The sequence below is a fragment of the Rattus rattus genome, chromosome 6 (genome assembly GCF_011064425.1).
Source record: "Rattus rattus isolate New Zealand chromosome 6, Rrattus_CSIRO_v1, whole genome shotgun sequence".
In the NCBI taxonomy this organism is placed as follows: Eukaryota; Metazoa; Chordata; class Mammalia; order Rodentia; family Muridae; genus Rattus; species Rattus rattus.
Window position 1 is genome coordinate 103,059,254 of NC_046159.1, and position 144,179 is coordinate 103,203,432.

The 144,179-nt window shown below is 39.6% G+C and overlaps 1 protein-coding gene across 1 annotated transcript; it reads left to right on the forward strand.

Annotated features, from left to right (window-relative positions):
- Positions 1 to 4,203: 4,203 nt before the first annotated feature.
- On the forward strand, positions 4,204 to 86,925 carry Ptn (pleiotrophin). The gene is made up of 5 exons (XM_032906756.1): positions 4,204 to 4,544; positions 65,435 to 65,551; positions 66,556 to 66,729; positions 69,739 to 69,900; positions 86,139 to 86,925. The coding sequence occupies exons 2-5, from the start codon at positions 65,437 to 65,439 to the stop codon at positions 86,192 to 86,194; spliced, it is 507 nt and encodes a 168-aa protein (XP_032762647.1). The 5' UTR covers positions 4,204 to 4,544; positions 65,435 to 65,436; the 3' UTR covers positions 86,195 to 86,925.
- The last annotated feature ends 57,254 nt before the right edge of the window (positions 86,926 to 144,179 follow it).

The following is a 144,179-nucleotide window of genomic DNA, read 5'->3' on the forward strand; positions in this document are numbered from 1 at the left end:
CCTGTAACCCCAGCTGGGCGTGAGCAAAGAAAGATGGATCTGTGAAACTCATTGGCCAGAGGGCCTAGGGAGGTTGATAAGCTTCAGGTTTGTTGAGAGACATTGTTTCTAAAACTAAAGGTGGAGTGTGGTCAAGAATAAACCCCCAACAGTGACCTTGGACCTTCACAGGAAAGCACTTCTGCCCATGCACATGTTAATATATCCACACTGACAAGAACATGTAGCACACACAATGAGAAGGACAATGTGCATATGCATGTGCACACACACACACACACAGACACATACAGACAGACAGGCACACACACACACACACAGACACACACAGACAGACACACACACAGACACACACACACACACACACACACACACACACACACACACACACACACACACACACAGACACACACACAGAGACACACACACACACACACACACACACACACACACACACACACACGTGCACACAGGTGCATTCTGGGTATTTTGGGCCTGATGTTTTCTGTTAGTCTGTGTGTTGTCCCTGATGACACTTGCACTTCTGTGTGACTTTGACAATCTGGAACCTGTTGCCCACAGTTTTTAGTCAAGAAGGGCCGATTCATCAGCAACTGACTGGTATGGTTTTAGTATGTGAAACATATAGACTAAATTTTTCTTAAGTAGTTAATCCCAGATATTTTTCATAGGGTGAAAGTCTGAGGAATATAGTCTGCTTACCTGGTCATGTTACCACGTAGACAAAGCCAGCAAAGAGAAGAGGCAGGATTCAGTAGGCAACCAACCATACATGCTAAAATACATTTCTGTAGATGTGTTCCTGGGATTGTCTTTGAGCTGTGGTAACTTGACGAATTTCCTTTGCATTCTAGGGAGATGGGATAACTGGAGAGCTGAAACCGAGAATCCAAACCCCACACCAAGCAGAATGTCCAGGAGATCTGCGGCCTCTGATTTCTGTCACTAAGGACAGTGGCCTTGTTTTCCAAACAACTGTAAACCATGACGGTTTCCCTGGTTTCAAATCACCTTCCATTAATTACATGTTAGCCTGGTAATGCACATGCCTGGGGTCATTAATTTCACCTGCAGAGGCTGAGCAGCGCAGAGAAGCCAGTGCTGACAGGAGCTTTGAAGAGTGAAAACTTTTGGAGTTAGTTTCTCCCAGCAGCAGAGGGCAGGAGGAGGCATTTAATCATGGAAGAATTGCAGAACCTCCTACTGGGGACCCTGGGTATATTCTTGCTCTCCTGTCCTGTGTCTGTACCCCAGCTAAGGGGACTCTATGAAACCAGTCAGGTTTGTCATTATTAGCGGCACCCGAGCCATTTGGTGTAAGCTTCAGTTGCTCGAGTGGACACAGGCTCCCGTGAGCTGAGCCTTTACTGTTTGTTCTGCTAGCTCTGCAGCCAGGCCAGTTGGCGCCCTTTTGGCTTGGAGGCTCTTCTTGGTTGTTTACACGGCTATTTTCTTCAACAAGAATTTTAGGCTACCACTCAAATTTTAATCTCTGAAGTTTACTTCCCACATCAGCATATGTTTTCATGTCACTAAATCATATCATTTCCCCCTGATTTTAATTTGTTTAAACTGAGAACAAACATAAGTTTTCTGCACACCAGTATTTTAACATTTTTCTTCAGGGCTCTATCCAGTCAAATACTTAAATGCTCACCAATGTTAGTCAACTGAGAGAAATGAATAGAAATCTGGAATCAATATTCTCATGACATGTGGGCTTGAGGTCAGGCATCTCAGGATGCATTAATAGTGTTTTATTTAAGCCTTAGTGAAAATATTGAGTTGAATTAGATTGCAACTAGATTGCAACGTATTGCCTTGTTATAGATTTCTACTTATGAAAGGAAATACTCTTTTTGTATTTAACATTTTCAAAATACCATGGAAAAGAATGTCATCAGTGCTTCTCAACCTTGACACTATTTATATTTTGGGACAAGTAATCTGTGTGTGAGTGAGTTTTGGTCGTATGTTAAGGCAGGCTCACATGTGCCTACACCCACACACATACATGTGTGCACGTACATGTGTGCATGAGGCTAGAAAATGATATCATGTGTCTCCCCTGATCCATCTCCCTGCTTTCTTTGCTGAACCTGGAGCTTACTGATTTGGTTAATGTAACTAATTAATGTCTTCCAAGAAGTCACTATTTCTGCTTCCCAAATGCTGGGTGGGATTACAGGGTTGCAAGTTGACCACTAAGCCTGTCTGACTGTTTTGGTGGGCCCTGGGGATTCAAACTCCAGTCCTATAATGCTTGCATTGAAAACTCTGTATTCACTAGGCCATAGAGAGGTGCCTGTAGGATGTTTTAGTGGCATTCTTTTTTTCTTTTTCGTTTTATATTTATTTTTATTTATTATATATAAGTACACACTACAAAAGGGCATCGGATCTCATTACAGATGGTTGTGAGCCACCATGTGGTTGCTGGGATTTGAACTCAGGACCTCTGGAAGAGCAGTCAATGCTCTTAACCGCTGAGCCACCTCTTCAGCCCTAAGTGGCATTCTTTACCTCTATTCATCAGAGGACTGATGGAATATGTCCTAGCTTCCCTCAAATGGTGATAACTGAAAATGTCTCCAGACATTGCCAACTGTCTCCTAGAGGATAAATTGCTCCCATTTGAGAACCACTGCTGTAATTAATTTTTACACATACCTTTTTAGTTAAAATGTTACATGTTGACATGGCAAGTGAGATAGAGTTGACATCACGAGACGCTCATGCTTGCTTTACCAACACCATAATCAAGCACCATAATGAATCCAGCACGGTTCACGGAACTGGCAGTAGCAAATGTTAAAGACAAAGATAAAATTAAGGGGCAAAGAGGAAAAGGACAGCCTTTCTATCGTGTTCTTAGAATTCCATCCTTGTGGAACTGTAGGAATGTTGAACCTCTCTTACAGTAAGGGGGCTGGCCAAAGAAAGCTTGTGAGTAATTCATCATGTGCACAGGTGAAACTGGATGCACGCACATGCACTGCTTCATGGCACAGGTGAACTTCAAACAGGGACGTGCATAGTCTGGGAATTGGTCTTGAGGAAGGTATGAGTGAAGAGGATAGTCTGTAAGGAAGACAGATCAGGTGTGCAAATGAATTTCTGCCAATTCTTTCCTTGGGGGCCATGGGGAGGTGGAACAAACCAAGACTGATGGACTAAAAGCTCTACTCCTGCAGGGACACCTTTGTCCGGAGATGACTCTTGTGCACTGGCACAGGTATCAGTCAATAGAAGACCCGCAGTCCTTAAAACTGCTTGCCATAGACTAATGGTTCTAGTTTTAGGAAAGGAGTGGTCTTGAGACCTGAGGACTTAAAGCACCTATAGAATCCATAGGATCTACCAGTTGAGTTGACGAGATGTATCTTTGGGACGGTGAGAAAATTGGAGCCAGTTTTATAATTTGGACCTGTTTGGGTAAATTGGAGTTTTATGCCATCTTTTCCGTCAGTTTCTATGTGACACTCAATACTGGCCTGTCACTTTATGCTCTCCTTGGTTAAAGGAGAGGCAGATCTCAGAACGGCAGGAGTGTCCACCCTCTGAGTCTTAGAAAGCCCAGAGCTTGAGCCGCACTGATTATAACCCTGCGTTCTTTGCCAAGAGCATGTCAGTGTCACAAAATATGTGACCCCGGAGGCACCGAAGAAGCCAGGAATGGAAAAATCCCCTAAAGGAAAGTGACATTTAATTGGGAATGTTCAGAGATCTGTCACTCCTTGTGACAACCCAGAAAAAGTGCTTTGGGGCTTTGTGACTGTAGGTGAGCTGCAAGTAGCAACTGAAGTTATCAGGGACTCCCGGCAGGGAGGCCTTTAGGGGTGGAGAGCAAGGGACAGCTGCCTTTACACATCGCTCCCTCAAACCTGAATATCATGTTGTTGTTGTTGTTTTCTTTTTAAGCGCTTGACTGTAGTTTAAAATGCAATCAATTTTCCGATTAAGAAATTAAGATATCCAGATCGATAAGTCGAGGTGTGGACCCATGAGAGGGGGAAAAAAACAGTGCTTGGGAGTTTGTACAAGAAATACCGTGCTGGGTGGATGCTAAGAACAAATGGTCTTATATCCCATGGTCTTTCTACGCAAATCCGTTTGGGGAAAGACTGCCCCCAGAGTAGCCTGCTTTTCATAAGCTTCCCAATCAGATTTCGGGGGCAAAGCACTCCCCCCTCCCTCGCACAGCCTGCTTCTTCTCTCTGCCCGCTCTCTTCCCTCCCATTCTCTATTTCCCTCCCCGGCAGGGTGTAATTGAGTGAAGGCAGGATCAGGTTCCCCGCCTTCCCGTCCAAAAATCCCGCCAAGGAAGCCCCAGAGCACAAGAAAATCCAAAGTGGAGAGAGGGGAAGAAAGAAAGCACTGAGTCATCCATCCAGAAGGGGGGAGAGCGCAGCCGCCCAGGCAGGAGCAGCAGCCAGCGATACCTGGAGTCCGCTGCAGAAACCTCGCCCTGCACTTTGCAACAAAGGCAGCCTGCTAGTCAGCGAGGACCTCTGCAAGCCAAAGTAAGTGCAAGGCACCCTGTGGATTTCCCCCAAAGGGTCTCTGGTGGAGTGTGCCTACCCCAAAGCCACTTTTCCTGGCAGCCTGCAGTACGTGGGGGTTGGAACTGGAGAGAAGCTGCCTGGAGTCCGCTAAATAGGACTGCTTTTAAGAAACGGACTTGCTCCAGAAGGCAAACCAGTCGAACGGAAATTTGGGGGGGACGAGTTCAGTAACCTAGCGTGTGCTTGGATGGGAAGAAGGAAAACAGCTTTTGTGCTGAGGAGGGAGAGTGCATGGGGATGGCATTCCTGCTACCTGCTGGAGCATGCAAAGCGCGGGAGAGGGCACATTTGTGCTCTTTGTAAAGCCTGGAGCTTTCGGTGGGTGTGTCTGGCCCAGTCGGCGCGAGAGAAGGGTGTTCCAGCAGGCAGGTCTCATTTTCCTGCCTCCACTTCTCAGGTTGCCCTAGAGCTTGCCAACTGCCAACTGCTGCCCGCTCTAGGTGTGGTACATGCCTGGCAGCCTGCCCCTCCTGTGTCTGCTGATGGAGAAGCATCTCTCCAGAACAGCCTGCACTCCCTAGCTTGCCCGCCGGCCCAGGAATGCTTCTAGAAACAGTTCAGTCCAAAGTTTCAAAGACATGCCTTGGATTCTACCTTTGCTTGGTTGGGGTACTAACTGGCACATGAGCACTTACATTTTCAGTTTTCGCCAAATAAACCAGGGATGTGGTAAAGACTAGTTTGGCAGACACACAGAATTTCTGAGGTGATATTCCAGTTGTTACCATAATGTATTTTGAGAACGTAGTCACTTTTTTTTTTTTTTTTTGCGAATAAAACATAACCTTTCCTCTGTTCTAAAATGTGTGTGTGCACGCGCACGCACACACACACACACACACACATTTCTACAGAATATGATGTGGCACATAAATACAAGAGCACACGTGTAATTCGCACACGGATTGCTAACTAGTTCTTGTCTCCCTAGTAATAAGGACTTTGGAGCTGTAGGGGCAGAGTGAGACGGTGGAAGTAGAGTGGGTGCCTCAAGGAAGGAAGGAATGCTCACCTCAGGGGAGAGCAAAGTAAGAGCATTCTAATGGATCGACATCTTTCCTCTTGAAACTACCAGGCGTAGTTTAAGAAAGTGTGTGTGTGTGTGTGTGTGTGTGTGTGTGTGTGTGTGTGTTGGAGGGAAGCGCCTGGGAGGCACTTCAGGAACTACCAAAGAAAAGCTTTTGAACTAACAACATAATGGAGCAATTTCACGATCCCAGGCAAATGTGGAGCTGATGAAACGGTACAGCCCATTTTGGCCCTTTGATCATCTGGGAATGAATTGTTTTGTGAGAATATTAAAAGGTAATGAGAACGAAACAAAAGAGAAGTCGGCCAACACAGACTAGAAGGCTGGTCTTTTCCAGATTCATTATGTCCTTTAAAAGTAAATGATGTGCCTTCAAGGCCAAGCCATTAGAAACACTTACAGTCCAGTTCAATTCAAGGGAAACTAGGGTATCCTCCCACTCCTCTTTGGGACTGTGTTATTTCAGACCACCAATAATGGTTGTTTCTTATCAAAATGAAGTCACTTTATTTTAAAACCCCAATACCATGCTTTTGAACTATAAGAAACTTTTTAAAATTCTCTCATCAGAGTTAAAGTCTTTAGACGAAGGCAATCTTTCTCCTGCTGGTCGCAGACCCAGGTCTTTCTCACCTAGCAGACTGCCTTTATTTGCAATGCCTTCTCCAGGCCCCACCCAGCTAGCTATAAACCCTAGCCCCTCTTTGGATCAAAGTGTTTCTTTGTGGCTCAAACACTTTATATTCTCAGTGGTAGAGCTGTGAGAGAAACAGACCTACTGTTAACACGAAGTTTCGTCATCTGATTCCTAAATAGTATCCCATGGGGAATGAGAATAGAATATTCTACATATTGTATTGTGTGTATTATATAATATTTAATTGTAATCCAGAACCCGAACTTACCTTTTTAGTAAAAGTTTTATGTTTCTTTTTTCTTCATTTGTTTCTTTATTGTTTTCTTTGTTTCTTTTTTATTTTATTATTATTGTTCAAGATAGAGTTTCTCTATGTAGCCTTGGCTGTCCTGGAACTCACAATGTAGACCAGGTTGGTCCCAGACTCACAGAGATTTGCCTGCCTCTGCTTCTTCTGTTCCGGGATTAAAGGTACGCACCACCACCTTCAGATGATTTCCATGTTTCTTATTTGGTCGTTACAAACAGCAGTCTGAAGCAAGATCTGAATTTTCTCTTTTGTAACCGGGTAATTGTTTCCTCGCGATTCAACGACATGGTTTGCAATTTCACAGAAACCTGGACAGTGAAAATAACACAAGATCCCCAAATAGTTCGTTTCTCTCAACAAGGTTAATCTTAGAAATCAAATATTTTAGGTTTTTAAGTTTTTATTTTCTCTTGCAGATATTTCTGATTTCTCATTTTAGTAGCAATCCCACTTGGCATCCCTCCGTGTGTTCCCTGGAACACTCTAAATTTGCCCGAGCTGTTTGAACTGCTGAGATGCTAACAATAGGCTGTAGTCAGAAGTAAGGTTATAAGTGGCAGCTCCCCAAACACTTGTGCTCTTAACATGGCAACGTGGTAACAAGGGTCTTATCCTTGGCTCTTGTACTGATGATAAGGCCCAATTGAGACTACTCAGGGCAGTGGGGCAGCAAGGGTGCTCCACACCAAGGAGTTCCCCTGACTTCCTTTGAAGTGTGCTTTATACTGGCTCATCCAACAGAGCAGAGCTCTGTACGGCTTGTGACCCATGCTTTGTGGGGAAAGCTGGGCTGGGTGAGGAAAGCTTGCTCTCCTGGACACCAGTCTCATGAGCAAACGGAAGAAGCACTTTTGTATCCTGTGGCACAGGCCGTGCTTTCTCCCTGGGAGTGAGGGTGAAGGAACATGTGGTTATGGGCTGCTTCTTTGGGAGCTGGGTCTGTTTTTTCCATCCTGGGTCAATTGGCTTGAGGACAATTAGGGAAGTCTTTCAATTCTTGGTGATTAAGACTTGTCCAAGATACCATTTTGTTGAGCTATTTTTCTAGGCACTATAAGCTAGACTTGTAGATAGCAGTTTGCATGTTGCTATTACAATCTTTCTGGATCAGTAACTACAACAGGTCTTTCATGACTATGTGAGGTATTTATGTTTAAAAGGGTAGCTATGAACAAACACCATTGAGGGCTTATACCTATGGCAACACTTGAAAATTTGATGATGCAGCTCACCTTTACTGTAATTCCTCATGGATTAGGGATAGGCAGGGATGGGCTGGAGAGATGGCTCAGCCATTTAAAGACTAGGCTGACAACCAAAAATATAAGCCTAGGCAGGGATAACGTAAACAATAGTTCATGCCTGAGACATTTTGAACAATAACATTTAATCTTGAGCAATAAAGTTTAATTTTTCCTAGTGATGTTTGTGTTTAGAGTCATTTTATAATACCGAGTTTAAATACAGTCCCACCTCAAATAGAAAAAGAAAATACAGATTTTCTAAGAGTAGAATTCTTAGACTCTTAAACTTCACAAATATAATAATAACAACAAAAAGTGGCTACTTGGTATTAATCTTGAACAATGTGAGTCCTGGCAACAGACTCTGGCTTTTGAGAAGTTCTCTTAATAAATACCCAATCACAAACATACATGCCTCTACCCCTTTGCTCACATACTTGTTTGGAAAGCTATGTTAACTTGTGGGATTCCTTACTAGAAATTCATCTAAGACGAATTCTAGGAAACCACAGCTCAGTGGACTCCCACCTGTGTCTGGGGAAAATAATCCTTTAAAAGCTGTAGGGGACTCCGTCTGGCAGCCATTTCCCCCTTTTCCTTTGCCAACCATACAACAGTATTTCCTGCTAACCCTGCCTTGTCTTGATCATCATCTCTTGTGATCCCCATGATGCATCGGTCTGACCTTTCCCCCAAACCTCTGTGCACACTCACCTTCTCACCTATTTGTTCATTTCTCCCCAAAGCTTCCAAATATGGGCGTTTGCTTTAAACTTTCCTCTCCCTTCATCCCAACTTCTAAGTGTCCCAGTGCTGCCACAGCCCTTTCTGATTCCACAGGAAAAGGCAACAGTCTCTCTTTTTCTCTAAACGGAGTTCTAGATTGCCATTTTTGTGGTTGTGGTTTTGATTTTGTCTTTTTCTAAGACAAGGGCTCACTGTGTAGCCAAGGCTGGTCCAACACTCATGAAATCTTCTTATCTTCCCTTTGTTCTGGGATTATAAGTATATACAGATTTAGATTCCCTTTTAAACTCTCCCTCCATCTCTTTTTCCCTCCCTTCCTTCCTCCTTTCCTCCATACATTCCTTCTTTCCTTTCTTCCTTCCTTCCATCCACGACTAAAAACTGAAGGGAATCATTGTGGCCCAATTCTATTTTGAAGAAAAACTTGATATAGAATTGAGTGTAGTTTTATTTCTAACAGACTTGTACAGCTTCTAAGTACCCCCATTGTCGTCATATAATATGTTGTGTTTACAAAGACAAATGAATGCAGCTTCATGAAGTTTATTATCTGTTTGATATGTACATAAGGCAGTTAGCCGCAGCAGGCAATATAGCAGTTATGACTTTTATCCTAAGTGGTTCCAGTGAGAAATAAAAAACAGAGCCCATGGTGAGCTTTATCACATTAGGCACATATTTCAAAAGCATCTGTGATTTAGGATGGAGGATAAATTAAACTCTCAATGCCTTCATGTTTTCATTTCATATTTGCTACATACTGGGCCAGGAATACAAATGGATCTGATAGCTTAAGAATCCAGTCTGAGTTTATTTAGAATAAATATAATTTTAAAATATGATGCCTCACATTGGGTGTCCTCATAAAGATTTATTCAGAAACAACATGATTGTACTCTAATGAAATGCATAGGTGGAGGAAAAGAAAGCAATACGACCCCAGTTGTCACAAGTTAAAGCCACAAAAACTGGTCCAAGTCCAAATCCCCTCTATTTGATGCTTGATTCTTCTTCCCTTTCTTTCTGTGTCTCCATCACCCTTGTCAGAGAATAGCTCCTTTCCCATCAGAGTAGCCACTGGATTCAGCTGATTCCCAATCAGTAGTAGCTCCACTCAGCCATACCCTAGACCCCTTAAAGGAAAGGCCAATCTTTCTTAACTTGAGAACCTTACAGTAGCAAAAGCCCATCAGGGGTGCTTCACAGAAGGCTGAGAAGTGAATAAAAGATAGAAAACCCTGAAGACTAGCCATTTTCTTTGTTAATCATGATCCAATCCCACAATGTCCTTTCCTGATTCCTCTTTCCTCCCGACAAACATCATGCATTATTACTGATCTCCTCAGGCTTCTAGGGGAAATGTCTCCAAGTATCACTTTCCTGCTTTCATTTTGGGGATCCAGTTGACCTGTAGGGTCTAGTCTTCTACACCCCCACCTACCTTTATCCTTTACTTTGCCATGGTTTCTGACTCTTGATTGCTTTGAGAGTAAAGAGAGATTTCTTGCCCTTGTTTAACCAACTCAACGTATTATTTTCTTTACAACGCTGGCTATGAGGCTTTGACTCTCGAAATTTCAAAAAATTAATTCCCCACTTTATATCTGTAACAATATATTCTTGTATGCTGAACAGGGAATGCTTAGAGGAAGCAATGTGGTGCCTTTCAAGAATGCATATGCAACAGAACAAATCTTTAACTCCCTAGTTTGAATGTTTTTTTTTCCCTGTATCAAATATAACCATCTCTCTTTTGGGTCAATTAATTGAATGTTTCTCCCATTAGGCTCTCAAATCAAACCAAAAATCCAAAATATGAATAATGAGAAGTCAAAAAACCTAAAACAGCCTACACTTCAGTGTTCATTGGATTAACTCAATGTGTGAGTATCCAGAAGTCTGTCTGGTGCATATCTTCAGAGTTCCTGTCTTAATAAGAGGACTCAGAAGACCAGAGTGTCTGATGAGAAGTCTAGAAATGGACAGCATGAGATGCAGGTGTCTCCTTCTACTGAGTTTTTCCATCTTCTCATTGTTTGTGTTCTGCCCTCCAACACTCCCTACATGATACCTCCTGCCTTTTTCAAGAATGCTCCCTTTTATTTTCCTAGACCATTCTGCCTTTCATCAATAAATACAGTTTAAAATTGAGTATGCTCAAGGCCTGGGATATTTAGCAGATGAGATCTCCAAAGATCTTGACTTTTCCCATCAAGTTTTAGAGACCATTTTTCATAGAGGGAACTCCCAATCACAAGTAGAGCGGCCAATGGCTGGCATTAGCCATATGCATAACGAGTCCAAGTTCTTTCTGGGGACCTGCTGATGGAGGCTGCAGTGCAAATGAGAGACTAGAGGTGTAAAGTCAGAGACCAGCAGGTCAGGATGTTATAATGAGTGTGTTATTGGGGTTGTTTGAAAATTGGAAATTTGTTTTTTAAGTTCAGGTTTGGGAATGCTGATGACACTCCATTTTCTCTGTGGGTGTAATACTTACAGACTGTAAGCCATCCTGCTCAACATAGGCTCATATTATTAAATCCCACGTAAGTAGATTCTGTTTTTCTCATTTCCCATGACTGCTGCTGTCTTCGTCACTGTCACAGAATACCTAGAGATTGCTAAAGATGCTGGGAGGTATGTTTGACCTAGTGAAGTGAGGAGGAGGAGGAAGGATGTGTGACAGAAAATAAGAAAAGGAAATCTGAATCACAGCTTAAAAAAAGTGAGAAGACAATCCTAAAAAAGGCTAAACTGAAACTGGCATGACTTCTTTTATTAAATACCAGTGTTCTAGTTAAGCCTTTAAAAGTCTTAATGGACTTTTATGCACTGCATTTTTTAATTGGCTATTATTGCCACATTTAGGTCTTTAGAGTTCTTGGCACCATACATGTACCACTGTGACTTTAGACAAGTTGTCCAGGAATTTCTCCCAAATAAAGGTTCAGATCTCCTAGTTCTCCCTGTGGACTGCATATACATGTCCGAAGATTACTGGGTGATGACAGTGTTTAAGGCTGGGGAACTCACTTTGAGTAACAAGACACCTAGGTTTGTGTGATAAGCCCTTCTTTTGTCATAACTTTCTACACATGACAATAGCTTAATAAAAATCATGAGGCTCCTTGGTGGAAACCTTCTTGCTACATGCAAAATGTATTCACACCTCTCTTTTCAGCATTTGATTGCTTCTCAAAAACTGTTATATATCAACTATTGACTTGGCTTCTATAGTCCAAGTGACTTGGTCCCATGCACAGAGGTTCACTTGAGGAAGAAAAGGATTCCAAGTGTTGTCTCCTAAATTTTCCTTTAAAAATTACTAGACATGTTTGGTAGACTTTACTCTTAGTATTGAAGGTATATATAATAACAGATTTTCTTAGTGTTATTTGTGTCAGTATTATGAAATCTACCATGCCTCCTGTTCTCTTCTGTGTCATAATAAAAACAGGGCAGAGATCCTCTTTCTGTGTGGTGCCCTAAGAGACTTTAGACAGCCCAGATTTAAACCAATAGTGAATATAACTTGGTAATAATCCCAGGAAACAGAGAAAATCTTTTAGTATAAAACAAAAATTATGCAAACATTTAGAACAAAGATTTTAAAATAGCCTGCCTCATATGCTGAGAATTTGGACTTTGCTGTATTCTCATCATAGGATTTTGCTTTGGTTGCAAGAACATTCTTGGGGTTTGACATATAGTGTCTGTAGATGTGAGCATAGTGAACAGCTGACCAGATGTGTCCTATAAGCCATGATTAGAATCTTTGGCTTAAAAATAAAAAACACCATAAAGCTCTGGAAAATCTGATTTAAATATTAATGTTCTTTAAACAGAAAGGAAGGAAGGAAGGAAAGAGGGAAGGAAGGAAGGAAGGAAGGGAGAAACCTACCATAAAAACACAACACAAACTTATTTTCTATGGGCATCCTATTTCTTTAGAAGTACTGCAATACGGAAGCCTTATGTTTTTCACAGGAAACAGGGTAAGTAATTCATTAATTTTAACCCAAAATGCATGTTTAAATCTTGGAAGGATACCACAGTCTTCCTTCCCATCCTCTTTATTTACCTTAAATATTTAATTGTTGAACACTGCCTGAGAATACGTGAATAGCACATAGAGCTCAGTGTAGATCAGACTTGTAAGTTGATTAACTTAAATCATCTGAAATATTTTTTCACTATATTTCTTATCAGGAAAACAGATATACTTGAAAAATATGTTTTTCGTGTTCTAGAAAAACACGTTGATGGTACAGTTTAATCAACTTTTATGAGAAAAACTTATATTCTTTGAATATACATTGTGTATTAGCACTCATAAACTTTTACAGATTTTCTGGTACAACTTAACATTGGTTATGTGCATAATTGTGTTATATGCATAATTGTGTGACCTTCATTTCTATCAACACTATAATTGATTCACGCAATATTTTAATAGATATACACACATTAACATGTACATTCATTTTCACCAAATGAGCTAATGAAGATGGAAATTCAATTTATTTAGCTTGATACGGGTAATTTGGAATCACAAAAATGCTTAGTAAGTTATGGATTCTTGATGGAAATAGGAAAATGCAAAGCCAACATCCATTGCAATAAACAAGAAGAGTCTCTGTATCAGCAAAGAATAACGTCTTTAGATGGGAACAAGTTATCTTGAAGAATTAGTACATACCAGTTCAAGGACAAGCTGCACAAACAATGTGTTCCATTTTTACCCGAAGGACCCTTTCCATGGAGTCAAGAGAGAAAGTCTTCCCAGGGAAGACACAGCTGTGTGGTCCCTCCCAAGACCCATCTAATTCCTCCACCGGTCCCTGGGGCCTGGGAAACTTCTGAGCTGTTCCAGGGTTCCAGGGTGGGTCTAGCTCACTGCAGGTGGGTAAGCTCCAAGGCCAGCAAACCTCTTTGATGCCTGTCGCTCCAGGGCTTGGCAGCCTTCAGGGGAGTTATTTATTTGCTCTGTTATTATTTGGAGTGACTAATGTCCAATTGGCTCTAGTTGAAAGTGACTTGGATCAAATTGGGGTTTGACAACCACATTGTTGATCGCAGAGGAGGGGAGAAAGTCAAATGCCTTTCTTGTCTATGCCAGTATTAGGATTCCCACCAACTTTAGCCCCAAGTATTTTTCACTCTTTTTAAGTAGACTGTTGTTCTGATGGTGAGAAGACTTCTGATATGTGATATCTGGGGATTTGGAAATGTACTTCAAGGCTGTTATGAATGAATTTGGTTTGGAAATGTGGATCAAAAACAGTTGAGCAGAATAAATGGATAGATGTGGATTTTTACTGATTTCTTTTGAAACAGACATTTCCCAAGAGCGAGTTGGCTCTGTGGGCTTCTAATGATTCATCCAGTGAGTTCTCTCGCAAGAGGTTAAACAGGAGCCATTGACTTCAGAGGCTGCACAAAAGAAGGGACAAAAAGAATGAAAGAAAAGTGAATTTGAGCAGAGGTCTTAAAGGAGCATACAAAAATGGGAGAGAGCCCAGCTTTATGCCTGTAGAGAGGAACTTTAGACCTCAGAAAAATTCTGTTTAAACAGTGTTGAAGATTTTTCCTCCTCAGACAAATGATCTAGAGCATGCTGCTATGTCCTTTTGGTGGCTTTTGTTGGGAAATTTTTCTGGAAATTTCACTTTTTCAATCCCAGGCCTCTAGATACCTCTTGCCATCACAATTCCATGAAGCCAGACTCACACTTGGGAGCTACCCTGTCCCTTCCTTAATCTTCCCAGAGGGAGTCTTTGAAGACAGAGTTGTGTCAGCTGCACTTCTAAAGTTTTGTGTCTCAACCAGGACATCCTGGGTGTAGGACCCAGAGCTGAAGATTCATGGTCCGTGAAGCTGCTCCTCCTTGCATCCTTTTTATCCATCTATGTATTCCAGCCCTCAATAAAAAAATAATTAATTGAGAAAAGCATAGGGGTCTCCTTCCTGCGAAGGGGACACAGCAGGGCCCTCTTCAGCTCAGTGCTCAGCTGTACATGGATCTATCATCTTCTGACTTTGTTTTATGCCTTGACTTGTATGTACCAAGTGTAGTACACAATGCTAAACAGCTTCTTTTCACTGGGAACTTTATGCTTGGACAGTTTTGTCAAAAATTCACATATAATTATGAAAATCAAGCATGGCTCTCTTACTTTCTCATCTAAACTGCCTCCTTCCTCATTTGATATTCAAACTTATGCCAAGGTGTGACCATTTTCATGATTACCATCCAGTGGACATTGAGTTGCACCAAGCAACTCAAGAGAGGTCCACGAGAGAAGGTGGGAGTTTTTTGGTTTGTTTGTTTGTTTTGTTTTTCTTTTTTTGTTTTTGTTTTTTAACTCAATGAGTGTCAGCCTAAGAATTAGAGGTAGTTCTTCTCAAACAGGAATGGATTTTTGGTCTTGAAACTTGACATGGGATGGCTTATCTTGCCACTTGGTAGTATTTAAACAACATCACACTTTGCTGAGAATATTAGAATATTCTTACCTAGTCTGCATCATATTATAGCAGTTGTATTGAGGAATCTCTTAGATCTGAAAAAAAGCCCAAAATCTTTGGTGCTGGACACTTAGAGCAGTACGCATATCTTAGGAAGGTTGTAAAGACCACTAGTAAAGTTTTCTCAGGGTGTAAATGGAGAAAGGATGAGACTGATTTATCAGGTATACCTGAGATTTATTGAAATGAGGAAAACCCAAAAAAAGAGGGTCACATATAACTGAGAGTCATTCAAATTACACAGTATGAAAACTGAGCATAAAAGTGTGAGTTAGTGTTTGATAAAATAAATCCCCTGATCTTGAAATATATCCCACAACATAATATCTAACTGGAATAATCTCCTCTTGGAGGTTTTTCTATATGAAGCAGCTTCAATCATTAGGTCACTTCAGATACTGAGTATTTGTATTTACTGAGCACCAGTCGCATTAGCTGTGGATTTTAAGGCTACACTTCTTTATGTCCACCACATGATTAGCAACGTGTGTGGACCACTCTCAGTCTACTCCTGACTGAAGTAGAATGAAGTTGATGCTCAGTCCAAGCTTGTTATTGGACGGAATACGGTTAACCTTTTCTGTAGCTTCTGTCTCTCTCATTCACTCCTCTCTAGGTCTCTATACATCCTAACAAGTCAGAATATTAACTGGATGCTAAGCTGAAGACTGTGACAAGCATACTCCTTTCCTTTTTGTGTCTGCAAAGTTTCTTTCCTGCTCTTAAGGGACAGTTCTAGTATCTATGCCATACTCAGTCAGAGTGAAACTTCTTGCTACTGAATAAAGAAACGTTTTGTATCTGGCCTCCTCTCTGGCCATTGTCTCTCTGCTTTCCTTGTTCTGCTCAGAGACCAGTGGTAGAAAGTAAACATGTAAGGTCTACCACTACCTTTGAGGCATTGCTCCTTAGCACTGCTAGGGCAGGAGTGGACTTTGTCCCTTACCATTAGATAATTCTCCTTTTTATTACTCTCTTTCTTTCTTTCTGTCATCTATCTATCATCTATCTATCTATCTATCTATCTATCTATCTATCTATCTATCTATCTATCTATTATGGAATCCTATTTAGCACCAGTGACAACAGGTAGTATTTACTGAGTGCTTTCTCTACAGTGGCTGGTATGTTATTAGATCTTTGCTTTAAGGTCTCCAGTGTTGCAGTTAAATTCTTCCAATAACTCTGTGGGATAAAGACCATTCCCTTCCAAATAAAGGAACTGAATCTCAGGTTGGTCACAGGTCAGGTGGTAGGATGTGGCATTGACATTTTAGTCTAAGTTCATCTAAAACAAAGACATTCAATAACCCAGTCTTCTATTTCCGTCTCTCATTCAATGACAAATGTTTGAAGTATTTTGGTTCAACATTCCCTTCTTCTGCATAGCCAGATCCAGTAGCAGATTCTCACATTGTTAATCTATTTCTAACTCATCGATATTTGCAGAATAAAGGGCTGGGTAATGAATGTTGCTGTCAGCTGAGACACCACCCACCCAGTTGCATATTACCACATACTGATTCATTTCTAGTTGTTTTTTACCTGGCCTGGTAGTTTCAACATGATTGTGCTAAACAGAGGGCTCTTCTGGGACTGAAGGCAAGAGCATGTTTAAGAGCTACTGTCTGATCCTCTGGCCTGCCATCACCTGACTCAATTGTTGGACTGCTGTATTCCAGGCCTGGGGGAGGCCACAATACTGTGTTTGTTTGTGTATGAGAGTCCCTGGCTTTGATTAGCAGCAAGCTACAGTGCAGCTGAACACACAATAGGGACCAAAGGATAGGGACAAAAAAAAAAATCCTGCTACAGTTTCTCATTGGAAAGCATTCACTGTCGAGCTTGGACATCCAACAGTGGGGCACAGAGGAACAGAGGCTGGGAAAGGTTAGGTGATGGATTCTCCACGCCCTACAGCCTGTTCTGTGCAACAAGGTCACTCTGTTACAGGAAGCATTGAGCCTCTGTGCCTCATAATGTCTTTTATGGTTTGGCTTAGAGACTATTATTAATGAGCTTTGAAGAGGGGCAAAGCGTGCAGGGCTGGCAACTGTGAGGAAACCCCAGGATGACAGGAAAGAGGGCAAAGGCATTGAAAATGATATACCAGCCACAAAGGGCAGGTCTGTGCAGTTAATGGTATCATTAGTCTGACTGCATGGAAGAGCTGAAAATAGCCAGAGCCTTAGCTCAATCAATAGAACAAGGAAATAGGAAGTATCTGTAGATTAAAATTTACTTTTTGACCGAAATATAATACATAAAATTGTACACATACATGTATGTATGTATGCATATATATATATATATTGCTCTGTGTGATATTTTGGTTTATGGGTGCATTATGTAATGTTGAAATCAGGTTAAACATACATAGCTTTTCAAATACCCTTTCTTTACAGTGGAAACACTCATGTTCCTTTATCCTCAGTTTTTGAAATATATAGCATATTGTTGTACTAGATCCTCACACAATTGAGCAGGAGCACATCAGAATGGAAAGTAAAAATGTTTGCTTCACACCATAGACAAAGTCAGTGGTTTCTAGTTCCAAATAACAATTGTATTTCCTTCTTCTGCATGGAATTAAATCTTAAATCTACCATAAGCACCCCTTTCTTTCAGAAGGTATATAACCAATATCTGCTTGAAGGACAGAACTCTAGTTATTCTGAGAGGAACCCTATAGTAGATAGGATTTTCAACATATAGACTATTTGCCCAAGATATTGTCTTTGTTACAGCAAGACTTCACCTGTTATTATGGGCTGTGGATTCCTAGTGGAGACCTCCTAAGAGAAAAAGAATATTTGTGGCTAAAAAATAAAATCAGATAGCCATTCAGTTAAGGTTTTCAGAGGAGGAAGACCTACTTTCTTTGAGAGAAAAGAAAGCCAGGTCAGGGTTAAGCTTTAAAACAAAACCAGAGTTGGGTTGCCTACAATAGAAAGACAGGGAGAGAAGATGGAAATAACACCAAGTGTTAAGATTTGGTGTGAAATGTCCCTCACACTTGTGTGTTTGAACACTTGATCCTCAGCTGCTTGTACTGTTTTGAGGTTTGTGGAACCTTTGGGCTTAGGGTATCTCTGGTGGGCATAGGCCATTAGAGGTGGGCTTTTGGGACTTATAATATTGTTCCATCTCTAGTCTAGCCCTGTCCTCCCTGATCTGGAGTGGAGTGGGCCCCAGGTGAGCTCCATCATATCTTCTCATTATGGTGAGCTAAAACCATGAGCCAAACCAAACATCCTCTTCTTTACGTTGCTTCTGTCAGGCATTTTGTCACAGCAGTGAGGACAGTAAGTAACAGACCAAAGCACCAGGGGTTGTGGGTGAGGAGGAACGTGCCTGGTTTGGATAGGATAGCCAGGAATGGACACTAGAGTTGGGGAAAATGTTTAAAATAATAGTATGGCTTTTTAAGGTGCCTTGATTAGAGAGCAGGGAATCACTGAATATCCTTTAAAAGGGAGAAGAATCTTGGTCAAGTATAAGTAGGAAAGATTATTCCTGAAGTTACAACTAAGGTAGAGAAGGTAAGTTGGGTTATGAAGGGGAATATTTTGTGGACCATCCCCCCTCCAAATCTTTGATCTTTGCAAGTTTATAAATATTGTTATACTTTAATCACTTGTCTAATTGCTATCTTTTCCATGAAAACTGTCTTTACTGCCCTGTATTTCTTAATTTTTTCTAAAAGTTTGTTTGTTTTCAGGTTGTCTATTGAATGAATATATATATATGTATATATGTATATACATATATATAATATATATAAATCATCAAAATAGATCAAAGGAGGCTTCCAGAAGAGAGAGTCTTTTGATTTGTGATTGAAGAATATCGAGAGGAACATATTGTAAAGTGATGATGTGAATGCTTAATTCATTCTTGTCTGGAAATAATTACATTAATCGATCCTCCCTACTTAGCTTGTCTTTTAAGGTTAATGTCTTTCATGATCAAAATTGAATGAATAAGTTAATGGATAATGGAGCGAATTTCCAAGGTCTGGGTCTAAGTGGGAAGTTAGTAAGGATCCTTTCCCCAGGTACTTTTAAAACATAAAGAAAAAAAAATCTGGGATGTAAGTACCCTGATGGAATATAGGGAATTGAAGACGAGTAGAAGATGAGATGCTGAAAACAACCACTTGGGAGTTCTAGTGCTGTCATTAGAAAGGGGGTACATGTAGGGAGAGCTTATTTGGAGAAGTGAGTGTTCCTGGTCTAAAGGAATTACAAAAGGCAGGATTATCACTGGAACTGAGTGGGAGCTGGGCACCAGTCTTCCACATGTTTCTGAGTTTCACTGCATCCTTGATGCCTGGGAGTTATGAGAGGTACCAGCCTTAGACTTGCAATCTCTGGTTGGTGGTAATTGGCTGCCACCTAGACTCTAATTTCCCAGGGTCACGGCTACATATTCTGTAGGAGCTTTTAAAATAGTCTCTCTGAAATGTGATAAGACCATACTAATGATTTTACTTTCTGGAAGATATGTTGTGTGACGTTGCTCCTTATCTAAGGGTTCCTTGGATTCATGAACTTTTAGGAAAACCCTAAAGTCAGGTCAAGATATTTCAGATAAGTATGGAATCTTCCAAAAGAGGCCAGTTGACACAGGAGAGTCAAGTTTTATTCCAGAGTCCACACTTCTTAAGCTCACTGAGTCAGTCATAGAGATGCCCGTGTTGTTCATTTTCCTGTGTCAGAGGAATGTTCTTCTGGTCATGTCAAGAATCATTACTTGTGCAACTAGTGGGAGAGATAGATCCAGTCATAAAATTCAGCCCAGGAATAGCGGTGAAAGCCAGACGATAGGACTCAGTACACACTGACTACAATCCTCAGGATAGAGCCAGTTTAGGGTTGTAGTAAAAGGCAGATGCAGCCCCATTGCTCTTGCCTGAAGGGCTTCTGCCCTGGGAGAACCTCCAGCAACACAGTTGGAGTTTTATGGTAGACTTTTGCCCTTCCATGTGCCCTGCAGGGAGCCTAAGATGTTCCCTTCCTTTCTCCCACTTTCTTCATCCCATTCCAGGTTCTTCCCTCTCACTGAGAGCAGGAAGATGAGGACACAGATCAATTTTATTTTTTCTTCCTTAAAATTTATTTGTCCAGCTTGGTTAAATGGAAAGAAAGCCCAGGAAGTAAAAGTTGTCTGGGTTCCAAGCCTCAATTTAATCATGATTCAGGAGGGGCAGGAAGTGTCCTGGGGGACCAGATTAGAAAAGACATTTTTAAAAAGAAAGCCACTTACTTGCAATCTGTTATATTTAGTGTGATTACAGATGAAAGCCTTTAGTTCACAATTTCTGGTCCAGGGCGGTCAAATAATAGATTTCATTGAAGGTTTGTCTCCTTGGTTTCTTTGAATAAGGTAGGGTGTGTCCACTGTAGTGACCCATTTGATATGCTGAAAAGAATCTTACATTTTATTTAGACTTTTTAAAAATGATATCCATAACTAATAATAGTACACCATGTTTCTATCGAAAAAAATCATTTTTCTCCATTTATCTCATTATCACTCTTAAAAGATTCTATAAAACCAGTTGGATTATGATCCTCTTTTCTACACATTAGAATAGTGAAGTTCTGGGAGTAGACGTCTACATAGAGTTCCTATAAAAAGGAAGAGTGGAAGTTACCTCACTTGCCTTATAGGCTCTTCTGGAGACATTATTTATGGTCCATAGAGAATATATGGCTCAAAACAGAGTATCTGGCTGACACAGTTCATTGTCTTTTTTTTTTTTTTTTTTCTTTTTTTTTCGGAGCTGGGGACTGACAGGGCCTTGTTTGCTAGGTAAGCGCTCTACCACTGAGCTAAATCCCCAACCCCGTCTTTTTGTTTTTTAAATTTATTATTTGTTTGTATATATGTGCATGTGTAAGTCTCAGACAACTTTGCCGAGTTACTTTTTTCTGTCTACCCTTATTTGGGTTCCAGGGACCGACCTTAGGTTAGGTTTCCATTACCTGGTAGCAAATACCTTCACCCACAGAGACATCTTCTGGTCCAAAGCACTGTTTTTAAAAGAGCAGTTCAGCTGGGAACGGTGGTGTACACCTTTAATCCCAGCACTCGGGAGACAGAGACAAAGGTGGGCAGATTTCTGTGAGCTGTAGTCCAGTCTGGCCTACATAGTAAGTCCCAGAACAGCCAGGGATATGTAGAGAGACCTTGTATCAAGACCACAAACAAAAACAGCAATAACAAAGCAAACAAACAATATAAAACCCTAGATAGATAGATAGATAGATAGGTAGATAGATAGATAGGTAGATAGATAGATAGATAGATAGATAGATTGATTGGTAGCAGTTTGCCCACACTAAGGCTTCCTGAGATATATTATTATGAAATCAAATTTTCTACAGGTGAGGGCTTAAGAATATTCATTTAAAATCATTCATCTTATTTTTGAGATATCAGTATAATTTTATCATTTCTCTCTTCCCTTTCCTCCCTCCAAACCTCATATACCTCTTTCTGCTCTCTTTCAAATCCATCGCCTGTTTTTTTCATTAATTATTGTTACATGCAAATATTTGTTTTTAGTGCTAAAAGGTGATCTATTAATAGTAAGGTTTGAGAGCGTCTTGTGTATTAAAAATAGGGATTGTGACAATATGAACATTGTTCCAGATTAACTTGAAGTTGGTCTTCATGTCTAGATTAGAGTTTAGCAGGTACTAACTTGGAATTAAACTGCTTGAAGTTTTCAAACCTCTCTGTCTTCTTTCGTGAACTTCAGGTGAAAACACCCCGAGGTCACTTGGAGCTTTGATTCCCAGCTCCAGCTTTTGCTTTAGGCAGGCACTCTGTTTCTCCCTTCTTTCTCCTTGGAATTGCTTTCTGCCTGTGTCTAAAACGGAGGGTCTCAAATATGGTCCCTGGTTTGATGTTAGGTCACCTAGGAACTCATTAGAAAGTCACACTCTAAGATACCATCCAAATCTCTGAAGGTAGGGTCAGAAAACTATGCTTTGATAGTAATGGTGGCTTTAATTTGTGAGAAAGTTAGAGAACTAACGATCTGAACACTTGATCCTGCCTAGCCAATGTCAGGGTATTATCCACAACTGCCCCGTTTGTCTTCCTAAATCTGTGAGTGAAGTTTTATTGCTGTTTATCTTACAGAAGGGCACTAAGAAAGTTTATCTTTCTTTCCTAAAAGTCACTTCCAATTCTAAGAACTGAGTTTCCTTGTTTCTAAAATAACTTGTTCCACATATACAAAGTACAGAGGTCACTTGGAAATTCTGACAGAGAAGCGACATTTTTAGTTACTGGCAATTTTCCCTTTTATTGGATCCATTTCACAGCTGAAGTAATTGACATTAGGTGTCCAATAACATAAACCACACGTTAGTGTCTGAACCAAAAAGTAACATGGACAATCTTCCTAAGACAAATATACTTTACAGTTACTGGCCAGTCACATCCTTTCATTATTCATTCATAGTGGATCACTGCAGATCATTTATTCAATTAGGCACAGAACCCGAAGGATGTGGTATGCATGACTCCTTATCTCCCAGGAGTAAACTCATAGTCCAGTGAGTTTTCAGAAATGGACAATCCAAAGAAATTGGCTAACAGAAAAAGAAGTGAAGACAAGAAAGAAGGGATTTAATGGGAGAGGAAACTCAAATCAAATGTAAATGGCATGAGACAAGTGTGAGAAACACTGACACTGTGTCTGTCTGAGAGATACTCTGTGTGCAGCAAACACTCTCCGTCAAGACAGGAGGCAAACTAATCCATGTAAATGGGAGCACAGGCCTGACAAAAGAGAAGAGACTGTTCCCAACGGAATTGAAGCTTGCAACAGAATCACTTTAATGGGATTTTAAGGATCTGTTTTGCAGTAGTGAATGAGTGAAGAGTAGAATGTTGGAAGCTAGTTCAAACCTAGAATGGTGTCTGACATTTTCCGAGGAAGGAAAAGACAACTGTTACATGTTATACTTTTTCTACAAGGCTGGGAGAATGAGCTGTTCAGGTCAATTCTGTTAAGTTTCCCCCAAATCTTCAAATCTCACTGTCTTTGTTTTATGACAGCATAGTAAATAAATATTGTATATATCTTAGGTTTTTTTTTTACCCATTTACAAACAGTAGTAAGGGGACCTTAGTGATTGCATGCAATTTTTAATAGGTAATTTTCCCAATTCATTGTTAGAGTTGCTTTCCAGGATTTCTGGCTGAATGATCATTTCTTCTGTCCTATAGAACCATGCAAATTTATAGCTTCTTAGAGTCATCCTGTCACATGTCACTCCTGAAGAGTAAAGAATTGAGTTAGGTTTTATAGATTTAAACTAGAGTTCAGAGGTCGAAGTAAAACATGTCCATCCATTTATCTATCCATAAACTATGGGATGCCCTTCCGTGTTTACAGAACACACAGGTAGAGAAATGGAAGGTACCTGCTTTCATTCTTTGTAGATTAAAGGCAAGCCACACAATCAGTCATTAGAAAGAACTGTGGAGAGAATGAAAGAGAACACAGAGATAGGGGACCAGGGCACATGAGGGAAGGAGGTGGTGAGAAGAGAGTGTGGAGAGGGTTCTGAGGCCCAGTCCAGTGTGTTTTCATTCCTGGGCTGAAGTAAAAGAAAATAAAACAAAATAAAACAAACAAACAAACAAACAAACAAACAAACTACAAGTGTTAATCTCATATAACTTCAACACTGCAGCCCAAACTTCTTATTTTGAATTTTTATTAATAGATCTTTATAACAAATGAAAATCTATTAATATTCAACATATCATTTGATATTCAACATATCATTTCTTACTCTCCTATGGCTTATTTTGAGTAAAGCTTCAAGAAAACAATCAATTTACAAATGGAACCTTAAGACTATGATGTCTTTTTCATAACTTAAGCATGAGACAATGTTTTATTTTGCTGTTTTCATATATTTAAATCTGGATCCCTGTGTTCTTTAACAAATGCCATGTTTGTAGTTCCACTAAGATGTGAATATTAAATACAACTGGGATGGGAAGAGAACTACGCTTTGATGTTGATAAAATAGAGGAAGGTCAAATAGACAAAGGTCAAATAGACAAGGTCACTCATACAATAGTCAATGTGCAAGGACGCAGCATTGGTACAGATAAATTATGAATTTGTATAGTGCAGGCCATCTTTTAGCCTCATCTATCTGAGAAGCTGGCGTCCATACTGAACACTAGCTATGTCAGCAGAAATTTCAGCACCACTAATTCATTTTATGGTTAGTAGCTGGATGCCAGGGAAGATGATGGGCTAACATTTCAGGCTATCATATATGTAATAGGACCTCCAAGGAAGTAAAACACATGCATTTTGCTGAAAAAGAAAAACAATAACAGCAACAGCAAAACCAATTTTAAAGCCACAGAGGAATCCAATCCACATTTGATTACAAAGACATTATTCTAATAAAATAAACATCTCTTTGACTTTTAGCCAAGCTGTGAGCAGGTCAAGGGGCCGGCCTTAAGAGACCTTGATAAATGGTATTAACCTCCAAGTTTGGAGCTGAAGGCAGGAGGTGACCTCGAAGCTTCTTTGCTTGTTTAGCTGTGCTTAGCTGTGCATGGGTTATATAATTCACTACCACCGGGAGCAGGAGAGCGTAGCTGACAATAAAGCAAGTAAGTCCTACCAGCTGTCGAGTCACCGTCTTAACTGTCCATTAGCCCGGGTACTCTGAATGGGACACCAGTGGGCACAGAAAGTCCTGTGAGAATACTCATTAGAGCCTGAGCACATGCAGTCCACCTCAAAGTGAGCTTTGAGGCTGTGAAAGACAGGCAGAGCTCGTAACATGCAGAGTTCCCTGAGCCCAGCTTGCTCTGTAAGAATGACCATATCAGGGTGTGTGGGAAGGATAACAAGGTACCCTGTGGGCTGGCTCCACAGTGAGCTGCAGGATCATATAAAGCAGAGTGCTTGTTTGTGAATGGCCACTGCTGTTAGGATTGCAATTCAACCGACAGGCGAACGACAGAAAACCAATCGAAAGTTTCTAATGTGAAATTGAAAATAAAAGAAAGCCTACAGAGGAGTTTGCTATTTATCTCTACACAGTGTCCAGAGTTTTGTCTCTCCATGCTAGTACTCTTTTTCTATCTAAACACCTTTGAAGATGCTTCCTACCTTTTAGAACGCCTCTTAGCCATTTATTTACACTTGATTCAGGCCACGTGTTTCTAATCTCTGTCATTCAGAACACACTATGTAACGGTTGTATAAAGGGCAGGTGTGAATCTATAGGAGAAACCTGCAGTGCTCGATCCTCTAGGAGTGTGAAAAGGTACAGTGCAGCTGTAATATGGCCGATTGGGTAGTCAGAGCACACACTGCCCATTCAGCAGGTGACACTGAAATGTGATGTTTCATTTTACAATGTCACAGCCATGCTCCTTCTCCCTGGGCCTTTTACTGTTTCTCTTTTCTTTTTTTCTTCTTTGCTTTTATTTTCTTTTGCCTCTTACTGTTTCTAAATGACACGTGAGAAGCATGTTTTTTAGGGGAAGGAGTTCATGGGAGTGATTGGGCGAATTTCAGTGAACGATGGGGAGAAACAGAAAAGGTAAGATTGTTTTATCCCCTTATGGTATAAATCCAGGTGGTAAAATTGAAGCTACTGAGTGTTTGTTTAACTATGAATGCATCACACCATGTTTTCTAAAGTAGCAGGAACATCATAAGCATATGAAGAATGTGGAAAGGGATTGTATAGCTAATAAAGGTGAGGCCATTGGTTTTTTTTTTTTTCCCTTTGTTTTGTTTTATTTTGGTTTGGTTTGGTTCGGTTTGGTTTGATTTGGTTTGGTTTTTTAAAAAGTCACTGGACACAGACATGAAGTCTCTGTGGTAATGGAATGTGTTTAGATTGGGTAGACCAGAGAGGTCAGTAGTTCTGAAAGTAGACTGAACAGCGCCTAAACCACTCAGCTTTGTATGTGACTCTTGGATGTCACACGGCCAGCTGTTTAAATGCTGCTGTGAATGTTGGCAGAACAGGTGCCTGCACACTGGGGAGCAGGCCACACACCTGGCTTATTTCAGCAACTGGGTTCAGGTTTTCTCTGTGGTATTCCCCTCCCCTCAGCCACATTCATCAGCTCTGAGGAACGTGTTCTTATTCTTGTCTGTACAGGTGTCAGTGCTCTTTGTAGACACCGAGAGACAGTCTGAGAATCAATTGGATTCTAATAAAATAAAAAACAAAACAAAACAAACAAAAAGCAAAACACCCAAGACCCTATGGGGAAAAATCCTGGATTTTTTTTTAAATACAGTTGTTATATATCCAGAAGGCAAAACTCTCTCTCTCTCTCCCTCTCTCTCTCTCTCTCTCTCTCTCTCTCTCTCTCTCTCTCTCTCTCTCTCTCTCTCTGAACAGAAAGAGGAGAGCACAAGCCCAGAGACCTTGGGAAAATGACAGAAATGTTTGCTTCTAGCTTTTCAAAACACCTTGATTTAAAGTCAAGTTTTAAGTGCTGCCCCCACAGATCTAAGTAATGCTGTCTTTGGAGTCTTAAGATTCTTAACAACCAATGGAAGGGAGTCAAGGCCAACTTTTTGTAACATTGAACATCTGGATCAGAAACTCTGATCAATGTTTCACGTATCTTGTGAGTATATATTCATATATTAACTGATTCAGTTAATCCTTACAGGAACTCAGAAAGGCGTGAAGATTACTGGGCAGCATGTCAGAGATGAGGACATTAACACATAAGGGCATTAAGAAAACTGTAGGTCTTAAAAATACACAACCTACAGCTAGAGAGGAAATATTTATGTTGCTCCAGAACTCAAGTAGTTGTCTGTGGTATCAAGTCAGAAGAAAGGGAGAGCTTAGCCATTATTGGGTTAAACTGGTGAGTGAAAAAATAGTGGTTAGGGCCGAAAGAGCAAGTACATAGGAACATCAAAAGGATGACGCAGGGCATCAAAACCCAGAGAGCAAACAAGGAAATGTGGGTGCCGTGGGGGCGGACTTAACTCTCTTTATTACCATATTAACTGTTCTTATGCACTTTATCTTACTCAGAACCTAACTGTTCTGTTTTACAAGGACTGCAAGGGGGATTGTTGCTGTTGTTGTTGTTGTTGTTGTTGTTGTTTGCTCCATGCTTTTGTAAGTTAGACTCATTTCTCAAAATCTTCAGCCAGTGGTTAGCAAAGACTAGAGTTGAATTCAATTGTCTGTCTCTGAACTCCATGCTACTAACATCATCTTACCAAATGAAAGTCAACAGCTCTGGGGAGGGGCACGTTCCCACCACCCAGAAAAGCCTGTGACCATTCGTCCTTGCTCACTCACTATATATGATTTACATCTGAACAGCCAAGGGATTCAGTTTGTTGACCTAAAACTATATGCGATGATGAGCTCAATGGATTCCCAAATGTCAGCATCTAGAGACACAGAGGTAACTACTACACGGAAGACAGTGGAGTATTCTATGTGACTTTCCTATTTTGGGAACTTTCTGGAATTGCTGCCTTACCATGGGGAGTAAAGGAAGGGTGGGTTGCTTAACCACAGAGTCATCTTCTTACACCGCAGCCATGTGCCTTCTGCCACCACAGGCTTTCTGCCCAATCTCTTCAGGGATATCTTTACATGCTCCTTCCCCTGTAACATCTGAGTTTCCAGGACACCGACTGTTTCTTAACAGCCTTTGTGCGCATGTCCTATGGTAACCAGGGTCAAACTACATTTATTTTCTTCCTTCAAAGGTTGTAATTTATTTAATGCAAAGATTTTATTTCTTAAAAGTTATTTTGAAAACTTTACTTTAAAACCTTTGCAAATAAAATAACACCACACACAAATTAATCAGATGCAAAGTCTATATACGTCTCAGTGGCCTTCCGTACCTTCTGAGACTGTAGAGCTTCACAGCGGATTTTACCCTTTCAGAATGTTATTTCCTTCACATCATAGTGCCCTTTGAGATTGCTTTGTTGATGTATTGAATGCTCTATATGTAATTATCTTTACTATATCTAATTAATATTTTGTTTCAAGAAGGCTCCGTGAAATCCACAAAGAGAAAAAACAAAAGAGCTGTCTACCTGTTAATGCCTGTGTTGATGTGGGACTGGGATATTTTGTGGTTTCTAAGATGAAAAGCAAGCAAGTAAAGTTTTTAGGTCTCCAGGATTTCCCCAATAGGTGCTCTTAGGTATGTGGGCAGATGATCTGGTATCTGGGGATTACCGTACTACCCACATACTCATACCCACTGCTCAGCTAAGACACTTTTAAAGAAGAGGTTTGGAATTAAAAGTACCTGAACATTTAAGAAGTCTTGTTGTTCAGCTTTAAGTCAGGGAGCACATAGGGAAAAAAAAAATCCAAAAACCTCAACCAACTGTATTTTGATTCCTTCACTGGGTAAAGCAAAAGACAAAGACAGAATGACAAATGGCTGGAGGCTAGGAGAGGGGGGAAGCAGAGCCGGAGTTGAACACCTAGCTACTGCTTTCTCTCCTGCTTCCCCAGGTCCGTTCATCCTGCCTCTCAGCCCCAGAGTATTCATCTGTGCCCTTAGAGCAGCTATCGGTGATGAACGTGCTTCCAATTAAGACTGTTGTACATGTGTGGAAATGGGGGTGGAGGGAAAATGAGAGAGACCAACCCTCAACCTGAGAGCAGCCCCACTTCCAACAGAGAGGCTTGGCTTGGGGACAGACAAAGCAGCTAATTGTGAGCAGTTCCACTAAAGAGCCTGGGAAACTCAAGCACAGAGGGGTGGCTGTGACCCATTTGGCACTAGCAGGGCTGGCCTTGCATATTTCAGCACCCTGGATGGTCAAACACCTGGAGTTTCTCATGAGTGCAGCCCTGTTCTTGGAGATTTATGACATTGACCAGATCTGGCAGCTGGCTAATCTGCAGGAAAGGTAATTCTTTAAGGGGCCCAGTCTGTAAGGCAGGGCTCCCCAGGAGGGCTCTGGTTCCCTTCTTAGTTCCATTCAAAGCTTGGGCAGTTTGGCTGCAGTGAAAATGCTGTCTGAAGCTGGAGGTTTGGGCTGTGTGGGTTAAGTGTCCGCTCTGCAAGCATGGGGACCTGAGTTTGAAAGACCAGCTCCTAAGTGTAAAAGCCATTGCTATGATCCCAGCAGTATAATGTGGAGACTGGAGGGTCCCTGAAACTTGCTGGCCTGCCAAGGCAGTCCAGCTGAAATGACAAAGCTCCAGACAGGGTCTCAAAAATAATCAGGTGGAAGAAGATATCTGACACTGGCCTCTACCCATATATTTATGCACACAACACACAGGTATAACACAAAGGCTCGTGTGCCTCTAGATATGAGAAAGACCACACAGTACTTGTCCTTCTGAGCAACACACACACACACACACACACACACACACACACACACACACACACACACACACTCACGCACACACACACACCCCTAAGCATTGCATTTAAATGTCCATATTCTTAGCCTGAAGTTACAAAATGGTGGAGAGTCCTCTATGGTGAGTCTCTTGCTTTTCTTCTGTGGCTTGAGAGGAATTAGCTTGGGCTTATCACTCTTGCCTCTAAGGGTTCCATTGATCTAATAACCATCATTGCCCCATAACGGCTAAGGACACCTGCTATCAAGACATGCTCTTCCTTAGGCTGGGAACCACAGATACCCACAGGTGTGCATCAGTTTGATGGTGATGTCATCTCCTTGCATAATTGTTGGCATTCTCTTTTCTACTGGCAAATGGTCCTTCTCTCTGTTTTCAAGTCAAAAGAACAGCAGAACCTTTCACTAACTCCCCTCTCTGGGGGTCTAACTCCCAATCCGTTGCTAGCAACTTTTCGATTAGTACCAGCCAAGAAATAAATCTTATCATTCTAGCAGAGGATGAGCATACATTATAAAAAGCAATGTGCAAAGTTTTCAGCAGTATACACAATAAACATCGCCACTGCTACCACTGAGAAATTGCAAAGTAGCATCATATATAGGATGGATTTGGACTTGAGATAATAACTTTCAAATAGGAAATAGATACACTATACCCTACAGGTATTTTGCTTCGGGTTTTAAGCCTATTCAATATCCCAAGACAGATGGAATTCTTACAGCTCTTTTTACTTGACCATGTGTACCTTGAATTGTGGTATGAATATTTTATTCATGTATACACTCTATTGAATGTATACATGGCACTGGAGGCTCTTGTTCACCTCTGCCCGCTGCCCCAAGGCCTATGAAAAAGAACCATAATACACGCAGAAAGCAGTAATGAGCCATGCTATTGCCAAATCTGCCTTAGTTACCAGAATACTTAATGCACAGCCTGCTCCAGGAGAGCTGGTCTTGGGCTTGTGTCATTTAGGGTATTATGTGGCCTCCTAAACATTTTGGTTATGATTCGTGGCTTAAAGCTGAGCTTCGTAGATATTTCATTTCTTCCTTTCTAATGAGATTCCTCCATCTTGCTCATCACCCAGCAGCTCGACAATAGACTGGAATAACACGACGCCAGACAAAAATAACGTAACAGCTAAAATAAGCGATAATTTCTCTCCTGCTACCCAAACATGTTTCTTAGGCTTCTGCTCACAATCCAGACACCAACTGAAAGAGGCTGAGTACAAAGAGGGACTCAGGCACAGCCCAAGGTGACCACACCGAGGACAGGTTATATCTCAGGAGAGTGTAGGTTCCCCTTGGGTCCCAGGGAGACTAAACAAAGCTTTTGCCCCAACAAACACTCCATCTGTAGCAATCAGATCTTACAACTTTGTTGGAGATGGAGAAAACCTTGTCGTAGCAATGATCAACATTTTTAACGTGGATAAGAACTGATGTTTATTTCACCCTTGGCAATGAGGAGAAATTTGGTTGATAGCAGAGTTTTATAAGGGAAAATGTGAGAACAGACCAACTTTTAAAAGCTGCATACAGAAAAGTCCCCGATAGATAGTGTATCCTTGAGTGATAGAGTAGGGGGATGGAATAGTCCCTAGAATCATTGGTAGAGCTGAAGAAATGTATTCTAGCCTGGATATCTGGGGAAACTCAAAGAGAATGCAATGAAGAGCTGGGCCGTACAGGAAGAACTACATGTACCACAGGCAGAAAGCCTCCCTTCAGGAAGATACACACGCAGCTGCTGGCTTCAGTAGATTGGCATTTTGTCAGGCCCCGGAAGGAAGGTTTCTCAGAGTGAGTGACAAGGCAGGGACAGAACTGCTACCTACAGACCAGTTGGGTGTGCCTCAGCTCCTGTCAACTGCCTTTGTCCCCTCAGTACTGGGTTCTCCAAGTCTTACAAGGACAACTGACTGGAGCTTGTCCCCATGATCACCTTCCAGATAGTCTGGGAAATACAGTCATTGCAATTTGTTTTTTGTTGTTTTCTTTTCCTACCTCTTTTTACATCTGCTTCTGCCTGGAAGAGAGTTGGAATGGCTGAGTGGCCACTGCCAGGCTCTGTTGGAGCACCCCCCCCCCAAAGGGACTGTAGCTCACAGTTCCAGGGTACAGTCTGCCATGATGGGCCAGTCTGTCATGGCTGCCGGAGCTTGAGATGCCTGGTCACAGTCTGCTTAGCTCGCTTTTTCCTTTTTATGGAATTTTGTGGCCACATTTATTCTGGGTCTCTACAGTTCAGTGGACTAGATAATTTATCAAAGGCATGTCCAGCAACTTGATTTTTGGGGTAATTTTTTAGACAACATATTGGCAGTCAATAGTAACCATTGCACCCGGGTTGGCTTAGCCAAGTGGAAGCCCAAGAGTTTTTTGGAGACAGGTTGGGATTGATAGTTGCCAAGATGGCCTGGTATCTACAAAATGGGTGAGGTAGTGGGAGTCAAATGGAGTTTAAAAAGTGGTTCTTATGGGCTGGGATTTAGCTCAGTGGTAGAGCGCTTACCTAGGAAGCAAGGCCCTGGGTTCGGGTCCCCAGCTCAAAAAAAAAAAAAAAAAAAAAAAAAAATTATAAAAAAAAAAAAAAAAGTGGTTCTTTCCCCAAGTACAGCAGTGAAGCATCTCAAAGTATTTCTATGGTACACAGCATATTAAGTACCACTGCAAAATTATTTTCTACAGCAATCTCATGTAAGAGGTTAAAAGGTAAAAAGCTTTAGTTTTAAAGGCTAATTCTTTCTCTATCCAATCCATGTATTTTATACATCTGTCTTACATAAGTTTTTATAAACTAGAAAATAACTATTGTAAAAATCAAGATTTATCTTTTTCTTTATTAAATGAAAGTAGAAGTTTCTAGCCTTCTGCTTGACTTTTTTTTTTTTTTTTGGTCTTCACTTAGACTGGATGTTAAAAATGAATCCAATGATTCATAGCTTCTATTTTTTATTAACTATGTGGGTGGGAGTGGTGGGAGAAATGATAAAAAATAAACAGTAACAAAGTTCCAAAAGGTTGGTATTTAAACTGTATTTGAGATAAGGAAGCTTGACTCAGCAACTTAATCCAGCATCAGGCAAAGGAGGCAGAGGGATGCCTAAGCCACCTGGAAAGAACGTGGACACAGTCAGAATCCTTTGAGCCTCTCCCACTCTGCGTGGTGGTTGTAAGCTTCCCATTTGCTTACCCTTATCTTTAAGCCTTGCTCATTGTCCTAGAAAGAAAAGCCAGTGAGGAACCTTCAAACAAAACTCCAAGCCACATGTGCTATAGAGACTCCCAGAACACAGGGGCACAGAGTTACTTGGCTACACACTGTAATTTACATCTATTTTCATTGGGGAATGATTCAAACTGTTGACCACCAAAGAGACAATACCTGAGTTCTAAAGTTAGTATTTCCCATATTGGTTACCTGGAAGGGTTTGTAGATCCCCTAGCCCTTCCTCTTACTGCCTGTTATCTTATCAGAAAACAGTTGTTTACCTGCATAACCACTGTACTGCTATTCCTCCAGTGGACATACCTTGCTGGTCTTGCCTGACAGGTCCATTCTGTAGCGTGTGGGATCTTGCACTGAATAAGACCATTGAAGCTTTTCTCCCTCGGCAGCAGTGCTATTTTAAAACAAGATTCCCCTTTCTGTGATAATGACATAAAGCAGTATCCCCGGGCATTCCAGACCTCTAGGATGTGAGAAACTGTAGAACATCTTCATTTTGTTCCCTGCTCCTGGCTCCATTTCAGTGTCTATTTTTGACTCCATTCTTCTTTCGTCCTGTCCCAGTCAGTCCCAGCTTTGTGTGGCTTTTTAATGGACATGGTAAGGGAGCTTTCTAGCCTAACAGTGTTAACATGCTCCTCATCTGAGCCAGTCATGTGTCAAAATATCGATGTCAGGATGAGACAGTACATTTAGAGCCGTGAATGGATTAAGTCTTCTTGGGTTTTCCATCCTATGGTCTTTAGGACATTGTTTATGTATCAGGACACTTACTGAGAGTCATTGTGCTGACTCTCACAGATGAGAAATGAACCTGAGTCATCATCCCATGCTTGGTTACCACGGGCTTGCCACAGAAGGCCTCATATTTACCTTTCCTTAGTGTGATAGACGTTAATTCTGACCAGCTCAACCCAATCATGCTCTGCCTATAATTTCTTTTGTTTTTCCCTTTTCTTTTTAACTTTTGTCTTACCAATCTTCAAATCGCAGCTCCTGGCAGCAGCCTGGCCCAAGCCATCATGAAAAAGAGATGAAGCAGTCGATCAGTCCTTCATGATGTTTCGGTGGGTCTAGGTCAGGTGATTTGAGAAAGTTCTCACTACCAGTAGGATGCATACATGATACATACGTGTTTTGGTTTGCACATTCGGTGATTCTATGACACATTAATGTGAAATAGCAAGGTTGGGTCTGTGCAGAGTTTTCTTCTTTCTATTTGTCAGCAGTTTCTCTTACTTTTCTTGAGCAGCTAGGGGAAAAGATAATATAACCTTGAGGAGAGAGTGGTTATTGCCAAATGAGAATGAAATTCATGACTTTTAAATAGTAATAAATTTTGGATCTTCCAAAGTTATGAGGACTCGGGGCATAAAATCCATGACAATAAACAATGAACTGGCTCAGTGAGAGCTCGCTCTTCCTCCCAGTGGACGAGATAAAATTTTTATAGGCTGTAGGAAAAGCAGGTCAGAGGGAGAAAAATTACAAAGGCATGGTTGGGTCCCAAAGTAAGGACCCTGCGACCCTCCTTGGGATATACCCTGGGACCCTCCTTGGGATATAAGGGGAAAGACTGTATAATCCTAGGGACTTTATATTCCACAGTTAGGTGAAGTTGCTTCCCCATCAAGCAAACAGCAACAACCTTCCATTCTAATTCACAGTAATCTGCATAGACTAGCCGGGTTAAATGCATAGGACTGGGGAGAGAAGCTCATGAACGTGTTCCATCCCTGGCTCCACTGTTCCACAGTGGCTTTGGCCTCTTTTTATTGGGCAATGTTGCTGTGTGGCATATATCCATGTGTACCATGAAGAGTATCTGAAGAGTGACAAGCCATGTTACACACAGAACACACCACACTGGGCCACCTACGTCAAGTGTACTTAATGTGGGTTCTAAATCAGGTGGTAATGAATTTTATTTTGTTGCTTCTAGTCAGAAATGTGAGGGAGAGGAAGAAAACTTGATAAAAATGTATTATCAGGGTAATTAAGTCAACTTTCCATAGAGGCTTTCTCAGAAAGGTTTTCTCTGTTTGTTTTGTTATTTATGTGAACACAAAAGTGCTCAGTGAGCCAGGCACCTAGCTTGAGAATCTAGCTAATGATGTATTTACTGCTGCATTATGAATAAAGGCCTTTCCAGTTCCCCAAAGAAATTTAAATTTGAGGAATTAAATGGCTCAGAAGCTCTACCCCGAAGCATTCAGTATGAGGCATGCCAAGGGGAAGGGATAAGATCAGGAATGAACCTGCACAGGGACTGAGACTCCCCACAAGGAAGGTATTTAAAACAGGAAACTCTATCAAAGTTCACATTGAAGTCTGACAGTCAAAACTGCTGACGTATGTGCCATTGATTCTTAGACTGAATTTCAGGTTGTCATCTGTGGGCTGACTGCTCGTGGCATGTATGGGAAAACTAGAATCAGTTATTACAGGATTTCATTACTAGCGTTTGTCAAACCTATGTTTTCATGTGAGGAATTTAAGGTTCCAGAAAGCAAGATCCCCATCGAAGACATCATACCCGAGACTGGCCAAACTGAGAAGTGCATCTTCTCACTTCTCAATTTTGTGACTTTCCCCCATCATGTCCAGCCCTGGCTACAAAAATAACTGCTTACTGTTGGGACATTCCATCCAGTAATACGGTTTCTGAAACCATAAGCTATTTCCTTTTGAGAATGTATTAAGATGTCCGAACAATCTAGGAGTCGTGGGGCAAGGAATGCCTAGGCGGACACTAAGGAGGAGGTAAATAAATGGTGTATGCATTTCCAAAGCCCCTGAAAGACAAAAGGTCAGCTACTTCTGTTATCCTTGGTGCAGATTTTCCTGCTTATATTAAAAAATAAAGAAGAGAAGCTAAGCTGTCTTGACTTTGGCATTGTTTTCAAAGGGGCTCTTTCATTTCCTAGAAGACCTCATTTATTCCTAGCTCTCGTTGCTCCCAGAGGACTGGAAACTCAGCCAGGGCATCTGATTTATGTAATTAGCCTTTCCTGAGTACGGATGGCCTCTAACTCCCACATAAAGTGAGGTGAATTTGAGGAAAAACACTCTGCCTTTATTTTGCATCCTACCCTCCCTCCCAACCCCAGCTCTCATTCTTAGGCAGTCTTAGCATGGGGAGTGATGATTCTGAAATCCAGCACAATCTCACCCTGTCAGAGCTTTCAGGGAAGAAGACTTAGAGCCCATCAATTTCATAATAATGAGCACTGAGGGTGCCTCTGGTAGTGCTCTCACCCAAATCCCCATTTAAAGGCTGCAAGGGAAGGACAAAGCCTAGTGTTTCAGGAAGGGCAGATTTAGGCTAGATCAGCTATGGAAATCAGCACTGACTCACACGTCCAGGACCTAATGAGAATCTGGCGGAGGCCCAAAAGGAATTGAGTCTTCTTGGCTGTGCATTTGAGTCCCCATTTTGATGTTTTTCATGGGAATCTGTAGAACAGAAGGAAAGAGCAGAGGAAGCAGGGCAGGCCGTGAGTAATCACAAGTCTTGGCTATATGTTCATCTCAGTTTCCTGAGTGGGAGACAATGGACAGAGCCTCTGATGGTTTCTTCTATCATGGGTTCTCCTACACACATGGCCCTGTTCCATTTTGTAATGTTTTGTGTGTTCAATTTCCCTGGCCTTGACGGAGGTAAGTATATGTGTCCCCGGGAATTCAGGTCTCTACTGGAGTCCAGCTTTTGTGAATTCGCAAAGTTGACTGTCAGCCTCTTTATTTTTCTTTTCCTCCAATCACAACCCATCGCCTCCTTCATGTATATTCTTAGGCTTGGAATCTGACAGTTCTAGAAAATGTAGTCAGAAAAGTGTCAAGAGAGATGAAGGGGGAGAGGGAAGTGCAAACAGACAGTTAGGACCACTGCCAAATTTCCTGTGAAATAATTTTAGAATTCTATTTGAATGTGGCTGGAATACGTCAGTGAGGAGGCAGGAGGACATGTCTTTTGCAGACATAGTCCCTCTCCACCCATCATGATGTAAGTGATGTCTTTTTGGTGTAAGCGAAATAGACTGAAAAGTGGTAAAAATACCTTCTTGCTGCAGCATATTTTATCTGAAGCCTGTGATGGTTACACTGACTCTCACAGAAGAAAAATTCCTTAGAGTATTTAAGACTTGAGAGCTGGCAGTCATATGCTAAACAAGACAAACAGTCAAAACCCAGGCTTTTAGATGCATAATGAATACATTAGGGAATATTTATATCACGTGGTGGAAGAACTATAGCCATAAGTGTATAATTATTGGACTTACCTAAATTTGAGTTTGAGCTGATGTCATGCTGGAGTCTTTACCCCATATAGATACTCTTAAACTGAAATGACATGCTTTGTGTATTTGTGAGTTCCTGTGCACAGCCGGTCATCTATCTGGACAGCCAGATTCAGGTGACTTTTGTCCAATCATTGTTTGGTTCAAGGCATACTGAAATGTCCAGCCATGCTGGGTGGCAGTCAGATTGCTCGTGCTACCGTAACTTGCTTTTGGATGTGTAGACGTCTAATATTGGACTTTCTTAGGTTTGTGCCCTGACTCTCTGTTACTTCCACCAGTATCTGCCAGTTCCCTGGCTTTACCTTCATAGTGTTTCTGAAATGTATTGCCTTTTCCCCCCTTGCTCTTGTAAAAGGAAGAGTGGGCCAAGTCACACGCCTTCCTGTTTGAAACTGCCTTCTCCTTACAGAGACATGGCTCGGGAGTTTTCACTTTTGAGAATTTGCAACGTTCGCTGCTCACTAACCTCCTTACTCCTCTGACTCTCTTTCCCTGACTTCTCTTTTCGCCCTCCCTGAGCTTGCTTTTCAGCCAATAGACCATTCTTCTTCATCTCCTGCTTATTGATGAATGAGATTCATTCATCTTTCTCTCTCTCTTTGGGGGGTGGGGTGAGGTGGTCTGTGAATAGCTATAGACTCTGCCTGCTCCCATTTTTCCACTTTCCTATTCACTTCCATGGAAACAGAACTGTGGGGTGGGAGGCACCAGGGTCAAAGGTCAAGAGTGATCACCTTTTGAATTCAAGGCTCTGATTTCCACTAAGGATAACATATTGTAACCCAAAGAAACTGGGCAAATACTTGTCCCTCCGAAAGCAAAATACAAAGGAAGGGAGGGGAAAAAGAGAAAAAGATCAGAGAGAAGGGGAGGAACGCAAACGCCGGGGTCAGGTCCCAGTCTCTGTAGTGGTTTTCAGATGGTCCATGGTGACTTTATATGGGAGGTATTGTGCTTGAAACACTACAGATCTTCTCAAGGGCCGGATTTGGCATATTTTGTTCATCCCATATACACAAGTAAAGCTTTCCCATTTTAGAGACAACTTTATTTAAAGCATCACACATGAACAACTATTGTTCAGTCTTAAAGCTGTCTTGTGAGTTTATGCTGTGTGAGATTCTTCGTCACTGTCACTTGTTAGTAATTATGTAAGACTCAGTGGCGCTTGTCCCCAGGGTATAATATATTTGCATTTAAGCCTCCTGGTTTTGTGTCTCCTGGTTAAAATGCAAGAACTTTTATCAAAATAGCCAGAAAATGAAACATTCTTGCTTTTGACTTGTGTGTGTGTGTGTGTGTGTGTGTGTGTGTGTGTGTGTGTGTGCGCTGTCTTAATATAATTTTGGCAAGAAATGAATTAGTAGTAAGATCAAAATACAGTTTTTCAACACAGACCATTGTGTTGTCCATGTAGAAAGGTTCAATAATGAGCAGAATACATTTAAAATCCTTTTCTAGGCATCTTGATACTTTGTCTAATGTAGGGAACTATTTGGTTCCTTAAACATATTCCCACTACAAATTGTTACTCAAGTAACAGTTAAGGGTAAACCCAAGTAGTTGCTTATGCAGCCCAGAATGATACTGCAAGGCATTTTCATGGGACTTCCTACTGTTTGGAGAAAGATTTTTCATATTAACAATAAATTCCCAATCTAATTCCTTCCTGAATACTCAATGACCCACCTGAGTCTAGGATGAAATAGAAGGATGATACGCCAACAGCTGTTTTAAAGTCAAGTAGCTCATTAGAATTACCCGGGAAACAGAATTCTCCCTTCATGGACCCCCACACTAGCTAACCAGAATATGAGTTATTTAAAAACAAACACCTGTGATCACAGAACAGAGAAATCCTAATCAAAGAGGGAATAGATCTTGCAAATCAATTCTCCAAGTCCAAAGCATTTAGGGGAATCATAGCCACAACAACAAAATTCCACTGTAGTAGAACAATCACTTACAGCGTGGGCATTATGAAACAATAGCCATTTCCATGCCCCGTGCAGCTGGCCTGGAGAAACACTGCCTTATTGACATCATTACAATAAACACAATGCAGTGAATAGGCACGGCCATCAAGCATTTTCTCACTGACGCCATACAGGCAATGGTTATTGTGTTGTGAAGGATCTAAACTGCAGAGTCTATTTGAAGAATTGGGAAAGCAGAACAGAGTGGATTCACTTCTGAGCTATTCTGGGTATTTTCTAAATGTGTAGGCCACCATTGAATAACAACTTATTTATTCTAAACTCCACCAAACAGTACGGTGAGATCATTATAGTGGGAGGCTCTTACAATTATAAAGGTACCAGCTAAGTACAAACTGAAGAACAGTATCAGATTCTACTTAACCAAGAGTCCTCATAGTAGCAGCAACAACATTGTTGGACGCTCCCTTTAAGAAGTGTTAACCCAGGCTGGGCAGGATGGTGCTGCTGGCCCAGGCAAGCCTCAGCAGGTGTAGGTTAGTAGCAAGTTCAGTTGTCTGCCTCTACTTCTGACTGACTTATTCCCTCCCTCTGCTCCATCTTTCTGTATTTTTCTCCAACTGAATTACACCTGACTGTTAAACCTGTTCATTTTGACTTGAAAAGCAACAGATGTTTCCTTCCTTTTAGCAGTTAAATACCGTGTTTCTACATAGGCAACATTCAAGCCACCTGGTAATTAAGAATTGGAGGACATGGATCCTCATTATCCGTGTCTGCTTCATGATGGCATTCAGGGTCTTTGAGGATGAGAGTTTACCTCTCAAGAACGGGAATAATAAAAATCAGTCTGTTTGTGTCACAGAATCGTTGGGGTCAAATATGAAAGCATGCACAATTTATGGCTACCTATGTGAACCACAAAGTATAACCTCTAATACTTATATATAAACTCTTTTGTGTCCATGAGGTTTTTACTTTACAAGCAACATAACTGGTTTTTTAAGCTAGGTGTAATGGTACATACAGGTGATCTCAGCACAAAAGGATCAACGGTTTTTGGCCAGACTTGGATATGTTGTGAATGGGAGGCCATTTTGGTTTATGTGAGACACTGTCTCAAAAACCAAAACAGACGAAAACATTAGAATTCATTTTTTTCAATGAATGGTTTAAATATTAAAAATGCAATCCATAACACAACAAACTACTAGAACACACACACACACACACACACACACGCACATAAACACACACCACACCACACACACCACACACATACACACACGTAGAAACTTTATAATTATTTTCCTGAATTACCTCTAATATGTTCATCTAGGAGTAAGGAGGTTTGAGGTTATCTCCACATTGCTAGATCAGATACCAACATGTGTCTGTTAATTATGGCATGAAGTGTAAATCAAAGCCAAGCAAAGCATATCTCTGTTGAGTTTAAAGGACCAGAAATCTCTTAGCATCCTTCCTGTTCCTCTGAATTGAACCTCTAGAGTCCAGCTCACTCTGAACAGGACCACACTGGTACTTCTTGTGGACATCCAACATCAATGTTTTCATTACGCATGGCGTTTGACATCACACAGGCTGTCTGTATGTTCTGTTGTCTTTACACATACAATTCTCAGCCTGCCTTGACATCCTTGAGGGAAATATGATCCTTTCCTCCCTAGGGGTAGTCATGGAAACCAGGAGTCAGAGCAGATCCTCCACTGAAGATAAAAGTTGCAGATGTGGTGAGGTTATGTCTATACACAGGGCATAGCTGTGGTCACACTGACAAATATCAGTTTCCAGATTGCTTGTTATGTTTGGTGATCTCTTCAGTAATAGTGTGTGTGTGTGTGTGTGTGTGTGTGTGTGTGTGTGTGTGTGTGTGTACCTGTGCATGTATGCACCTATACATGTGTGCACTTGTATATGCACCTGGAGAACACAAATGACTGACATCCTTTGTTGTGCTCCACTTTCATTTTTAACAGAGCCTCTCACTTCACCTGGAGATCATTAGCCTGACTTGGCCAGAAAGCTCCAGGGATCAGTTTGCCTCTACTCCCTCCTATCCCCACTACCCATGTGACTCGTCTTCAGACTACCACAGCATACATGTTATTGTGCATCTCTCCAGTTCAGGAATGCTCCCCTTTGCCCAGCACACTGCCTGTCAGCACCTTATGTGTGATGGAGCACAGCGTAACTTATGTGGTCAATTCTGGTGCTGTTTCTGACAGTCCTTCCACAAGAACACGATCTCTTAAACACTTAGCTCCACTGTTTGTGAGTGAGCTTTAGCATTCACCTCTTAATGGGCTTCTAATAAAGATTAGGTAAAGTACAGGCATGCAAACAAAACACTTAGCATTGACTGCACCCAAGAGAAAAAGAAAACAAAGAAAATCACAGCAGAAATTCAGTGACTGGCAGCTAATAGTAAGAGTGCAGTTAGAGGGTTTGTTAAAGTTTAAAGGCATGTAGAGTGAGCATTGACTGCCACACAGAATGGTCCTAAAGAATGGAGGCTGTGCATACAGCTGCTGAACAGTGCCCTGGCCGAGAGCCCTCACAGGGAGGCGACAGAGCCCCATTGGAAACGTGCAGGAAAGCTCTCAAGAACTTTTCATTAACCTCAGGGCCAGGGAGTCCCCTTCTTGTTCTCAGAATTTAATGAGACACCGTTTAGACATCCCTAATTTCTTCTAAGGTGTCTGAAGCATAAACCTTTCCTAGAACTTGAACCTAGGAGGCTGTGTGCAGAAGAGATAGGGCTGCTCTACTGCCTCAGCTTGGGTGCTCCTAGCTAGGCGTGGAGCCATGCATGTCATTTCCCAAAATCCTTGGATACATTACTGATCCTGCCTTCTTTCTTTGCTCACAAGCTGAGTTCCAGATAACAAACACAACCAAAGGTTGTTTTGTTTTGTCCTTTTGCAAATTTCTGCAAGGAAACTCAAGTCCCTGCAGGGAGATGTTGGAAAAAGCAGTGCAAGTGGAAGGATTTGGAAGGAGGGAAGAAGTTGGGAGCTTTCTGCTAAGCCAGGCAGGAAGGTCAAGAATAGTTTTCCTTTACAGCTGTGGGCCACAGGGCCAGCAAAGAGATAGGATCATTGTGCAACAATCTGTGCTCAACATGGTGTACTGAGCCGCCCAGAGGCTTGTTCCTAATTCCATCTAGGGGCTCTGTGCATCTCAAGGTCCAGCTGTGGATTTTGAAACTTAAATTATAGTACAAAGTGTATTATTGTTTAATTACTAATGTTTTCTTATTTAACCCTCTGGGAGCATCAGAAAATGTGGGCAAACATCTCACACTTAAGAAACTTTAACAGAAGGGGCTCAGATATATTCTTAGCGGGTAATCAGACTCAGTAAGCTTTTGAACAATTCAGTTAGTAGATGGCTAAGGCAGAAAAAGAAACTCTGAACCCTATTTTGCCCAGATAACAAATATAGAGTTGAGGATCAGTTCAATCAAAATTTAAAGATTGGATTAGCCCAAATTGCAGGATTTTGGAAATTCAAATTTATAGACAGTGGCAATTTCCTCCCCCCCCCTGTGTGTCTTTCTCATTCTCTCTCTCTGTCTTTCTCTGTCTCTCTCTGTCTCTCTCTGTCTCTCTCTCTCTCTCTCCTCTTTTGGGGTTTTGTTTGTTTGTTTTGTTGAGGCATTGTTTCTCTGTGTAGTCCTGCCTGTCCTGAACTCACTGTGTAGACCGGGCTGGCCTTGTAGAGATCTACCTGTCTCTGCGGGGATTAAAGGTGTGTGCCTCCAGCACCTGGCTCTGTTGAGGAATTTTTATGTACTCAAAGCTGCTTGTGGGCTTTTGTCTTCATTATCTCTGTCTCTACAGTGTGAGCTTTCCATACTGAGGCATTGAGAGGTGGTCAAGTTTACCACCCTTGACCCTTCTAGTCCATAGACCACCTGTTGATACAGCTTAGTTCTGCTCAGTGTATTCTGATGTATGCTAAGCTCTGTACTTCTCTGCTCTGAGAGTCAGGGGGTTGTAACATACAGAAAAACGAGAACAGGTTCCTTTGCCATCTGACTTCTGGTTAGCTTTGGGCAGTGGAGGCACTGGCAGGAGATAAAGGAGGTTGGAAATAGGTGATTCTGAGCCCTACTTGCTTCCCTCAACATTAATAACTTTCGAAGGTTCTTCCAGAGGCTGCTTTTTCCTTATGTTTCCTCTGTCTGGCATCTAACAATGTACGAACTTGCTTTCCACCTTAGACTTAAAGGCCACCAGACCTTTAGCTGTTGCTCAGCTCAGTCACTCACACATCTCTTCCCAGGGGTGCTTCACTCTCGTCACCCAATTGTGGACAACACACCAGCCAAAAGCTAGTCAATGAATCCACTGGAATTCACCATCCACTCTCTGCCATGACCTTTCGCCCTAAGCTACCATTATCCAGGAAACTTGCAGCCAATTCAGACCAGTGGTTTATTCACAACTCTTAAAATATCTTGTGCTCTGGTTACCTTCACCTGTGCAATTCATGACTTTGTGTCCCAGTATGCCATATTAAAGCCGGGCCTGACCATGATAATTGAAGAATATGATGCTGGATTCTTGGGGAGTGGGGACTCTGGAACTGCACTGTCTTATAACTTATTTCATTTAAAGAATTATTTTTCCTTTTTGACATTTTTTTTAATATGGCTGTAACTTCTTTTACTTATTGGATATTTTTTACTTACATTTCAAATGTTATCTTCTCTCCTAGTTTCCCCCTCTAGAAAGCCCCTATGTAATCCCCTCTGCCTCTTCTTCTATGAGGGTGTTCCTCCACCCAACGACTCACCCCTTTCTGCCTCCCTGCCCTGACATTCCCCTACACTGAAGAGGGGGGAGTCAAGCCTTAGCAGGACCAAGGGTTTCTCCTCCCACTGGTGCTCAACAAGGCCATCCTCTGCTACATATCTAGCTGGAGCCATGGGTCTGTCCATGTGTAGTCTTTAGGTAGTGGTTTGGTCCCTGGGAGCACTGGTTGGTTGGTATTGTTGTTCTTAGGGGGTTGCAAGTCCCTTCAGCTCCTTCAATTCTTTCTAACTCCTCCAATGAAGTTCAATGGTTGGCTGCTAGCATTCACCTCTGTATTTGTCATGTTCTGGAAGAGCATCTCAGGATATTCTGTTTCTTTGGTGCATTTTAGACAGCAAAGAAACTGCTCAGCTTTCTACACTATAGCAAATGTCTTAGAGGATGACTAGCAGAACCAAAGTAGGACATTGAAGGGACTCTGATCTGCCTTGATTTCCAGTGTTTGATGGAGGCCAGGAATGTTGGGTTCAGCTCAGATGCTCAGGAGAATAATTGTATCTTTATGTCTCCATGGAGTGTCATTATGGGCTAAATGGTGTGGTGCCTGGTATTGCTCAGCCAGAGGCTGTACAGAAACCCTCTGTTCAAAATCTCCAACATCCCTCCCACCCTCTGCCATCACAGAAACACTGAAACAATCGGCTATGGCACAAGCATGGTGGGACTTTAATTTATCAGTAGTGCTTTAATGACTCTTATAACAGATTGTTTCATTGGACAAGCAGGTGGTATCAAAATAATGCCCAGGATCACTACAACTGAGATAGATGTAAAGGGCCGAGTCAAATTCCTCACTCCTTTTAAAAATATTTATTTATTTATTTTATGTATATCTATACACTGTAGCTGTCTTCAGACACACCAGAAAAGGTCATCAGATCTCATTACAGATGGTTGCGAGCCACCATGTGGTTGGTGGGAATTGAACTTAGGACCTCTGGGAGAACAGTCAGTGCTCTTAACCACTGAGCCATCTCTCCAGCCCCAGCTTTCACTCTTTTTTACATGTCTACTACATGTCAAACTATCTAGAACTTACTTAACTCCTTTCTTTGCCAGCCTTACAGTCATTTTTATTAATATTCAATTTCTTCTTGAGCTATTGTTGGGTTTGAAATTTCTCCAGAATTATGGAATTTTGGTAACGTTCACCATGTTTTGATTGCTGTTGTGATGGTTATTATAAATGGTAATGGCAACAAGGTTCACAGGAGGTCATGGCTGCACATATTGACCTAGAAGCTACAGTACTCGCTGAAGCAGAGGGCATAGACTCTTTTTACATTTACATCTAAGGAGTTAGTAATTCTGCAGAGGTTTGGTTTTTGTTTTCTGTTGTTTTACTTTGTTTCTCTTCATGCACAGTAAGGGAGAACTCTGTGAGCAAAGGGATCTGCTCACAGATCCTTTCCATTTAACCTCAGCCACCTTTCCATAGCATGATGCTACCTATCCTTGTAGCTCAAATACAACTGGCTTCTCTAGATCAGAAAAGAGGAGGGATGAGACAGGCTGGGTAGCTTAGAATTCCTAGGTCCTTTCATTCATTTGCTTTATAGTTGTGTGTGTGTGTGTGTGTGTGTGTGTGTGTGTGTGTGTGTGTGTGTGCAACCTCCCTCACCAGTATGGGTAAAATACCAGTTGAATAGGAAAAAATTTACACATTCAATATAATTCCCATATATAACCTTGTTTTTTCTATAATCATACCCACACCATCCCCAAACAGGCAAAGTAACTTTGGTAACAGGTTGTAATATTTCACCATGGATTCAATATAAAAATAAAATATTTAAAATATCACTTTAGAGTTAATAATTATTGCAGAAAACACAAATACTCATAATCTAGTGATGCCATGTAACTGTTTCTTCTTTGATTTGATTTCAGGCATTCAAAATTGTGCTGATGGGCTCAATTCATGATCTTTTCCAAGTTTAAACTTCTTAAACTCAAAAGAATACAACTGAATACAATTGCAATTGTGTGTGTGTGTGTGTGTGTGTGTGTGTGTGTGTGTGTATTCATAGTACTCATGTGAAAGGTCAAGTTTTATACAGGAAGAAAATTTGCATATTATCTCTTTGTTTTGAAGGAAAAACTGAATGCACTCAACTCTTCACCACAGCTGACCCTTGAATAGATGAGTTTGTTTATTGAATAAGTAACTGAATTTGAAGTATTTTCTACAGTCTCCTTTGCTGTCATGGTCTTTACATTTAGTTTTATCTTGGTTACAGTTTTTACTACTCATTTTTGCGCACTAAATAGCTACAAGAGGCCAGTGACTACTGTGTGAGACAAGGCTAGCACAAAAATCAACATAAACCAACAGGTGGATATCCCAGGGAGATTTCTTTTTCATTCCCTGCCAAATCCTTGACAAGATGTTGGAAATGTGTATTTTTATTTGCCACATATGCAAATGGACATTCCTATCCCTAGAAGCACTGAGAAGAATAAGTCAAGACACGATCAATAATGGACTTTTCAGCAATGTCAAGTTGGCTAGCTCTTTGATGTCTCAGGTAGGTGACAGGGAAACTCGAAAATAGGCCAAACTGTCTTGGTGGAACACGAGATGTCCCAGTGGGAAAGAAGCTATCCTTAGTTGGCATTTGATGAAATACTTGACTGCCAAGTGAAGGAGCCAGCTATTGACTTTACAAAGGAAAGTTATTCTCAGGAACCCTAGTGGACACTGTGATTCAAAGGCACTCTACCCAAGCCAAGGGAGAGGGCAAAGAACTTTACAGCCAGTGCACCTGGAAGGAAGCTTGGCTTTCCCCAGGGAGCGCTTCTCAAAGTTCTTGACGTTGCTACCCTTTAATACAGGTCCTCATGTTTGACCCTCAACCACAAAGTCATTTTCATTGCTACTTCATTACTATAATTTGAGGCTATTATGAATCATAATATGAATATTTGTTTTATGGTGTTAGGAGATCTTTTTGAAAGGGTCATTTGACTCCAAATGGGGAGAACCACTAGCTTGGAGGACAAGATACCACCTTAGATTCTGTACAGGTCATCTTCATGGGACTCAACAGTTCTCCTTAGAACCTAAGTAGATTGAGCTCAACTCCTCAGCTGAAAGGGAAAAGGAACTCCCTTCCCTGAGCTATGGATCCAAAGCAACAACAATGTAAAGACAAATGTGCAACTAATCCAAGAAGCCTTCATGCACCTCCATTAAATGCTTGCCTGAGTTTGGCTTCTTTCTAGGAAGTGAAAGTGAACAAGCAAGAAAAAATAATAAATATAGGATAGATAAATAAATAAATAAATAAATAAATAAATAAATACAGGAACAGGATTCTGACATATGTGCAAGTTGCTCAACATACATGATATGCCAAAACTTTTCCCTTAGTATCTTAGAGCAAATTTTCAGCATTTTATTATTTCCCTGTCAATGCTGAAAGCTTTTGAACAATTATAGCATAAGTGCCATTTTTAGAATTAATTAAAAAGATTCAGTGTTTTGCTTGTCCTAACCATCATCTCATATCTATAACAAATTGTTCCACTAAAAACTCAGATCAGACAGAGCATAAAGATCTTCAGGGTGGTGAAACCATGCCATGGGACAATATAATGGTGGATACACGCTACCATGAGTTTATCCAGATGGTTATATGGCACAACACTACGTGAATCCCAACAGAAACTGTAGGCTCTGGGTGATAATGGTGTGTGGATGTAGGCTCACTGATTGCAAGAAATGAACCTCTCTCGTGGAGGATGCAGGTATGCTATGGGTAGCGGGAAGGGATATAAGTGGGATTCCTGTACTTTCTCTTCTGTTTTACTGTAAGCCTGAACTTGTCCTAAAGAAATCATAAAAGAATAACCAAGGGCAGGCTGTCACTCCACCATATGCCTCACTTGGGTTTGGGAGAATCATCCGAAACTTTACCACCCAGTAGGCATGTGTCTTTTTCAACACCTCTCCACAACCATTTCAACCCCCAAATACTAGCATCTTAAATTTTCTGGTTGGGAAACTTTGGTAGTTGCATGCGTATAAAACTACTTAGGAATGCTTACTCTCTGACCCCTCTTTAGGAGTTCCACTGGTGGTGAGGGGAAGATGCTCACAGAAGCACAAATTCATACAAGTTCTCTGTTTCTGCTCCATCAATTCTAGGTACTTTCCTTTCTCTCTTATCCGTCATTTCTACTCCTTTGTTGGGTCCATCACAATGCCTACATTGTATTTTTACTATTTCCAAGCCTAGGCATAGCTGTCATAAAAGAAGGCAGCCTTATACAAAGTAGAAAGAGCTCTGGACATACTGGTAGAGACAATAGCCTGCAGATAATGGCGTTGCCTCTGACAACCTGACTTAACCACGAGGCTAGAACATTCGTTTTCAGAAAGTTGGTGCAATAAGGAGACAAAACTGACCTATCTAAATGGGATGTATTGCCAGAGTACTGCTTCTACCAGGGGTCTGCAGTGCCCTTTAGTGAGGTCATTATTACACCGAGACACTGAGGGGATACTTTACTTATCTTCAGGTCCCTGTTTGAGTGCCAACATGTCAAGCTCAAGCTCCGAGTAGGGGCCACTGCCTGAGGCAGGTGGATGTAAGAGCTCCCTTCCATACTAGCTCTGTGTTTCTAAGGCTGGACATACATAGAAAACGTGATATGAAGACATAATAATTCAGTTATAGTCTGTCAGCTTCTGGAATTTTCTAAAATCTTTCCTCTTTAAACGTTTCAATGTCAAATCTTCTGTCTCATGCTTATCAATACTACTTAAGTGATAGGTCTATAGAAGATTCAATTTCTTGCATAGCCTATTCTACCGGGGAACTGCCATTAGTTTTATTCTTATTAACATCAGCTTTGCTAAAGAGTTGTTACATTATCTAAGCCCCAGCCTTCAGTGAGGGACTCTTAACAGCAAGGAATTCAAATATTAAGCATCTCAGAAACACAAGCAAAAATTGTGTAGCAAATTTCCACCAAGGGCAGTGAGGGATCAGTCCAGGTCATCTGAGCTCTAGAACTTTGTCAAACAGGATGCTTGGTGTTGCCAATGTATCTGCTTGGTAGGGGTGTTCTAGAATATTAGCCTGCTGGTTGAGCCCAAGCAGTACCATACTTCATAATGTGCCTGTAATTTACTCTTTGCTATTCCACCTAGTTGTGAATATTATCCTGGAGTATTTTATGTGAATTTCTTCCTTGTTTCTCCTTTTTCTTTTTCAAGTCTATTTCCATATGTATTTTTGCGTATTTATTTTCTGTCTTGAGGATTTTGCAGGCATTTTGTTGTTGAATGCTGTTATCAACTCACTGCAATTGCTCTTGCTTCAGCTTCCTAGCTTTCTTTTGCTTTCTGAAATTCCATGCACATGCTAGAATCACCTTGTGCTATTTCAATAAATAAACACACAAATCAGCTAACTACAGATGACATAGAATTACTAAATAGTTTGGAGAGAACTGTCATTCACAATATTGAACATGTTAACCTATGGATATGAGGAGAGGTAGAGATAGCATTTGTATGTTCATGTTTTTTCAATAATGTTCCTTATATTTCTTTACAGGATGTTTGAATAATGTTCATTAGCCTCATTCCAAAGTATTGAAGTTGGTGACGAATGGTTTAGGTGTTAATTTCATTTTAACTATTCATTAATGGAATATTAAACTACTTTTTTTTAAGTTGCAATTTTTTATTTTTAAATATCTTATGTTTATCAAGTATTAAACTACTTTTAAACCTTATATGTTTATATCTTATTCAGCATACTTCAGAAGCTAAGTTATAATTTCTAACAGGACTTTGACAAGACTTTGATATTTTTACTTAGAATAGCATAGGTCTTCAAAAACTGCTACTTTATTTATAATTTTATTCTTGGTCATCATTTTAAATATTACTGAATTTAGTGTAAACTAGTGTTTTAAATTAAGTCTATAGAACTGAACATTCATCTTTTCCTTCCTAACATTTGGAATAAAGTGGTTTTATTCTATAGATACCTCAGATAATTAAAATTCCAAAACACCTCAGGATTTCCTAATTCATATATACATACACCTTCTCCCATGCATCTTATCAGACACAAACCCTGTTTAAAGCTCAGTATCCCAAGAGATGCTTGCCATTAAGGCCTATTAACATTTTCCTATGAGTTTTATCTCCCCCTTTTCTATCAATGTAATAAAATAAATGTGCTTTTTAAATCTTTGCACTATTGAAATAAACTTCACTTGACTATAAAAACACAAATTAAGACACAAAAAAAGAAGTGTGGGAAGATATTTCATGGCTTGTTACATTTTGAGAAGAGGAATGGAAGGTAGAATTATTGTTGACAGTTTTGTCAAAGCGCATAAGTGTGCATGTAAATTAAATACTGAAGTAACTGAATCATTTTGACAGGGATAGACCAAAGGACTACTTTCTTAATTGTTCAAACTTTAAGATTGTTTTATTTCACATCTGGATGATCATTTTTTTGTTGTTGTTTTGGAAGATGATTACACTGTATCAAAATTACCCACCCACAGGCTCTAAATAGAACAGTTTTTAATCCATGACAACAGATAGCAGTAATAACATTCAGGTTTACTGTAACTGTTTAGGGCAGACTAAGGTTTTTCAGGCTTGTTGGGAATCCTAGTTTGGGACTTGAGACCAGAAGGATTGTAGAGAGTAAATGTCATAGAGGTAGGTGCTTAAGCACATGGTCCTAGTAAGGTGGGCAACTTTGTAATTATGTCAAAGGAATCAGAAGCATTTTTACCTCATTGCCGTTGGCTAGAAATGTAAAGGTGCCAGTGACTGACTGGACACTCTAGCAGCTTTATAGCCCTCAAGAGAAAATGGTGGGCAATTGGCCTTAGCTTTTTTCAGGAAGAGTTTGGGGGAAGATGGCATCTACACTTAACGTAGAGAAGGCAAGGGTTTCCTTGGTCTTCAGTCACAGCATCCCTGATTAAGTCTGGGATGGCTGTTAGGTACACTAATTAACGCTTGCTACTGAAGGCAAAGCAGGTGGTCAGGAACACTGAGAGAGCTGGAGCTTTGCTGAGGAACTGAGGGTGCTGAGCATAAAATACCCAGGTTCCCGGCTGTGCTACTGAGAACACAGAGAGATTCTTATCGATAATAAGATGCTTACAGCGAATCTCATCTCCACCATCACAGAGACTCTTAGATATTTAATAGTAGCCCTTTTGTCTTTTGTCTGATACAGGACCTCGGGACAGTTTCAGCCCTGCCATTCTACAAAATAGAACCAAGTTCGGTGTCATTTACTTGACAATCCACGTTTTATAATAATGAAGAGTATAATTTGGGTTGGGGAGATTGATTAAATGTACATGCAGCTCTTCCAAGTCACCTGGGTTCGATTCTCAGCACCCACATGGCAGCTCACAACTGTTTCTGAGAGATCCTATACCCTTTTTAGGTCTCTGTAGACACCGGACACAGAACACAGACAAAAAACATCCATACGCATTAATTTAAAAATTATTGTAAAATAATAAAATATTATAAGTATTCATTAAAATGCAGAAAGTTTGTAAAAGTATTCAAAAGAAAATAAAATGCCCCACATTCTGTGGATGACTCTACATACATGTGTGTGAATGTGTGTACAAGTGTACAACATTCTAAGATGTATTGTTCTGCACTCATGGAATTCAAACATTACCATCTTAATAAACGTGAATTGTAAATATAATGTGGACAGCTATAGATTGCATTTTAATAGCTCTGTGCAATTCCATTTCGAAGATGTTTTAACCTATTCCTTATTGGCAGTAGGAAGTTCTCCATGATATACCTTCAATTATTGTTGGAAACTTTAATAACATCAGTTTAAAAAGTTCTACATCAGTAAACAATGTCTAATTGATGGGTTAAAAGCTTAAGGATCAATTTAAGACTACTTCTCTTTCTATACTCTTTGGGGAAAAGCCATATACAGTCTGCTTGTTCTTAGATTAATTCTCAAGTGACCCTAAAGAAGAAAAAGGGTTTTCTCTATGTTATCTAGAAACTCATTGGTAAGGTTTATATTAGTAATTAACTTGGGCTATGGGCTATATTGACTACGGCCTATGTCTAATCACTTTAAAAAGTCCTCTGGGAAGAGTCAGTTCAAAGAAGTGTGGTAAGTAGAGGAATTCTGAATGTGGAATTCCAAGAGGGTAGGTAGAAAAATTTTATGAGCAAAGCGACAAATTTTGCCCACCATTCAGGAGCCAAAATTAACTTATTCAATATATTACTTTGTGAATACATCTCCAGATTAGGATCATAATATATAAAGTGAGATAGCTGATATTTTCTTATCATGAAGCATGAGTATCAATACATCATAAATAACAATTATTAATTAGAACCCTAGTACATTAACTCCCCATCTTCACTATTAGGTGTATGGTTGAGTTTTTTCAATTTATGACATCTTCAATTTTATAGTTAGTTGACTAACTATTAGTAGTGCCTGCCATGTTTATCTCAGTGTTTAGAACTGAGCATGGTGAAATAAGACCATTTAATAAATAGACATAGCTATTGATCATTTGTTTCTGTGAAAATCAATTTTAAAAAGAAACAAAATCATATCTATGGAGTTTAAAATATATCAGTTCTTTCAATTTTTAAAACATTAACAGACTATTCCTTCAAATACTTGTGTGTCTATTTTCTCAAGAGAGTCACAACAAATCTATATATTCATTACCCAGTGCACTAATTTAGTAAATATTTATACTAGGGATTTGCTGATTATAAATGGCTTTGTGGGAAAAAAGACTTTTACTTTTGAATGTTAGAAGGCTCCTTTTTGATTCCTCTGTGGGAATTTCATTTATTTACTTACAAATTGAGCATGATTTCATGTTACCACTCTAAGTTGTTGTGATCGCTGACATGAGACTATGAATCTCTCCTAAAGATCTCCATGTAGGCTGCTGTCAAATACCACAGGCCTACAGGAGCTGAGGCTTCAGCAACCATAGATGTTGGGGTTAGTGTAGCAAGCAGAGGGTTTTGTCTTTGAGTACTAAGGTTTTCAACAAGTTTATCATAGGTTTGGTTTTTTATAAATGTAGAGCGTGTATTCTTTCTTGTCCTGCCAGTTATACAATGGCTAATTGTATCTCTTGAGGATGTTAGCTGACATAAGGGCTGCTGGTACTGTGAGGGTTGTAAACGCTGCCTTCAGGACAACTGGGTTATGAGGAGTTATGTGTCTATCACTTTCAAGAATAATTTCCCTTTAATTTTATGTGGATACCAACATCCTTGGATATAACATCTATTTTTCTTTGAATGTACTGCACTAGCTGTATTTAAATGTATTGAAAACTGTATAGCCAAACTACAGAGTTTACACATGTAGTTCAAGAGATAACGAGGAAGAGCCCTAGGGCCTCAGCAATGTGCTGCTGTTGCACTGGGTTTGGCTAGTCAGTCTTTCAAATGTCAGTGTCCCCAGTGATTGTCAGCTGATTAGGTGCTTTCCTGGCAATAAGAGTAGAAAGATTGTACGGTTGCTTCTTACCTACATGCAGTCGCAAGGCTTATTGGCTACTATTTAAAACAGCATTTCATGGTCATAAGAAGATGCTAAGATCCAGGTTGGCAACTGTTACAGTTTAGAGCTGAGTTGGAATTAGTCCCTGCCTGCAGGGTGATCATCTCTCATCATCTCTCATCCATTAGCAGGTGCTTCCCTGCTCTCCTAGACACAGCAGACACATTATAATCAGAGTTAATTCTCTATCTGTCTTTCTATGACTTGCCAAGAAGTCAGCATTATTCCCTTATGAAAAACAGTAAATGAAAAGCTTAGATTTCACTTTGACATAAAGAACTTCCTGCACCTCAGTAATGTCAGGGGCTGAATTGTCAGTCTGTTTTTGTTTTCCATTCATGTTTCCATTTGCATACATTAAGTGTGGTCTCAAAAAACCCATCCCCGATCCTTATGAGTCGCTATAAATAAGTTGGTTGCAGGATTTCGTAGTTATCTTGTTAGCTTCTGATTGATTTATTTCAGGTCAATTGTAATACAGTTACAATGAATTGTCAATACAATTCAGAATATTTTTATTCTTGAATCTGTTGCCAATGTGATTTCAGATTTATTCCAGTTTCAGTTACCTGTACATTGAACCAGAATTCTTTTAATGTTGTCATTCCCATTATTAATAGCATTTTATAAGACAGATTAATCTCTATTAATCTTGTCAAATTTAAGGTTTTCTAGAATGTAGTCATCTATGCTCAATTGTTTTATATTATAATTATAAAATAAAGAATTAACTGTCACCCTCAGGTGTATATGTTAAGAACACTGATCAAGTAATTTCTTCAAACCAAAGTACTCAGAAGTAATGATGTCATTGTTATTTCGAAGTTTTCTCACAAACTAAGCTTCATTTGGTTTGAATGAACCCTTTGATCTCCTTGTTATTCTTCACTAATTTACAATGGTCATTTTAGACCTAAGCCTGATTATTTCTAAGGGGGAAGGGAGGTCAGTGAATGGGAACATTTGATGTTCCCAAAGTAAGAAGGCTAAAGACTTAACCCCTTTCTTTAATGTGGAAACTGCCCATCTTCAGTTTCAGAGACAGAACCAAGAAGCAGCTGACTCTCCCATACCACGTGAGGTCGGACGTTAATGCTCACTTTGGTTTACCAGCTCTGCACACAGAAGATTCTTTGGTGAAAGGAGACTGAGTATAGCTACGCATGGGAGAGAGGAGGATGGTAGAAATGAGGACCGTGTGACCATGTACTCAGAAAGCAACAATTGGGTTTCTAAAGAATAGTGTGAGTAATTAGACTCACCATCCTTTAATTGTCCTGTCTCTGGTTTATAATGAGTCTCATTTCTATTCAGCATACCTTCTTTTAGGGGCTACTTTTCTCTGCCATCACTGAAAGGGTGAAGGAATGCAGGGAATGTGGTAGCGATGATGGGTGGGGATCCATCACCCCTACCTAACTACTGAGACGACCCATTTTTAAACTGACCCATTGTACTCTCTGACTACAGATGTCAGTAGGTCCCTAATGAAGTAAGTTTGCCAGGTTTCTAACAAGATTTTCCTCTTTCCCAAAGCAACACTGCATAATCAATGAAGCCTTTCCTTGAATCCTGTTCTTCTTCTCCTAGTTCTTTATTTTTGTAGTCAATGAGCTCAGCCTTAAATGAAAGCTAGAGTTGTATGAACTGAATCAACTGGAAACAGTCACTGAAAGGCGTGCAAATCAAGAATGGCAAGGTCCAGCTCTTCCGTTCCTGAAGCGGAGGCTAGTTTCGGTCCAAATGGCTCCCTGGGCAACTGTTCATTTATTCTAAGGTTTTGTTCCTGGTATGGAAGCAGGCATTCATAAGCCCGTATTTGCCAGCTGAACCAAGGAAGTACACATCTTATCCTTACCTTGTGGTGCCTCAGTACCCATCTGGAACCTTCTTAGTACTGTGGGGCCTCACTAGGAAGGGGTTTATAGCAATTTATAGTGACATAGAAGTGATTTAAGGTGGTCTTGACAGGAAGCATCTACTTTGGTACCAATGCTAGAGTGTTCACAGATGTACCAATATAAATTCAACTCTCTCTCTCTCTGTCACATCTTTGTGTACACAAACACATACTTGGGCCTATAAAATTAATTGTAATTTTTAATACCTCATTGGTCTTATGTATGAAAATTTAGTTAAGATATACAGTTTGAAGAGCAAATATCGGTTTAACGAACCACTATTATTTTAACATCCGTTCAGACAGGTGCTTCTTGGCTGCTGAGTGCAGTTCTTGACACAGCAGGGTTTTGGTAGTAGTGGAACCTAAAGCATAATCAATGTGACATCAAGGAGGTCTTTGAGAACTGAAGCGATATAAGAGTCAAGAGGACCAAGTGTCAACTAAGGGAGCTCATGTTATTAAAACTAAAAGAAAACTTCAAGCCAGTCTTCTAGGAAGCACTAAAGAAAAGCATAAGACTTTTATCACAAACGAATGAGATGAGACTGTCTCACTCTTTCTTCCAATGATTCAAAGAGGTCTAGGCATTAGATATATGTGTCTATAAAGAGATTTTAAGAATGCTTGTAGGTCCATCAAGGTTGTTCAGTGGGTAGAAATGCTTGCATGCAAACCCTGAAACTTCAGTTCAGTTCCTGGATCTCATAAAATGGCAGGAGAGAACCCTTTTTTTCAGAGGACCTCTACATACTTATCTTGATACTCACGTGCATGCAGACACACATAAATAAATATTTAAAGGAAGTTTTGCTCAAAGCTTTTGGTCAAATGAAACAAATTATGAGGAACATTTCTGTCCAAGTCTTAGTGTGACCTCTTTGTGTTTTTAATAGGGAAATACAATGTTATTAGAGGACATGGTTTACTGTTTATCTTGTAGATGTTTGTACATTCTAAGGAAAATTTTCTTTGCTAGCTCAGATAATGACTATGCATCAAGCTTATCACACATCTATCTACATTCTAGAAGACTAAACACATCACCTAGATACTACAGTATCAACCAGCCTGCTCCAGATCAAACATCTATATGCATTATAAAACATAACTATCTTACTCATACATGGGCACCGAAGGATAGCAGAAACTTAGAATGGCAAGCCAGTACCACAAAACTTGTGACACTTAGCCTTGTCTATGTGCATTTCATACTCTACTGCATCTGGGAGCCCCCTAGAGGCCACTCTATCTTCGGTCTCAGACAACTGAACTGCCAAGGCTAATGTACTGCAGGGCCTTCTGTTCTAGGAAGGATGGGATCAGAGCTTGCCTCTTCTTGGTCAGTTCTTCCTTGTATCAAATGTTGTATTCCCAGCTCATTTTACAGCTATCCTAGAACTATGAATGAGAAAGAATAAGTAAAGCCACCCAGGGTCTTGAGGTCATACTTATTTACCTTTCTAAATTAATTGAATACTTTGTATCAGCCAACCAACACATTTAAGCTCCTTTGTAAAATTCTTCCCACATTGATCATTTTTAGTGGTTATTGATCTTGCAGCAGTTGCATGGGAGCTTTCCCTGTGTGTTGGAGCTTGCTGCTTCCCTGAGAACTCCCTACCTCACACACATCACTGAGATAAGATCCACAATATGTATCCTTAATCTTTCCCCCAAAGCAAGATAGTGTGTAGTGCTATTCCTTTGCTTAGCAGCATGCCAGTGAACTTGAAAATCTGCATGCTGTTTTGTTAATTATGTTTTTAATTGAGTCACTTCGCCCGAATGAGCAAAGTCACCAGCAATTAGAAATGTCGTCTGAACACAGTAGTTTGTAAAGCTGCAGTGAAATGTTTTTAGAATAACATGAAAGCATGGTAGCACTCCTAGCAGTAATCTTTTCCATTTGTAGTTGAGGTTACATAATTTGGGAGATGCTCTCTTACTCAGTTGGGCTACATGAATACAAAGTCAAGTTTTCCATCAATCTAGAGAACATATTCAGGACTTGTTAATAAAAGCGGTTCTTGTGCCCAGATAATGATTCAGCTTGTCAATATTTTCCTTTGCTTTCAGTGCCCCAAATTAATAAAGGTCATGCAAATTTCCTACAAGGAGACATTGCCAAGAACATTAAACTATATTTTTTAAAATCATTGGCACATGATTTTAAAAAGCACATTGATATCTCACCAACTGTATCAGTTTAGTCACTGTCAGTCTCCCTAAGGTAGTTTAATCTCTATTGTGTGCTGCTATCTACTAGACATGGTAACCATATTTCATGGGTGAATATTTTGCAAATGCTGTACTGACATATTGCTTATGTGGTGCTTCTGCCTCAGGTTCCCTTCATGTCCTTTCTTCTTCACGTAGAAAGTTGCAACTTTTATCTTTTTTTAAATTAATGTGTAAGCATGTAAATTGATAAGTAAAACATGTTCCAACTCTCTACCACCTTTCTTCCTATGGAGAAACATGACTACTTGAGCCTATGTACTCACAGAGAACTGTTCATTCATTTACCACAAGGGAACATCAGAATCACCCATTTCTCTTTTCTCCACACCTTGCAGGACTATTTTGGAGGAATCTCTTTCAAATCAGCTGTTCATATTCTTTTTTTTTTTCCAGAGCTGGGGACTGAACCCAGGGCCTTGTGCTTGCTAGGCAAGCGCCCTACCACTGAGCTAAATCCCCAACCCCAGCTGTTCATATTCTTATGTAGCACACACCTATTTCATGTAGAGGCTATAAAAACTGGTGGACTAATGAAAGTGTCATAAAATATCACACTCTCCGGCAGGTGCATCTCTGGCATTGAAATAGTTTGGTCTGAGAGCTTTGTGTTTTTAGGATATGGGTCTGATCAAATTAAATTACTGTGTCATTTTAACAGTCCAATCAATATGCACATAGTTACAGGGGGGGATTTGCTGCTAAACTCATCTCTATGCTGTGTGTTCTATACCCATCCTTAGGACACTTCCTTGCAAGACTTAGTTTTAAATAAGTGAGTTTAAGAAGGCTGGAGTAAGTGATGACTTAGCAATATCATAAGCCAATTTATAAGACAGTACCACTCCAGGGAAATGGTTTGATCTTTTTACAATAGACCAGTGTGAAGTTAATAAAAAAATATTAGAAAAGTAACCAAAGAATAAGGAAAACTACAGTCAAAACAATAAAAATCTCCTTTAGGAACAAATTCTCAATTGTAATATAGGAAGCAACAGAATGACCGTTCAGTAAATTTGTAAAGCATAAAGATAAAAGAAGGGTATTATATTTGTCTAACAGACCTTTGACTTAGAATAAACCAGTCTTAACAACGTCTATACTTCCCAAGAACTATGGGGGAAATAGATTTCATAGACTTTACAATGAAATAAGATATATTTTTAGCTCCTCTTGCAGAAAAATGCTGTGCTTTGCACACCCCCCTGGGATGTGTTCTTGTGAGTCTGCATCCTACTTCCAGACTTCAGTGTGACTTCAATGTGTCATGATTCTACAAAGTGTTCCCTCTGGGCATAGATTTATAATTAGCAAACAAGAACAAAGCTTTAACAAGTTCATTTCTGTACTACAGAAAAACAAACCCAGGTGAGCAAACAGGTGTGTGTGTGTGTGTGTGCGCGCGCGCACGCGCGCTTTAGATGCACAACTAGTTGCCACAGTAGCTAGCAGGCTCGTTTTTCACCTTTTACTTTGCCTATAAGCTGTATTCTGTTTGTCTAAATGTATTTCTTCCTAGATTGAACAGTCATGGGACCTCATGCCTGTTCTGCCTGTTTCGTTTCACAGAATTTGTCACATGTGACTATGGCATTCAGGGGTTGTATGTGATCAGAGTATCTAGACTGGGCATTGACCAGTGTGTTCCAAAGCAAAAGAACATAAGATAACTTAGGTAGAGGCTTCAGAGAGGATAAAATTGTTGGACTCAACCATGCTAGTTGATCAATTCCTCAGATTTGGGGAAGAATTTATTACACGGAATAGCACAAACAGACATAGGTAGATTAAAATATTGTAGAGTTAAAGAAGTACAATACTTCTTTCTGGATAAAGATACGTTGATGGTAAGAGGAGAGATGATCATATGGCAGGGACACTCATGCAAGCTTTTGATTAGGTCTGGGAAGCTTGGTTTCAGAGGAGTACATTGTAAAAGGAAACCAGAGAGGGAAGATGGTGGATCAGGAGACAGGGTAACATTCACTGGTCATTATAGGAGCAGACCACTGGCAACATTGGTTAAAGACAAACTGATGAGAGGGATGCAGTGTAACACAGAAGAATATAGAGAAGAAAGATACAATGGATATGTTGTGCTACATGTTGTGTGACTTTGTCTTTAGGGAGACGTGAGCAAATGTCTACTTAACCCCAGATAGAGAACCAACAACAAATCAAGAAAACAAGAAAAACTCAATTTGGTGAACCAATGAGTCTGACTAGGGTTACTCACAAGAATATCGAGGCGCCATCACCGTTAGGAACAAAAAACATACTCAAAGATATCTGTATAACTGAAAAGTTCTCTATGAAAACTGGATTGCACTGTACATCTTCTACATAGCTTAATGGGCTTAAGAGGGTCCTTTCTAGGTATTTAGGTTGATCTGTGCTTCTTCTAAGAAGCTTTGGCTGATTTACCTTGTCTTCTGGACAGCTTTGCTGGTCTCTGTCTTTTTCAAGTGGCTTGGACGCTCTCAGAGTATGTCTCAGAAGTCCTTACTGCTTATAGTGACTTGGTGAGGGTGGAGCCTAGTGTGTTTGCTAGGTTTCAGGGACTTCCTGAAACTTTTGAATTGTTTACTGTCTGAGCTAAAGAATGTTCTCTGCAGAATGAACTGTTTTATCTTCCTTTAGAACAGTGGTACTCAATCCTTAGGTTGTGACCCTTTTGGGAAATCATAGATCAGCTATCCTATATATTAGATATTTACATTATGATTAATAACAGTAACAAAATTATAATTTATGAAGTAGCAATGGAATAACTTTATGGTTGGTGGGTTTCTACAACATGAGGAACTGTATTAAAGGATCATAGCATTAAGGAAGTTGAGAACATTGCTCTAAATTCTTAAGGATTCCTTTACCCAGTCAGAGTAGATAGACATTAAAATGCTCATGAAGAAATTAGAAGATTCTAAAAACTTAAAACTAAATCTTTACTTTGGGGATCACCTAATAAAGGGTAAAAGTAATAAAGGAGTAGCACAAACAATTCAAGCTATTTAACTCATTTGATCCACCAGATAATTAACAAACATACCTAGTTATCAGTCATATTATAAAATAAATATCAAATATTATTTATCAAATGTACTCCTTTATTTTCAGTTATTGTTAGAGTTGACTTATTTTCCCTCCTTATTTTTGCATGCTTCTATGTACTTAGAACTAAGTTTGACAGACAGCAATTTTCAAGAAATGTACATACTTTGTAAAGACTAATAAAAGCCAGAGCTGAAAGGCTATATGGTTTTAGTCTAAATGAAGTTCTCAGTATATTACCAAATCAGAACACATGACAGAAATTTCTCTGGTATTTTATCTAAATAAGTACATGGATGCCCTAATTTTTCTTCTTTAGAAATGTAAACATTTAAATCTACAATATGTTTGGTTTGTTTTAATTTTGAACTGCTAATTTTTTTTTTATGTTTGACTAGTTAACTGCTAGTGAACTAATTAGTGGATATTAAACTTAGGGAAATTGAGTGATTCAGAGATTTAATTAGCGCCAGGAGAACAAAGTCATAAAGGAGGCATGGGTTAGGATTAGGGTTATCATTAGCGAGGATTGTTGAATCCTAGAATTCATTCTAGGAAGGTTTCTATTTCAAGTTTTTAATTTTCACCTGGATGGAAAAATATTGAATTGGACCTAAATCTATAATTACTAAAATTCAGAATCTAGGATATATTGACTAGATGGTTTGTATTTTCTAAGAATGTAAGAAGCAAGGACCAGAAGTCAATGGCTGGCAGTCATATATGTTAAAAACAACTCAAAAGGCATTCAGATATTTTAAATTAGGTAAGTTTAAAATACATTTAAATAAGCTCTCAAACAACAAATGGAAAGAATTTCTCTGTTAGTTACTTCCTGAAAGAAGAGCTGTATTTAGGACAAAGAACATGCAAAGTAATTGATGTTCTGGGAAAAGTGTTCTATTTTTATAAAGATTCATTCAAATACTCTGTGGTTTTGCATGATTTTCAATGTCTTATATTTTATTTTATAATTTATAAGATTTTCTATTTCTTAGAGGTTAAGCTAAATAAACCCACAAAGTATCTATTATAATCTATGGCATGAATGGATACAGATGCATTTTTACCTATTTGATGGTCACTTTTCCTTACAAGTCTGGAGAGACAAGTGATTGTTTCTAGCACAGTGTCAATGTCTAAGATATTACTTTTAGTGTAAAAATTCACTCCTCTGTTTTAAGCTATATTTCTGTGACTTTTTTCAAGATCAAAGTTTTAGGAACAACTTCTAAGCACTGGGGGCTCCTTCTGTCTTAGATGCTTCAAATAAAAAGATGGAAGGGGAATACTTTTCCATGTAGAAAGGCATGGGGTATAATTGTAAACGGGCATTCTCCTCACTTCATGTAAATTCAACTGCATTGACACAGTTGCTAATTTCCAACACTGGGCTCTGAACTCAAAGGATACACTGCGAGTTAAGTTCCCTGAATTTTATTATGCTTCCAAAAAGTAAAGCAGGATGAATTAGGGTCCCCTGAATGCTGAAGGAGCTACTAGCTGATTTTAATTAAATTATTTCTGTCTTGTGATATTTTGTTTGGTTTCGCCTTAATATAATATCAAAAACACCAAGTTCGATGCTTATAATATTTTTTTTCAATTAAAAAGAGCCTTTTGTGTTAAACTTTTCAACACTGTGAAAGACAGTTTAAATAGTTTAAAGAAAGAAGTATTTGTATTGGCTCGCAGTTTCAGATGTTTTAATCTATGTTGGGTGCTGCATTGTTTGGGGACCAAGGTAATACAGAAGCACGTTTGTTCATCTCCTAGAGGTGGGCAAACAGAGAGAAGTTGTACAAAGGGACTGGGTAAGATATGCCCTTCAAAGACCTGTTGACCTGCTGCCTCAACAGGGCTCCACCTTCTACAGCTCTACTGTCTCTTAATACTCTATTCAATCTTTTAATTTATCCATGGATTAAATTACTGATAAAGGCAGAATTATTCTAAAGGTCCACTCACTTCCTCAGTGCCCTACTTGCTAGAGTTGGGGACCAAGTATCTAATTCATAAAGAACACTTCACATGCAAACCACAGAGCTGTAGAGGTAAGCTATGTTGGTAACGTGCTTCCTAATAATCTGGATTATCTCTGTCTGTCCTGTGGATTTTATGGGAAGTGCCTCTCGCAGTTGTTTTATTAGCAGTCCTACCACTTACTCTCAATATTTTGATATCAAAACCAGTTCAATTGGTTGTGATATTCTGATTTGTTCAAAAACAATCTGAAAAAAAATACTGGTGAAATTAAATTTTGAATAAAGAGTTCTGCCTCCAGATGCTATGCTGCCTTTTATAAACAATTCACCAGGGACAGTATTTGGCATCCTCGTCTATATTTACATCAGATATTGCCGTCCTCAAAATCCTATATTACACTATCATGCTTTAGTACAGAGGATCTCCTACACATTCTAATCAGCCTTGCTTCAGAATAAGAGGTAAAAACGAATGCTTTTCTTCAATTAGTTCCTTTATTTGTCATTGAGTTTCAGGCTTCACTGAGATAACTCAACAGTCGATTACTGTGTCCCAGCATCCATTTACGGTATCCTTCAATTTGTTAACCACAGTGAATTATGTTCGTCAGGTCAAATATAATAAAGATAGCAGAAGGTGGTAAGAAAGAAAGAAATTTCTCAAAAGAACTTGGCCAATTTAGTAAGTTTTATTCTTTCATTGTTTCTTTTTCTCAGTGTGAAAAGTAATTACCCACTTCCCTAATTGCTTTGTGTGTCTGAGGGGGACTTGTTTTTCCTTCTGCAGTCATCTGGCACCCAGCATGTTGGAGAACAAGCAGAGTTAAGCTCTGTGCAGGGAAAGCTTTTGGTTTTATTTGATGTGGATGATAAATAGTCAGCTCTGCATATACCACATGCAAGCTGCTATCTGCATAATTACTCACATATCTATGGACCAGGAAGGTGCCAAAAGTTAATTGAGTATTGTTTGGAGCACTCAAATGGTATTACCATTAAGTACTGTTGGGTGGACTTGGGTAATTTTAATCATTTCATTTCTTTTACTCTTTTTTTTAAGCCTTTACTCTTTTAACACTCCCATAAAAGCTTAGGTAGTAAGATATTGACTTAGTCAGAATGACTTCTGACTTCTTCACTGGCTACACTTATTAAGACTAAGGAAGATCATCACCCATTGCTTGTCAGAAAGTTTTCTCCAGAGTTGTGCTTTCTCAGTGGGAATTTTCAGATTCTCATAATAATCTACATCATAACCTTATATTTAAGGTAGTTTTTATCACAAAAGTGAAATCTAATTTGAAATAAAGTTGAAAAGCCATAAATGACACAGTTAATTTGCCTTTTAAGAATTCTCAGAAGTTTCACTGCAGTGGTTAGGCACTAAAAGGTGCTTTTGGGGAAAACATAGTTTCTGGTTGGTGTTACACCTAATCATGTTAATGGTTTTTGAATATCATAGGAAAAAGTGCATCATAAAGAGCACAGAGGACTCATTTCTGAGCACTCTGACACGCTTGCAAATCAGTGAGTCCAGGCTGGCTTCTTATGTCTAGTCATGAGGTGAGGACTTAGTTCAGATTTGCTAGGAGCACTTCAGTGAGACTGTCGTAAGAGTCCAGCATTAGGAAGAGCAAAACTGGCTATACCAGATGGTCAATGGAGATAGAAATGGTGCTGAGTAACTAAGCAGGGTTCCTGTTAGTTAATTTTAGTTTCAGGTGAAATATGCTTACTCATACTATTGAATCCAGTCATTCATAGCAAAAGAGTATGATTCTATAAGTGATAATTCTAACACCATGGAAATGAATATGAACTTAGCAACCATGATCACACACATACACACACACACACACACACACACACACACACACACAGTGTCTTATTGTTCACTAAAGAGATTACAAAATAAAATTAATCTATTGCTAGTCTTGGAAAAATATGTCACATATTAACAATAACCAAAGATCATTTCTGCACTTTCATGTGACCTATAAAATACCATTAACACAGCAGATGGAGGTAAATGACTATCAAGCAAGTTTCTACAGTCAACTGTTTCCTTGGGGATGTTTAGGCAAGGAGATCATCTTGACAGAGGGTTAAGTTTTTAAGTTTAACAGAGATCTCCCTAGTGTTGCCTAGGGATTTTGACTTATGTGAGATGAGAAGTATTTCATATATTGAGCAAGTGTAATCACTGTTCCCTAGATTTGAGGATTTAATAGGTCTTGAATAAGGTCAGTTTATAAATTGATAGTATCATATCATGCCAGCTCTATTTCTGTGTTTCACTTTAATGAATAATGGGATGGTGGTACTATGTTAGATGTGATCATGGAGAGATATGGATCAGAGATACTACTCATTGCCAAAGGTACTTAAAGATTAAAAAGAAAAGCCAGTCAGCCCATGCTAACATAGGCCATCATTTGCCATGGCCATTCTGACAAACCCCCCAGCTGTACTGCCATAAATGTTTCTAGGAACTGCCAGACCACCTGAAAATGGTTGTATCTGTTATTACCAAGTGATGCAAGCAGCAAGATTGATTGGAGGACTCTGCTCAAGATTATGCCTCAAAATTCTCTTGCTTTGATAATTCCGTTGTCATAGCTAACAAATATCTGTGGCGTCTGATATGAAGACCGCTTCGATATTGTGAGAGACTACGTGAATTATTGCCATTAGCAGCCGGTAGCAAGCAATAGCAAAATTATGCTTGCACTGATTGATACGTCTTTTTTTTTTTTTTTAAAGCTAGTGTTCCAGAAGGTTCACACAGAGTGCTTCATCAAGGAGTGGGACCTTCATCCTGACTTAAGTAGAAATCACCTTTTTCTCTTTCTCTTCACCCCCAGAAATGTCGTCCCAGCAATACCAGCAGCAACGTCGAAAATTTGCAGCTGCCTTCCTGGCCTTGATTTTCATCCTGGCAGCTGTGGACACTGCTGAGGCCGGGAAGAAAGAGAAACCAGGTAAGCGGTGGATTCAGAGAGAGATGCTTCACTGGGTGGTACCCATGCAGCCCTGACTAGATGGTACCTATGCAGACCAGCTCCCTGCCTCCTCCCTCCCACCATTTCTAACTTCCCTTTAATTATTTAGAGAAATGCTAAGCAAGGCTAGTCTTACTTTATCCTGTTATGCTGATGAGTGACTACGCTGGCTGCAGCATGCTCATGAGTTGGCTGTGCAGCTTGGGACCTGTCTTAGTCTGTGACCTAGACCACATTTCTATTATGTCCTTTTACCTGCCACACAAAACCAGACCATCTGTTTGCGACGAAACTGCTAGTCTGACAACTATTACTTATAATAGATGCTTGCTCCTCTTTTTCGTAAACTACTTAGAACCTTTTTATTTTTACAGGAATATTTGTTTTTATAATATTTCACACTCTCAAAGTTTCCATCGGAGTCACACAAGTCTTCAGATTCCATCTGCTACAAGGGTGTTACTCAGCTGTTTGTTTCTGCATTCAAACACCTGAGGCGTGAACTTAAGAGGAAGAAGGCTTTCTTTCCCTCAGGGTTTCAGAGATGTCAGTCCATCACAGCTGTGGTAGCATGAACAGAGCAGCTCATGTCATGGTGTCCAGAAAGAGGTGAAGAGAGAGAGAGAGAGAGAGAGAGAGAGAGAGAGAGAGAGAGAGAGAGAGAGAGAATGCCTTCTTCACTCAGAAATAATTTATTTCTAAAAGCAAGTATTAGTGAGTCACTTTGAACAATCTCTATCTAATACACGATTTAGTAGCCTTAGTTCTGTCCCCAAACCCTTGTTATCTTTCTCTCTCTTATTCATACATTGATTAGATCATTGAGAAGACGCCTGTCACATACCCACTGTCTTATGGGAGAATGCAGGTAGAGGTGAAAATCATAGATTCCACAATCGAGGTGTTGAGGAACGAGACTTAATCATGCCTAGGAGTTCAGAACAGTTCTGGATGGTGATTGCTTTTTGTTTCCTTCTTTGCAGAAAAAAAGGTGAAAAAATCTGACTGTGGAGAATGGCAGTGGAGTGTGTGCGTGCCCACCAGCGGGGATTGTGGTCTAGGCACCCGGGAGGGCACTCGCACTGGTGCCGAGTGCAAACAAACCATGAAGACTCAGAGATGTAAGATCCCTTGCAACTGGAAGAAGCAGTTTGGAGGTCAGTCTCATTTGGAACATTTCTATCAAGATCTTTCCAAGGCCAGCTAATGTTTATATCAAGTTAAATAAATAAATGTATTTTCTTAGACTTCTGGTGACCAGACAGCTTGCTTCTCCAATTCAGCACTAATGATTTCGGGGGCTGGATTTGTGTGTGTGTGTGTGTGTGTGTGTGTGTGTGTGTGTGTGTGTGTGTGTGTGTTTCTTTTTGTCTTATACACTGTAGGGTAATTAGCAACATCTTTGGCATCCACAATTTTTTTTATCATAATCCAACTTACTTTACCTGCCAATAAAACTGGCCAGATATCATTCAGATTCAAAACTGTTGTTAAGCATCATTGCTTATGTGGGCACAAAATCTGCAATGGTCCTCACCGACCCAGTAATGGTCTTGTCCTAGGCCATCTAATTCCCCACTTCATTCTCTACTTCCCCTTCTTGTGCTCGTCCTCCTTCCTCATGTCCCTTGTGATTACTCTTCCCATCCTCCCCATATGTTTACAGAGCCTCTCACTGACTCCACCAGGCCTTGCCACAGCCAATGCTAATAGCCTTTCCCCCACTAATTCTAGTTACTCTCATGCTGTTTTGATCTGTCCACTTGAGAGAAGTTCTCTCAACACCTCCAATTTTAATTCAATAATCAACACTTCATCCTTAACCTATTATTCAACATTTTTCATCTTTACCTGTATACACTCATCTACATCAGCGACTCTCAACCTGCCGGTCTCTACTCCTTTCGCAGAGGTTGCCTAAAACCATCAGAAAACACAACCGTAGAAAAATTACAGTTTTGAAGAAGCCACAAAAATAATTTTATGGTTGGAGAGGGTCACCACAACATAAGGAACTGTATGAAAGGGCTGCAGTATAACGAAGAGTGAAAACTATTGATCTACATACATGTGTGTGCTGTGTGTTGGGGAGTTTTCATTTCATGTGCACATGCATGTTTGTAAGTGCACATAGGTTTAGGTACACATGTGTGATCACCAGAGGTTGGTATGTGGAGGGGTCTTTCCTCTGTTGCTCTCCCCTTCTGCTTCTGAAGCCTGGTCTCTTGTTGAATCTGGAACCCAGTGATTGCCCTAGTAAAGTTAGTAAGCCATCCCTGTCTCTGCTTCCAGAACACTGGGTTCACAGGCAGTTAGTTACCATACTTGCTCAGCTTCTTATGTAGGCTCTGGGGACCAAACTTTGACCCGTCATGTGAATGAGACAAGCCCCTTATCCCACAAGTCATCTCCTATCCCTTTAAGACAGTTCCTTATGTTGTGGTGACCTTTAACCATAAAGTTATTTTTGTTGTTACTTCATAACTGTAAATTTTCTACTGTTATGAATCATAATGCAAGTATCTGTGTTTTCTCATGGTCTTAGGCTACTGCTCAGAAAGGGTTGTTCCACCCTCAACAAGGTCAAGACTTCACAGGTTGAGAACCACTGATTTAGATGGATCCCTATCCCAATCTAAAAATTTCAAATGGCTTTCCTTTTTATATCACATACTTTGTGGTATTTATCTTGGCCACCATGGAACATAATGGCCACAGTTCCCCACCAGTGCCATGTAGGACACACCGTGGCCTAAATGTGTGAGAAGATGGAGAATGCCTATTCTACATGTAGCCTGACTTCCTCTATGACTTGGAGTATAAGTGGTAATAACTACCATAAAGGCCATAATGTTCTTATACATTAAGCACTAAGTAATATAAGGCACTGTTAAGATTCACTTAAAAATTTTTGTATGCTTGAGCATCTACAAAAGTCTCAAAAATCAATATGGAATCAAGGCAAACAAACAAACAATCCTAACCATCCAATAAGAGTTAGTAAGATATATCAACAGACATGTCTTTTGAGGAGAATATGTGGTAACAAATAGACGCTTGGAGAGATATTCAATTTCTCTGTCCAATCAAGGAAACAGAGACTGACACTCCAGTGAGGTATTACTTACTATATGCCCACCAGAATGGTGGACTGAAATATTGTGATGCTGAAAGTCAGTGAAGAGGCAGAGATGTTTGTATAAAACTAAACATTAGTTGACTTTAGCATTCAGTTTCTTCAGCATTTTTTCCCTAGGAGAAAATAAAACATGTTTTTTTTGTTTTTGTTTTTGTTTTTTTTTTAAAACCCTGAGTATGAACCTACAGTGTTTGCATTTGTGTAAATATTCTAGCCAAAAGCTAGAAGCAATCTAGCATCTTGAACCCGGTAAATGAATAAATAAACTTTGATATATCTATATCATAGAATGTTATTCCGTTGTATAAAAGCACATACTACTGATTTCTGCTACTTAAGTTGGTTGCCAGAAATTTATGCTAAGTAAAGAAATAGCATCTCTCAGAGCTGGAGAGATGGCTCGGTTGTGAGGAGCATGTGTTGTTCTTGTGGTAGACCGAGTTTGGTTTTCATCACTCATAACTATGAGTACTCCAATTCAAGAGGATCACTCGCCATCTCCTGAACTTTGTGGGTAACAGAGTAGCCAGTCACAAACTTTCACATAGTTTTACATTTTCCTTTATAGAATGAAAAGTGCTGGAGAAGAGAGTTATGGTTGTAAGGCATTTAGGCATAAGAAGGCTATGGCTGTATAAGGTGATGTCTGGGCCTCTTACACTGCAATCATGTGTATTGATGGTGTTGTCCATATGCCTTCACGCTGATAGAACTATACAAGTTCATGCATATAAAACTGATAAGGTCCCACTACACTCTTGGAATATCCTTTTTCGTATAGACATACGGCTATTCAAGATACCAAAATTAGGGGAAATTGGATGAAGAATGGATGGAATTTCTTTGTGTTATTTCTTATATATTTGGTTGTGAGCCTAGCCTTTAGCGGCTGAGCCATCTCTCCAGCCCCTTTGTGTTATTTCTTATAACTTCATGTACAATGGCTTAAATACAACCACTTAACATCAAAACTGTGTCCCAAAGAGCTTTCTTAAGGATTTTCCTTTCCTTGTATTGTGCCTTTTAGCTGAGTGCAAATACCAGTTCCAGGCTTGGGGAGAATGTGACCTCAATACCGCCTTGAAGACCAGAACTGGCAGTCTGAAGAGAGCTCTGCACAATGCCGACTGTCAGAAAACTGTCACCATCTCCAAGCCCTGTGGCAAACTCACCAAGCCCAAGCCTCAAGGTAAGAAGCTGTCCTTCTGACAGTTTTAATAGACTGACAGGCTCATGCAAACCCCAAAGATTCTCGAAGAGAAGGTGAAGTGAGTTGCTTTAGGACAGTAATTGAGTAACGCCCATTGGCTGAACATACTTTCAGGAAACAGTCTCTGAGTTCAAGTGGGAGTTCTCTGAACACATGAACAGGAATACAACGAAATGCCTCAGCAAAACACGGCAGTTAAGATGGCTGTTGCTTGAATAATGTCTGTTACTCTAAATTTTAAATTTGGTCAAGATAAATAAACTTACATCATTTATAATGAAGAAAACCTTTAATCAAACCTCACTCAGACTATTTACAATATAATTCTTACAGAATCAGGAACAATATAATATACATTTTTTAATTTCCACACATAAGACGGAAAATTTTACATTTTTTACTTAGTTCAGAGCCTTTATATGCTTGAGTTATTTCAACTTTGCAAGTTCATTCATCACAAAAGTCTAAAACTATATATGTATGTGTGTGTGTGTGTGTGTGTGTGTGTATTCTGAGAGAGAGAGAGAGAGAGAGAGAGAGAGAGAGAGAGAGAGAGAGAGAGAGAATATGAGAACTTGTTCCCAGAATTCCAGGTTCTGCAGTTATGCTGGAGATGGTGAAGCATGACAATCATAGCCATAGGTGGTAAATCTTTTCATTTCATGAGTATGATGAACTGAATTCTTTGTCTCCCAAATCTCCATTTTTCAAGTCTAACCCTGACTAGTACCTCGGAATGTGACTATATTTATAAGTATGGACTTTCAAGAGATAACTAAGTTCAAATGAGGTCATAGGAGTGGGTCCAAATCCAATATGGTTGATTTTCTTATAAGAGGAGATTAGATAGCAGACACCCATAGAGGGAGGGTCATCTGAGGACACAGGAGAAGTGCCAGCCACAGAGAGAAGTCTCACGAGAAACCAGGTCAGTCCAACACTTTGATCTCAGACTTACAGTCTCTAGAATTGTGAGGGAATGCATGCCTATTATCTTAGCTGCCCGTGCTGTGGTTTTTTGTGTAGCTCCCCTTGACAATTCATGGCATTAGCTTCAATGAAATCCAAATTAAAATACCCCCTTGACCTCTCCTTGTACTTGACTCTCAAAATAAACTTGAAAATCCATCCGGTCAGATTCGTTGTAAGGAGAAATTCAGATAAATGCTGGTGCTTCGCCAAAATAAGAAAAAGAACTCCCCCAGAAGCTGAGGATGGCTGGTGGTTTGTACTGGTGACAAGAGGGGGTTCCTTCCATATGCCAAGTGTTTCATCTTTTGATGGAGCTGGCAATGGAAATGTCCACATCCAATCTCAGGATGGCTGGGTACAGTGGGACCTCAGATGCTGGATCTGAGATCTTGGCTGCCTTCCCGGGGAGCGCTACCAACTTTCTAAGTGTTACATATCTAGCCACAACCAGCTGAAAACCAGGAGCCATTTTCAGAAATGAAGAGTTCAGATCTTCACTCTTCAGTTTGACTTGTTTCAAAGCAGTAATTGAAGCAAAGTGGCACCAACAGAGAATTGAAAGGGAGAGGATGTAAGGGGTTCTCTGTTCTCCAGCATAGTGATTCTCCTGCCTGGGCTGTGTTCTAGAATTTTCCATGGGAACATAGAAAATTCCCACTGTCCAGACTTTAATCAGACCCACCAGATGTCTACTGGTTCTATAAGGATGAAGGACTCTTAGAAATTGTTATTACACTGCCAGAATTTAAAACTACTCCTGTTCTAGTACAAAATCCCCTGACCAGAGATGATATGCATATACGCACCATCTCTGTGGCAGTGGAGGAAAGGCGATGTAGATTGGTAAAAGAGGAGGAAAGTCAGAAGGAGCCCAAGGTAATGGTGAGGTTGTTGAATGTAAAAGGTGTCAAAAACCTTAATAGATCACAGCTGGAAAAGAACCTTGTGGATATTCCAAAACACAATAGAAGGAGGACTGTTGGATATTTCGCTTATTTTTATAACCTAGTGATAGTGACTCGATGGGTTTATAACATTCGGTTTTAAATATGGTGGTGAAAATATCGCAAGTGGACAGATGTTCTATAAGTTTTATTCATATTAAACAATGAAGGCTAGTAACTAATTTAAAATGGATTAGCCTGAGTGGACTTCACGTTCCAGAATTCCTCTTTAGGCATTTGATAGATCATAGGCCATACAGATAGAACCTTCTCCTTGCCCTAATAGGTCCTTGTTAAAAGTAATCAGTCTTTCCCATCTAAAACACTGAAAGATTTCATAAATGTCATTTTGGCACTACATAGTCTGTACAAAGAATAAATGTTACTGTATTAGAGGAGCTGGGGAGATGGGTCAGACTGGAGATTTTTTTAAAAATGAGATACACAAACACATTCTTTGATGTGATTTTCTTTGTTTAAATAAAATGCAACCAGTAACACTTGGGAATTATTTCTTTTCATACTCTTTCCCAAATAACGATACATTGATACTGTAGCTACCTTTTCTGTATCTTGAGTCTTGCGAGAGCTCATTTTCTTAAGATGGTGGAAAAGCGATGCTATCAAGTCAGACCATCCATGGTCATTATCATGATTGTTTTCCCTCATGCACATTGATCTAGGCACTGTACTAGTACCATCTCATAAGGTCCCGTGCAGCTTTATTAGACAAGAAACAGACAGAAACTGGTTAATGTCCTTTCCCAGTGGTGTATCTCTCAGGAATAACAGAGTCAAGATTTGGCAAGCTCTACATTTATACTCCCCTTTTTACCCTGCCCATGCATTACTGAAATCATAGTAATATGAGCTCAGCTCTGAAGTTTAATTTTTGTTTTATCTAAGAGAGAGCAAGCATTGTAAATCCCCATGCCAGTGGACTGAATGGGAGAAAATATCTGTCCTCTCCACATACAGACATTATTTATAAGAGTTCTGGAAGACATCAGGTATAGGAAGAGTGTCAGGGGAATCAGGGCCTGGCCTATTCTGTTTTTCTGTTCATCACTTTTGCCCAATGCAAGAAGTGTACATAGTAGATGGTTAATAACTATCCACATGGGAAATAAATGCTAAAGTAGAGAAGGCTCTGCTCGTGAAGCCCATCAGAGTGTTGTGGAAATATCAATATTTCTTTACCAAAGCACTTTCTAAAATGGCATAATATAAATGACTGTCTTCCTTCACTCAACAAAGCATAAGTCATCAGTCCTTTCTCTCATTTTACTTCTGTCTGGACAGAGGGCAGAGAGCAGTAAGAACTCATTAGTTTTAACTGGGGACTCAGATAGGAGCCCCTTCCTCATTTAATTGGAATCTCGAAGAAACTCTGAGTAATAGCATTTATTTATCCTAAGTTCTATGAGAATGCACATGCTCAGAGAGGTTCATTGACTGTGCCAGAGACTCCATGGCTTGGAAACCACAGACTGGGCACTTGGGTCATCTCCAGATGATATGGGAGATGCTGTCCTTGTTCTTGCTTCTTTAGTTGCACCATGCCACTTCCCATCTTGTCAACTCATGAAACTTTTATCATTTGAGGTATTTCGGCTTTCTGTCTACACTCATTAAGTGGCAGAGGAGCTTCTGAGAAGTTGCCTATTATCTGATCTATCCTCCATGTAACAAATGAATATAGCAAAAAATTTTGAGGGCTCAGCCATGGCCATCGTGTCTGGAATCTAACAGCAGAGCTGGAGTTCCTAGTTTTGTTCTTGTTTGTCTTCTGGACACATCTCATTTTCTTTTTTCATATGTGAGACCCACCTGAAAGGGACTTTTTCAATTAGCAACAATTCCACCTCGGATAACCCTCATTGGCTACGATATTGCCACTACACAAAGCTTGAAAGGGACTTTTTTAATAATTTTCACACTTTTCAAAATAAATGGCATAAGATGATATGGTTTTGTGGAAAACTGGTGATCATTAAAACACATTTAATTATTTCAAATATTTGTGCCTCCAAGATTATAGCCTCAGTCCCATCTCCTCCATCATTTGCTATGCCATCAAACGAGACTAAAGTCTGTTTGGTCTTATTTTCATTTCTTTGTTTAGAGATCTCTTTTAGTACTTCTTTAGAGTTTGGTTCATAAAATTCTCTTGGGTTAATGTGAAGACTATGTAATTAAATTTCAAAATGGAACGTGGTTGTTGATAGGACTTTGAGCACTCACTATTCAGTAAGGAAAAACTGGACACTATCTTTGAGGCTCGACCATTGCTAACAAGATAACAGTTTAGACTATGTGATCAGAAAAGAAAGGGACCTAGAATATCTTCCATCTAAACAGTTGCAAAACTGCTAATTATCGCATTCAGGCAACAATTGCATCAAAATTCATTCTAGTTCATCCTGGCAACCCAGCCTCTTAAAATGGAGAAAGGATGCTTGCTGCTGCTCTGTCAACATTATACAAATCCTGTCCTTCAGGCTCAGCCCACAATCTCAATGACACAGGGTATCTTCTTGAATCTTATTATTTAAGGATTCCCGCATGCATGTGGGGAACTCACTTAACCCAAGGAGAACTTCATTATGGCATATCCAGAGGAAGAGCAACAAGGGGCTGTAAATGGTATATAAAATGGGTATCGTTTTCCTGGGGCTCCATCCAGGCAGTGTTGCTCTGAGGACCTACAGAAATAACCGGAACTTGGCTAATTATTACCAGCCTTGCAAGGATGACTCAGGGAATGAATGTATTGGAGATTTAGGAAAGAAAACCATTTTAATTAATGAAGCTTAATTTAATCAGGAAAACCGTGTATCTGCCAGTGAATTTAGGTGCTTCAAGATCCACACCAGTTGGCTAAGCAGAAGGGAGATTTTTCAAGGGTATTATATAGTTCAAAGACTCTCCAGGAGACCAGTGGATCTGGCTTAGATAATGCAAGGCCAGTAACAATGCAGCCAAAGGCAACAGACCCAGGGAAAATATCTAACCCCCCCACATGGTGTTGTTTTAGCAAAAGCCTTCTGCTAAAATTAACCCCTGCTCAGGGCGTACAATGCAATGACTTAGAGCCTGAAAGCTCCTTCACAGCTCTCTCACCAAACCAGACCCTTCTGCCTCCTTTTTTGTGGGAATATCCAGTATCTTCTAATTTGGTCATGAGTTACTCATGTATCTGTCCATATCTCATTTAAACACACCTGCTTGATACATATTAGGCCTAAATCAGAATCTTGCTGCAAGGGATTCTGGGAAATAGAGTTGGCTGTTCAGCTTATAACTATAAACAAAGAATGATGTGCTGCAAGAGTCGTGGGCTGATCTTTCAGAGTGGGCACAAGTGTCACAATGTACTGGAGTCTAGCATCCTTCTCTGGATAGAGAAGGTATTGTTGCCATTTCATGGAGACAGCACCGCCTGGAGAGGTTCTACCCAAGACAATGGATATATTTGCAACAGAGTTAAGTCTCTCCTTCTTGAAACAATCATTGATTTTTCTCTCCTGGGGTGAATTGAGCTGTATTAACAGTGAAAGAAAATGGAGATCAAGTTCCCCCAGGCAGATGGCTTTGTAGAAAGAACCACAGCAAAGAGCTCAGATTTTTCTGAGTCTCTTTTCTCAAGGATCTCCTTAAATGATTGGATCATTGAGAAATTAGAAAATGAGCTGGACAAGCACGGGTTCTGGGAGGGATGGCGGTCCTACTGTTTGCCTCATCTTTGTGAACGGTGAAGCCAGGAAACAGACATGATTCTTTAGCCAGCACAGGCATGATGGGGCTGGGACTGGAGCTTGTGTGAGAGCTCCAGGAAGCTGTGGGTCTTGTGTGTGGACTGTAAATGACATTGATTATCATTCTAGACCACTTGAATTATGCCATAGATAGCCTTTTCCTTGTTGTTGCTTTTAAATGAGATGCATTAGTAGTTTCTTGAAGTTCATTTAGACCTTGCTTAGGTGGCAGGGTAGTCACTGGCTTTTGAGTTTGTCTGGCATTATGGGCTCGTCCAAAACGTTACAGGGATGCTCCATGGTGGAAGTATAAAGTCAGATGTCTATCCTGCAGGTGGTTGAGGAGATGAATGGAAGTGGGTCTGCCAGCTCTGCTACAAACCACAATCTGCTGCCAGGGTCTTTTTAAAATTTCTCTACTCTTCTCGCCTCCCTCCCCCAGCTTCCAGCTTCCAGTTCTTTCTAAAAGTTTTCCATCACCTTGCTCTGTCTGGGACAGCTGCCTAGCTTTCTCTTAGGTTTGATGATTCATCTTTATAGATCAAAAGAATAGCCACTGTCTAAAAGCCAGGCTCCGCTGTGCACACTGTGCAGCTTTTGGCAGCTGACTATTGAATGGGGAAATGGGTCAGTAAAGTGATATTCCCAGCATCCTCCATGCTCTCTGCTCTAAATAGAATTTTTTTTTAGCATGATCTTTTGAAGATAAAAGAAGTTCCTCAACATCTTTTCCCATTTTACTTATTTATTTTTTTGGAGGGGGATGTTGTCATCCAGCAGGAAGAGGAATAGCTTCCCTGAGCATACAGACCTTCCTAGGCTCTGGGAGTTTTAACAGAGCGGAGGGAGTGTACAGTGTAAAGTGTCCATGCAGAATGACTCAGCGTCTGCCTCTACCACCTACATGCTGACTGGAGAGGAGGGTGATGAAGACCACAGTCCTTCCTTGGGCAGCAGAAGAAGCAGCATTGTAATGTGGGACTTCAGTTCTTCTTGGTGAGAGAGAAGCCCCCTTTCTCACTTCAGTTCATGCTCAGATTTTCATTTTGCTACTCTGATTATGGAAATCTTTCATGGCACTTATAGATTTATTCATTACTTACAACACTATACCCAGTGCAACACTTGGTCTTGTTCTTTTCATGTCAACGTGAAATGCTTTGTCTTCCAAATGCTGACACTAAATACCACATAGCCTTGTTGTTGAGATGAAAAGATACTTTGTACATATATGTGAAATTCTGGAAAAGAAAAGGGAAAATATTATTTAAAAAGACAAAATGAAAATGCAGACCCTAGGTGATATGCTTGATAAATGTGCAATAATTTTGAGATGATTTTTCTGTTCTCTGTTGATATAGGCATTTTTATGTCTGTGTGTATTTATTTATTTATTTATTTATTTATTTATTTATTTATTTATTTATTTATTTTAAAGCAGTATTACTGCTTTAGGTCATACTGGCCTAGAACTCACTGTGTAGCTACCTCAGTTTGCTCCTGAGTTCACAATCCTCTGGCCTTCCCCTCCTTAATGGTAGTATTGCATGGTGGTGCACCACCATAGACAACTTTAAGGTGGGTATTTACCTCAAAATTTCTGATGTAAGAAGATCTGTGGTAATTGTAGTATTAGCCATAGCTATGAGTTACTCATGCAGTTCATAGCTCATAGTGTACTTGCCACTGAAGAGGCACACAGTCCTAAAGTATATCCTGCAACTTCCAGTTGTACAGATATGGGAGCCAAAGCTTTAGAGATGTTAGGTACTTAGAACTGGATCCCATCATCCCAAGCAGAGCTGAGGACTTGCATATGTGGCAGTCTAGATCTCTTGTATTGCAAATGACCCTTCCATGTGTAATGACCCTTCCATGTGTATATTCAATACAGATTCCAGACATATCCTGAATCTTTACCAGCCTTCACAAAAACCCTTCTGCCTAGACTTTTCCCCCTGACCTTTGCTCCACACCTCATCCATGTGCTCTGCACTAGTCAAGCCAATCTTCCTGATTTCAGGAGATGAATGAATGGGGCTTGACCACAGTGATTGCATGAAAGAATGGAGGATTTATCCAGCTATACTGTCTTGGCCTGGCTCATGTAAGCATGCTGTTCATGCACTGACTTCCTGTCTCTGCTGAGACACCACTGCTCAAAGCTCGCCAGGAAGAAGTCTCTTGAGTGTTTAGATCTTGTCCTTACTCAAGAAATTTTGGTCCTACTTGCAAAGGGAGACCTTAGAACAAGCAACTATAAATATTTGTAGTGTTTACTCCACTCTATGCCTGCCTTCATCTCCCTGGATAAATTCCACACTTGGGAGGCTCATTAGCAGTGCACACAGAACATGATATAATAATTAGTATTAAGGAAGGCAGCATAATAGGACAGTGTTCACAGTAAAAACTTATTGCGCTGAGGATCCTGGGATTTTCCTCCCCTCAAGGTTTTTTTATTTCTTCCTTCTAATTTCTGAATCAAGAATTCATCCTTGTGAGCCCTGTAGCTTATCGTCGGTTCTTGAATATCATAAAAGTAGTTTAATTCATTGGATAATTGCTATGTGACAGGCTAATTCATTGGCATGTCTTGTTTCTCTTTGTCCTCACAGCAGCTCAAAGATGTTTTACCATATTTTACAGTCTCAGAGTTACAATTTGTTTTAAGTTTACCCTCTCAGTGAGTGGCTAAGCTTGAAACAAAAATTGAGATTTCCACACCAAGAACTCCTAGAAGAATTTTTTTGAAATATAAAATTTGTAAAAATAAAATCAACAATGTGGGTGGGCTTTTTTGTTCTTGTTTTGTTATAATTCAAAACAGTCAGGCACATAAATATATTTGGAACCATTTATGATTGAGTCCTGTTAGACTATTCCTGGCTTAAAGTTTCTCTTTGCATAGTAATCGCACTGAAGCCAAATGACCACTTTTAGTATTGTATTTATCCAACTGGAGGCCTACAATAAGGAATGGTAGATTAAGCCGCCCCGCCAAACCAGTGGCCTCCCAGGCAAGACCAGATCATCTCTGCTCTGCTTTGAGGTCTGAGCAGGCTCTGTTGCCTGTCGAGGATGTGAGGCACAGCTGTCCTGGTAACAAGTGCTGTCAGGAGGGACTCATCCATATTCCCAGCAGTCCCACTCAGCTCTGCACTGATGCGAAGCTGGCGGGGGCCTATGGGGAAATCAAAGTGGACTGGCTGGTGTTCAGGACACAGAAGCCGCGAAAGGAAAGAGAATAAACAAAGGCTTTTTCTAGAAGAGTAAGCATTATTCACAGAAAAGCTCATCAGACATCCAAAGGCTGGAAGAAGGCAAAAGCGTTCCTGGGGTCCTACTGCTTAGACACACAGAACACATATTAAAGTATTCATAACATTCACTCTTATGAGACAACCTAAACATATTTTCATTCTGAAAAAAAAAATAGAAGCTCCTATTTTTCAGACTTTCATCCAGACACACAGGAATAATAAATTCAGTATCTGTGAAGGGTGCTGTCAAGAGAATGTGAAAGGTTCAGGGAGAGCGATTAAGGTCTAGTCTTCACTGTGCTACAGATGGGTACTGGAGTCTCATCTGCTCTGAGTCAAGAGTGCCAGCATGGAGATGGCTGAACAAGAATAATGTCGTGTGTGTGTGTGACTATCATCACACACAAAGCCTGACATTTTCTAGTGTTAATATTGAGAGTTAAGTATGAAGGAATAGATTTGACTGTGATGTTTTCACACACGTGGCACTGTGATTGGCTTATTCCACCTTCTGTTACTCTCCGTTGTCACCTTTCCTACCTCTTTCTTGTCACCTCCTGCCTTCAAATAGTCTCCCTTGTTTTCATGTCATATACCACATGCCTACATATATAGATCTGAATTCTACATATGACAGAGAACATGCAGTAGTTCTTATTCTCCCCTTCTGTATGCTTCTTTTTATTTTAATGTGTGTATGCATGCACATGTATATGTGTATACATGCATGTGTATGTGTGCATGTAATAGATGGGGGTTGGGGTTAGGTGTTTTTATCATTAACTTCTCTACCTTGCTGTTGATACAGGATCCTCACTGGGTCAGCATCAACAGTTAGGCTAGGCTGGCTGGTCAGTGAACGTCTACGTTTCCTGTCTCTCCCTCATTACCTATGTTGGGGCTACAGACACACAGGGCAGAGCCCACCCTTGCAAGCTCATCCAAGCTCAAGTCCTTGTACTCTTGCAACAAGCACTTTGCCTGTTGATTCATCTTTCCAGCACCAGACTTTCTTGTTCACAATACCAATTAGATACGTTTACAATAAATTTTCTTCTGTAAGACAAGTGAAAAAAAGTCAAGAAGCATATATATTCACCTTCTATAGCAGGTCTTAAGGATATACATACATTAGCTTGTCTAACACTAATTCAGTGGTGTATTAGTTTGCTAGAGCTGCTGTAACAAAGCATTCCAGACTCAGTACCTTAACATACATACATTACTTCATGTTTCTTGAGGCTAGACGTAAGAGAGCGAGGTCTTTGTAGGTTGGTGTCTTCTGACACCTCTCCATTTGGCTTGTAGGTGGATGCTGTCCTTCTTTGTTCTCACTGTGCTTTTATTGTCTCTAATAACGAAACAAGTCACCAGATTCAGGCCACATTTTAATTGAATTTATCTTTCAGTCTCAGTCTCCAGATATATTGACCCCAAGAGGTATACAGATTAGGATTTTTAGCATAGATTTAGGGTAACACATGTAGCCCATAATACTTCATTTCATTGGTCTATAACTTTTTTAAAATATATTTATTCTTTTCTTATATATTATATTCTGACCAAAGTTTCCCCTCCCTCATCTGCTCCAAGTCCCCCTTCACCTTCCACTCCCATACACTCCTCCTTTTTTCCATGCATAAAAGTGAAGGCCTCCCATGGATATCAACTGAGCATGGCATATCAGGTTTCAGTGAAAATAGCCACCTCCCCTCATTTTAAGGCTGGACAAGGCAACTCAGTAGGAGGAAAACGGTCCCAAAAGGAGGCAAAAGAGTGAGGGACAGCCTCTGCTCCCAATGTTAGGAGTCCTACAAGAGCACCAAGCTACACAACTGTAATATATATGCAGAGGAATGAGGTCAGTCCCATGCAGGCTCCCTGGTTGTCAGCTCAGTCTCTGGGAGCCCCTGTTGTCCAAGGTTAATTGATTCTGTGGGTTTTCTTGTGGTGTCCTGGACCCCTCTGGCTCCTACAATCCTTCCTCTCTCTCTCTTGCACAAAATTCCATGTCTATAATCTTTTGAACCCCTAGAAAAATCTATTTGGAAGCAAACAAGCAAATTCAGGTTATAAAAATTAGTATGCACATATCTTCATATCCTAAAGTTTCAATTTAATTTTGTGAATCCTATATTTTTCTCCACTCATCATATTATACTGAAGTATCCCTAGTTATGGTAGTGGAAAACTGGGATGAGCTAATTGGAAATGAAGCATTTCTACCAGATCTCATCTATATAATCACTTATCATCTATAATATGGTAAATGTTCCACCTGAGGCTTCATTTCAGAAGTAGGATATTAAATATTGACATGTCTCTACTATTGCCTTGGGGGAGAATTCAGTAGGGAAGCCACTGCTGAGTGTAAGACCATGATGGTGACCCGCAGACACAGGAAGGCAAAGAGACTTTTACTGAAATGGAGAAAGCCAAATATTTATTTCTCATCTCTGTGAGTAAGTAAGTGTGGTCAAGATAGGAGAATTATGCAAGACTATTAGTGAAATAGTAATTAAATGTGCACAATTTCTACCTGGAATATACAAGTGTCAAGCCAGTCCGTGACCCTGACACACCAGTCTCTTGTGTCAACTGTGCATAGAAAATGCATTCTAAAATCACTGAGAAAGCAATGAAGACCTCATCTGCCCCACCCCCAAAAGGATGTGGGAAGTTGGGAAGGCAAAGAAAGTGAGATGCTGTAGAAAGGAATCTTAAATTACACAAAGTAAACTTGGCTTTCAATATTTTATTTGTCGCTATTATCAATTCACACTTTTTTTTTTTTGCCATTTGCTTATTTCTTTACCATAGTTTACTGATAGGTGCCTGAGTGTTTTTTGGTTAAATAACCTCTTTCTGGACTTTTATTAACTTGCCTCTACTTGTTTGCAATAAATAATCCTCTTGTACCACTCTGTACAGTATTTAATGTTACACATCATCAATCATATTAACATAGCACACATTATTTACTATATTACTTTATGATAATTTAATATCTAATATATTTTAGTATTTAACAATATTCGTGTATAAATTTAAGTGGAACTATGTGAAGATTTAATGAAAGTCATCATTTTGGAGAGCCTGGGCACTAGAACCTGGGTCAAGATAGAGAAAAGGGTCATGCACTCATGATTCCACAAATCTCAGCATTAGTTTTGGGATGCAGTATGAGGAACCATACATTTCTTATGAATGAGGTAGCTCATTCTTAAGTGTCAGTGAGTTGTTTTAAATATGCCCATCAAGCATAGAAAGGATGTTGATGATAACCAGGTTCCTGGATGCACTTACACTATGATGTTTTGTATAGTGATGGACTCCTGTACCTTTGGTGGGTTCATTACTGAACCATGTTCACAAAGAAAACTCAGTATTCTCCTGAGCTCTTAATGGGTAGTGTGCACCTTTTATTTGATCTCTTTGGAGAGAATGACTTATTTCTATTCTTATCATTGATTTCTCCCACTGCTTTACTGAATCAAAGCTGCTTAGCTCAAGCCAACCGGAAACAGAGGCTGATATTTGACATCACTTCCTCTCATACATTTCCTGTTAGTTTTCTCTACAGACAGCAACCATATGAGATAAAGGAACCATATAATATGGCTCATATTAACCCCTTTTCATTCTTCTCATGGCTAGTTGTAGGCTGTGTTCCACTGCTGTGAAGAAATACCATGATCACTGCAACTCTTATAAGGAAAAGCATTTACTTGGAGATTACTTACAGATTCGGAGATTTAATTCATTGCCAGCATGGCAGTGTGCAGGCAGACATGGTGCTGGAGGAGCTGAGAGTTCTACATTTGGATCTCATGTTATACAAAGAGAAAGTCACTGTACCTGGCTTGAACATGTGAAACCCCGAAGTTTATCCCCAGTGACACACTTTCTCTAACAAGAACACACCTATTCCAACAAGGTCACATCTCCTAATCCTTGTGAAGAAGTATTTCTACTCCCTAGTAACCAAGCATTCAAATATATGAGTCTATGGGGGACATCCTTATTGAACCCACCACATGGGCTTTCTTCTTTCCTGTCATTTTTGCTAAGAAGCTGAGACAAACCTGGTCCAGAATACTCACCTCTCTCACTCAGTGGGAAAGTATTGGTTCTTAAAGTCTTTAAATGGTTGTCATTTTCTCAGAGCTGCCTTCTGACCCCCTTTCTCTCAGATTTCCCTAATACAGAAAACAGATTAGCAGTTTCTTCTGCCAACTGCATAGCAGTTGTTCCTAAAGGACCTGTGGAGAGAAGAGGAAGCGCTGATTCATGCCCTTTGATTACTCATCTTTGAGAAACAAACTCACAGATAGAATTACACAGAAACCACTGATAAGAATTTAGATTAGAGCTTACAAGCAGTAAAGTTGCCAATACAGAACCGGAGCTTTAAAATGCCCTATTGTTCATTTCAACACATCATCTCCCAATAATCCATACTCAGACAAAAATTTAAATGCACCTTGATTTGAAGGCAAAAATAAACTATGATGACAGCCATCCCAATGAACTAAAAAGGAGGAAATATTAAAAAAAATTGGGATACTTTTATTTCATATCGGGAATACTACATAGTTATGTTTTAGAGTTTATACAAGTGGCCAAAAAGTAGATTCAATAGTTTTAGATTTATTTATTTTTACTTTATGTGTATGAGCATTCTGTCTACATGTCTTTCTGTGAACAATGAATGTGTCTGGTGTCCACAGTGGTCAGAAGAGAGCATCAAATCCCTGGAACTGGAGTTATGGGTGGTTGTGAACTAATATCTGGGTGCTGGGACCTGAACCTATGTCCACTGCAAGAGCAGCAAATACTTTGACCGCTGAACCATCTTTCTAGTACTCAACAACTTTCAGTGCCTTCCTAATAAAAACAATAGGAAGAACTAGAAATGGAACCTACCAATAATCATGTTTCCATACTGTGAAATGATGGACAACTCCTGTCACCTCATAAATGCTTCTATATTGCTTATATATAATGCTCATGCTTGGAAAAGGAAAGTTATTAATATTTCTAAGCAGGATGAAATAACTCAGAAGAAATTATTCTTTATTTTCACATTGCCCAGTATACATAAACATTTTTCTTCTTAGTAATTCATTTTCCTCATGGCAACTCTTTCTTTTATAGCACAGGAATCTGCTGTGTATTTGCAATTAGCAAGAAAAATTGGCCTCAGTGCCATTGAAACAACGGCCTGATCATTAACATAATGATGTCTTTACAATACTTAAAAAATTTGGAAGATACACACAGAGTGATCCGGAAACAGTTTTATTTTTATTTTTTTAATTTAACAGCTGTGTTCCTTTCTCTATTGCATATGAAGGTGTCAAGCTACATCTGATCTATAGTCGAGATAGCATGCTTATTTATTCCTCATTGGGAAAAAAAATGAATGCTGGTTAGGCAGTTGTAGTGAAGTGGGATCTTAGAGGCCATCATCACATTCAGTACTCCCAATAGTCCTCAGTGAGGAGGCAGGCTTTATTTTTGCCAATTGGCAGGAAACAGATGCAAACTGACTCTTTCTCCAACACCGGGCTGATGTACATCAGGCTCTGACATGAACCAGCGCTGGAAGAGACCATTTGCTTCTTAGTCTGCTTTTAATAAAAGTCTCTATGTTTCTGCATGAATAAAAAGACAGCCCAGGATGGGTTGTGATATAGCTCATATTAAATCCTCCCCGTTTTTCTCATTTCCCTTGTCTTTCCCATTGGTAGTTGGTATACTTTTCAGTAATTCCATTGGTTCAGAGATCATGATAATGATAGGGTTTATACTTATGATTCATAGCAATGGGTGGTGTTTAAATTCTGATTTTGTTGGAAGGTCTTAAGACTTTATGAACACTTCCCAGCAGTTGTAAATACAATGACATCTCTGATTCAAATGTGCGAACGTTAGCACTTTTAACAGAGCCACTATCTGTATCCCAGCTAAGGAAACCATTCTCTATGAACTTAAAGATCAGCTTAGGGATGGATGAAAATTTGCAATCCCAGGAAGCTAAAACATCAGAGTGTAGCTGTGATGTGTGCCTGTTTTTGTACTGTCTGCACGAGCCCATATTAAATTTAAAATGTATGGAGCAGAGATGTCTCTTAGACATCACTGAAGGATCAGAACATGCCATTCACCAAGCAGGTAGCCCTTCCTCTCTCATCTTTCACAGTTGCTCATTTTCTTGCAAGCATTTCTGCCTCACAGTCTCGGTTCAGGTAGGGAAAAGCAAGGTGGACCCTGGAGTGTGAATTAACATCTGGCGTGTCATGCCACTTGATTCTGTGCAATGTGAACCAAGGTGCCCTACTGTTACTCATAAGAGTTTGGATCCTTCTGGCTCTCAATGCTCCGATGAGTAGCCACTGTGTGACCATCATGAAGCAATGACTGGTGACCCTCATGCTCAAATCAATCCTTCTTCTTACGGTGGTCACCTTACAAGACTACTGAAACAAGGCAGGCTTTACTCACAGAGTTTATTCAGGCCTTTAAGAAAACAATGTTAACCTTCCAAATGTGATATGTTCTCATATCCGGAAAAGACAGACAGTAAGAAGACTGAATAGAAAACAAAAAAGATGGAATCATTTGGCACAAGTCCTCCTAGGTTAGTGGATCTAGAATAAAGCAGGTTGATACCTTGCATGTATTTTACCCAACCCTGTATGACCCTCTGGACAAAGTTCCATCAGATTACACACTCTGTGGTTCACAGTTCTCCTATAAAGAGACACCTGAGTGTATTATCAGTGGGTGAGATCCAGACTGGAAGCACTTTGGGACTGTTTGCTGAGAAGGAAAAAACAAGTGAAGGCTAATGACTATTTCAGCTGGAGGGACTATGAGAAGCAATGGAGCTAACAGGGATCCTGAAACCTTCTATCAAGCAGAGGCCTGGTTTACTCCCAAGCAAGGCCAGCCTGCTGCATGTTTCTAAAAGAAACTTCATGCAATATTTGACCTTCCAAATGGAGGCAGGCAGCAAGATACCAAGCGTGCTTAGCTATGCAGATACGTAGGCTATAATCTTGCTTATTCTTATAGATACTTCTCTAGTTCACCTGTGTGTACACGCTCACACACACACACACACACACACACACACACACACACACACTGGCAACTTACACAGAGCAAACACCTTGTCTGTTGATATTGGCAACAATACGGAAATGACTTACCTATCATGTTGATCAGTACCCTGACACTATTTTCTTTCTCTCTTTTTTTCTTTTAAATTGCAGCGGAATCAAAGAAGAAGAAAAAGGAAGGCAAGAAACAGGAGAAGATGCTGGATTAAAAGAGGCCACCTTCTGTGGACAAGGAAAAGGACATCAGCAAGCAGGATCAGTTAACTATTGCATTTATACCTACTGTAGGCTTTTTATTCAACAGTTATCTGTAGCTTAAGTACATGATAGGCAAAAACAAAGAGAAAAGAGATGTTTTTGTAGTAGCATTTTTTTTAATGTATACCATAGTACCAGTAGGGGTTTATAATAAAGGACTGTAATACTATTTAGGAAGTTGAGCTGTAGTACATGATAGGTGGTAGGATTGAGGTAAGTTTTTTTGTTTTGTTTTGTTTTGTTTTTGGTTTGTTTTGGTTTTCAAAGTTATGTGATATTTCACATTTAAATCTTTTTTTTTTACATTTCCAAACCTTGTGCATCAATTTAAATGTTACAACCATGTAAACTACTTCCCTTGTTAGATAGATTTTCACCTAGACTTTTTTTCCCAATTCAGAAGAAAATATACACTAAATAAAGCAGCAATAAGATATAATCATTCTATTGGAGAGATATGCATTGCTCTCTGCCAGTGGATGCTTTCTTTGAAAGTTAGCAAACCGAGAGGAGAGGCAGAGCAACGGTGTAGTGAAATGTCGATTTTTTTGTTTTTTTAAGAAAAGGATTAAAACATGAAATCCTTTCACTTCGGCAGAAAAAAAACATTTGTTTTCTTGACAAAATTATTTTTACATCCGAGGAAAAAAAATCTAGGAAAATAAATCAAAGTGATGCTGAATCAAGTGTGCTCTGTGTGCAATAATTTCACAATTAACTCTCCTTTTCCATCCATGCTGTGAAAGTCCATATGCAGGCTAGTTACATTCCTCGTGGGCATAAGTGTTACCCAAATGTTTTTCTTCCTTTTTCCTTTTTTTTTTGTGTGTATGTGTGTTTTGGTAACCCATACAGGCCAAGCACCCCTAAACACCAAATCTGACATGTTCCAAAGCCCAGACAGTTTTGTGCACAGACTTGACCTCACATGTGGAAAATCCCACCCTCCATCCCAGGGAGACTCAGATCAAAATGCATAGAATCGTATTGCACAAACCTGCCCGGAATTGTGTGGGCAAGGTGCATAAGAATCAAATCAAGTCAACGTTTAGTGTCAGGTCCCATCCCTGAGACACCTCATTGTGTGCGGGCAGATTAAAATAAAATAAAATCCCAGTACACCTCATTCCAAGCATTTTAGATAAGGACTCCAGACTTGCATCTGTATTGAGTACTTGGTTACGGAATTCAACATATTTCAATAAAGTTCCAAACTACTCTAGTGTTTAATGCAAGAGAAAGGAGTTCATCTCTTTGATGAGTTTGGGCTGGCAGGATACAGAACAAATCAAGATCATAGAAAATACAAACTGCTAGTTTACCCTTAGTTTCCAGAAACCAAGAATTTCCTCTCTGTTATCTATCACAAATGCCAAAGAACTTTGGGGCTCCCTCCTCTTCAGACCTTAAAGTCGATTCTTGAGTAAACAACACATAGGTCTGTGTTTAAGAGAAATGAAGTCCCTGAAAAGTCCCCGAGTGTGGCTACAGAGTTGTGACAGTCACCATTGATCCTAAGGTAATGAAATTCAATGAGCAAATACCTGTATACCAAGATTCAGGCTCAGTTTTAGAGAAGGTGACTCATTGCACACACACACACACACACACACACACACACACACACACACACACAGAGAGAGAGAGAGAGAGAGAGAGAGAGAGAGAGCGCTCATTACTTACGACTGTGATGGTGCAGTCAAAGGTATCCACAGTTAAACTGTGCTGTCCATCTTGTCCAAGATGCCACCTGAGCTAGGAATGCTGAAAGGTCCATTTCATCCCCCAAGTCAAAGCTAGCTGCCAGTGGGGAATTTAAAAAGGATAAACTTGTAGGCATCTTAGGTATTGGTGCTTAATAAAATCAGAGCACTTTGTAAAGTGCAACTGACAGAAACATGAATAGTGAATGCAGTCCTTTTATGTGCTGGCCTTAATAGGAAAAGGTACTCACGAGGATGGATGGGAAAGAGGGTAGAAAAGCAGTGTCTCAAGTGGGGTTTTGGCAGCAGAAAGGTAGGATGATGAAAGAGTCTGCAACACATTTGTGTAGACTCCAGACTAATGTTGTCACTCATCATCATGTAAGCAAAAGCATCAGGCCATGAATCAAAAATGAATTAAGGTGAACAGGATCTCGCAAGGGAGATAGCATCCCTGTAAATAACCGTGGAGTGCTCCTTTAGCTGTAGGACAAGGTGGGAATCCAAGCAGAGAGGGTTCTTCTCTGCCATGTAATCCAGGGCTCTCGGGATATAACAGCTCCCTGACCCACTGCAAAAAAAGAAAAGATGGGATTACGATGCTAATCACCCTCACACAGAGAATGACATTCAACTTCCCTTAAACTGAGAACTTGACATTTCTTGTTAAGTTGCACAGAAGCACTGAACTGGTATAAGAAGATGTTACCCAAATCAATGGTGTTCACAAATAAGAAAGGAAAAGATAATCACTTACTGCATACAGTGCCAAGAAAATGCCCTCTCTCCGAGTGTCCACATTTTTTATCAATGATATTTCCAAATTCATTGTTATTGAAATATGGAAAGAGAATTGTAAGGAAAACATTTTTATTTCCTCAAACTCTTAAACAAGTATCTCAAATCCTATAATTAGGAAGATACAAAGTAGCTTTGCCAGAACCCTGGTAAAAATACAACTTCCCATGAAACAGAAGGCTTCTCTGGTCAGCGATGTACAGATCCTCCAACTTTCTGAGTGATCCCAAATATTTGGTGTTGTTACCCACAGATGTGAAAAGAGTGATTATGAAAACATGACAACTTTATACAGTCCCCGAACGATCTTACATCTTGTTATCCCTGCTGGAGAGGAACATAATAGCGAGTTTATCTCTGAGGTTTTTCCAAGGAAAGATTACTAAATAGGTAGGTGAAGAGACATGGGCTTCGGCTCTAACAAGAATTAAGTTCTTGGCACTTTTCAGGTTCTCTGTCTCTTTGTCTCTGTCCATCCATCCATCCGTCTGTCTGTCTGTCTTTCTCTTTCTGAGCATGTGTGTGTGTGTGTGTGTGTGTGTGTGCATGCGTGTGCGTGTGTGTGCGTGTGCATGTGTGTGTGTGTGTGCGTGTGCGTGTGTGTGTGATTTTTCTCATTGCCTTCCATACGCCCTCTCTCTTCATGCATAGAGATGCAGATTGTCTTTGATTGTGAGCTGCTCTCTGGATACACTGCTCCTTTGAGTATGACAGCTCTTGTGTGGTAAACCTTTAGCTGAAACAGAGAGAATGCTCTCAGACTCCAACACTTTACTTTGAATCTTCTATATGGGACTTCTCTTGACGTCTCTGCAATAATCTTTTTTGGGCACCTACATCTTCAATCATAACCGAATCTTCCTCATCATGACAAGTATGAAATCTGCTTATACCAGATGAGGCCCCACCTTTTAATGAAAAAACTATTTGAACCTTCATTAAAGACACAGGTAAATAGGGAAGGTGGGGATCCCTAAGTGCTATACATGTTGACATTAAAACACAAATGAGCTTGTTATATATCAAGCTACCTTTTTAATGTCAGTGATATAAAACATCCAATTTAGTATTTACTTAGGGGGGAATGTTGTCACAAATTCCAGGCCTTGAGACTCAGGAAAACAGTGAAAAATGAACACAAACTTGAACATAAGAACGTATGAACAATTATTTATATATTGTCAGTTTCACTCATTATAACTGTATTACTAGGAGGTAAGTTTACATGATTCTTATATTCAAGGGCTCAGAATTATTGGACCTGTCCTTTAAAACTATCAACATCACAAAGTGAATGTTATGCCTAAGGACAGAGTATTGATCATCTTTCCAGAAGTCAGGTAGCACCTCATGAAACTCAAGTAAAGGGGACAGAGAGATGTGCTTGCTCTGTCTGTCTATCATATCATCTATCTATCTATCTATCTATCTATCTATCTATCTATCTCATCTATCTATCATCTATCTATCTATCTATCTATCTATCTATCTATCTATCTATCTACCATAATCTATCATAATGCTCAAGTAAGTTCTACCTAATAAATTGTTATTCTTCAAAAACTTTCTTTGGAAAGAATACTGACAGTTTGTATATGTGGAGGACATTATCGGTGAAACATTGAGAGTTTATATATAATAAACAATAGAGATCTACTAAGGAATTATCTGTAGGCTGTGCTGTAGGTGGGAAGCTTTGTTTGACCTCAGTGGAAGAGAATGTACCTAGCTTCACAGAGACCTGATGTGCACTGGACTGGGTAGGGGATAACAAACGGGATCCCACCTACTCAGTGGAGAACTGGACAGGAGATGGTGGAAGGGATTGTGGGGAGGGGTGGCAGGGAGGGGCAGTGAGCAGGATGTAGGGTGAATAAGTAAAATAATAATAATAATAATAATAATAATAATAATAATAATAATAATAATAACAATTTCAATAAAACTAGAATGACCTACTTTGCCCTACAGGGGAAAACTCCTTAACTTTTTGGCACATGTGACAGATAAGTTGTAACAACTGCTGTCAGGTAACACTCTTTTCTCACATACCTCTTTAGATTTGCACATTTATTTCCCATGATGTACTGTATGCCAGTACTATGTGTTCTTCCCAAACTGTGAACTCATATCAACTTGATTTTATAAATGTCGTAGACACCTCTAGTCTGTAGTGGTTGTGGGTATTGGTGACCTCAGGAATGATACTATGACACAGTCACAGTGTTGATATTTTCTATGCCCTGTGAAATAAAGTGCTATATTTAATAAGTAAAAAGAAACTTTCTTTGTGGGCCAGTGAACTCATCCAACAGCTTGCCTGCCCTTTGGCCTGAGAAATGGATGTTCTTTTCCTGCCGGGCTGGGGATGATTACTTCAACCAAAGCTTAAATTGCAGTCTAGATTTCAAGTATTTTAGTCAAAGAGAGGAAAGCCTAGAGTTGATTTTCTCCCTAGTTTATAGTACATGTTTACCAATCATTTAATAAAGAAATTTAAAGTTGAATCCGCACTTTCAAATAAGTATATTCCAATCAAGAAATCTAACCATATTAAAAAAAAAGATTATTTTCTTTTAAGACGTGTACTTCCAAAGTCTTCTGGAACAAATGAGAGTCTTTAATTATAATACGGATTAACTACTGAAAATCTCCTTGGGCTATTTCTTCTGCTAAGCATGAATCTAACATTTCTTACCATAAGTAGGCTATTTTAACTCAATTTCTTTATGTAATCCATGCATTCATCTATTCTTTCGGTTTTTTTAATGCTGAGCACTCTCACAGATGTTGGGAGTTCAGCAACAAACAAAATGACAAGCATCTTGATATTCAGAAAATCAATACTCCTCTGGGGAAAATACAACTGAGCGATTGCTGCACAACATAGTATTTGATAACACATTTGATAAGTCATTGTATAAGGTCATGATTGCCCTCATTGATGAGACTTTCGTCCCATGGGATGCTAACTTGAAGAACTGAATGTAATCATTGTTCACTTATGTACTTGTCAGAGACTCTTTAAGTGAAGTACTGGATGTTAGGTGCTCTCAGTACTTTACACCTTCCGCACATCACTCCCCACAAAGGTATGGCCATCAGGATAACTAGTCTTTATGTATATGGTACTCTGAAACATTCCAGAATTCAAAACTAAAAGCCACAAAGCCTTCAAAGGACTCAACCCAGGATCTAGACACTTCTTTTATTCAAATCTAATGGTTGAATGAGAGAAGAACTCAAAAGGGAAGCCTATATTTTAACGACAGAACTATACAAGGAAGATAATCAAGAGTCATAGACTACTGGGGACATATATACATATATGAGATTTGCTGGAGAAGCAAATAGCTTAGAGGGGGATCAAATCTTACCATAACCTTGGGAAAGAATTGAATAAATACAGAGTAAGGGCAGTCAGTGCAAAAACTCTAAAGCAGTTTCTAGAAAATTCCAGAAGCAGTAAGAAGCCGGAAGATAAAGCAATATAAACCAGAGTAGAAAGCTTAAGAGATTGGCAAAATTAATAACAATGAGCTGTGCACCAATGAGAATCAAGTACTGAAAGAATCATTAGGTTTCTCTTGTGAGAGACACTACTTCCTCAAGCAAGGGAGACAGAAGATGAACATAGACAAGGGATTTTGTGGTTAGAGTTTGTTCAAGGGTTTCAGAGCTCAGTTACAAAACTGGTCAGTATCTCATGCTCTATTTTTTTCCTCAAAGTTCATATAAGATAAGTGGCAAACACCCTCAGCTGACCTATTCTAGTTTAATAAGCTCCATTACACAATTCTTAATTTAATTCATTAATCAATGTTGTATGACAACAAGTCAAAAAAATCTTTAGGGTTCAGTCACAGAAAGGCTCTGGAGGTAAAAACATTAGCATTAAATATATCATTCTCCCATATTCTTATGAATTTCAGTCTCAGTATCCCAGGCAACCAAGTCAATAATTTTACCTCCTGATTCTCCAATATATATCACTAGTCTAATAGTAATGTTGATCTCATTATTTTTTAAGACCTTAGTGCAATAATAAATTCCCCATACTCTAGTTGTTCCCTGGAGGTTTGTAAGCACCAGTTTCTGCAAAGTTAGAATTCATTAATCACAGGCAATGTAAACTATTGTTTTAAAATGGTCTGTGTGTGTGAAAAAATGTTAAGTACATTTATCATCTCAGGGGATTGAGTTATAAAAGCCCAGAGAAAGAGAGAGGAATGAAAGAGTTGAAATAAACAGGATTCTGGGCATCTTAACAGCTCTTCACACAATGTAGTTTCAATCAATTTAAGTCTCAGTGTGAAATGTTCCCTTTGGGAAAGGGACTTTTGATGGCCTAGCCAGGGTCATGGTCCTCTGAATGACAGCCCACCAGAATCACAGAGAAATAAAGTGGAAGCATTCTTCAAAGAAGGGCTCACTTCTTAGAAACATAAAGCAAATGTCAGAACTAAGTAAAATAATGTCTATTTTAATTATTCCAAATATCAAAATCAAAATCAAAATAAATAAATTCTAGAAATATTTGCCTGAGTTTCAACCATATACAAATTGAAGTCAAAGAAAGGAGGTTGGTGAGCAATGAAGAGTCATTCGTAGTTCCAGTAGACTCCAAAATTAATGTTAGCCTTTTACCTATAAATGATTAATATCATCAGCTTGACCAGTGAAATAGTTAAGGTGGGGAATTAATTTGGCAAATCATGAAAATTTTGCAACTGTGACAAAAATGGTCATTTGGATCTGCCGTATATTTGTGTCTGTCTGCCCAATTATTCTCACTCTTGATTTTTCGCACTCCTCTATCATTACTGCAATACTGCTTTCTTGTGATCCCAAGAGATCTGATGTCACAATACCCTACTGCTTCATGCATCAGGGGCCTGCTGTCACATAGAGTGACTACTTCCTAAACGGGGAAATGGATGTTCTGAGATAACCGGTTATCATATTTTAGGTTTTTTACCTTCACATCCTCACATTATCCTTAACATATCAAGTCCCATCAGACTTTGTAAACCATTCTCTACTCAGCTATTTAATAGGACCTGGTAAAATAATAAAGTTGGGAACAAATTTATTTTGTTTTGCTCAAGTACACACATTAAACCCAGGACCAGGAAACAGACCTGGGCTTTGATCCAGAGATTAAGCCTTAATTTACTTCAAAATTTCCCCTATCCTCAACTAATTGGTTTGCAGTCATCTCCGAATTGTAACCTCTTTAAGACAAGGTCTGTTTTCCTCTTTCTAACCACTTTCATCAACACGCCATCAGCACCAGAAGTCCAGTCCTGTTCTGAATATCTTATGATAGCTGCACTGACTCCTGTGTGTAATCCCATTCTCCCATCCAGGATTACACATTCCTCCTGGCTTCAGAACTGTGGTTTCCTTGTTCTCCATGTTTCCTGTTCATGTCTTCTCCATGCTGTTACTGGTTCTCCCTACTTTGTGCCTTTCTTACCCTCTGCAGCTGTTTCCTCTTCAAATATCGTCCTTCCTTTAGACACGTCTCATGCACTTATAATCTTTGTTCCTAGATGCAATCTTCTACAATCAGCATCCTTTATTTTCAAGTGGGCACTGAGAAATGGGAGTTAATTTTTAAAGAAACAAAACAGACACAAGAGAGAGTGAAGGAATGGGGGGTGGGGTGCCGTGGGCCATGATGCAAAGTATAAAATCTTATTCCCTCTTGTAGTACTAGCAATTGCTTTAGGCACCAAGGTCATGAGCATCCTAGAAAAAGCTAATAGATGGGTCAATTAGAGGTTGTTGGGAAATATGGAAGAATGGAGGATGCTAAAAACAAACCTAACACAGAAAAATATTCTTATTATTTAATTGTGTTTTGTAAACCTCTTTCTATCTTCTATCTTGGGAAACCTGTATTCTTATCAGAATACTGTACATTAAACTCAAAATATACTTGATTATAAATGGATTCATTATATTTAAATGTTATTGCTATTATATTGAGAAAACATGGTTTTTGTTCCAAATTACTTTAAATTATTATTAACAAATTAAATGACTTTCTAGCAAGGAGTAGCCATGCATGGTAATGGCCCTTGTACATATCTGCAGCAACTGTAATGTGGTAGGAGGCTGTACTTTCACTCAATGGCAAGGCCACAAATATTGTCCATGCGACTGTGGTTTATCTTTCTTACAATGGGAGAACACACAAAAATATAAAATATGAAAGTGGGCTTCCCCCTAGCTAGGTCACAGAGCCTTGAAATTTTTATTACAGTAAGTATCAATCTCTAGTGTTTTGTTAGGTTAATGAGATAATTTTAACCTAGAAGGAGAAAATAGACTGCATCAGAGCTACAAACATGACAGTGTTATGGTGAAGTGTCTATTTTCTTTTGTATGAATTTAATAATATAAAAGCATGTAAAGAAATATTTATATATCCAAAATATACAAAGAATTCATGAAGTTAGACTGCAGGGAGACAAATAACCCTATTAAAAATGGGGTTCAGAGCTAAACAAAGAATTCACAGCTGAGGAATGTCAAATGGCTGAGAAGCACCTAAAGGAATGTTCAACATCTTTAGTCATAAGGGAAATGCAAATCAAAACAACCCTGAGATTCCACCTCACACCAGTCAGAATGGCTAAGATCAAAAACTCAGGTAACAGTAGATGCTGGCGAGGATGTGGAGAAAGAGGAACACCCCTCCATTGTTGGTGGGATTGCAGACTGGTACAACCATTCTGGAAATCAGTCTGGAGGTTCCTCAGAAAACATTGCACTACCCGAGGACCCAGTTATACCTCTCTTGGGCATATACCCAAAAGATGCTCCAACATATAACAAAGACACATGCTCCACTATGTTCATAGCAGCCTTATTTACAATAGCCAGAATCTAGAAAGAACCCAGATGCCCTTCAACAGAGGAATGGATTCAGAAAATGTGGTACATCTACACAATGGATTATTACTCAGCTATCAAAAACAATGACTTTATGAAATTCATAGGCAAATGGATGGAACTGGAAAATATCATCCTGAGTGAGGTAACCCAATCACAGAAAAACACACATGGTATGCACTCACTGATAAGTGGATATTAGCCCAGAACACATGAAACTCAAGAAGGATGAGCAAAATGCGAATGCTTCACTCCTTCTTTAAATGGGGAACAAGAACCCTTAGAAGGGGATGGGGAGGCAAAGTTTAGAACAGAGGCTGAAGGAATGCCTATTCAGAGCCTGCCCCACATGTGGCCCATACATATACAGCCACCAAACTAGGTAAGATGGACGAAGCAAAGAAAGTGCAGGCTGACAGGAACCGGATGTAGATCTCTCCTGAGAGACACAGCCGGAATATGGCAAATACATAGGCAAATGCCAGGAGCAAACCACTGAACTGAGAATGGGACCCCCGTTGAAGGAATCAGAGAAAGGACTGACAGAGCTGAAGGGGCTTGAGACCCCATATGAACAACAATGCCAGCCAACCAGAGCTTCCAGGGACTAAGCCACTACCTAAAGACTATACATGGACTGACCCTGGGCTCCAACCTCATAGGTAGCAATGAATAGCCTAGTAAGGGCACCAGTGGAAGGAGAAGGCCTTGGTCCTGCCATGGCTGGACCCACAGTGGACGGGATTCTTGGGGAGGGGGAGGGGTTAGGGGAATGTTGGCCTGGAAACCAGGAAAGGGAATAACATCTGAAATGTAGAGAAGAAATACCCAATTTTAAAAAGATGGGAAAAAAATATTTAATAACTTTATAAGTTCCTTTATATAATTTGTGATAATACTTCATGCTTTCGTGCATGTGTTTTCCGTGAATACATAGCTTGAGCAATGCTGAAGTCGCGGCTTTGATTGGAACTGAGTGGAATATTCTAATGAGTGTAGGCAAGCTATTATTATGAAAATATTTCCACACTCTAGATACGCATTCACCTTCTATGCTTTATAGAAGGGCTCACAGTGTTAAATTTAATACTGCAGACCATTTCCTCAAATTTAGGATACATTTGACATCAAAACAATCAACAAAACACTGCATTTTAATAGACAACCTACTTACTGCACCCAACAGATGCAGCAGTGCCTGGAGCTGGTTAGTTCAGCTGAAGATGGCAAAGTGTTTTTAAAGAGCAGAGCTAAAATATGAGAGCGTGGGGCACACATTTGTATAGTGTCAGCACTGTGTTCCAGAATGTGTGAGGAACTAGAATTATCAATAAAAAGAATACAGGAGTCCCAGGTAAACTTCAATTCCAAGTAATGAGTTAACATTTCAGTATAAGTGTGTCCCAAATGAATTATGGGACATTTAGATACAAACAAAGTATTTGTAGAGAAATTGAAAGTTAAACTGCATGCGTCTTGCATTCTGTGTGCCAGTCTTAGGGCACATTATGTGGATGGAAACGTTGGTCTTCATATGGTTTTGTGCTTTGATAGTAGTCGAAGGAATTCACTGATCAGGTTTTCTGCTAGACAGGACATAAACATTAACACTTGATAAGCAAGGTTATGCTGTTGTTACTGTTGTTGTCACACATGATTTAACACCTTGGCAAGACTTTGGGATGGAAGGCCCTGTTAGAGGAGTATGAGATCAGGGAATGCAAAGATTCACAGAACAGAGAAATAAAGTGGCTTTAGAGTTCAAATAAGAGGGTGAAGGAAAAGTATCAATCTTAAAGGAGTAGTCAATCTGGAGACCAAAAGCTCCTCACAGGACTTTGCTGTACCGTGAACCCAGGAGCACACTAGTGGCTAAGGCTTACAGGTCATCAGGAATATACTGCTTGAAGGAATACCAGCCTCACTGAGAAATTCAGAGTGTGTTGGTACTTAAATGTCAACACCCAGGAACTTCAATTACCTTATAACCGTAAGGTTTGAGGGATGGCCAAATAGATTTGAATGCCAGAGAATTTACGCGATTGGTAATGGAACCCTTAAATTGGATATCTTTGCTAGGTAAAAAAATGAGCAGTAGACAAGGCAGCCAGTGAGTATGACACTGAATATTTATAGCTAAGGCAGAAACAGAAGAGTCCAGTGTTTGTCCCTTAAAATAGTTATGATTCGCTGCTCATGTTTTAATTCTGGGCTATATTTTCATATTTATATTCAAATTACTGAGACGGTGTTGAGGCCACTTAAAGGAAGTCTTTACCTCAAGATGGCAATACAATGTGATAGTGGTCCCCACACTCTTTCCCAAGTGATCTCTGGACATTTCATGGTTATTTTTCATAGAGAAAGGGGAATATATAAAGTTTGGAGAAATACTGAACCAAATGCATGTTTGTTCATGAAGACTTGGAGATCCAAAGCACTGTCATGGTCCTCTGTTTAAGTGGAGGACTACGGGAACACATAAGAAATGTGCCCTAGATAACATCCAGGTCACAGATGGCCAAGTCCATCTGCAGACCAGGCCATTCCCAAATAGTCTCCGTTCCAGAACGTTCAATTGGAATGGATATGCTTAGTGATTTGATTTTCTGCCAGGCTGGGCTGTCGGTAGAAAGTGAAAGCTATCACAAGGAACCCCTGAAGCTGATGGTCCAGTGAAATCCATATATTTAATTAAAGAGAGAAGCACTCCTTGGAGTTGAGTTGATGGTGGAGATCAGCACCAGCATTGTAAACCTAAGGAAGACTGCAAGAAGCTCCAGATGAAGACGCTGTGCCAGCCTTAGCACCATTAATGCCAGGCTAATGGTGCCTATGGTACACTGTAGACAGCTATTGATTCGGTGAATGTATTTTTTTATTCAATAAGAAAAAACCTACGGTTTATAGCTGAGTTATTTTTTGTGTTTCACCTCATTATTCACATTGCATATATATATATACTTATGTATATATGTATATATGTATATCATCTATATACATGTATGCATATATACACATACATACACACATATATATTCACATACTATATATTTATAATACCACATATTGCACATTTACATAACACACATTACATATAATACAGAATTACACACAACACATAGTATATGTGATGCATATCTTTTTATATATAATTAAGACTTCATATTAACATATAAACATATTAAAGAAGAGAATGTACATTTTAAGAAGAGAATGCTTCCGAAAAATCATAAAATCAGTATACATGGAGAGATCATTTTAAAAAATAACTCTTAGATTAAAACCACTGAGTGGATAAAGACTCTTTTTATATAAAGTTCAAACGTGGATGAGCCAGTAGAGACTACAAATTGGGAGATAAAGAAGATGGTGTGATGGCTAGTCCTCATCGTCCCTCTTACAAGAATTAACGACTCTTGTGCCAAGGAATATCTCTTCAGGCTTCTAGAAAAATTTAACTGAAGAGGAAAGAGCCCCCTTAAATATGGGCAGTGCCACCTAACGGACTGAAATACTAGAGTGGAAAACAAAATAAAAGATCTGAGAACTGAGAACCATCTGCTCCCCGACCAGAGACCTAATGTGACAAGTTGCCTTAGCCTTCCTCTCTAGTGAGACTCTACCCATTATTAAACCGTAGCCCAAAATGATCTTTTTCTTCCGACAACTCTATTGGTCAGGCATTTGGTCACAGCCACAGAGATCTAGCATCAGAGCTAGGAGCTAAGAGATGAGAAAGGGTGGCAGGCACAGGGGAGAAGACTGCAGCCACCCACATGGCAGTTCAAGTGTGAGTACACTCAGAGAAGCATAGCCCATGCCATCCTGCTTAACATTGCTGACCTCAAGGCGACTGGTGTCACGTTCAGGCATCTGCACAGGGAAAAAGTCGGTGGTATGCGTCAAATGAGACCAAATACAGCTAGTTACTTTCTTCTCCACAAATTAATTCACGGATACTGTGATTTTATGTTTCAGCGCTATATATGCTTAATGTGAGTCTACTCTGTCATAGTTGACTTTCATTGTGCCAACTGGGGGTCTGCGAGCCGAAGAACACTAGCCAGTGTCATGCTGCCCCGTTAGACAATTTCTGGTGTGCAGGCTGACCTTCCCAAGTGATACTTTTGTATTTTGTAACTGTTTTCAAAATTCCTACAGTTGATATTGAGTCATTAAAAACTCTCAGAGTAGAAAATGTTCTGAATTGAATTATTTAAAGTATGATCCACTTTATAGTAACACTGCTCATTTTCATAGTAATATGTAGTTCTTCACTCTGATACCCATTGGGATGAATAGAATTAAACCCAAGTTAGGAAGCATAGCAAAATTATATCACCAGGAAATCATATTCACAGCCAGTGGATTGCATAAGAAATTCAACCTTTTGAATGTAGCCACTTCTTATATTTTATGAGCTTGGTGAGAAAAGAATGACACCTAGATGCTGAGTATGGAGGGGAGAGTCTCTATACATCAAGAAATACCTCCAAGCCTGGAATGGAGTAACAGAGTTCACAGATACATGTACATGGAGAGAGTGTAATTTTGAAATACCCTACTATGCTCTTGCTGACTAAAAGGTCATTCTTGAGAAGATAAATTTAAGAGGACAGAGAAAGAGAACATGTAAAAAATAGATTTATTTTTTTGTCTCTCATCCTGTTGCATAGTAGAAACATTTTATATGACCCTCTGGTACATATTAACCGCAGTTACTATTACCGAGGAAGAAAATATCTGAGAAATGCAGGACATACACAAGAGACACAAAGCTTCTCTCAATAGTTTGACTAGTTGGATAGAACTCACATAAAGTGAATTTATCATCTGGACTTTCTCCACAAATTCCTGACATTTGTTCCTATGCAAGAAATAAAATTGAGCTGTCCTGCTCAAAATGTACTCACTTACTTTCTGTGTGAATAGCATTCTGACATATTGTCAAGTGTCGTGCCACCCCCACGCCACACACTTCTAGCTGTTTCAAAGAACAAATGGTGACCTATATTGCTCGGGCACCAGTTGTTTAAGCTACCACAGTCTCGGTGGCTTAAACAACAGGCATTCCTTCCTGACAGTTTTGAAAGGTGAGTGGTCTGCCATCGAGGTCCCAGGGAGTCCTGCCATGCTGTTTTGTTTTCTTTTCCTGCAACTGAGGGTTTAATTCCTGTGGCTGAGTGTCTTGAACTCCATGACCTTGTTATTATGAGATGTACCCCCTTAACCTGACACAGCTGGGCACTGTGCCACAGCGATCCTAGTTCAGTTTACTCAACACTCCATTTGATAATTGAGTCACATAAGTCAACCATGTGTTCACCAAACGGAGATCTTCCTACCCATACAAATTAAGTAGGACTTGTTAGAGTCCACTTGTTAGAGTTCTAGGAAGTAAACGATCAATACCCCAAGCTTCTTGCCATGGAGAACATTTCCACCACACCACTGATTTTGCTTTGACTCTCACAAGGGTGTTCATGCTCTTCTTGTGTTTGATACTTTAATGCTATTGCATGACCCTCAGCGTGCACTGCAATCAAGCTATCCATGTTCATAGAAGCAATTCCAGATGCCTAACCTGTCTATAGAGAAAATGGCTTCTCTCCTGACTACATTCAAGCATCCTTAAAGATCTATGCATTGACTGAGCCCAAACATGCATAGTAACTATGAATTCCGATTCCTAGAGTCAAGACTTAAATATCCATTTAATCTAATATTTATCATTTATTTACTTAATTTGGTTTACATGCTATCTGACAGGCATTCTTCTAAGTCTTAGGGAAAAGCAGTAAAGAAAGGAGACAAAGTGTCCTTGAAGAATTTATGTGACAAGGGACACATAAAATTCGTATGGTAAGTTAAGCCACATGCAGTTTCTAAACCAGGTTTCTTTCAAGTGGTGATAATTTATAATCATTCAGATGTTCAATCATTGTCATAGGCTTTAATGTTAAATAATCTTGGGAGTGTTTCCAACAGCTGATCATGTTCCCAGTCACACTGATGCCAGCTTCACAAAAGAGAGCAGGGAGCCCTCAAAGCAAGTCGAACAAAAGTTTTACAGGAGGGGTTGGGGAGATGGATACGAGAGGCTAACAACCTCTTATATGTCCAACTCCAGGGGATCCAAAGCCATCTTGTGGCTCCTGCAAGCACTCATCCATAGAAGATATTCACACATCAAAATAAATCTGTTTCTCAAATAAGTAAACATTCCACAGCCTTTGGTATGGAAATCAATTTTTCATTAGCAACGGTCAAGTGGAAATCACTGGCTGAAGAATACTATGCATGTGCAGGAGTCTACTCATCACCAGAGGAAAGGATTCTTTTCTCCGTTGCTTTATTCCTAGCATATGGCATAAGGTACGCACATATGAGTGGGTGGGGCAGACATATGTGAGTGTTTAAGTGAGGTGAATACTCACTAAAATGAGGAGTATTAAGTGAGACTGGATATCACCTCTGTTAAACGAATGCTTCAAGGAACTGCAGAACCCATCTTCTCTAGGTATCCACCCCACGGGCCTCAACCATCCCATCAAAGTCTGTTGGTTACTTACATTCCTGCATTCTAATGGCCCATTTTTACGTCTAAATCAGCACGTTTAATTCAAACCAAGAATCATCTCTACATAAAGTAAAAATGATGCATTCAAGTAACCAAGGAAAGATCCTGCTGCCTCTGTCTAATGTGTCTCGTGTATATGTGGTTTTGTAATTGCTTGCACAACAATTGCCTCCAGAAGAGTCAAATAATGCGTAGAAATTCTACATCATTTAGAGAATTGCATGTCCCTGCCTTATACCTTACATTAGGTGGACTAGCTTTCATGTGCAAATTATAGCATTGTGTGTGCTGCACTCTGGTCCCTCAGGAAAGTTCCATGACTGAGGGTCCTCAGTCCCCTCTTGTTAAGACCCCCTCTAATGTAGTAAAGTCTCTCTTACATCTGCATGCTATTCATGCATGAAACATAATGAAATAGGATAGGAAAAAAAGGAAAGAAAAAATAAGTTAATACAAAATATCAATCCATCATTTTTTTTTTTAAAAAAAACAACACATCTGAAGTAGGGGATCATACATCATTTAACCACCTGTCGGTCCGATGGTCAACTACAATAGCTGAGTTTGTCCATGTCACAGTCACATCAGCATCTTAACTGCTTCTCTCGCATTCAGTTCCAAAGAAGACTTGATAACTAGCCTGTTAAAGTTGAATTTCTGAGGAAATGTTGCACTGAAATACTGAACCTCTGGTGCTTAATAAGCACCATCTAGTTTCCTTCAACAAAAGCTCAGTATGATAGGACTCTTACATGAACCAGAAAAGCAAGTTACATGCAATTTCAAAATTTCTATTAACTGCTATTAATAAATAACAAGTGAAACTGTAGTTAATAATATACCTCAACTTAATATACTAAAAAAACTTTTTGTGTGTATCAACACAAATCCTTTTTTTTTACATTATCTTTTTGGTGTTGGAGTTTTGAAATCTCATGTGTTTTACACTTGACACAGAGACCATGGTAGAACTGGCATTGGATACTAAGAATCCCTGTTGGGTTCTTTATTGGAAAACAATGCTCTTAAGGAGGTAAATTATTAAGAGTAGAGGACAAGAAGCAGAATAAGATATTATTTATTACGTAAGACCTCTCTGTTAATTTTTATCTACTATCCTCAGAATTTCAATTGACTAAAAAAATAGAAAAGTAAGACTCAGAAGCAAAACACACTTGTACAAATAAATAGAGACACAGAATGAGAGGGAGAGGGAGGGAGGGGGAAAGAAAGGGGGGAGAGGAGGGAGGGGGAAAGAGAGAGAGAAGAAGGAGGAGGAGGAGGAGGAGAGAGGGAGGGAGAGAAAGACAGAGAGACAGAGACAGAGAGAGGCAGAGAGAGAGAGAGAGAGAGAGAGAGAGAGAGAGAGACAGACAGACAGACAGACAGACTTGGGATATTCTGCTGCTCAGTGCAAGCACCTGGCAGCTCACAATGCTTGTGTCACAGCCACAGGTGCTGGATGGAGGCCAAGCCCAGAAGCTCAGCTCTTAACCAGGGGCTTTGACAGATTGACAGCTGCTTAGAGACCCAAGCTTGAAACTGCGGCTAATAAAGTCCTAGCACAGAACTTGAAGTTTGTTTTGTGGAGACAAGGCCACCATCCTGTGGAATCTCCAGGAACTGCAGGGAAGCAATCCCCTTGTGTGGTTAAGATGCAAAGGAGAGTCATGAATGCATCCTCCCCGGGAGAAGGCTATAGGAAGACCTAATGAACCTGCCTAAGAAGTGTGCAGAACACCCAGAAGAGACCTAGGGAAGGGTCAGAGAAGCGTAATTCCTAGAAAAAGGCAGACTGATGTTATGAAAATATGTGTGATTAAATCAATGAAATCATAAAGTGTAAGATGAGGACTTATCTATACCTAGATTTGATAAAGCTAAGAATAAAGTCTCAAGCATGATATCCAAACCCACAGTTTTTTCATTAGATATATTTCTTTACTTACATTTCAAATGTTATTCCCTTTCCCAGTTTCCTGTCCATAACCATCCCCATCCCCTCCCCCTCCCCCATACGGGTATTCCCTCCATCCATCCCTCTTACTGCCCCCCATATTCCCCTGCCCTGGGTGTCCAACCTTGGCAGGACCAAGGGCTTCCCCTTTCACTGGTGCTCTTAATAGACTATTCTCTGCTACATATGCAGTTGGAGTCCAGGGTCAGTTCAGGTATAGTCTTTGGGTAGTGGTTTAGTCCCTGGGAGCTCTGGTTGTTGGCATTGTTTTTTTATGGGGTTGCAAGCTCCTTCAACTCTTTCAATACTCCCTTTAATTCTCCCCACCAAGGAGGTCCTGTTCTCAGTTCAGTGGTTTGCTGCTAGCATTGACCTCTGTATTGGACATGCTATGGATGTGTCTCTCAGGAGAGATCTATATCCGGTCCCTTGTCCCTTTCAGCATGCATTTTTTAGCTTCATCCATCTTATCTAGTTTTGGTAGCTGTATATGTATGGGCCACACGTGGGGCAGGCTCTGAATGGCCGTTTCTTCAGTCTCTACTCTAAGCTTTGTTTCCATATCTTCTCCTATGGAAATGTTTTCCCCCCTTTTAAGAAGAAGTGGGAGCCAAACCCACAGTTTTTAAACAGGAAATACCTTTAAACCTCTTCACATAAGAGGAGACACAGTTTTTAAGTAAGCTAAATGGTGTAAGATAATGAATTAATGTTTTTGAATAGTCAAGCCAATAAGGCCAATTATCAGGAATTTTGGAAGTGACAAATTGTCTTCAAAATGCCAAATTGTTTTGGCAATATTAAGAAACTCAGCCTGTTTCTATGGAAATTCCACACTTAAATACCTTCTGGTACCCAAACACTGTTACGTTATTTACAACATAATGACAGCATTCTAAAATATTAGACATTCACAATGTTAGTACTTGGAAATGTGAAGCTTATAAAATGGTCAGAATAAGTCTGCTAAGAGAAATGTACAATATTCAAAAACACGTCTCCGTGGATTTTTTAGTTTAGAAAATAGAGAAAATTTCCCAAGTACACTGCTATGGGGTCCTTGTCACATGGATGAAACCAAGGATGAGTTATTAACCAATTTTTTAGACTCTGTAGCAAGGCTTATGTGGTTATTGATTGGGGGCAATATAGACTTTTGATTAATGATACATTAAAATATATTGATTTAAAGGATAGGGATGAAATGTTGGGTGAAATGGCTTCTACATGTCTCTTACTTCATGGTTAATGATAGACTAAAACATAGTCTGGGTTGTTCTGAGGGTTATCAAGCCACCACTCTAGAGTTAAATTGCCCTTTCTGTTTGTTGGGGGCATTTCTAACACAATATTGTTGACTTCTGTTTTTCTTGCTTTTTTAATATTTTAGTCAATGGCATGACTAAGTGCTTAGAAAACATGGTTACTAAATTTGTGCATGATAGAAAATTGGACAGTACTTACATGACAAGTTTTAGAATGTAGCTTGAAAGTGATTGTGATGAACCTAATTCAAAATAATGACACTTAATAAAGCTAAACTATCTTGTAATATAGGTAAAATAATGACATTTACAACTAGATTGGAAAGACTGTTCTTTGAAAGAGTTTGCATAAAAGTACTCTGGAACTCTAGTTTACTGTAAACAAAGTTCTTTCACACAGACTTTAATTAAATGAAAGTTTGGATTCCTTAGTGAAATTTGGTGGCAGATTGTAAGGGGAAGACACGAGGACACCAAAACAGAGCAGATGAGAAGAGGCTCTCCATGAGCCAGGCTCTGCCAATCTGATGAGATTTCTTTCAACCCACCTTTCATTTTCCTACTTTTTTGAAATGAAAATCCAGAACAACGAAGGCATTTATTTACCTGTGGGAATTTCCACCTCCTAGATTTTATTCTGGCTTTCTATACATTTTTCTTTTTCATCAACTCATTGTGAACTTCTTTGTTCTCACTTTCCGTACATTAATATTTCTAGGGAGGAGAGGAGGAGGAAAGTCTTAGCAGGCTTCCTTTATGCAGAGTATTTTTCCTTCCCTACAGCCTTGAGGGCGGACTGGGGTTGCAAATCATTTTATAAAACAGCAGTTTCTTCTAGTTCTGTGATAATAAAGTAACCTGTTTCCGGTGTGAGGTATGCATTCATGTTGACTGTACCTTGGTTGCTTATTTCTCTCTGCCAAGAAGACTCACACACACACACACACACACACACACACACACACACACACACACACACACACACACACACACACACAGAGGCATCCTCTGACAGCCAAACAGAATTACCATAGAATCAGTGTGTTGCTGTTAAAAACACGGCTTCTACCTAAACCATCTCTTGTCCCAAATCACAGGTTTTATTTTCCCTCTTCTGACTTTGACTGCGGAGTCCATTCTACATTCCGTGCATGAAGTGCCTAGGTAATGAAGATGTATAATCAGTCACTGGCTGGAATGAGATGAGGAGATCCTGCAGGAGGAGCTGGCTAATACCCAAGGTAAGGCTGCAAGGAGACTGGGGCTGGCCAAAGAGACACTCTGTACAGAGCAGAAGACAGGAGGACACATCTTTCTCCTCATCCGGGTCATACCACCAGTTTTAATTTGGATCCTGGGCTAAGATTATGAGAGGCCGGTGATAAAGAATCTGACACTAGATAGTCCGGGGACCTAGGGTAAAACCAAATACTCTGCTCCTACTAAAACAGTGTAGTAATGAAATGACTCCTAATGACCTTCTACTATACTCATAGGTCAGGGCCTTGCTTAGGCCATCAAAAAAATTTTCCTTCTGCAGTAGAGAGAAGCTAACACAGAGACCCATAGAGAGACAGCTAGAGATTACGCAGACACTGAGAGAACTGGGAACACTCAGTCATAAATCAGAAAATTCCATCAAATCCCTTCCCTCAGGGTTTGGGAAAGCCCGTGGAAGAGGAAGCAGAAAAGAGTATAGGAGGCAGAAGGGATGGAGATCACCAAGGTAACAAGGCGTTCTAAACAGAACAGGTCTGAGGTACATATGAACTCATAGAGATAGAGGCAGCATGTACAGGGACTGCATAGGTCTGTGACAGATAGGTTCTTTCAATGATGAGTTGAAAAAAGTGCACACATGCCCCATCCCTGTCCCAGAAGGTAACTCTAATAGATATTTACTAGCAGGTGAAAATTTAGTTTTCTCTAAGGAAGACTCAATGGGAAAATTACTTGTATGGATAGGTTGCATGCCTAGCAGTAAATGGCCAACACACTATGAACTCAACGACTTCTTGTATATATATATTCATTCTATCTTTTTTGCTCTATAATTCCTTTGGACATTTACTATGTCTCTAAAGAATAGTGTTTTTATGGCATTTCTGAGTGCATGAATAAGTGGGTTTCTTCACCCGTATAGTTTTTGTACCTTTTGTCGGACTCTTCCTTCTGTTTGTTTTGTCCTACTCTGAGATGTTACCTTTTGTTTTATCTTGCTGTAGTATTATCTCTCAGAGGCCAGTTTGTTTTCTAATGAGAGATGAGTGTATCTGGATATCAGGGGGTGGGGAAGAACTAGGAGTAGAAGGAAAAAAAACATAATCAAGATCTGGCATATAAAAAAAAACTATTTTCAATAAAAGAAAAAATGGTAAGATTTATTTAGTAGTTATTTTATTTCTAAAGTGTTTTTGATTATTTTTTTAAGGCTTGGTGAAATCTAGATTTTTTCCAAGTTATTGATGCTTACTCATGATAATGTTTCCTTTGTTTATCAAAAGCTTTGTTTGTTAAGATATATTTATAATTACTCTCTGTTAAACTATCGAACATACAAATAATTTTTTTTGAGATATGGTATTACTATAGCTCAGATAAGACTCAACTCATCAGTCTCTTGCCTCAGACTCACCCAGGTCTGTCAGTACAGGAGCTCCATAATGCCCATATAATCAAGGACTCTTGTATTTTTATTTTATGATATTGTAACTATATTATTTCCCCATTCCTTTTCTTTCTTCAAAACTCTCCCATATACTCCTTCCTACTTGTATTTGTCTATAATAAAATTACTTGAGGGTTTCTACTCCACCTTTGATCATTCATTTCCCAAATAAAAGACACAAAACGTTTATATTTATATAAAGCTTTAAAGCATTAGACCTGGGTAGATATCATCCCTCTAAGCTTTTTTGTCTACTTCCTTGTTAATAACTCCGTGATAAAACTTGCTTCATTTTGCCTGGGCTGATTTTATTCCAATTGGCCAACCCTCATGGCCATGTTCTCATGACTCACTTATCTCATGGCTTCTCCTCTCTCTCCATCTCTCTACTTCTCATGGTCTCAGTCTCAGACCTCAAGTCTGGGAACCAAAGTACCACCTACCTCTCTTCTGCCCAGCTAAAGGCTGTAGGCATCTTTATTCAATAGTTTTAAATTAGGGTGAAAGATTACATAGTTTGGTGTATGTGAGGATCTCCTCGATCCTGAGGAAACTGGGCCAATATTTAGCATTACAATACCACAGACCAACCTTCATAAATTCTCCTTTTTTATTTTTCTTTTTTCTTTTTTTTCGGAGCTGGGGACCGAACGCAGGGCCTTGCGCTTGCCAGGCAAGCCCTCTACCACTGAGCTAAATACCCAACCCCAATTCTCCTTTTTTATCTAAATAAAAAAGGTTCTCTCTCTTATAACAATAAACAATACACAGTAGGAACAATTATGAAACAATTATGAAAATTAATAGGTAAGAGTTATATTCAAAAAGTTTAGTCTGTATTTGGCAACTCAGAAGAAGGTATTTTATTATCTATTCTTTCTTGGTGAGTTTAGAGTTCTCTATCTAAATAATTTTCTATCCTAACTTGAATTTACATCCTAAAAACATCTTTTTATACCTAGAACATCTTTTTACATCCTAAACAACTTAAGCTTACAGTAAGACTATGAATATCTAGTCTTCAACCCCATTAGAGACCTGAGAAGGTATAAATATTACCAGAAAGCTCAGGGATTCCGATTCCAAAACGTATAGAAAGGACAGTTACAGCTGACTGCCTGGACAGTCCCTCACAGTCTTTAAAATATCAAAGCACTATCTTCAGTCTTCTGGCCCAGAATATCTGACAGACCTTCTGTAAAGCAGGCATTATTAAGAACTGGCTTACCTTTACTTGGCAGAGTTTGGTAGGCAACTTCCCTGCATCTATTTGTCCTTTTGGACAGCATTTTGTCTGCAGATAAAGTTAGGGCATTTTCTTTACCCAGTGGCTAGTTTGCCACAATCAAACCAACTTCATGTGGAGGTTTTTGATGCTCATCATCTTCTTTCAAGTGAAATGGGGGACTGCCAGGAATTGACATATTTCAATGTCAAAAAGGCCCTAAATTAAAAACAAATTAAATGCCATATTCTGTGTGAGTCTCCGAGGGTTTTAAAGACCATCCATCTATTTATAACACCTATGAACAAGCAAACATTGCTTATCTTCAGTTACTTATCTGTTCAACTCGGGATGCATATCTTGGCTCTGAGCTTTTTCTTCTTTGAAACTCAGGTTGAGATATGACTCCAGTTGTGTTGGCATTGGAAGACAAGCGGCCAATCATCAATGAGCTAATGAACTGCACAGATAATTCTCAAAAGAAGACCAGTAAATATTTTTAAACAGCATTCAACATCCTTACCAGCTAGGAAAGGAATATTAAAACTACTTTACAGTCCCATCTCATCTCTCTCAGAGTGGCCATACTCAAGAATAGCAAGGAGAGCAGGTGAGGAAGAGGATGTGGGGCAGGGGACTTTGCATACTGCTGGTGGGAGGGGAAAGTAATAATCGCTTTGAAAAATAGTCTGGAAATATTTTTAAAAAGTTGAAATAGAACTTCCAGATGATCCAGCTCCTGGGCAAATACCCAAAAAATTCTGTAGCCTACTACACAGACATTTGTACAACCATGCTCAGTGCTGTTCTATTCACAGTAAATAGGAAATTGAGTCAGTATAAACGTCCATCAACAGATGAAAGGACAATGCAAATGTTGTACTGTTTATAGTGGAACTTAATACGAATGATAAAATAAAATCATAAAATATTGTTGGAAGTAGGAAAATTATATTGAGCAAGATACCCCAAGTCTAATAAATCAAATATCACATGTTCTTTCTTATAGATGGCTTCTAAGCTACAATACATACATGGTTTTATGTTAGTAAAGACTGTAACTAAGTGACCAAGATAGGGTGACAGTAGTTGCTAAGGAAGGGCAGGTAGAAAGCAAAAGGATACAAGGAACATGAACAAGGCACTAGCGAAGAGGTTACAGGGGACCTAGAAGACTGGTGATAAGGGAGGTGGTGGCTGGGGGTAGTAAAACCATGATTTGTTAAAAAATGCCACAGTGATGTCTAATTCCTCATGTGCTAATTTTACACCAATTGTAAATTTAATAGAGGCTGGTAAACAGTATTAATATATTTCTTCTGAGAGAGGGTCTGTTGTAAGGAAACTGTTGTTTAAGAAGGCAACTCTGCTGTCTCGTTCCATTTTGGTTTTCTGGGTACATCAGATACCCCTGATATCCTGTTGACTGAATGATAGTCCCATGTTCTTATGTTTCTCAGCCTCTACATCTGGAAGCCAAACAATAAACTTCTGTCCTTATAAACCATCAGGCATTGAGTAGTTTTGATTTATCGACAGAACATAAAAGCAGCCAGAACACCCATACTGCAATGCTTGTCTTCAGGCTGAATTTCCAATATTCTTTTCCTCTTTTCATATTTAGCTGTGTCTTTTTACTTGACCAACTTTACCTTATCAAATATCCACTGACTTTGTTTTTCTTGATTTTTCTAACACCTCTGTTGCAGGCCACTACGATGAGTACAGCCAGATTTATTCCTTTGGACAAAGCCAGCTTTTCCACTTTTACCTTTTATTTTTGATGAGTTGAGCTTTTTTTTTTTGAGTGTATATAAGCATTTCTCTTTTATGCTCATAAGAAAATTCTTATGGATTGAAGTGTTGATTTATTTTCATTAAGCTATCATTGATATATATTAGTCTAGGTCTACTTTCATTCAAGTTTTCCTACTCAATTCTTAGCTAAGAAATGTCCTTTCCTAGCTCAGTGTTACTTTGGCATTATTTTATACTTTGCTTAATTATGAATGACTGGAACTCTTATCCTGCATCCTGTTTATTTTTTCTAATTTTCTATTATAGTTCTTATTTTCTCTTTGTCTTATAGAGTCTTTCTCAGATTCGTCTGAATGTCATCGATTCCTCTTTCCTTATAGCCAAAGAACATTTGTAGTTTTCACTTTAGTTATTTTTGACAGTATCTATGAAGAGGCCCTTTATCTCCCTCATCCCTCATCCCTCATCCCTCATCCCTCATCCCTCATCCCTCAGCCCTCAGCCCTCAGCCCTCAGCCCTCAGCCCTCAGCCCTCAGCCCTCAGTCCTCACATCTTGTTATGTCTCTAAGCTAATCTGTAATTTATGTGGGGGTTTCTTGCTTATCTAACAGCAGAATTTTTTTTGGAATTTCAGGTAATTAAAACCAACTTTTTTCTTTTTGGGGGAGGAAGGGGAGTGTTGCAAAAATTGTTGAAAGTTGTTCTATGTGTCTTGTTTAAAATCCAGTGTTTTTATAGAGTAGCAAATGTTTTGCAAATCTGCCATTGCTTTATATAGAAATGGAATTATTTTCTAAACACAATTTGTTTTGCTTCATTTCTATCGCATCTGAAAAAAAAAAGGAAAGGAAAGAAAAGAAATCCACATTTCTGTTCCTAGCTGGAAGCAAAGAGCTAAAAGATTCCGTTCTGAGCACCTTGCAGAATCTCACAGTAATGCTATCTGTCTTGAAACAGCATTTACTACATTCCAGGCATTTTTCCAAGCTCTTTCTATATTTTCATTTAGTTAATCTGCAAAACCCTTTGAGTCATATGCTTCTATTATCCCCCTTATCAGGACGTCAAAGAGCAAGGATGTTGGAAAAAACTTTCTCAGACCCATAGTGGAAAAGCCAGACCTAACTTGGGATGCTTGAGTCTTGGATTCCAATCATCTCTAGAAAAGAAAATAAAGAAACTGAACCCATATGGGTCAGAACTAGGTCCTCTGCATACGTGTAGTGCTTGTGATGTTCTTGTGGGATTCCTAACAGTGGGAGTAGGGGTGTCGCTGACTCTTTTGCCTGTACTTAGGACACTTTTCCTGGTATAGGGTTGCCTTGCCAAGCCTTGATAAGAGGGTTTGTGTCTGGTCTTATTGTAACTTGTTATACTGTGTTCTGTTGATGTCTCTGGGAGGCCTGCTCTTTTCTGAAGGAAAACAGAGGAGTGAATCTGCGGCGGGGGGATGCGGGGGTGAGGGGGGTTGGGGAGGTGTCTCAGGGAGCTGGGAAGAACTGTGGTTGGGATGTTTTGTATTGAAAAGAATAAAACAAATAAACATACAACAATGACACTCAGTAAACAATATGTAGCTAAACCGTTGCACACAACCCCATACAATCATGTTCCAATGGGGTCTCTGAACATTGCAGGGCCCGGTTCATCACTCTAACAGATCAAGTTATATGGCCCTAATCATTGCAGTGCCAGGGTTGTCTAAGATATTATACAAGATTCTTTTTTAAATGGCGCCATCTGCCTGACCCATACATCACGAATGACTGTTTTTTAGTAACTGTATTTCACTAGATGATGAAGAGAGATTTTATTCAGATAAGATATGGAAAAACATTCACATACTTGGCACACCAAGCCCTTGTGAGAACAGGGCATGAAGAGCTGGCTTTCTGGGGTTTACTGGGTTCAAGAAATACACACAGTGTCAGAGTACTCAGGATTCTGCAGAGGCACTCAGATAATCTTTTCTTCCTCTCAGTAGCTCAGTGGCAGTTAGTCACAAATGGTATTTTCTCACTGTCTACAGGAATTATGGGTGCCATCTGGGCTCTTGGATTCACTGGGTTATGCACTCCAGTGCTCTGTACGCCTATGCTTTTCCCTGTGTTTTCCTCTGTATAGGAGAAATAGACACAATCCATGCTTGCAAGGAAGGGCCAAGTTTATGGATCCTGAGTTCTTTAGTCAAAAGGATCATTTTAAGGCCTTAGTTTAATATCTCAAGTTCTAAATTCTGAGCATTAATTTAGGACAAATACAAATATTTAACTAGAAAACAAACCACAACAGAGTGAACATTGAAAAGCTGACAGAAATCGACTTTTTTTTTTTTTTTTTTTAATTATAGAGGCTGGATGTAATCCTTCCACCGGGTAGCTTGGGTGTGTCTCTAGTTAATGTAGCAGTTCCCCCCCCCCCCGGAGCTGGGGACTGAACCCAAGGCCTTGCGCTTGCTAGGCAAGCGCTCTACCACTGAGCTAAATCCCCAACCCCGTGTCTCTAGTTAAGAATGTCTAGTTAAGAATTTCCTCTCCATTTATCCTGGAACTAGAAACAACATGCACATGCCCTGTGTAGTAGCTAGGTATTCGAGACTGTTAAAGTTAGAAGCAAGAGGCTGGAGACATGGTCAGTGATTAAAAGCATTTGGTGCCCCTGCAAAGGACTCAGGTTTTGTTCCCAGAAAAAGCACGGTAGTTCACAACTGTTCAATATGGTGGCTCACAACCATCCCTAACTCCGGTTCTAGGAGATCTGAAGCCCTCTTCTGACCTCTGTGGACACACTTGATGCACATGCATATGTTCCGCCCAACTATCGAACACACAAAGAAAAAATGAACACACCTCAAAATATTAACTTAGATGCAAGTTTACTTTTCCTTTTCACCAAGTAAATAACTATAAGCAGAAGTGAAACTGACTTAAAAAGAACCGGAGAATTGTAAAATTTTAGGGCAGGAATGGATATAACAGAACAAATAGGATTGGTTCACTAATGTTCTTCTTCAAAAATGAGAGAAAACAACATTAAAACCTGACATTGAAGGAGTACCCTCTCAGAAACCAAGGAGAGAGAGGATGGGGTGAAAAACTTGTGGAGAAGGGAGCAGAAAGAGGGGCAACACTCGGAATGTAAATAAATAAAATAATTGACAAAAAACTGGTATTATAAAAATATATATTATCACAACTAAGCTAAGGTATATTTAATTTAATTTGAAAGTAATTTTAATTTGTATGTGCTGAACACGATAATTTTGATTTTCCTTAAACTATGACTTTCCTGATTTAAATTTTAAAACAGACTAGTAACCATCAAGTTACTTGAACATGTTATTGCTTCATACTATAATTAATACAATTAAATATCAAGTTTCCAAGCAGAAACAAGTTGCAAACGGCTATTTAATAAGGAAACCAAATCTTCCTGATGCTGCAGACAACCTTGTGACTTTGCAGCTGTCCTTGAGCACTAAGGCTTATTCCAAATAAAGCTCGACAACAACAAATAAAACAAACAAACAGAAATATCGTCAGAGACAAGCTAATCCAAGACCGTGGCTTCGGCTTTGTTTACATACTTATTCTACTTTAACGTTCGCTTTCTATAAAATAAAAATATTAAATCTAGTGGATGAGCTAGAGAAAATTAGACAAGTAAGAAGCTAGGCACGACATAAAACCAGTTAAAGGAGCCCTTCTTGTTGGCATTTAAAAATGCTGACAGCACAGGGCAGAGCAGCAAGCAGTTCAGAAACAACCGAGGGGTTGTTCTTTTCATTCTCTTTCTACTGGGGCTACTGACACTCTTTCTTATTCTGTGGCTAAATTGTAGAAGCTCACATGTAGTTTAGCCAAATGTTAATCTAGTAGCACTTGCCGTTTAGTGATTGGCTTAATACCGAGCTTTGAAATAGCACAATAAAAACTCTAAGGTAATCATCACATTGTTTCTTGATGAAATGGTTGGTTCACTCATTCTGGAACATTATTATCTCTACATATGTTTGTATATCCAGTCATCCATCAATCCATCCATCCATCCATCCATCCATCCATCCATCCATCCATCTCTATCCATCCCTCCATCCATCCAGTATCTACTAACTAAATACCAGTAATAAAGTTGAAATTTATCGTATCCTATGAGCCTTAGGATCTTTTCACAGAATATGATTTTTAACATTGAAATCAAATGTTTTGATATCTAATAGACAAAAACTTTTAAAACATAGTATCTAATTTCCTTGAAACCTTCATGCTCATGGCCTGATTTTCCTTCTGAATGATAACTACCACATTGTTTTCATAAGACACACTTATGGTGAAAGTTTAAGCCATAGAAAAGTAAATAATAAACTAAAATTTACCCAACTTCTGCCATGTAAATTGATTAAATTATTATATTAATAAATATTGGCAAATGAGTATACATTTGCATATATATTATTTTTGGTTCTTTTTTTCGGAGCTGGGGACCGAACCCAGGGCCTTGCGCTTCCTAGGCAAGCGCTCTACCACTGAGCTAAATCCCCAACCCCTTGCATATATATTTTAATAAATATACTAGTTACTTATTATAGCATGTTTTAAATTTTCTGTTTATTCATAAGATATCATGATACCAGATGTCAGATTAGATAGATTTCTGTAATTATTACAGTAGCTATAAAAATATATTGGTTAAAACTGTACTCCTTAGACTGATTATAAATTAGTTTTCAAGATGAGATAATTCAACAATTCAAGGAGTTAGGGACCACCTATAATTATGACAGAAGAAACCCATGAACTAGAATTGTCCTAGGAAAACCATAGTAAATGTCTGAATTATATTGAATCTGTCCCACCATGGTGGGCATTCAAAATATTTCCAGTCTCCATAATATTACAGGTAAATTGAATCTGTTTGAATTATCCACATATTTGTATCCGTGCCTCTGTGATGTGCAGACACCATGTCTTGTGCAACTTAGATACTCAGTTCCCATGGATAGCTGTCCAATAAATACCTTGAAGAAAACAAGTATGCTTCTTTTATTAAATGTTGCAAAGTGTTCAGAGAAAGGAAAACACAGTGTTCACTTTAATAATTCATAGCAATTTCAGCCAAAGTCTGAGCCAAATATTAAATTACAGGAACCAGAGCAGTGAGGAAAAACTCCAATTTTAGTTGTTCTTTTGGTTAAAGTCTGCTACAGTTGGAAGAGTGAATGAGTTATTGCATGGGATGGACGGATATATGTGTGTGTGTGTGTGTGTGTGTGTGTGTGTCTGTCTGTCTGTCTGTCTATCTATCTATCTATCTATGCAGATTTTTAAAAAAATCTAACAATGAGAGAGAAATAAGAACGAGTTTTTTTTCTATTTTAATTTTACACCTTTTCGTTTAACTACTGACTCCTGAAAACAAACTTCAGATTTTGGAGTAGAGAATTATTAATTTGTGGAACGTTTCTCCCACTAAAAAACACAGAGGCAAGAGGGCTTTAGAAACAATGGAATGGGTTATGTGGAGTAGAGCAAATGCCCATGGGGCCTTTGTGACAAGGATGGAAAACTAAGAGGTATTCGTGCTGCAGTCATTAATTAGAATAGCGAAGCGTTCAGCGAAAACAAAACCTTGCTATATAGAGAGCCCAAGGACAATGTCAAAGTCAGAGAGGTCACAGGCTCTAAGTTCCTCATGCAGCAAACATTGAGGCTCACATTGAGTGCCTCACTTGTCACAGGCTCAAAGGACACTGAAAGACCATAGCAGTATCTCCCCTCATTGCCTAGTCTGGGAGGAAAGACTCGCAGTAAGCTAAGTGCCCCCCATGTTTCAGAAAGTGTAACGGAGGGCTTAGGTGTTTATATGTGTTTCCTTGGAATCTCTAGATGATAAGGAGGAAGTGTCATCTATTTTATTTTAAATGTTACTGATTATATCATGTATGTGCTTGTTCCTGGGTAGACACGCCTATTGCCTTGGGAAGGCTGATCTATGAGTCTTTCCTAAAGTGGGGAAGGCTTGAGAATCAGCTATTGGCTTAAACAACAACGACAACAACAACAACAACAACAACAACAACAACAACAACAACAACTGTTTTCTTTGACTGTTCTAACACAGTAGATCTAAAGTGGAATTATGTCACCCAGGGAAGCTTCACATTGAGAATGAGTGCTTCAGGAAACAGAACAGCATGCAGTGAACTAGACTGTTGGGGGGAGGGCGGCAATGCGGGGAGGGTGGGGAGGGGAACACCCATAAGGAAGGGGAGGGGGGAGGGGGATGTTTGCCCGGAAACCGGGAAAGGGAATAACACTCGAAATGTAAATAAGAAATATTCAAGTTAATAAAAAAAAAAAAGAGATTCTAAATGTGTAGTTATTTGCAAAGTGAGTTGGTGTTGTTGGAGCAGACCCATTTTTCTTCCTCTAATGGTTTAAAACGTCATGGATTCTGATGTGTAGATCGCCTCTGTCAAGGAGCCCCCGAATGAGGGAATGAGGACAGAGTTGCTGGGTTGCTATTAGTAGCACTCCGTTCCTCATGCAATGGGGCTCTGTAAGAGACTTATTAGAAATAAGATCTATGGTTGCCCTTCTCTCCTTCACATTTAAACACACTATTTATACTTTTTACCATGACCAGGCAGTGATCAATATCATCCCCAAATAGGCATATAGAGAACAGGCATCGACTTCAGTAGCCACATTTTAAGGTCTGATCCATCAGAGTATAAGCACTGTGCTGGGCTTTATGTGCTCCCCTCTCTGTCCTATTCAAGGAGCCATTAATTTATCAACAGGCACATGAATCATGTCAATGATGTCATGGTTTTTCCTGCATGTGTACACTTTTACCCTTGCTTGGCTGGCAAATCTCACCCACCCCTCCTCTCTCTCTCTCTCTCTCTCTCTCTCTCTCTCTCTCTCTCTCTCTCACACACACACACACACACACACTCACAAATGTCTTGACTTTCATCTTTGTTGTGTTCTCTTCTCTCTTTTAGGGCAATCAACAAGACAACAGAAAAGGAAATTCGTAGGAAATATTTTTTTTTTTTGCCTCTACTCTTGGCTGGCTGCTTACCAAGGAATTCAACTATGCAGCTCTGGATTCTGTCTGACACATCTTAACGACTGACATTTAGCAGATGCTTCTGCAAGAAGTGGGGGAGGGTGAAGGTGAGGCAGGGGTGTGATATAAGTAATTAGACTAACGATGTCTCAATTATCAAGATGTTCCCACAGTGTCCCCTTCTGTTAGCAAACCTGGAATAGGAGGGCTGTCTTTGAGAAAGGAAGGTTGAGGTACATGACATAGTAATTTGGGCCAGGATATAACAAATTCAGGTTAAGCTGGACTGACAGATATGACATCCATTCTAAAAACCAGGCAATTTCAATCCATTGTACATAAAAATACTAACCTAGGAACAGAACCATTTTTGTACTCCCAGCCTATTGCTGTGACTGATTTGATCATGTGATGGTCACCATTAATGCTAAAAGATACATCCCACTAATTAATAACACTTTTATTAGTAGAGCACAGAGAAATTCAGGTTTTATTATTCAGCTCAAAAACCGAATTATCCATTTTTTTTTAAAGTTATTGTGTCCCAGCAAGTAGATTATATTGCTCTAACTTGAAACTGAGACATGTCTTTAATCTGTCTGGTCTTTTGTATAGAAAATATTTAGATTTAGAAGTAGTCAGTTGCTCACCACCAATGCCTACTGGTGTTTAGACTTGAGGTAGCGAAAGTCAGCGTCCATTCAGCACTTTCTTAGCAAGCATGTGTACCAGTGTGGAGCAGAGAATAGCTCTTCTGAGTTTAATAATGCATGCTGTTCCAGGCTTATGGAAATGGAAGGTCTTTTGTATGCCTTTCTTGGTGTTTTGGAGGACTTTCTGAATACTCATGCAGGTGTCTTAAATGGGCCACAGATGATTTCAATAGAATGATAATATTCTCAAGGATGCTTGCTCCTGGAGGGATGTGTGACTTTGTTTCATTTCTTGTTATGTTAGGCTATTTTACAATCTACCTATGAGTAAGTTTGTAGAAAATCAAGAGTGATATTAATAACTCCTGCTCATGGACATGCAAACTGTGAGGACAGGGTATGGTTCAGTGGCAGAGGGCTTGCCATCCCATCCCCAACACAACAACAAAAACAGCAAAGGCAACAACTGAATACAAACCATCTCCGATATTTGCAATGGGGTGCCAATCTGTGTGTGAATATTAGTTTTTAAATAATCTCGGGGTTGGGGATTTAGCTCAGTGGTAGAGCGCTTGCCTAGCAAGCACAAGGCCCTGGGTTCGGTCCCCAGCTCTGAAAAAAAGAAAAAGAAATATCATTGGGTTTTCATCCATTTATAAACATGTCTCAGTATGATTCATAGGACTACAGATATGTGACACTTCCAATTTCACTTGGAAGCTATTCTGACATCCAGTATTCACCTCATTCGCCAATGAACTAGTCAAAATGTTGATATTATTTTAATCTATCTCAGTGGGGTTTATGCGGTTTCCCTCTTCACATTTGAAACTCCTTTCTTCTTAGGAGTTTCTGCAGTTTGCACCAACCACTGTTCTCTCCTCCCTTCTCCTAGACAGGACAATCCAATTAATAAAAAAAACCAAACCACAGTGAGAATGTTGAGACTTTTAAGATTTGGTTTTGAAAGTAAAAGGATATCAATGACATATTGAAACATTCTTTTAAAAAGCACTTTATAAATGTTGGTGACTTTTAGTGACTGGAACAGGATGGTGTTAAGGCAAGGGTCATTCACTTCCAATGATCTACTTTTCCATTGTGGATAGAACCACTGTAAGTATTGATTTTTATTTTCAGGCAATGGTTTAAAGTTTCATGGTCTTTAGTTTAGCAAAGCAGGTAGAATGTGTAACCATGACTTTCAGCTTCTTCAGCACTGTTTTTAGTTTTCAAAGCATATATTGCTATTTCACTGCAGTTGGTGAAAAAGCCATGATGGTCCCCAGCCAATGATACCTCGTTTTGCTTGTATGGATCCTGGTTCTTGAGTCTTGGTTTCAGGGGGAAATACCTCAGAAATTATCCCGGGGAGACACTTACAGTTGCTGTTGTGCACTGTAATTTGGGGTCTGCGTTGTAAGATGCCGTTCCCAATTGCTCAGACATTGCCCTCAGGTCTCATATCCCAGTCACTGGTTCACTCTCAGAACTCCTCTCGGTAATGTGGACAACACCAGCAGAGTGAAGAGCCACATTAGGCTATTCCAGGGCTCTGCACTTGCTACATGAAGGTGTCAGGGATGTCTGAATGCTGTTGTCTCTTCTGGCTACGGAACTGAAGCCAGAGTTTGCCCAGAGTCATAGTTCTTCATAAAGAACAAGCTATAGATTTAATTAACAGTATTCTCAAGGAAATATTTAAAGGGGACACAACTCCATAGAGCATTGTATTTTTTCTATGCGTCCTTGTGTCATGTGTTAACTGTGATGCTGATGAGAATTCTAAAATATGGCCTAAATACTGACCCCAATGTATACTCTATCCATTTTGAAATATTGGAAGTAATGGATGTGTCAAAAATCAGTCCAGAGACAAGGGTAAAAATTACTTGAATTTGAGTCTATCTCAGGAGGAATGGTCTAATCAGACAATTCCTTTAAAGGAAGATTAAACAGGAGAATCCCTCTTTTGATGGTTTTGGAGAAAGCAAGACAGCATGCAGCAAACCACCTGGGGAAGTGACTGCTTGTCTGCTACCCGAGGGCAACCTGTAGGGACTGAATGCATTCCCTGCAAGACAGAATCCAGGTACTTCTGTATTATGTCACAACAAGATGGGTCCTGCCACTTACCAGGAAGAACAGGGGAGAATATCTCAAACCCCAGGCTTTTAGGGTTGAGAGACCATAAACAGGGAATAAGTGATTTCCTGCCTTCTGCTCTCTGTAAACACTGGGGATGGGGAGAGGAAAAAAAAATTTTGTAGCAATGGAAACCTTACTTTAAAAGCTGACATCACAGACACAAAGGGCATGTTTATCCATACCAAGATTCCTTCAGAAAACCATGCAAAAGAGACCTTCGGGAGAAGGTCCTGGAGAAAGGAGCAGAGAAAGCCTCTCACCATGTAAGGCGTCCTGTGCAAAACTGAGAATAGGGCCCTCTCCCACCCTGATCTTCTTCATTACAGATTTAAGAGACCCAAATGAGGAGACAACTCACCTTTAAGAATGATCTTTAAAAAATAAATAAGTCCCTGTTAAAACAAATAGTCAACAGAAACTAACTCACTTTGCCCAATACTTATTCTCCATTTGGTCTCTCCTCTCACAGGAGACAGGTCACAGGGAGCTCGTCAGCTGAAGGTGAATGGGCCTTAACAGCAACAGTGGAAGGTACAGCACTCGCTGCTGCCAGGCCTGCAAAGACTATATGGCACCCAGCAAAAATAGACCGCCATGTTCAGGAAGGGCTGTGCTTATTCATTGATAGGTATTTTCTATTTTGGAATTTGCTGGCTGTGTTTTAGTTCGCTGTTGATAATCCTTCAAACAATTGAAAATGCCATGTACACTCCTGGCCCCGCTGTGAAATAAGCATGAAGTCTTGGCAAGTCGCTCGCTCATGCTTGCGAGGCTTTCTTTGCTCATGTTTGCAAAGTAGCAATAATATTAGTAATACGTCTCATATGGCTGCAGAGATTAATGAGGCAACGGATGCATGTGTTTTGCAAGCTGTTAAGCGCTCCATCCGAGTGTACAAGCCAGTAATATCCCTATTCTTCAACGCCCCTTCAGTAACTCATTCCAGGATGCTCTATACCGAAGACGGGAAATGAGAAAGATCTTTGAGCATGTGTGCTCAACAATTTGATTTTGCTAACAGTTTCCGGGAATGACTGGGACCCGATGTGTGTGAAAACCGCAGATCCTGACAAGATGGCTTTGTTATATTAATAACAGGCTCCTCTGCACATCTTATTTGTGTGTAAAGTGCTCCTAATTAATAACATAAGCTAGAATAATGGTCGGTGAATTCTATTCTCTAATCGCAGGCTCTATCCTGCAGCTACCCTCAAGAGGGGTGGGAGGAAGGCAGGACTTAGATTCAAATATCTTCCACAGCCCTCGGTCTGGGACCATCTGTGAGTGCTGTGGCTTTGGAACGCCGTGGCTACTACCAAAGAGCAGGGGAATGGAGACCACAGCACGGAGGTTTGCAGGAGTCCCCAGTTCTGCCTGTCTGTCCACACTGAGCTGTAGATGTCTGTTTTAGATACAAATGGGAAAATGATTTTAGATTTTTTAGTAGTTTCCTTTGCTTTCCTGAGGGCAAATTGGCCTCTTCTGCATTTGTCTTCCCACCCTCTTCCTTCAGAACATTCACTTTAAATAAAAGTCACTCCAGGACAGCCTCATATTCCATGTCGGGAATTAAGAGAGAGGAAAAAAATTCTGTGGCTTCCTGGGTAGATTTTTTTTCCCTTTCTTTCACTTTTCCCCCCTTGGGATAGAGAAAAATGGACTGTTTTCAAGTAAATTTCTTTCACTATACCATTGTATGCAGTTATCAATTTTTACACTAGAACAACCACTGTTGAGCTAATTTAGTAATTGCCACACAAGATGGACGACCTTGATTCTTCAGAACCCAGGTAAAAGTGGAAGACAATTGACTTCACAAGGTTGCCCTCTGACCTCCCCACCAACAGTAGCACATTACACTCCATGGAATCAAATCTATATAACTCTATAAAACTGTGTATAAATTCACCACAATGGGCACAGGCCTCTTGTGACTAACAGTCCATTAATCACACTGGATGTTGACCATGACCTGATGTCCTGATGCATTTGTGCTTTTTGGACACAGAGTCTTGGGCTGTTCTCTGTTCATCAGGAGCTCTGAGCATGATTAAGGCTGTAGAGGAGAACATGAACCATAATTTGCAGACTACTTTTAGGTCATCTTGACACAGGCTAGAGTTATGTGAAAGGAGGGAATTTCAACTAAGGAAATACTTCCATGAGTTCCAGCTGTGGGGCATTTTCTTAGTGATTAATGGGGGAGGAACCAACCCATTGTGGGTAGTGCTGTCTAGTCCTGGGCTGGTAATCCTGGGTTCTCTAAAATAACAGATAGAGTCAGCCATGGAGAGTAAACCAGTAAGAATTATCCCTCTGTGTTTTCTGGACCAGCTCCTGCCTCCAGGTTCCTGTCCTGCTTGAGTTCCTGTCCTGATTTCAGCATTAGCTGAATAAACCCTTTCCTCCCCAAATATTTTGGTCACAGTGTTTCATCACAGCCATAGTAATCCTAACAAAGGCAAATACCACTCCATAAATGAAAAGGTACATTTCTCAGTCGTAATGGCTGCAATTGCTGAGGGAGCTCCAGTCCAGTAAACAGGTCTAGTTTGCCCATTTTTGTGCAACAACCAAGGGAATGCCCCTGGTGGGTTAGGACAGCTAAAACTCAGTTAGGAATTGTAGTATCAACTCAGAACTCACCTGCAAAGGAGTGTCCTAGAGTACAACCAATGGCTGATGGGTTCTGGACTAGGATAAAGTGTGAATACAGTTCATAGAATGGCAAAAATCACAAAACCTTCAATGCTATCAGAAAGGTAGGAGAAGGGATTTCAAGCTGTTTTCAGTCATGTTATAGAGTGTTGTTGTGGTTTGTCCCGAAGTTATCTGTATTTTGATGCTAATTCCACTGCCCCAAGGACAGCTGCCTAGTCACATACTCAGGAATCACCAGAACCTTCTCCCCATTGAATTTGTAAAGTACAGGTGAGGGGCAGGTACAGGATAGAAGGAGGCCTGTCATTGAAGGAGAAGGAAGGGTGGGTGGGAGAGAAGTTTGAAGGAAGAAGAGGAGACTGGAATAGAAAGGAGAGAGGAAGAGACAAGGCAGAGGAGAGAGAGAGGGGGGAGAAGCCATGGCAGGTGATGTTAAGATTCTGCTCTGTGTATTTACAGGTTGTTATCAATGTTCCTAAGGGATGGATGGTACCGGGCTTTGTATGTTTAAGTGGGCAATTATATCTCACCAATTGGGTCAAAGATTATTGTGTTGTGTGTTCTTTTATGTGAGGGTTTGAGTGTAGGAAAGTGTGTGGCTAGGATGTTTCCGCCCAGATATCTAGCAGATATCTTGGGCACCGAGGTGGGGACCTCGTGGGTAAAAGAAGACTATACTTTTTATTTTTATATTTTTACAACAACAGAGCATGGTTGGGCTTTGTGCAATAAACTCAGGAAAGTATTTCCCCATTGTAGATTCTATGCAGCTCCCACAAAGCAGAGTTTCTTCCTCTGTCCTAATTCAGACGATCCTACTTGGCTCTAGGTTTCATTTTATTCAAGTGATAAGTTTGTTAAAAACAAAGTGGCCTTGAGTAGCTCTTGATTTTGAGAGTATCTAAGCTAGATTCAACAAGGGCTCTAAACCCTGTTCCCCAAGATGTATGCATTTGGATCCTGGAAAAGGTTGTAAACACCACTGCTTCATTTATAATAATATTAGCAACCAAGGCATACCGCTATCAAACCCTTTCTCAAAGTCTTCCAAATAACCTGTCTCATCAGCAAGCAAGATTGCTGCGGCTTCTGTAAGACAGAATCTTGGCAGAGTGAGAGGCCAGGGGCAGGTACACTACACGTACCTTCTTAAATATGCACAGAGCTGAGTCAGAAATACAGGCAAAGAAGAACAAACAGTGGGACTTATAAAGTCCTACCAAGAATAATTCAAGGACGTAAGACAAGCTATAGTCTAAGGTGGAAACCATGACTGAAACAGAGAAAGAGATTCGGCTTGAACAGGGATGGTTGGCTAATCCAGATATTCAGACTTTCAATTCAAATATCCTGACAAACCCTGCCCTTCGTTCCAGCACTCTGTTTTCACATAAGGGCTTCCAAGTTCAGAATTACAGGGCTTGTGTGGGTTCACTCAAGCAAGTAAGAAAATTCCATCTAACATAGACAGTGTACATTTGGGGGCAATTACCCACAAGCATTTCTTCAATATAGGCTACATTGTCAAAATGCATCCCTTTAAATGGATATGTCCCCAGTTTTGCCCATGATCATGAAAGTTTCAGTAATTGATGTATTAATCCTAAAATCACAATCTTGTCTATCCTGTTTCCAGCTCCTGTTTCTCGGTTTGAGTTTCTAATCCTCTCCAGTTCTCACTTTAGCTCTCTTCTGGCTCGTGTATCACATGCTATAATCTTGTTTACATAGTTTGCAGTGATATTTTTGGCCCTTTGAGTTCGCGTTGCGTTCAAAGGTACAGCTAATCTGCTCTCTCTGCTAGCATCTCCCCATTATGTTACCTAGAATTGGATGAAAATTTCAGGAAGATTTCTATCTAGTTTACCTGGCAACGGATCCAAGCAATAGCGACGAACATTCTTGCCACTCGTTGTGGTGAGGCAAAGCCAAACAGAGGGAGTGAAGCTATCCAGGAGATTACCAACGTAGGCAGCCAGGCATATTTCTTAGGTAGAAGAAACTAGGAGAAAAAGTATGGAATAAGTGTAGAAATATGTTGTCATAATAGTGTTGATGTATACAAATTTATAAAATATATAGAGATAAAAAATAATAAAATATGGTGAATTGTGATCAGAAATCTCACAGAAGAAAATAGGATAAGAGTCTTTGTGTCTTTTAGATGAATACCTGTATTCTTTTTTTTTCTTTTCTCCATCTTTATTAAATTGGGTATTTCTTATTTACATTTCAATTGTTATTCCCTTTCCTGGTTTTCAGGCCAACATCCCCCTAGCCCCTCCCCCTCCTCTACTCTATGGGTGTTCCCCTCCCCATCCTCCCCCCATTACCGCCCTCCCCCCAACAACCACGTTCACTGCGGGTCCAGCCTTGGCAGGACCAAGGGCTTCCCCTTCCACTGGTGATCTTACTAGGCTATTCATTGCTACCTATGAGGTCAGAGTCCAGAGTCCAGGGTCAGTCCATGTATAGTCTTTGGGTAGTGGCTTAGTCCCTGGAAGCTCTGGTTGGTTGGCATTGTTGTTCATATGGGGTATTCTTTCCTCCCTTTTAATTGATTATTTTATTTATTTACATTCCATATGTTGTCCTCCTTCCCAGTCTCCCCTCCATGAAACCCTCACCCCATCCTTCCTCCACTTTTCTCTGAGAGGGTGCTTCCTCATCTACCCACCCACTCTTGCCTCACCCCTCTAGTATCCTCCATCTCTGGGGCATCAAACCTCCACAGGACCAAGCGCTTTCCCTCCCACTGATGCCATATAAGGCCATCCTCTGCTACCTATGCAGTGGAAGCCATGGTTCAGCTCGTACATACTCTTTGGTTGGTGGTTTACTGCTTGGGAGCTCTAAGGGGTCCAGTTAGTTGATGCTGTTGTTCTTCCTATGGGGTTGCAATCCCCTTCAGCTTCTTCAGTCCTTCCCCTAACTCTTCCATTGGGGTCCCTGGGCTTAGTCTAATGGTGGGCTGTGAGTATCTGCATCTGTCTTAATCAGGGGCTGGCAGAGTCACTCAGAGGACAGCCATACCAGGGTCCTGTCTGCATAAACATCTTGGTATCAGCAATAGTGTCGGGGTTTGGTGTCTGTAGATGGGTGGATCCCAAGGTGAGCCATGTCTATCTACTGGAGGTGGTCTCTTCAGGTCCCATCTCCCCACTGTTGGACATTTTGGCTAATGTTATCCCCATTGGGTGCTAGGAGCCTCTAGCATGCCTGGTGTCTGAGACTTTCTAGTGGTTCCTCCTGTTCCCCACCTCTCACTGCTACATACAAATGTCTATTCATTCTCCTGGCCCTCTGGACCTTTCTCCTATCTCTTCCCATACCTGATCCTGCCCCCACTTTTCCCTTCCCTTTCCCTCTCATACCCGGGTTCCTCCTTCCCCTGCCTCCCAAGATTATTTTGTCCCCCCTTCCAAGTGGGATTGAAGCATCTACACTTGTGTTTTCCTTCTTGTTAAGCTTTGTATGATCTGTGAGTTCTATTGTGGGTGGTCTGAGCTTTGGGCTAATATCACTTAGGAAAAACCAAGTATGTCTATTTGGGTCTGGGCTACCTCACTCAGGATGATATTTTCTAGTTCCACCCATTTGCCTACAAAATTAATGATGCCCTTGTTTTTAATAGTTGAGTAGTATTTCATTGTGTAAATGAACTGCATTTTCTATATCCATTCTTCAGTTGAGGGGCATCTGGGTTCTTTCCAGCTTCTGGCTATTATAAATAAGGCTGCTATGAACACAGTGGAGCATGTGACCTTCTGACAATGGAGGAGCATCTTTTGAGTATATGCCCAGGAGTGGTATAGCTGGGTCTTCAGGTAGAACTATTTCCAGTTTTCTGAAGAACTGCCAAATTTATTTCCAAAGTGCTTGTACCGGTTTGCAATCCTACCAGCAATGGAGGAGTGTTCCTCTTTGTTTACATTCTAGCCAGCATCTGCTGTTGCCTGAGATTTTATCTTAGGTATTCTGATTGGTGTGAGGTGGAATCTCAGGGTCACTTTAATTTGTATTTTCCTTATAACTAAGAATGTTGGTACTGACTCTAAAAGAACAGAACTTTCTCTAATAGAAGAGAAAGTGGGAAATAACCTCGAACACATTGGCACAGTGGGAAATTTCCTGAACAGATCACCAATGGCTCAGGCTCTAAGATCAACAATTGACAAATGGTACCTCATGAAACCAAAAAGCTTCTATAAGGCAAAAGACACTGTCCATAAGACAAAACAGCAACCAACAGATTGGGAGATCTTCACTGACTCTACATTCAATAGAGGGCTAATATCCAAAATATACAAAAACTCAAGAAGTTAGATTCCAGGAAACCAAATAACCCAATTAAAATATGGGCTACAGAGCTAAACAAAGAATTCTCAACTGAGGAATCTCAAATGACTGAGAAGCACTTAAAGATTAAAGTTTTTTAGAGTAGTATTTTATGTTTTGAAAATTCCATGTACTTATATAATGTATAGGGATTATATACATCAGCTACTACTTCCCTCCAATTCTCCCTATGCTATCTTTTCTCATTCACAACTTCATCTATTCCATCTATCTGTCTGTTTACCTATCTATCTATCATCTATCTATCTATCTATCTATCCATTCATCCATCTATCTAACTTTCTTTAGTTTTGTGTATTTATATTTTAATAATTATATTTATATTTTATACATTTATAAATAAATAAATAAGTAATAAAATATCCTAAGTTTGATTAGTGGCTGTCCTCATGTACATGAGTATGTGGACATCCACTGGGGTATGAGCCACCCTTCTAGTGGTCATGTCCTTCATGATGAGTGACCCTTCCTTAATAGCCATCAACTGCTAATAACTCACCCACCAAATTGGAGCATTGAGGCTCTGACCCCATCTATAATGGATTTTTTTACTCCTTTCATTCAGAAAACCACAGCAGCCATACTGTGTCCAGAAGGTGTTATTTCACAGCTCTTCCCTATACCTGCTAACACATATCCCTTCTACCTCCTTGTCTGCAAAGTCTTTGAGCATTGAGCTAAAAGATGTTGATAGAGTTGACCTATTTACAACTTTTATGGGCATCATTACTGAGTTAGATAAGTTCATTTTTAATCCTAGTTGGCATAAAGATTTATGGAAAAAATGGAAAATTGAATCTGGTGAGACCCATTTCTACATCTATGGGATATATAAATATAATTCACATATTCAACATATAAACATATAATATATGATATATATAAACATCATATTTTAAATATATATTTATATGTGCAATATAAAATATAAGTTTATATATTGTTAAGTTCACTTTGATGGACCTTTCTTTAGTTCTTTAGTTTCTTGCCTTTATGTTCATGAAGGAGTCACATAATCGTTTTCTTGTAATACTTTGATTTAGCATTGATATTATGTAATGCTATTAATGTGTATATATATATATACACACACACACACATATATATATGGGGGTATGCATACCTCTGCTTATGTTTGTAAGTTGTGAATATATATATATATATATATATATATATGTGTGTGTGTGTGTGTGTGTGTGTGTGTGTGTGTGTGTGTGTGTGTGCATACGTATATATGGAGTCCAGAAGTTGATGTCAAGTGTCTTCCTCAGTTGCTCCTTACCTCACATATTGAGGCAGGGACTCTAAATTGAACTCGTTGCTTGCTCGTTCAGGCCATCAAGTTGCCAGCTTGTTTTAGAGATCATGTCTCTGCTTTTCAAGGAGTGAGATCTAGTGGGAGCGTGCCCAGGATTTCTGTGCATGCCACTGAGTTCAACCTCTAGTCCTCCCATTAGTTTGACAAGGGCTTTATTTATTAAGCCATCTTCTTTGCTCCCAATGTTATTACTTTTAATATTAAAATGCATTTGTTTATTTAATTGTGTGTGTGCCCGTGTGCGTGTGCGCACACACGCGCGTGTGCTCAGATGCCAAGGAGTGTACACGGAAGTCAGAAAACTATTGCAAGAACCAATTGTCTCCACTATGTGCAGCCTGTGGATCTAAATCAGGTAATGAGGGTTGGCATGAGGATAGCTATTGAATGGTACTGTGGCTACGAAATCATGTGTAGAAGTCTCATGTGTGAATGGGATAGTATTTGGGATAAGGCTTTAGGAGATTATGAGGATCATCTCTTTTCTCTAAAGTAGAAAGAAGAAAGGGAGAGAAGTCAAAAGAAGAGACTGTAGACTGTAGAGTTCCTCTGACACTTTGATCTCAAAGTTTCTACCCTTCAGAACTGTGGGGAATAAATGTCTACTTCACCTTACCCAGGCCATATTTACCAGAGAAGCTGATACAGGCTTTGAGCATGGTTTGCTTTTATTTTGATTTCTTCAAACATTCATATAGCCTGGGTCTTATGTCTTTCCAAACTGATTGACTTCTCCATTTAAACTTCCTAGATCTGGGCTGAAAGAAGAGTTTTGTTGTTTTGTTAGCACAGATTCAATTTGTACAGTAGACTTTGAGATATTATTTGTTTGCAAATGAGCATTTAACATCTATCTTTTAAGAAATTTATCCTCTTAAAAACACTTGAAAAAAACACTTGAAAACATTATTTTTATCAAGTATTTGTGAATTTTGCATGGTATCCAGTGTATTTGGATCCCAATCATTGCCCACTCTACTCCCAATTCATCTCAGATACATTTTTCCTAAGCTTACATACTAGTTTATTGAATTTATTTTCTGAAAACTAGCTTTAGGTTTATTGATTTTTCTTATTTATGTGCTTTCTGTTTTATTGATTGCTACTTCTGTTTTTATTTCCTGTCTGCCACTTATGTTGGTTTAATTTGCTCCCTTTTTAAAAAGAATCTTGAACATACAACTGAGGTCACTGATTTAATACTTCCTTATAGTATAGTCCAGATGTGTCAGTCACACTCTTCCCTCTGCCAGTAGAGACTGTTTTAATGGCATCTCATAAGCGTTCATGTGTCCTATTTAAACAAATTTAAATCTCATTCAAAATGTTTTCTAGTTCTTCATTTGATTTTCTCCTTTACTAGTGAATTATGTAGCTTCCAAACTTTCAGAATTTCCAAGATATCTTTCTGATATTTCCTTGTCATCAGAACAAGTGTTGTGTATTCAAATTCGTAAGAATGTCCATCATTATGAACTTGTTATGTACTCCGATAAGGAGGCCTACGCTCTGCTGCCACAGGTTTGCCATATTTTGATCAGGGTTTGATTTTGCTCCCTCAAGGTACAGCCGTTGAAAGCTTGGTCTTCAATGTGATGGTATTAAAATGTGGGAACCCTGTAGATGGAGGCTAGTGAAGTTTACTTAAGGTGCTGCTCTCACTGTTGATGTACTTGGACTCTGGAGGGTTCTAATATGAAATTGCAAAAAAAAATAGGGAATGAGCTAAATTTGTGAACTTTTCGCTTGATTTCTGTATCATTGTTCTCTCTCTTACTTGCCCATGTTCTTACAATGATGACATTTGCCATGAGCACCTCATTAGGACTAAGACAATGCTAATGTCATGCACTTGATAATATGAACTGTTAAATAAAATATTTCTTCCTTGTAAATTACTAGCCAGTATCTTGCTAACCTAAGATTATCAGAAAAATAACAAGTAAAGTGTTTTATATCTGTCAATTAGATTAAGTTAGTTGTAGTATTGGTCAAGTCATGTATGCCCTTACTGATTTCCTGTTTGTATTTGTATTTTTCTTTCAATTTAAATCAGTTTCCACATTATATACTTGACATGAAAACCATGTAACTTTGAGTGATCATAAAATTAGATTCAACAGATTACTATTTGTTTTACTTATACCATATGATTTTAATGATTTTAATTTTTATTCTGGATTTCTGACTTTGATTCAATTACATTTATATTTTTATTATTGCATTTTCTTTATTGATTTGGTTTCTTAGCTATATTTTTCTTTGCTTTTAAAGAGTTCATAGTTCATATTTGTTTTTCCCCCAAATACATATCAAATGGTACTGATGTCATGTAAGGATTTTGTCATAATACCTTTCCACATATTATTTTTGTGCCCTTATAGACCTATATTCTATTTTAATGTATAGAATCAACTCATCTCTACTGTATCATTGTTTCTCATTAAAGACTTTGCTATCTCTTAAAGGTAATGTTTTTAAAAATCATTTTATATTTTTACTAGATAAACTGTTTTTACTTCAATCTTCTGTATTTTGTACATATTTAATTAGACTTCTGCCTTTGTGTTTGTGCTTTTCCCTAAAACAGTCCTTTAAAAACACTTGTCAAAGTTAGTTTTATATTATTTTGGATATTTGAATTATAAAAATGTCTTTATTTCATCTCAAATTTAAAAAGATAAATTATCTGGGTACAGAATTTTAGTTGACCACCTCCTTCAAGATGTTGGGTATTTTTTGTTTCTATTAGAATTTTTTTGAGATTTTTTTTCAGTTTTATCAGCATAATGTTCTACTTCCTTTTTTTCCTTGCCAGGAACCATCTAGCAGAGACTAAAGGTAGCAGGTGATTTCTAGAGACGGCCAACATTTTTTTCTATAGTCTGTGATTCGTGAGCACTGAAAGGCAAGGTCCCAAGAGACTTCATCTCAGGACCTCGTTTTGTTGCTGATATGTCTTTCCTGTCACTATTACATAGCCTAAGGATATGGGTATTACCCCATCCTATTGAGCAAATTTCCTGCAGATCAACATAAAGATGAACTTTCATAAATCAATACTGTTTAGGTGAATTAATGATTTTATAGAATTCCTGATTTGATTCGAATAGTTTTAGGAAAATATGGTTTTAGTTGTTTTACCAAAAAGATATAATAAAGTTAGAATCAAGAATAGAATGTGCTCATTCCTCATAAAATAGTAAGTAAAGGCTGCATAATAAAGAATACAGTGAGCTTTCACAATTATACTCAAAAGAGAAATAGGTAAAAACAAATTTGTGATTAAGGGAAAAAAATTCATTCTAGATCAGATTCAAGGATAAAGCCACAGGTATACACTATGATATAGTAAGGCCATGTGAAATTTGTTTTGAACTTATAATGAGCTCACAGAATGAAATACTTTGAACTTAATATCAACATCCTCTGTAACTCCCTATTTGTATAACATTTTATCTGTGAGGTAGTTTTCTAGGAATTTTAATTTTAAAAAGGACCGAGAAAAGAAATAATGTGTGGCTTGATGGGCTCTTCCCCATCTGTCAGTCCATACGTCATCCATCCATCCATCCATCCATCCATCCATCCATCCATCCATCCATCCATCCATTCATCCATGCATCCATCCAAATGTATGTTGTGGTATTTGGGGCTCAGCCCCGTCCACCAAATGTCTATATGCATGTGTGTGTACAGGTATGTGAGTATGAATGTAAGCATGCATAAATACTTCTGGAGTTGATTGAGACAGGTGGTTGGAACTGACAAGAATATGTGTATGTATGAGTATATGTGTTCCTGTGCATATTTCCTATGTAAAAGATTTAAATACATTTTCTTTCTTTTCTTTTTAGTTCACAAAGAGTTAATGAGCTCTAAGCTTCTCACCTGGCTAGCAGGGGACTCCTAGCTGCCTTGGCTTTCTCCGGTCAGAGAAGGGAGTTCTAGAAATAAACCCTTTCTTTATTCCCTGCTGCCAAACAGCATGCAGCAATCACCAGAGACTCGTGCTTACTAAAGCACAGAGTTGCAGAGTAAGAGAACAGCACTTATTAAAGCACAGAAGAGTAATAGTAAAGCTTCTAGAAGCCACCAGTCTCTGGCCCCCCGAAACAGTAAGAGTTCCAAGCCCATAGATCTTCATTCTTTAACCTCTGTCCAGCTCTGTGTTCCATTTAAGCTCATTCTCCTAAAGGCCATGTAGGCCACCAGCATTTCTTCATGACTTATCAAGGAACTTGCTGTATTTTACATGAGAGCTCTTGAGTCAATACAATTTACAATCTGAATGGTAGGGTAGGGACCGGCATCCTTGTCTGTATTGTGTAAGCACTGAACACTCTTCAGTGTTTTATAATGGTTAGTGTTTCTCTTCATTCAGGGGCTAAGTGATGCTCATGAAAAGTGTAGAGGGACCCTGTAACTCTCCAGTGTTTGCTCTTTGCACCTTTACTACTTTATTATTCTTGCTGAAAGCAGCACGTCAGCTAGTATTTTACTTTTATATTACTTTATTTTATATCTTGCCTGTGCCAAAGCCTAGGAATTATGAAAACAATAGGCTGTGAGTGAGGCTTGATACCAGATCTCTCTTGTCTCACAAAAGACTGTTCAGTATCTTTCATTCATTTTTGCTTTGTTCCTTTGAGTGATGTAAACCAAACATTATAAAACAGACATGTTAGCTTTGGTGGGCTCCTTTAACTAAACAGTCCTTCTGCTTCAAGTTAGCAAATACTTCTCCATTAGCTAGAATATAGATTTAGATTGTGAGAAGGGACAGAAGAAATTGCATGTACTGGAAGTAGGAATACCACAAGGACATTAAGAAGTAACAAGCCAGACTCACTATGACTAGTTCTCAACACTTCATGTTCTTTCATTTCCTATCATTTTCCCAATAACTCTGAAGCACATCAGCTACAAAGAGTGATTGTGTCACCTGATTTATGTAGTCCTTACAGTACATCCTTCAATGACCTCACTAGCCTCATCTCCCTCTGGGATTTCTGACCCATTTCCTGGGTTCTACGGCTCCCAGGTTATGACTCTGCACCTGATGAGAGTCACCTGATGGAGGCATACAACACACCACCACCAGTAAGAATCTGTCTGTATATCTGTTTATCTTTCTAATGCACAACAACACATAAAGTGGAATGAGAATAAATGGATTCCGTGATTCATATTCCATTACCATTTATGTAAATCAAATACTATTTAGAGATTACTTTTTATCACAAAGACCACAGGCTTTTAAGAAAAATTACCATAAACTTAAAAATAAGTTAAAGGGATGACAGTATGACCTTGATTGTCATGTTATGCTAATCAGCCTGATTAAGAACCCACTCACTCTAGGGACACAAGCTTTTGCTTGATTTACTGTAGATCAACAGCAGCTCTTTAGAAATTAGATGTGAATTTTTAGGAAACTAATTAAATGAAATTCTTTTTTTTCCACAAAGTAGAAAAGCACAAAGATAGTCTTCTTATAAATGAGACATTTTAAAACTTATCTTAGAAATCTCGTCCAGAGATTAAAAATTAAAAAATAGGGTACAGAGCTAGACAAAGAATTCTCAGCTGAGGAATATCGAATGGCCGAGAAGCACCTAAAGAAATATTCAACATCCTTAGTTATCAGGGAAATACAAATCAAAACAACCATGAGGTTCCACCTCACACCAGTCAGAATGGCTAAGATCAAAAACTCAGGTAACAGCAGATGCTGGCGAGGATGTGGAGAAATAGGAACATTCCTCCATTGTTGGTGGGATTGCAGGCTGGTTCAACCACTCAGGTATTCAGTCTGGAGGTTCCCCAGAAAATTGGACATAGTACTACCTAAGGACCCAGTTATACCTCTCCTGGGCATATACCCAAAAGATGCTCCAACATAGACAAGGATACATACTCCACTATGTTCACGGCAGCCTTATTTATAATAGCCAGAAGCTGGAAAGAACCCAGATGTCCTTTAAAAGAGGAATGGATACAGAAAATGTGGTATATTTACACAATGGAATACTACTCAGCTATTAAAAACAATGACTACATGAAGTTCTTAGGCCAATGGATGGAACTAGAAAATATCATCCTGAGTAAGGTAACCCAATCACAAAAGAACACTCATGATATGCACTCAGTGATAAGTGGATATTAGCCCAAAAGTTTGGAATACCCAAGAAACAATTCACAGACCATATAAAGCTCAAGAAGAAAGAAGACCAAAATGTAGATGCTTCAGTCCTTCCTAGAAGGGGTAACAAAATACTCAAGGGTGGAAATACAGGGACAAAGAGTGGAGCAATGCCTGAAGGGAAGGCCATCCAGAGACTGCCCCACCTGGAGATCCATCCCATATACAGCCACCAAACCCAGTCACTTTTGCTGATGCCAAGAAGTTGTTGCTGACAGGAGCCTGGTATGGATGTCTACTAAGAGGTTCTGCCAGAGCCTTATTGATCTAGATGAAGATGTTTACTGCTAACCATCAGTCTGAGCACAGCGACCCCAAGCGAGGAGTTAGAGAAAGGATTGAAGGAGCTGAAGGGTTTTGTAACCCATAGGAAGAACAACAATATCAACCAGCCAGACCTCCCAAAGCTTCCAGGGACTAAACCATCAACCAAAGAGTACACATGGAAGGATCCATGGCCCCAGCTGCATATGTAGCAGAGGATGGCATTGTCCAGCATCAATAGGAGGTCCTGTGAAGGTTTGTTTTCCAAGTATAGGGGAATTCCAGGGTGTTGAGGTAGGAGTGGGTGGGTGGGAGTGGGGGCATCTTCATAGAAGCAGGAGGAGGGGGGAAGACATATATGAGAAATGTCATCCCTATATTATTTGGTTTTCTTTTACTAAGTATATAAATTATAAATGTCTATGTGTACCTACCTGTGCTATGTATGTAGATATATGTATCTATATATGTTTTCTATATTCACCATATTTATTTGAGCCAGCCTTGTCATCCTAGGAGCTGCTTATTTAAAGATGAATAATTTGAAGAAGTTCCCAATACTTACCCTAACATATATAAAAATGCATCAAATATATACAAAAGTGCTACCATAGTTGTCATATTTTGCATACTTAGAATATGCACAGTTAAAAGACATATGCATATTAGATAACCCAAAAGTACTGGTAAGATTCATGTGTTCCACTCACTTTCCTGTGAAGAACCCTAATGAAACTCAACGAGACATGTCCCAACAAATGAAAATGGAAAGGTATGGTTGGGAAGAGGAAAAGGATTCACTGAGAGTGAAAGGAGGAGTCTAAATGAGATAACTGTGCTGGAAATGCATTTTGTACATAAATGAAAGTCACATAGTCTGACACATTATCATGCACACCTGTACTACTGAAACATTCAAATATAATCCAAAGGTAAAATGTCATGTTACCAAAATCAAAGATGGTAGATCCTTTGGAACACTCTCTTACAATTCATAGGACAGTTTGATTGTTGAAAGGAGAGCTGAACTGAAAGTAATTGGACTGAAAGTATTAAAGAACGTTTAAGAAACACTTTAATTCAGGACTTTCGTGTTTGCTTTAACATCCAAATATGTCATGTGTTTTAGGGATTATGTGGCAGGAAACAAAACAATGATGGATCATGCAGTCGCTTAGCATGGTAATAGTATAATACACTTATAAAATTATGCATTTAATTATTGTTTCCAGTATTGGTGAAGGAACCTGAATCATTTGGCACTCCCTCAGGAGATAAATATATATTCTGGACAAAATAGTATGCCCAACTATTAAAGGCAATTATAGTAACTTGAGTTGAGTCAGTCCTGAAAAGATTCCCTTGCATTAAGGGCACTTCTCACACGTATGAGGTACTCCCAGAAGCCTTAGCACAGGACAACTAGTACTCAAGTTGAAAGCTACACACTTCCTAGCTTGACTGACAGGAAGCATAGTATGTGGCTTCATGAACAACTGAAAAATGAGGGCAATCTTTAGTGAATGAAGGAACCACATTAAAATGTAACTGATTAGCCGACCAAAGTACTTTGTGTGAGATGAGGAGAAAAAGAAACCTAATTAGCTGAGGAAAAACAACAGCTAGAAGACATAAAAGACGAGACGAGATTTCCACTGCAGAAAGGAGATTGTGTCAAGTCAACTCAATTGCCTGCTAGAACCAACGTCAATAGCCACCACCACCACTAAACAAACAAAAAAAGGCCACTAAAACTCAACTAACCAACACTCAGCAAAAGTTTAGTATTTCTACAGCGTGCTCACTGCTCAATAAAGTTACTTTGTGGAAGGAGTAGAAGAAAATTACAACTTCTATCATAGAGAAAACATTGTTGGAAGACACAAAAATGAAAACACATGCATTAGGTGAGAAAACAAAGATATGGTACAATATAAACATTAAAAGACTTAAAATTGAAAAATTACCAGTGTATAAAATTGCAACAATATACCAATGATAAAATTAATGCCTCATAAAAACAAAAACTCCAGACTGGTGGCTCTCTACCTGTGGGGCACAAACCCTTTGGTGGGTGGCCTATTAGATATTTACAATACAATTTACAACAGTAGCAAAATTACAGTTACATATTAGCAGTGAAAATAATTATAAGGTTGAGGATAACCACAACGTGAGGAACTGTATTAAAGGGTTGAAGGATTAGGATGGTTGAACACCAATGATCTAGCTATTAAAATTATAATATTGATATCTAAAATGAATATGTAAGATTTATATGTGGTTTAAGAGATGGCTAAGAATTAATGTGTTTGGTCTTAGATTTGGTCAAAGATGATATGCAACAAACATGCTAATAGAGAAAAAAAGGAGAAAATAGGTTTGAGAGCACATATCAAAATTAGACACTGGATATTCAAAAGAATCTTCAAATCAGAAGTTAATCATAAACCCGGTGCTCAGGAAGGCACTCACATTTGACACACAGGCTAGCGGACACACCATTTACTGTCTGACGGGGTGAAATTCATAACACCAAGTACACTCATGGAGAATATTTGTCATTACAAACAAAAGAAATAAAAGATAGGTGAACAGCAAAAATACTCATTAACATATTTCAGCTGTGCTTTTAAACGTATATTGTATTCAGTGGATGACCTTTGAAACACAGCTCTACAACTCTGCACTCTGATTGGTTGTGTCTTTCTGTAATGGTCTTTGTCTTTTGCAAGGAAAGTTTTCTTGAGTAGGGCGAAGGACTACAGTTATCTCTGGGTGTACAGATTTAGATGTTTAGATTGTTGTTAGATGTTATGCTGATCTAGTAGAATGGTGGTTATAGCTTTTCCTTCAAGATGAATGACTTCCCTAGCATGGAGTAGTTCCCTCTTAATGCTGAGAGAGAGAGGGAGTAGGTGTGGAAAGATTGTGAGAATCAGAGGAACATAGGGTTTTCTGTGAGATAGTGTCTCCTAGTTACATCAGAAGCTACACCCATAAAAGATCAGCAACATGACTTGCTAGTCATGAACTGAGTAAGGCAAACACCGATGGACATATCAAAGCCCATGAGGCTACAAATTACACTAAAAACTACCGGCAGCTGAGGAGTGCCGAGAGTGAGAGAAATAGTCTTCCCCAGTGAAGAGCACAGCGATTGATTATCCAACGCCAGATGCTGAGTCCTGAAGCATACTTATGAGTAACATTATACAGACCGAGCCACATGCATATTCTCATATTCCATTCCAATTCCTTTCATATTTCCATCTTTTCTCTCTTTTGAATTCATGGCCTCTTTTTTTAGGAACATGTACATATTCCTAAATGCATGCATACATCTCTCTTCATCATCTACGATCTATTTGTTGAGTATATGTCTTACTCAGGGTTATATTCCTGCACAAAACATCAAGATCAAGAAGCAAGTTGGGGAGGAAAGGCTTATTCAGCTTACATTTCTACATTGCTGTTCATCACCAGAGGAAGTCAGAACTGGAACTCACACAGGGCAGGAACTTAGAGGCAGGAGCTGATGCTGAGACCATGGAGGGGTGCTGCTTACTGTCTTGCTTCCCCTGGCTTGCTCAGCTTGCTTTCTTATATAACCTAGGACCACCAGCCCAGGAATGGTACCACTCACAATGGACTGGGTCCCTTGATCACTAATTGAGAAAATGCCTTATAGCTGGCTCTCATGGAGGCATTTCCTTAATGGAGGCTCCTTTCTCTGTGATAACTCCAGCTTGTGTCAAGTTGACACACAAAAGCATCCAGTGTAGTCTACGATGGATACTCTTGTGGACAAAGTCCCTGCTAACTTCACAACACAGTCAGGACTTCCTCTCTCCCTGTTCTTTCCAACCTAATGGGCAAATATTTCAGTTTGAGAATTTGGTGAGAATGTGGTTTTGTGGAGGTCACAGTTAATTAAATGTCCATTCCGTTAGAGGAAGCCCTTGTGTACAAGGCCTGGACAGAGAAGACAGGAAGAGGAACAATAGCCAGTCCTCTTCTCCAGCGGCCATCTGCTGTGGCACCTCCTGTGTTCCTGTTTCTTGCCTGTCAATTTCCATCATGAGGTTTAATTTTCACTGCATTCAGGACTCGGAACTTTTTGTCAGTATTTGTTTTCAGACTCTGTCTCTCTGTCTCTGTCTCTCTGTCTCTTTCTGTCTGTCTCTCTGTCTCTGTCTCTGACTCTGTCTCTGTCTCTCTGTCTCTTTCTGTCTGTCTCTCTGTCTCTGACTCTGTCTCTGTCTCTGTCTCTGTCTCTGTCTCTGTCTCTGTCTCTCTCTCTCTCTCTCTCTCTCTCTCTATCTCTCGACAGAGTTTTTTTGTGTAGTAATAGCTATCTTGAAACTTCTCTGTATACCAGTTGGCCTTGAACTCAGAGATCTGCCTTCTTCAGTCTCCTGAGTGCTAGGATGGAAGGTATGTACCACACTGCCTGACTTTATTTTCAAACTCTCATTAACTATCTCCCCTGACGCCAGAAAAAACATACCTAGTCCTGTTCCTATCGTGAATTTAAAATACAGAACAGGGAAATAGTGTCTTTGATCTCATTGGCCCTCCAATCCCCTATTATCAAACATATGCTCCATTATTTATCTTTTGAAGAAAACAAAGACATATAAACTTTTACATTGTTGTTTTTGTACTATAGGAAAATAGTCACAGGTGGTCAACCCATAAGAGGTAAATTATTGAGCTGGGTCTGAATACACATGCTTGTTGTCTGAGTACTTGAAAGACAGGAAGATTGCTTGTAATGGCCAATCCAGATGACACAGTGAATTCCAGAACAGCCTGTAACTGTATAACGGGGCTTTGTATCAGAAAAACTAACACAAAATAAATAACAGTAAGAAGTAAGCCACAACAAAGCTCTTGTATCTAGATTTTCTACCTGTCATTTACTTCATACATTTATGAATTTGGTCATATCTGTGCAGTAGACTTGATCTGATTTGCCAATGGCAGCTCAGAGTGATATAAACCTCTTACACTATGTAAAATCTGCAGACTCAGTATATTTCAGTAGGAATTATGATCACAATGGGAGAAATGTTGATAGCTCTCTAGTTACTGCACATTTTGTTGGCAGCATAGAAGAATTTATTAGAAGATTAAATTTGATGATCATGAATCAGAGTCAAGTGAGTTATGATGTGGCGAATATTTACTGGTTCAGTTCACAAACCTCAATGCTCCCATCTGTGCAGTGGGCCTCATCTATCTCCATCTGTGGAGTGAGTCCCACTTATCACCATCTGTACAGAGGGCCCCATCTATCACCGTAGCATAAGGTTTAGCATGGTCAGAAAAGCAACATCTCCATCAGCACTGGGTCTAATTATTCTTCATGCTCTTCTGCAGGGAAAGAAAAAAAAACAACTCACATTTAAAATGTAGTGTATGAAGCCAGGCAGCATCATGGTAATTTCTCATGTGTTTTCTCTGTTCTCCAGACATGCTGTAAGATTTTTCAGACTCTGTGGCAGTTAGTCATGGTTATGGTTTACTTTGGTTGGTTATTTGATAATGGAGGCTATTTTGAGTCAGAATATGGCGTATGGTCTTTAATGTTCTCTCCATATTCCCTAACTGCTAACTTAGTTGGACTCTACGAGTCTGTGTCTATGAGAAGATACTGAGCAGAAGGGAGAGCATCCACCTCAAATCCTAAGCAACACATAAGACTTTGTTGTTACAAACTACTAACACTTGAAGATCATTAACTACCATGGAAAAATCGGTCCTATTCTACTGCTTTAGCTACTAGTAGCTTTACATGAGCAACTCAATAAAACAACCTCAGAAGAGTAATGTTTGCTTAATGGGTTGTATGACAGAGAGCAAGGTCAGACTGGCCAACAATAGGTTCATGATATATGATGGTTAAATATGTAGGTGAGAATTGTGGCATTGTGATGTCGAAATAAAATAAAAAACAACACAAACTAAAATAAGTTTTAACTGTGTGAACCTTAAAAAGAATCTGTAAACCCTAAACATCTCCAGACAAAAATGTGAGCTCAGTTGCTTAGGTTCCAAGAACATCTTGCCGATGTCCAATCAGATATAGTTGTAGAGATTCATGTTCAAAAGAAGTCACACAGAGTGTGGACCTAGAGAGCGAACTGACCAAAAGTGTTATTTCTAATCAGAGTCCATTAAAAATAATTCTTCAAATATTTTTCAGGAAGTGGGAAAGTCTTAAATGCATTTTTAGAAACATAAATTTGCTGCAAAAACATCCTTGTATAGTAAGCAGCATATCTTGTTTGTCTTCTAGACATTCTATGGAATTGTCTGTCCTGGTCCCATTGTTGAACTTTAGAACAGTTCACAGATCTTCAAATTAGGAAAAAAGAAGATCTGGGAATATATGGGCCTATTAAAATCTACCCTCATCCCTTAGATAGGTTAAGTTATAAGACTGATTCTGTAATTGGGTTTAACTTTTGAATTACACCATGTCCTCTATAAGAAGGACAAAGAATTAAGTATTGTCTTACCAGAAATGCATACTGTGGTGTTATTGGAGTTGCTTATAATCTACTAGTTCCTCTTCTTCTACAAAGAGAGATGATAAAATTCTTCTGAACTTTTATGATACCCTGGACATCTGGCTTGCTTTGAATAATGTAATCTGGTAGGTGTGACTTTTGCATGTCCTGGGGAAATTTGTTAATGAATAATGCATGCCCATTCCTATGCCTCTCTCAGACCAGCAATGCTCCTGATGAAGAAGCTTAGGTAGTTTGAGCCTCTGAGACTCATGTGAGAGGAGAAATTGAGCATGAGCAATTATGAAAACCATGTTGGTTTAGCCACCAAAATATTTAGAAGTGAGTGTGCTGAGATGCAACACAGTATTATCTGAACGAAATAATACAAAGTCACCAAAATAAACATTGCAGCCCATTTGTCTAATGATTGCTGAAGTCTTAAAGAAATAGTAGCAGCAAAAAACACAATGCTGACCAATAAGCACAAAACTAAGTCTGGAAATACTAGGAAGAATGTATTCAGATGCGATTCCTTAACTTGCAGATTTGGAAAAACATGAGAGCTTCTTTTAATAAACACAGAAAATATGACAAGACAGATATAAGCAATGTTATAATTTTTGTTTGTGCAAAGATGAGACAGACATTCCATATATAATAGCAAAGGAAAGTATAAAATAAGAATAAACTGGGTGGAAAAGTTGTCTCAGGAGTTAAGAGCACTTGCTGCTCTTGGAGAGGACATGAATTCAGTTCCCAGCACTGGCAAGGCTGCTCACAACTGGTTATAACTGGTTCAGAGGATCTGATGCCCTCTTCTGGTATCTCTGGGTACAGGGGCTGCACTTATTTGCATGCAGTCAAAACACTCTACATACATAAAATGAAAATAAATAAATCTTCTAAACACTTAGGTTCTATGAAGTCTCTCAAGATTAGAACATCTGAGCATGCAAGGAACATACAAAAAAAAAAAGGAAAAGAAAAGAAAACCAAACTCACCATATTCTCCTAATATCTTAATTGATGTTTTATAATAACTTGTAAGCCAGAATATCCTTTATTTCTTACAATATCCACCATTCCTCATTGTAGTTTTGAGGAAGTCCCCCTTTTTATATTTGTGAGAAACTTTCAGTTCCCCTCAACACACACACAGCCTATACTACCCACATGTTAATCTTTAAAATACATATCAATTGTGTTACCAGATTTTGACTGAAGAGCAATCGTCAGGTAACTCACTTTAAGGATAGGGAACAGAATTGGAGGAATTCCTGCTCAGGTGTGGGAGAGACAGGAAAGATGGCAGGGTGGCCTTGAGAATGAGTGGAGATCTGCAACTGGTGGGGGTGGGGAGTTGGGGGAGCAGCTCCAGGATGTGCCACAGACCTGAGATAGAGGAGGAGCCCAAGAATCAATGGAGTTGCCTTTTCTGTGACTCACAGAATTATCGACCTAGAACCTAAGAAAGGCCACCTCCTGTAGCCAGATAGGGACCCCAGTGGAACAATAGCAACACCAGCTCACCCTCAAAACTTTTGACCCAAAATTTATCCTGTCTACAGAAATGCAGGATTGAGGTTGGAGCAGAGACTGAGGGAACAGCCAACCAGGAACCACCTCAACTAGAGACCCAGCCTATGGGCAAGCACCAATTCCTCCGACACTATTAATGATACTCTTATGCCTGCAGACAGGAGTCTAGCATGGATTCACCCAGTAGCTGACTCAGATGGGTGCAGAAACTCAAGTTCAAACAATGGATGGAGCTTGGGGACTGTTACTGAAGAGTTGGGGGAAGGATTGAGGGAATAGGAACGGCACAGGAAGACCACCAGAGACAACTAACCTGGGCCTTTGGAGCTC

What these genes read in the sequence shown, in the direction of transcription:
- Ptn (XM_032906756.1), top strand. Translation starts at nt 65,437, where the DNA reads ATGTCGTCCCAGCAATACCAGCAGCAACGTCGAAAATTTGCAGCTGCC. An exon ending in CGGGAAGAAAGAGAAACCAG is followed by an intron (nt 65,552 to 66,555) that starts GTAAGCGGTGGA and finishes CCTTCTTTGCAG; the next exon opens with AAAAAAAGGTGAAAAAATCT. An exon ending in CTGGAAGAAGCAGTTTGGAG is followed by an intron (nt 66,730 to 69,738) that starts GTCAGTCTCATT and finishes TGTGCCTTTTAG; the next exon opens with CTGAGTGCAAATACCAGTTC.